Genomic DNA, 144,179 nt, shown 5'->3' with positions numbered 1-144,179 from the left:
TTGTTCAGAACTACATATTTGTAAGAGCAGTGTGTTAAGAATAGGAGCAGTGAGAGTGCTGAATCACAAGTGGTGAGGCTCACCTAGTGATGGCTGTGACACTTCCTGCTCCCAGCTGTCCTTTCCATTCTATGACATGTGGTTTTCCACCCTCAGTGCAAAGATGGTTCAGCTGTTCAATGTAGTGGCTGCTGAATTTCTTTAATTTGCAGCCAAGCATATTGAGGCAAGCCCAAATAGTTTTTGGCTTAACTTAAAACTGAACTAAATTAAAACTTGAACTGTTCCACCAACAGTAGTACATCAGCAGCAGTTTTCCAACTGAGACACAGTTGCAACAAAACAAAAGTCTTGGGGGAGTGGGAGAGATTATTTTTATCAATGTCCTCAATGGACTCAAATTGTTGGATGGAGAAAAGATTATATCATTATTCTGTGTTGAGAAGCTCAGGAGCATTTCCAGGCTCTTTGGTGTGGGTACATGCCTTAGCCTTAACCCAGCTACATATTCCGATGAAGTACACATCCAGGACAAGTCATCACTGATCTTGAATGAGAACTCCTAGAGCAGGAGTCAGCTCCAGACTCAGAGCTCAGTTTAGATGTCTACAGTGTAGATTTCTATGTGTGATGTATGTATTTAAAACACAAAAGATTCAGTGAATGCAGTCAATAGGTCTCGAAGATGAGTTTTGTATATTGTTGGATTATATCCTCTTCTTTCATTCACCATTCCAGAAACAGTTACTGTATCATACTCATCTCTGTGTCTCTATAAGTACTAATGACTTCTCAATAATCTCTCCCTCTTTTCTTCATCAATTTGCCTCTGTTCCATTTGTTGGTAATACTTCTGAAGTCTGTTTGGGATGTAACTGCCAGAGACTTTGTGTTCTCTTGCAGAAATCTCATGAATGTTAGTAGATTGAATAGTGTTTGCTCTGCATTATGGACTCAACTTCTAGATGTGTCAATAAGTCTACAAGCAGAAGACAGACAAACTGTGACGTTTGGTGTCCCTCTTCTCACACACCAACTGCTGTGTGTCTCACTAAATCAGTAAGATTTGATTAAGGCTGCATGATGGCTTGCTCTTTTTTCTATCTTTCATTCATGTGAAAAGGCATTATCTTATAAACATTCAGTTGTGCCTTTTCCACCAGTGTTCTCTTCAAGAGCACAGCTGTTGTCTTGGGGTAAATTACAGTGAGTCCTTTGTGGTTACTCTTATCCCTTGGTGACTTCATCTGCCATGAGGTTGTCCATATAGCCAGTCCAATATACAATTTTCTTCTGATATTCCCATCATCTTAATACTAAAAGAATTCTCCATAGATCTGTGAATTGTACCCTTATTCTGACCACTGTTATGTTTCCTTCCCTTTTCAATACTCTCCAGGGTTTTTTATTAGTTTGTCTTTTTAATGCTGTTCTTAACAAGTCTGCCTGAGATTAAAGTGAAACCTTGTTCAGGGAGAAAAGAGCTTCTGGTGAAACAGATGTCACTTGAAGCACTATATATCCTTTTCTTTTGGCAACTGGCGCAGATTCTGGCTAACATCAGTGGGCATCCTGCCCTCCAACAGATGGTGAGAAGTGTGGAGAGCCTAAAGCCCGTCTGTGGAATATATTGAAGAGTTTATGTCCAGACACAAATGTTGAACAAGCTTTTTTAGTCTGAACTTCTGTTCCTGCAGCCAATCTGGAGAAAAGGAGAGCTTTTTAACAAAAGAATATTCTGCATCAGCATATGGCTGCTCCAGTGTTTAGAGCAGATGATTGTTACGGGAGGGTTTGGGAGAGGGAGATCATGAAGTAATCAGCATATTAGAAGAGTGACTCCATTTTTGGATTCTTTCTGTTGGCATACCTAGTAAGAGACTAACATGCAGTGTTTCTGGTTCAGCTGAATTTCACAGAATTAGTTCAGAAGTTGGAAAAATCTGTAGTACAGTCACTCAAACAAAATTAGGTAGCCTTTGAAGAGAATTTCAGATGTGTTTAAATAGAAAGTCTAACTTACTTTCTTATGGCTGTATCATGTTTGCCAACAATTTTGAAAATCAGAGATGTTTTTGATGTCATAAAACCATCTTGGAAAATACAGAAGTCATCACATGGATCAGCAAGAAGTTTGTGTGGCTTCTTATAGTCATGCTTAGGAACCTTGCTGGTTCTTAGTTTTTTATGGGGAAGGGCAGTGATCTATGCTACTGTAGTTAGGCCAGAAAATGTGTATTGCAACAAACATAGATACACATAATTAGGTCAAGGGTTTTGCCTTACATTTTCCTATGACTAGAAACACTAATATATAGACTACTGTACACATGATTTGTCTTTACTTGTAGGTGTTGAATCATTGCCCATCTGAACTTAAATATTGAGCAGGTTTAAATCAGCTACCTGGCATGATAGATGAAACAATAGCAAACTGTGATAAACACAAGAAATTTACTGGGTAATATTGAGAAATTGATGGAGATTTACCTGAGTCAAAGCAACTCAGCTGCAGAATTTGTATGTTTCTTGCATGATTGTAGGGGAAGAACTGACTTTAGCTTTGAAGGAAAACAGAGGCAGGTATTAAAGAACTGTGAGGGATGCAGATGAGAAACTGAAGGAGCTGCCTTCTTATTTGCTGTGCCCTCAGAAGAATGTTACAGGTGCTTGCATGCCTTGGAGCATGAACAAGAACAAAAGAGAGACATTGGGAAGTCTGCACTCCTTACCATCAGTGCATCCAGCTTCTGAAGATTGCCTTTGTTGTGGCAAAAGGGAAAGTTTGTCTCTAGGGATTGCATGCAGAAATGAGACCAAATGCAACAAGAATTTGGTAGTGTGTACATGTTCCCATGGAGGCTTGTCTAGAGACTGTGGAACTGTTCACTTCAAAGTCATAATATCCAGCTATCAGGTAGTAATGATTTTCTCTCACTATCAAAGCTGTTTTGGTGACTGAGGGATAACAAGTCTCATTGTCATTTATCCATACTTTTTGGGTTCAATTGCATCCTGCTTTGACATTGATTCCCCCTTACACTTCTTTGTTCTAATTCATGATGTTTTAAATTCTTTCATTTTTTAGAGTGGCCAAAATCATATGCTTTGGGGATTTTTTTTTAATATTGATTCTCTATGGATGTGTTATTTCATTGCATACACATTTCTGTAGCTGATGATTATAAGGTCAGTCCCTGAGTGAGCTCACTAGCAGTGTGCATTCAGTAGCACTCCTCATTAGTTGGTTCATAAAAGCATAGGTTTTTGCAGTTCTTTGTACCTTGTACTGGAGTGAAGTGTCCCATGAACTCAGTACCAGCTTTCTTATACTTACCAGCCTGTTTTCTATTCTTTTAGCTCAGCTAAAAATCACTGTGATTACTAGCTGATGCACAATCTCATGAGCAACATGAGATTTGCTTAGTAATAGCATTTTCTTTAAATAATGAAATTCACAGTGGTGTTGAATTATGGTGCTTCAGAAGTATTTTCAAGCTCCTTGTCTTTCTAATATTTAAAGCACACACAGCAGGTGTAAAAAATGGGAGGACAGAGCCTAACTCACTGAGTAGAAAACTACGTCTTTGTGTTAGCACTGTGAAAAAGGCCCAATCAGGGACCTAATCAAGAGACTGCAGAAGCTAAAGGCTCTCTGTGATCCACAGGCCTGGCATGGGGCTATTGTGTACTGGTTTATAGCTGAGGCATTGTGTTTGCTTTTCTGATAGAGCCCTGCACAGGGTATGAATAGGAAAACGGAGGCCAATGCCAGTTCCTGTTAATTTTTTTTTTTTTTTACAAGAATCTATTAGTGATTTGCCATGCACCCTGAATTCCTACTGTCACATCGGTTTGTTTCCTGATCAAGTCTCTGCCAAGATATTTTCACCATCCTTTATTCATTATCCTCTCCCGTCCCACGTGCTGCACCTGTGTGCTTTTGAACTGCTTTATGCATCTGGAACTGTTTGTCAGACTCTGGATAGTAGTTTTTCTCCCTCAGGAAATCTGTCTCTCCCTACTGTATGAGGAAATCTGGCTGTGTTCCAGGTTGCTTGGGAGTGTGGCTTTGCAGAGTGAAGTGTTTACACATGAATACCGAAGTGAGTGCTTAAGTAAATCTCCAGAATAAATCTATGTGTGTGTTACCTGGGCGAGGGCTGAGTGACAAATCAGATGATTATGGAGCCATATTTCACAATTCAACAATTACCTGCTACCAAATCTGAATCCATACAGCTTTTAAGGTGTGTTGAATTTTTATGCTTTTTTGTTAAGCCAGAAAGGAAGAGCTTTTCATCCTCATTTACCAATCTAACATAAATACTACCATTATTAATAGAGAAATTCATAGGTTTAGGTTACAGGAAAATTAATCTGATAGCTCTTCATACTCTTGCAAGTCAATAGAAGGACTCTATTGATTTTTAGTACTTACAGCACACACATCACAGGCTGCAGAGAAGTCTGATATCCATCTACTGCCTGTAGGAGCGCTTTAGCCACTGGGCTATAGGATGAGTTGAGGGCAAAAGAATTCATTGCTCTAGTTGGAGCTTGGCCGATGTGTGACATGGGAAGCTTAAAGAGAATTTCAAGTACTATATCTTCAACTTGGCAGAGGTGGGAAAAATGGAATATTAGGTTCAAATTTACATGACTTCAGCATAGAAAATAAACTGACCATCTGAGTCTGAATATGTAGGAGCAGATCGCTACCTCTTTTCCCCACTTAGAAGCTTCTAGATTATCAAATTATCATGCAGGCATTCAGTGAGCAAATGTGTCATGTCAGTGAGCAAATATTAATTGAATGCACTTATGCCTGTTGCCATGGTTAATTCTACATCCTTGTTGCAGAATGACTGGGAAAATTAAATTATTGGCATGGTTGGTTTGTATTCCACATCTAATGTGTAGAACAGAATTTTGCTTTCTTATTTGTGAACAGAACTGTTGAGACTTAGTGTGGACTTGATAGAGCAAACAGGCACTGCTGTGTCACGTCAGTTTGGTCTCTAGTAAATCCTTGAGTTAGAGGATGCAGGGTTGCTACTGCTTTATGGTTCTAGTGCAACGTTTGGCATTTTCCTTAAGATTTCAGCCTTTTGTTGGATGTCAGCAAAGTGTTCAACATGATTTCCTTCAGTCTTCTCCTGCACAAAGTGGCAAGTAACTGCTGTGTGAGGTGGGTATGAAATTGGCTAAGAGGAGGCACTGAGAGGGTAGCAATCAATGGTTTGTAGTCAAGCTGAAGGCCTGCCACAAGTAGAATTCCCCAGGGTTGAATACAAGGCTGCACACTGTTCAACATCTTCATAAATGATCCGGATGATGGGGTTAAAATCAACCTCACTGAGTTTACTGGTGACACAAACCTGGGTGGTCGAGATGGACATGTCAGATGGGAGAACCATCTCACACAGCGACCTGGCCAGGCTGCAAGAGTGGGCAAGCAAGAACGGTATGAAGTTTAATGAAGTGTGGCTGGGGAGCAGCTTTGCTGAGAGATCCCTGGGGCTGCTGGTGGGCACAAGCTGAACAAGAGTTGGCAGTGTGCTGCTGCAGCAGCTAAGGCATGTTGTATCCTAGGCTGTATCCACAGGGCTGTGACTGGCAGAGACAGAGATGTGATCATCCCACTCCACTTAGCACTTATCTGACTGCACCTGCAGTGCTGTGTTCAGTTTTTGTCCCCACAATTCCAGAAGGTGGCAGATGGATGGGAGAGGGTCCAAAGGAGGACCACAAAGGTGATCAAAGGGCTGGAGAACCTGAAGAGCAAGGAAAGACTGAGGGAGTCGGGTCTCTTCTCCCTGGAGAATAGAAATCTTGGGCAGGCACATCATCACAGCGTTCCAGTAAACACTGCACCAGGAGAGGTTTCATCTCCATGTAAGAAAGAAATTTTTTACAGTGATAACAATCATGCACCCAAAAAACTTCCCTGGTATTGGAATCCCCACTACTGGGGATTTTCCAGAAGTCGTTGGACAAGGCGCTAGATAATCTCATCAAGGCTCACTTCCATCATGAAATGTTGGGCCAAGCAATATTTTCAGGTCACTTCTAATGTGGGATGTTTTGTGATTATATTATTGTTTAAAGACCTGTTTTCTCTTAAATAAAACCAATCTTTTTAGCCTTAGATATTGGAATGTCTTGAAATATTAATAACAATGTGATAAGAGCCTTGGCAGGCAAATCAAAGCAGCTGAAAAGGAATTGTTGTAAAGCAAATCTGAAACTCTTTGCAAGCCAACTCTCTTTATTTTTGGGGAATCAGTTCAGAACTTGTAAAAACATAGAGTATTCAATATTGTGAAAAGTCTCTCTTTGGTGCAGTTGGTATTAATGCTTATTGAGAGGATACTTGAACTGGTACCCCAAGTGGCTTGCTAAGTTACCCCCTAAATTCTAGAGTTTATGTTCCTTGGCACCAGACGAAGTTTTTCTCCCTTTCTTCAGAAATGCTTATGCATTTCCAGGCCTTCTGCTGTCAGTTTAATTATCTCCTCCTCTATTATATTTCTAATTTCTACTGCAGTACTAATTATGTAATCTTATTATTTTGTAAAATCATTTTCAAATATTCAGATTTTTTAATAAATCACATTTCTCTGTTCTGTATTACTACCTTTATGAATGCATCTCAGCTTTCAATGGACATGAAGTATCTACACGTTTCAGTTTCTGAGGAAATGATTGAAAATATGGCTGGAGCACACTCTAGAGGCTCAAAATTTCAATGGCAGATTAATTCCCCTAAATTTATTTGTGTATCAGATCTCACGATTTTCGAAGCAAATCTCATGATTTTTTAAAGCTTTTTTTAAATTTCTAATGAAAATTTGAAGCAAGATTTGTGAATACTATGGATTTCTTCATCTCCCGTTCCTCCAGAGAAGTATCTTTTATTACTTCTAATCTGCTGACAGGGAGATGGGTTTTCTATGTTCTGCTAAGTCTTATATCTAGGTCAAAGATGGATGACATTCTGCCAGTTCATAGAAGTGCTGATATTATTTCTGTCATGTTTTGCAAACTAGGAAAATTTATCTTGGTAGATTTTATAAAATTGTGTCCTGAAAAGGTCAAATGCTGCATGTTATAGAATTGTTTGGAGGACCGAGATACAAGTATACATAAATTAAAAAAATCTAAACAGGTCTGTGGATGTAATAAGGTTGTATAGAATTTATTATGCCATTTGAAGAGTCAGTACCCTACATGGGAGATGGGAGACTTTGTGTTCTCTGCTATTTTACATCATGTTAGATGACTGGAAAGCTTGCATGAAGGTTAGGCAGAGCAAGTTTCCTAAAAGTCCTGATTTATATGTTGTTTCAAATAATCCATGTGCTTATACATTTTCACTTGGCAGTTATTTTTTTATCTGTATAATATTTCAAATCAAATGTGAAGCTCTTGAAGTGTAGCAAAAGTATTAATGCATTTTTTGGACTGCTGACACTTCAGGACCATATTTAGTAACAGGTTCATGTTACTCTTGAAGGGTGGTGCTAAATGTTCAGTTGAGTGACGTAGACAGCTGAATGCTGTCATTATATCTGAGCAGCAATTTGTGAAGTCATTAATGATGTTTCTAAGCTGTGAAATAGGCAGCTATCAACACTGTCAAATTTTTGTTATTATTTTCAGCTATTTGTTTAACATACATGTTGCCTGCTTGGGTTGTGTTGATCATATACTATTTAATGCTGCCACCCTAGAGCCTCAATGGTGAATCAGCCTCAGGCATCCCTGTCTGGGTGTGGAGCCTACATAGCAGTAATCACAAGACCTTTCTTTTTTTAAACTGCAGTTGCTGTCTCTGTCTCTGTTCCCACTTCTCTGGCTGGTCATTGCTTCATTACACAGAAAATGTGCCCTCCAGTTCTCTGTCCTGCATTGGCTTTGCTGCTTATTTGAAGTATTTGGGGCAGATTCAGGCATAACCAGTAGCAGCCTTGCTGGGTACAGATTCCAGGGATGTACAGCCTGTCTGGCCTGGCCTGGAGCCACTTGGCACGCTCTTGCTATGAAGACTCTGCCAGTACTCAAGACCTGGGGCTGTGGTCAAGGCAGCCGAAGGATGTGCTGATTCAGCGTGTCCATGCTGGAGCATGGATTCTCAATCTGTAACCCATGAGCTAATATTTACCTTTGGAACAGGTGGCTGGGGTTATTTTCTTTAGTTGGATGAGAGTCTTTACACTTTGGAAATTGTCTGAATGACTCTTCAGGCCTGTGAATGGCTGTGATTGTAGTTACCAATCCCTGGCAGAAATCACACAGCTGAAAATCAAGGGAAAAAGGACAGGGGTAAACTGGAAAATGCATCTGAGCAAACCTTGTCCCTAAAAGGTATGGACCACTACAAAATAATATTTTTTTTTATTTAAAAATGTCCCTGGATTCTGGTTTATATGTTGAGAAAGAAAAAGTGTTTTCATTTGAAAACTGAAGGAAAAAATGCAAAACTTCTACTATTTTTTTTAAAAAAGGAGATTTCCAGGCAAATTTGTATGTGGTCAATGTCATACTTTTCCATCAGATTGTTCTGCCAATCTGACTGGACAGCTTTAAAAAGCAGACCAAATAAGTTTTTTTGCTAGCCAAAACATACAATTTCTTTTTAAAGAGAAATTTAAAATATTTTTTAGAAGTGGCCATGGCATTCATTAGCATTTGATCCATTTTAACATTCTGTATCCCTTAAAATCCTGAGCTTGTCTGAACTCTGGATACAGAAATTGTTTGGAAAGTATAAACTACCTATTTCTATGTGCATGTGCAATCAAATTCCTCTGGGCAGAGCTTATGTTTCAACAATAACTACCAGCAATGACAAAAGAAAAAGAGGAAAAAACCCACAAAGGATAAGTGAAGTGTATACAGAGGAGGGAGAGAGCACCAAGAAAGAGAGTAGGAAATAATGTACCATGTGACTGAAGTCAGAGTGGGAATGATTATCCTTGGGGCTTGATCCTCAGGCGTGGGATTTGAGCTGGAGCCTTCTCTTCAGTTACTGATTTTGGTGCCTAGCACTGATGCTGAGTAAGACATCTATAGACAGTTTATATATACCATATATACCATATAGACTATATATACCATGCCACCTTCCAACTAATTTAAAGTAATTCATAGCTATACATAAGACAGGGTATTCTCAAGGAAGACATCATCCATATATGTTCTTTCGAAGAATTTGCTATGACTCTATGGCTTTTATATTTTAAAAAATTTTTCCTGATTGTGCAAATGCAAATAGTATTTTCTGCTTGCACTACTTTATGTGTATATGTGTATATATATATATGTATGTATGTGTGTGTGTATATATATATCGCTAAAGGCTAGGGAAAAGTCAATGTGGAATGGACTTGTTTCTTATCCAGAAGCTTAAAATAATGTCTATTCATATACCACTTACAGTAAGTCTTGAGAAGAATGTTCTTTTTATCAATCTTATTTTAACAATTACAAAATCAGTAGGTTTATTTGATTGTTAGTTATGCTTGGATACCTTTCAAGATTTTCATATAAATAGATTTTGTTTATTTATTTACTATAGGTTAACCTTCAAATACACTTACTTTTAACTGCTTATGAAAATGCCCTTGTCCACTGCTAGAGGAGGACAGTTACACTATAACAATTAAGAGAATCATGCAGTGGCTGTATTATTTTGAGCTACTGTTGCACACATGTATGTGTAAAATCAGTGTGGACAGAATTCATACTGCCTGAACAAAATTTGTATGTATTGAGCAGTGTGAACTCTGCAGTTGGGGGAGAGCCTTTCTTTGCCAGAACGTGACAGGAAGGAAAAGCCGCTTCTGGCAGAGACACATGATGAAATTAATTCCTGTTCATTGAGCTCATCTTAGTGGTAAGGGGAGGCATTATAAGAGTAACCATTAAGAGACACTGCTAAGAACATCACTGAGCTCAGCAAACTATGCTTTTCAGCTTTTGTGATTTTATTAGATATCTGGATGAGGTAACCTCTTGAAATAGCTGAGAGGAAGAGAAAGAAAAAAAGATGCTGGTTGCCTAACATCATCCTGCTGAAGAAATCCTATAGTCTGCTGCTACCAAGAGATTAATTCTGAGTTGCTGTTTTCTTTATCATGAAGGATATGTTAAAAAATTGGGATTTTTTTTTGTTTTATTTCCTTGCATATTCTTGAAGAGTACATCAGAGACATTTTTGTGAATGCAACCCCTTGTCTTGGAAAATCATATGCAATCACCATAACTGTTTCAGTCTTTCTGGTCCTTGATGGCCAAAGAGAAAACTTGTTTTATGCCTGCATTTTAAGACCAGAAGTGAGAATGATGATTATTTAGCCTGAAATTCTCCACAACACAGGTCGTGTCTCAAGTCAGAGTCATAGAGGATCTGCTTGATAAGGGGATGCTGTCTCATTTGCTTATTCAATATTGAGTATTAAAACTCCTTGAGCTTATTCCTGTATGGGTTTTTTTTTAATGTCAAGGTGATTGCTATGAATTCCCATAAGCAAATACTCTCACAATGAAAGACTGGCTGTTTTTCTCTAAAATTCATTGATTGCTGATCTTTAATTTATAGCTGTAATTCTAGTTCAGATTTTATTTTATTTTTTAGACTGTAATTTAGATTTAGGGGATTTTTCATGTGTTTTTTAATTGTTTGATATATGGAAGTTTCTGTATGAAATAATTTGGCCTGAAAGGACATCAAAGTTTATCTACTGCATATTTCTGTTGCCAGGCAGGAACATGTGTAGATATATCCCTTCTGACAGATACTGGTCTAGCATTTTCTTAGATGTTTTTAACAATGCTAAGGTTATGGCACCTCTCCAGAGAACCTGTAAGGACATTTCCCCATATCCAATCTGAATTTGCCTTGCTGCAGTTCCTTTTCATTGCATGCACCACAGACATGAAAAACACATTATTTCCACATTATGGTTTGCAATACTCCTATATATCTGAAGATATGTTCCATCTTTTTGCATAGGTCATATATTGTTCCTACCTTGCATTCTCACTTTCCCCTTGCTATTATCAGTAGCTTCATTAGCACATGTATCTATTGTCATTCTTACAGTTCTTTCATTTCTGCCTCAAGTACTTGGAGTTAGAATCTTCACAGTGAGTAACTTCTTGATAGCAAAACATCAAAATTTGCTTTTATATTTTATCTAAACTATTTTATTCCCTGGTAAAGACACAAGACTTCTAAGGTCAGTACAATAAAAAAAAATTCGTAAGTCATTGGAACTTAAATGTTTTATTTTGGTGTTTTTAAAAGACTGATTTCCATTTTCAGCTCTCCAAAATGAAAAGTAAGTAGGTACAGGTATCCCTTTCTTTTGCCTCTGTTTACAGGATGTCAGACTGGACAATTTCATGCAGCTGCCATTCCTTCTGTAGAAACAGATTTGTGCAGCAGGGCTATATATTTTGCCCCTCAAAAAGCCTTAACTTTGAATTAGCTAGATGGTCTGTGCTACCAGCTGGTGGAGAGTCTGAGTAGTCTGCCCCTAGGAGACAGCTCTTGTTGGGCAAGAGTACTTGCCTTCCAGACCCAGCTTCCCACCATGAAACGTCTGTGCTCCCTCCAAGACAAACCTGGATCATTTCACCTCACATAATCCTAAAGCAGCATCGTGGAATAACTTAGGTTCAGAAGGGAACCCTGGAGGTCTCTAGTCCAGCCTCCAGTCTAGCATGACTTACAAAGGACTTTTTCTAGTTGGGTTTTGAGTAAATACAAGCATGTGGTCTGGTCTCCTCTACATGAGATTTCCCGGCTGGACCAAGCCCAGCTTTCCCAGCCTCTCCTTTTGGATGGTGAGCTTCAGCCCCTGGACCATCTTTGTGGTCCTGTGCTGGACTGGCTCTAGACTGTCAGCGAGTACTGGGGTGCCCAGAACAGGAGCTACTCCTCCAGGGGGAGCCCCTCAAGTGGGAATAATGATATTACAAGCAAGAGAGGAAAAAACCACTTCTCTTGGCCAACTGGCTGCTCTCTGAGTGCACAAGGCAACAGGGGGTTGATGTAGATGAGATAAAAATTTTGTATGGATTTAAAAGTTTTAATGTTTTTCCCTTTTGCTTCAGGCTGCTTATGAGTTTTCTTCAAAACAGTATTTCTGCTTAGTCCTCATATATGTAGCTTGTATTTAGAATTCAGCATCATTTTGAATGCCTCTCTCAAAAAGTCTTTTCCACTTCTTGCTACCAGTGCCTCGTGCTTCCTGAGTGTTTAAACACACCGTGGTACCTAATGACCAGGTGGGACACAGATCAATTTGTAAGCTTGCATTGTCCAAAGCCTTTAAAGGAAATGCTGTCTGTATGCCTCATTTGTTTCTAGAATAAGTTTCAATATTATTAACTAAATATTCAGATTATTTGCAGCATTTCTGCTGTCACTGTATTTATACCTCCCTGCCTGAGTAGAAAGCTGAGACTTAATTGTGTTGTGGTCAACAAACTCACTCTTATTTTGGGTGCTCAACTGGCTGTTGTGGAGGGACAGTTTCCATTTCATCTGAGCACATCCTGTGCAAGTGAGATAACTCAATCATGAACATATGTTACAGGAAGTACAGTTGTAGCACATTGGGGTTTTAAAATTTATTTTTAGATTTATGACTAAAGGGTAGTGTCAAAGTTCATGGTCTAAAAGTGAATATTTTGTGGCAGTCATCTTATTTTTAGGTCTCTTAACTTGAAACAGGATTCCTCTTGGCTTGTATGGTGACCAAAAATACATATAGCTGTAATTTGCAATAAACAATTAAATGCTTTTGTGGAAGCTGAATTTGCTTATGTGAGATTCTAGTGTTTACAAACCTAGTAAAAGAACAATATTTGACTACAAAAAGTGGAAATCTTTCAAAATTTGTTTGTTTTGTTTTTATTTTTGTTTTAGAAGATGAAGCAAAATTATGGCCAGTTTTGTAGTCCTGCAGTCATGATGTGCCTTTGTTTATCTTTCTCATTTCATTAGGTTATTTGGCTTTAAATTAAATGTAAAAATATGTGTATTGCAGATAACCTATACTGTTTAATAAATACCCCTAAAGTGTACTTTAAGATAAAGCAAATTATCTGTTTTGTGCTTTGCAAAATAAAAGGTACAAACCAAGTCTTAAATAAAATGTCTTGGGCTCAAATTTTGATCCCTTTATTTTGTGGAACAGTATCTGCACCTCAAACAGTCCTGCTGTGTCACTTTGAGGAGCAAAGCCCATCTCCATGTGAATAAGACTACCCCAGCATTGTCACACAATATTTAATTATGTTTCATCAGTACTACAGAAGATCTGCTCTCACAGTTGTTAAGGCAAAGATCTCAGTGTGTTTGTCATGGACTGAATAAAAAATGTGGGATCACTTCGTGGCTGCTGTTGTTTAAATCAAATGCATTACAGTCTGGTTTTTTTGTAATGTTTAAATAAGTATATTTGGTGTTGAGCTACTTGATGCCTAATTGTCTCCAGTTTGAGTCTTCAAAGGCTTACTCTTTTCCATTGAATCAACTTGGATACTAGCTGAAAGAGTATAGATAAAGACCTCAAGTAGTTGCAGAATTCATCACTTTATTACTTTCAATTCTTCTTATTTTTTACACATCATGACCTTTAGCTATGGTCCAAACACAATGTTGCATTTATTAATTCAAAATTTGTTGCAATTTCTGCATAAAGACCAACCTTTGTTTACATCAGTATTCAAAATCCAGAGAAATTCAGAATCCAGAGAAATTTTCCCCAGACATAAATTACTTCTTCAGGCATTAAAGACAACAGGAGAGAGTAAAGAAGGAAAATACATATAAAGGTCCTGTCGCAGATCTCTCCATTGCCTTTTAATTTGGCAAAAATGAAATTTGGTATTCAACATAATGAGTGAGTGCCTCAGCCTCACCTGTGCTATATCAGTTAAGTTGTCTGAGCTTGAAATCAAAGGTGGAATAGAGCTGGTGAAAGTTTGACTCTCATGTGTCTACTCATTCCATAGAGGTCTATATGATCAACTTCTCAGACAGGGAAACTGCACCCAAGGAAATTACTTTATAAATATTATTCAGCTACAAGTTTTATAGAATGATTTATTCTCATCCGTAGAAGTTGCCACAGTTGAAATTTGTCTTCTGCAGTGACATTTTTTTAATAAGTGACAATATGAGGCTTGATATTTCATGTTTACGAGAGTATTTTTCCTTTGTTTTGTATTGAAATTTCTGTAGGAAAAAAGCCAGAAGTGGACTTTGAATTTTTTTGTTTCTTCTTCCTCATGTACAACTCCTTTTTACTTTGTGCAAAATTGCTTGAGCATGAACTTTGATGTTTTGACTTCTGTGTTAGTTAATGAAATAATCCTATTTTCAAGAAGGACTTGACCAGTAGACAGAAATCTTTATAATGTAAAGTAGAGGTGTAAAACTAATCATTATTGGTCCAAACAATCTTGTGAGTTTGGGTGAAAAAAAATAATGAGAAAAAAAATGCAGGTTTTAATGGTGAGAACTACACCCTATTTCAGGAGCTTTTTTTTTTTTCACTTCCACACCAACATATTGTTTTAGGCTTTATCCCATTTCCTAGTATATATTTGGAAGCTTAAATAGGTGGATCAAGTTATTTTGTTGGTGCTATTTCTTCCCACTGGCATTAAGCTGTGACATTCAAACCATAGCAGCACAGCAATGCAGCATTTGAACATCTCTTGTGTACAGTACTTGTGTCAGACATCAAAGCAGAAGGCTCACATTTACATCTGATCCCACACATATTATTAAATTTTAAGATTATGTCGATACTGTTGTGATGTAAACATAAAATATAAATTGGTTACAAAACATTTCTTAATGTTAAACTACCTCAGATTGCCTCAATTGGTGTAATTAGACGGTGAATGTAATTTACATGTTGAGCAGTAGAAAAATTCTTCCTTACTGACAAGGATACATTAAACAATGTCTCCAGCAAATTTTCTTCTCTTAACATCCTCTGCTTCTTAAGTTATTGTTTAACTGATTTAGTACTATTTGGCATTAATGCAGTGATTGCACATTTTCTTCTGACTGACGTACATGATAAGGAGATTTTAATTTCTGAAATGAACAATTACAGACTTGTTTTGCTGTTGAACTGAATATGCAAATAATTATGAGGAAAATAGGCAATGCTCCCAGGAAACCTCTGGTTTCCAAGTCCAGTCCAATTAGTAAAGAAGGAAGCTTTTTTACGCAGCTTTTATCATGGTTTGTTTCACTGATCAGATAGAGATTCTTGACAGAGATGGGACTGAACTGTTCGGGTTGAAAGATAAGGTATAGAGGTATAGACTCTAGGTATAGAGTCAATCCATTATTTTGATTAATGGTTAATCTAGTACAGGCTTATAAATATCAGCACATCAAGACATCACATGTAACATGCTGAAAATACAGAGATCTGCAGTGCTTTGGGGCACTCTCAGGTGCCCTAGAAAATTCAAGGTAAACATTGAAAAATCTTACTTTGTTTAATTTAAAAAATATTTTGTCTTACCTATGTGATGTTGTTTCTTTCTGTAGCTGTATCTGATAAATAGCTGGAACATGCCTTCTGGAAACTGGCTGAAACTTGTGGCAGCAGTGGCTGCAGAGCTGCCATCCAAATAGGCTTTGCATGAATATAGAAACTCCCCATTGGGAGCATAGAAAACATGGACTAAGAAAAATGAGACAAAAAATTCAGGCAGTTTTCACCCTAGGGTTCTTCCAGTGTTCCATAGTCCAGTTCCTGTGTTTAAAAGCAGGAATATCCCATTACTTGGCTGGAAACATAAGATTTAACAGAAGGCCATCAAGTAATGAAAGCCTGATGCTCTCCTTATAAGCATTTTTTTATATGGGGTAACAACTTTGGTGGGATTACACCTAGAGTCCTAGAACCATGAAATCGTTATGGTTGGAAAAGTCCTCCAAGATCATCAAGTCCAACCTTGGAGTGGATACCACTGTGCCCACTAAACTATACTGTGAAGTGCCATGATCACTTCTTTTTTGAACATTTCCAGGAATGGTCGCTCCACCACTTCCCCAGGTAGCCTGTTCCAATTCAAACAGGAAAGATTGCAAGGAGAATATGGCATGGGAGAATATGTCTAGGAAATTCAGCATGCCAGTGATACTTATTTCTCCTTTCTAACCAGCTCTGGTATAACTGCATGTGCACCTTGGCTTTCATAGCATTGTAGATTTTTAGGATTCAAGCCCTCTGGAAGACTTTGTTTGGTAAGATGCTTGTCAAGGGACTACTAATTTATCAGAGCATACTGATTAGTTGGCCAAAATTAAGAGCACTGAGATTTATAATCACTGCCAACACAACTATAAAAGCCAAGGAAAACACACAAGATTAATGTCCTTAAACACTGGGAGCTTAAAGAGGAAATGGTAGAGAGCTGAGCCAGATAATCATAATCCATATTTGTTGGGTGGCTGTAGTTTTAATCAGCAAAAAAGAAAGTAGCCAGAGGTGCCCAGAGATTCTGAGGCAAAGCATAAGATTTCAGCTGTTGCCATCTCCATACACTCTGACTGAGCAGCTTACAAAACTGGCCCTCCACCCTCCTCTTGGTACCCGGTGACAGCACCCCTGAAAACCCTATAGGGTAGGGAGGTGAGGCTCCCATAAGCTAGGTGAGCCTTCAGCATTAGTATTCAGGTACAGACTTAGTATTTGGTTTCTTTCAAAAGGAGCACTAGAAGACCATCTTACTACTCATTGAGAGTGTCACAAATAAATCTGAAGTGAACTGGTGATACAAAGTTATTAAATTAGCCTAAATTAATATAATATAATTAATATAATATAATACGGGCTGGAAGAGTGCAGATGCTAACTGTAAGGCAGATGGTGACATTTATTGACTGTGACATTTATTGATGGATCATTAGAAGGCTTCTAGTGCCTTGGCCCTTCAGTACCTACTGCATAGGAAACATCCATAGTCAACGAATAGTACTGCAGGACTAAAAATAGCAGCTCCATCAGCTCACGTGATCTCTTGCAAAAGCAGTCCAGAGAGCTCTTGAAAGCCTGATTGAGCCATAGATGTTCTGCTGAGCTCTACTGCATGCCAGGCTGGGGTTCTGGCTGGGTGCCAGGTGAGCAGGTTCCCAAAACCCTCCCCTGAGCATGCCCTGCTGCCATGCCCCACACCCAAAAAAGCACGAGGATGACCCAGCAGATGGTGACACTTGCTGTGCTACAGGGAAACAGCAATTTCCCGTGAATGGGGAGTAATCCAGTTTTACATTTTTATCAAATGCATCCAGTATGTTGACCACTCATACCACTGTGAATAAGAATCCTCTTGCAAACATCACGATCTAATCAATCCCATCAAAATCAGTTCTCTTTCTCTTTACCTGAGCAAAGTGTGGAAGTCTTGTCATAAGTACACTGATGGAAGAGCTGTATATTTTGATGCTCGTGCTCAATGCATTGACTAAGAGCTTCTATCTACCTGTGTTCTCTCCTCTCTCTCATTCCCTGTGCTGCGTTTGCATCCTCCCACACTTCAAAGATGTCTTCAAAATTGTCTGTCTAGTGCCAAAGATTTTGGAGTAAAGTGAAGGACAGGCAGTGGAGCAGCAGGATGCTACTTCACTCTGGTAATTGCTGTGAGTTTAAAAATGAAAGAGGCATAGATCTAAAGCAAACGTTTATAGGATTGAAAAACTTGAATGCAAAAGGGCTCTACAAAATACATCCAAGGGTCACTATGTGTAGCTTCCAACTCTGTGAGCCTATATCTCAGAGAAGAGAGTTTTCTTCCATTAACCTAGTTTACTAAGTGTATTTTCCAAGTGGCAATGAACGAGTGTCATTAGCATTCACTCAGAGTGAGAGAATGGCTTTGACTGCGGTTCTGCTTATTTGACTTCTCTCACTAAACCTTATCCATCATGATGAATGCTTGGCCCACTTTGATTCTGGTAGGCGTAACACACAGTCTGCTGGGGAGCAGAGCCTGGGTGATGTCCAGTCCCTGCTACTGCACTCAAACCATAGAATCACTATAACCTGCACATTATACACCTCTCTAAAAGCAGCTGAGTTATTTGCCCTGATTTTTCTTATCAGCATTGAAAAATTTTATGGTTAGAAGAAGCAAATTTTTTTTCTGATTTCTAGCATAAATTTATTCAGGACCTGTTTATACCCATTTGCTCTTGTGCATTGTCCTGAGCTTAAATAGCTACATGCTTATCTGTGATATTTACCCATGGGTATATTTATAGACAGCCCTCCTGTACCCTTTCTCAGGCTTTGTTTCGCCAGGGCAAACAAGCCGAGTTCCCATAAGATCACTGTCAGTCTTCTAATGACTCTATTGCCATGTGATTTAGTTTTTCCAGAGAACAAGTGTCCAAGTTTCTGTGCTATAATCCAAACGAGTTTCTACTGATGACTCAGTAACACTCTTACACTTACTGTGCCCCAAATTCTTCATCAGATACAATTTAGAATCCAATGTGCCTTTTTTATGGATGGTCATGTCAGTCCCCTGTGATCAGAGCTCTTTGCAAATTGTTGAGCTCGCTGTTTAAAAATGTCATAGATTCATCAACTTTAAGGGAGTTGTGACAACTTCCACCAGCTGGGGATCTGCATCTGATATTTCAGCTTGCAGGACAGCTTTCTCTGTGTCTGGCCTGAAATGGTGGAGCTCACTGCCAACTCCCCTCCCCCAAGTCCTTCCGCAGGGGAACCATGGATTTGCTTCTGTCCAGCCTGCAATGTTAAAAAAGCACTTACTTCAACTCATGCTAACAAAATACAGGGCAAAATTTGAAAAATACTGTTCATTCGTGATTGATTTGTTTAAAAATATGCAAGAATCTCAGCTCCTTTCTCTGTTTGTTTAAATTCAAAACATTTTTATCAATTTAATAATTTTGATTTCTCACTGTTCAATTCTTGTCCTTAATTTCTTTCTCAGACCTTATTAAATGTGAATAAAACTTTTGAAATGGCAAATAAAATAGGTTTCTTCCAGTGAAGACAGCCTAAGTGTGACTGCGCTGCTGCCAATTGTCCTGCTTTATTTCTTCCTTTCTCAGGTCTATACTTTATCTTCCATCATCTGTGATTTAGACTAAGCCCTTCATGGCAAGGACCTTCGTTTTATATTCATCTCTGCCGAAAGCAGAGACACTTACTGGTTTCTGAAAGTATAAAGAATGTAGCAGATCAATGCCATTATCTTGAACTGCACTTAGAAGACAAAGGCAGCTCTTGAATTGATGCTCTCGGGAGTGCAGAAGCAGAGCTACATTTTGGGCTGCTGCACACTTACCAGAACACTCTCTGTATATTTCTTCCTAAAGATCATAGCCAGGGTAAAAGCTACAAAAGCACAAGCGACTGTGATAAAGCTTGTAACAGCTTGCCTCATCAAATCAAGCAAATGCTAACAAAAATTTTGACTGCTGGGATTAAGATAGCCGAAGACTTGGCAGCAGCCTGGACTCTGAGCTCAATCAGAGCATAGTGTCAACAGGCTGCGCTGATTTAAAGTAAAGACATAGTGACTGTATTTCTGCTTTTGAGTAGGCCCTGAAGGCAGGCACTTGCACAGGAGGCAGTAGAGCATGTGCATTAGAACCTTGAGAGATGTGAGATCTATGATCGGGGGAAATAAATGAGAGACTTGGTCTCCAGGGCGTCTCTCTCCCAGCTAAAAGATCTCATGATGCTAAGCATCCCTGTCTTCCCCAAAGTTCTGCAACAAGTGCCTGCAGCCTCCATGAAAGGAAGCGGTTTAAAGGCACCTTTTTTCTTTGTTTATTTTTCCTTTTTGGCTTGGACATTGGTGTATTGAACACACTGCGTTCTGTGATCCCTGTTTGAGATGCCCAAGCCTGCCTGAGCACCCATCGTGGTGCCCTGGAGCTGAGCACTGCAGTCCCAAGCATCATGCTGCTGTCACCCTTGGTCAAACCCCTGCTCTCAGAGTCCTGGATTTGTGTTTCTGTAGCAGCACTTTAGCTGCTCTCTGTATGGTACTCATTTATTTCTGCTTGATTGATAGGCCTCACAGGACAAAAAACTTTGCATCTGCCTATTAAAATAGTTCACAACTTGGAAGATAATTAAATAATTTGATCTCTGTTGTGGTTTTGTTTTTTTTTTTTTTTTTAATTCATTGACACTTGTGCCAGCACCACACAGCTCATTGATCTGCCTTCCCGAGTTCACCAACACAATCTTTGGTGTATGGGTTTTAACTGACATCTTTGGCTGACAGGTAGTCAATCAACAGCAGAGAGAGCTGGTGATATTGAACTTGTGATAGCTGGTTTCAGGAACTGCAAAAGACTAGCTTCTCTATGAGCCTCAAGATTCCTTTGTAAGGTAGGTTTAAATGACGTGGAAATACATCTCCGAGTTTAACACAGAAATGTGCTTTGTTAGGGTAAAGCTTTTACTACAGAGGGATGTAAATCTCCCTAGGCTAAAACTACAGAGATAGTTACATATAGCATGGGAACCCCAGCGCAGCAATTGATCCAGTATGACCCCTATATAGCTAATTAAAGATTGTCAAGGCAATTTCTGTTCAAGCCGGACTAATAATTAATTAGTCACTTCCTCATTGAAATCCTGACCTTGGCTTGGCACAGGGGAAACAGAGACTTGTGTATCTGGCCAGAGCATCTCATTGCTGCCCAGGGGCAGGTAGACAAGGTATTAACAGCTGAAAATGGAAAACAGCAATTGAAAGTCCAAAATGAAAGAGTAGCTTTCTTTACCTGCTCTTTCCTTTCTCTCCTGCTCTCCCTCCTCCAAAACAAATTGCTCAGGCTAAAAGAAAAAATAAAACCCACAGAAGTGTAATCATCTTTTGGAGACTTCCAGTTAATTCATACCACAGAATAGAGGAAGTATCTCTAGTGGCAACTTGCTGGTCAAATTGCAAACTGGCAATTTATTCCTGCCGTTTTGTCTTTCAATCAGTCCCTAATACATGGAAGAAATTTACCTTCTACCTCGTGCCTACCTGGTTTCCTTAGTAACTTCTCAAGAATATGACAAAAGCTTGGAAAAGACCAAATAAATTGTCAAATACTTAATCTTTATTTTTAGAAAATGATGTGCTGTTTAATCTACCAGATCTCTGCCAAAGTTGTCTTATGTATTTCATAGATCATTGATTTATTTCTTGTTCAAAATAGGTCCAGATATTATTAAACTGAGACACCTGAGACACCTGTCCCTCCTTCCTGCCCCCCCTGCCCCCCAAACCTAAGAATCTTTTTGCTTGTGTAAACAGGTTTAAGGCCTGGAAGTTACCTGAACCTCCACACATGCTTAATATATATCCTTTGTTTATGAGAGTCAGTACCAATATTACTTTTTCAGCTCTGCATAAACTTAAAATGTTTTTCAGGAAAAAAAAAGTGGCTAAAATCATCCCTCTATGATGCCTTCAGAAAGAATTTAGATTATTTAAATGCTATCAGAATGGATGCTTGAATAAAGATGTCATGAGTTTATGATTTAGAAGCAACAGTGGGACCAGAGTCAGGATATAAGAGAGTCAGAACATCTTTAATTTTGAAACAAAGAAGAAGGAGCACAGACTTGCAATAATTGTATGTTTCATTGTTTGTGTTACATCAAAATTCCCACTATGGCATGGGCTCCACTCACCAGACAGTGCAGATGCAAAATATTTGTCTGTCCTACAAGATTGCAGTATAAGTGGACAGTACTGGAACATGTAGGAGGAAAGAATAAAACAAGGGAGCTTTGCAGAGAGTTCAGGTGCTTTGCAATAAATACTTTGTAGGGTAAAGTCTGATAAGAAAGGAAGCCAGGAAGGGAGGTGGCATGCTCCTAAATCTTTTGGGCACTACCTTTTTTTATCTTGAAAGATCTGGAAATGTTTTCCCGACCTGTGTCAAGCTTCTTTCAAAAGTCTCTCCAGGCAGTCCATCCACAAAGCTTTCCAATGGCAAAGAATTGCCATGTTTGTGTTCTTCATGGCTGGCAAACTATTGGATCAGAAGCTGTTGCTCAAAATAAATATGGAAGGGTGTACAGTTAAGTGCAGAAGAATGGTGAGGAGATAGGTGATGGATGTCAGTTAGTGATAACCAAGATATTGCTAATAATGAAGCCCTCTATTCTTTGTTAAGATCATTATTCTGTGTTGTAGTATGTTGTTACTTGCGTTGCCTTTGGATGGGATTTCCCACATGTCACATAGCATGCTCTCTACCGTAATCAGCCATGCACTTTTCACCTTGCTCATGTACTCATCACATCTCTCACATGAAAAGCTTCATAAACTCATGCCCATTGTTTTCTGCCATGGGCCAGTGCCAGGAATGTCCCCACTTGCTGCTTACCTTGCTCGGGAAGCTACTGGGGAACCCCTACTGGGGATGCTGAGGTAATAAATGCCTTCTAACCATTGCTGTGTGCATTGTACTTGTTTATCCCATCCTGCTTGGCTGGGCATTAATACTGGCATTGGCCAGTCTGCTGCTCTCGCCTAGACCAAAACAAGGAGCAAAAGGAAAAACAAATTTTGGAAGAAGTATCTAATCTACCTGAAGGGTCAGAATTTAAGAAAATCTGCACATATTATGGGTTAGAAGGAGGGTGTTTGAATTAGACTGAGTGTTGAAATTAGATTTTCTTGTCTCAAATTGAAAAGCATCTCTGTCTTTCTGGGGTGGCCGCTGGTTTGGGAGGAGATTCTGGGTCAGAAGAACTTACCAGAGCTGCTGTTCAGGGACTGTGATGGTGGTGGATGCAGTACACCAGGCTGTAAGCAGAACAGCAGATATGATGAGTTTGGGTTGGCATTATTCCCTCTACTTCTGCCTTGAAGGCGCTTTGCCCCTTGAGGGGGTCATGTGGGGCGAGAAGGGAGCACAGGGGTTGTGGTGGGATCTCCTCTCCTGGCGCGTGTGCTTATCAGGGAGACTAATGGCAACAAAGGGACCCTGGAAGCCCACATCAGCCAGCTCCTAACGAAAAAATACCGATTGCTCATAGTGTCCTGGCCAAGCAAAGCCTTAGGGAATGGTTTTTGTCAGGATAAAAGGCACAGGAAGGCTCTGTTTCAGGTTAGCCTTCACAGTCCTGAGTATTGACGCCGGCTTCCCAGGCGGTGCCGCAGACCATCCGGGTGGAAGCTGGCGGGAGGCGCTCCGGGGATGGAGCATCCCGGCAGGCGCACGGCGTGGATGGCGCGCACCGGAGCGAACCCGCGACCCGGCGGCTGGGCCGAGGCTCCCGAGCGGGTTTCCTTGCGCAAGAGATCGACGGGCAAAGGCAGAGATGGCGTCGGGCCGGAACCCGCAGCCGGTGTTCCCAGAGGCAGATGGTCCGAAACCAATGTCCCCGAGCCTGGCGCCGAAGGCTTGCGGGGGCACGTTCCCCGCGCGGCGGCGCCGTCCGAGGAGGAAACGAGGGGCCGGGGGATCCCGCAACTTTTCCCCGCGGCCGGCGCTGCCCGGCGGCTCCGGCTCCGGCTTCGGCTTCGGCTCCGGCTTCGGCTCCCGCTCCCGCTGCGGGCCCGCGGAGGCGCCGGCCGGCGCTCGGGGGCGGCCGGCGGGCGGCGCTCGGTGCGCTCAGCGGGCGCGGAGCGGTGCGCGGGTCTCCGCGGGAGCGCGGCCCCCGCCCGCCGCCGCTGCCAGTGATGTCATGGGGCGGCGGCGGCGGCGGCGGCGGCGGCGGCGGCGGGGGGGGGGCGGGGAGGAGGCGGCACTGCAGCTGCATGTGTCTGTAGCGGCGGGGCCGGGGCGTCGTCATCTGCATTCACATGGGGGCGGCGCCGCCGGCCTCCGCCTGAAGCCCCCGCCGGGGGAGACACAAAACCCACGCGAGGCGCGGGGCGCCGCGACCCCCGCCCGCCGCCGCCGTCGCCATGAATTCGGCGGAGCAGACCGTTACGTGGCTGATCGCCCTGGGCGTGCTGGAGTCGCCCAAAAAGACCATCTCCGACCCCGAGGGCTTCCTTCAGTCCTCGCTGAAGGACGGCGTGGTGCTGTGCCGCCTGCTCGACCGTCTGCTCCCGGGCACCATAGACAAAGTAAGTGCCCGGCGCCCCCCGCCCCGCCGCCCTTTGTGCGGCCGGGCCCGCCGCCCCCGGCCCCGGCCCCGCCCGCGCCGCCCCCCGCGCCGGAGGGGGGACCCCCGGGCCCGGGGAGGGCGGCGAGGGGCGCGGAGGGCGGAGCGGGGGCCGGTCCCCGTCGGGGGCCGGGGGAGAGCGGGGAGCGGCAGCCGGGCTGGAGGGGCTTCCCTCCTGAGGGGCCACTGTTCTGCGAGTGTTTTACAAACGCTCCGCTCCCCAAAGCGGAGTCCCGGCTGTGCACGGGAGATGCATTAATTTTGGGGGTGGACTATGGACCCTTACTTGCGTGCCACGAGCCGGCTGCAAACTTATCTACGCAACTGCTGAAACAGCCGGTGCCTCACCTCGCTTGGGAGGTGATTCAGCTCATCCCTTCCAGCCTCTGAAGGACATTTTAGCGTTTGATGCTTAGTTTTCTTGAAGGCTGTTTTAGCGTTATTTGAGTCCTTTACTGTTCGGTAGCCTGTGGGAAAAAAATCTTTTTCTTTTTTTTTTTTTGGGGGGGGGGTGGCTGAAAAAACGCGTTACAGCTCTAATCTGTGTTGTGTTTGAAGAAAATGTTCTCTGTCAGGTAACTTTTATGTGTTCTGTGTGTGTATGTAATTCCCGTCATAGCTCAGCTAGAGGGAGAGGGGTTTGGTTGTGCCTCAAAACTTGGGACAGTACCGTTGTCTCACCTGATGTTCAGTAACGTAGTGCACGCAGAGATCCTCATATTGGCAAAAAACTTTCCTTGTGTGCCAGTCCAAGGTGGTGAAGAGAAGATTGATGAAGGCCATCTGCTATGATGATGGGATGACTCCTTGCTTGAAAATAACACCGTATTTTTCACCTTTCGTAGTTGGCAGAGCACTCCACTCGTTGGAGGCTGCTAACAAAAGCCGGCTTTTGTTACCTTTTGTGGCTCTATTTCAAGTAGTTCTCATACCCACAAAGTTGAAACTAGCGCCTTGAACTCAGCAGGACGCTGGGCTGTCCCCCTTTGGTTCTGTTCTTCAGTTTGCCACCCACGGAGTTTGCTGTTTTGTGTTGTACTGTAGCATGGAAGTCTCGGCTCTGGACTGGAGTCCCATTCTGCAGATGTAGTAGATCATTCCTGCCTCCCAAATTCACAGGTACATTAGGAGGTGGTATGGGGATATGGAAACCCCACAGGAGCCCGCAGTGCTATTGGTGGGAAAGCGATGAGAGCAGGCACAGTGTATTGGGGGCTGTGTGAGCGTGGGTGGTCAGTGGGGGCTAGCTGGGACAGCTGAAGCCCCTGCCACTGCTGCTGCCAGCTTTCCCCACCACCATTTTCCCTCCCCTAAGTGGCTGTTCAGGCTGTAGAGCTGAAGAGGATGTCCCTGCTCCCGAGGGGCGGTACATGAGTGCAAACTGTTGTCTGGTGCACTGGGCTGCCAAGTGGGGCTCCAGAGCAGGTAAATGTCCTGTTCTGCCATCAGGAATGACACTTGTGATGTGGGGCTGGGGACAGGTGCGGCTCCTCCACCTAACGATCCACTATCCCGCGCTTCCTTTTCCCCAGGTGCTTTTGCCTGGTGGCACCAAGCCCAAGGAGGGTTTTGGTAAACTGTCCCACACTGCTGCTCCAGGCATGCTCCCTGAGCACCTCTTGGACTTCGGGTTCTGAGCTTTAGGGCAGAAAAGGTCTTTCCCCTTTGTGTAGATGTCAAGCCTAGTAAAACGGGGTCCTGCACTCAATTAGGGAAAGAGGCTCTACTGCAAAACAAAATAAACAAAAAAAGCGTAACAGAAATAAGTGTTACAAGAGTGTTTCCCAACTTAATGTGCTCTTCTGTTACAGTATAGTTGGGGACAGCTCGGTTAGCGAATGAAAGGCTCTCTTTTCATCTCAGAGGAGCAAACACCTCTCATGTTCGGGTGGGGGTCCCTTCACAGCACCCATATGCAGAGGGGGGTTCGCAGGGGCGCACAGCTCCCCACAGCCATCAAGGACCCCAAGTCTGGCGTGCAAGGAGCTGTCAGTGGGACTTGCCGTGGACCTCGTGGAGCAGCAGCACGGGGCTTGCAGCGGGTGGTGTGCAGGCTGGGATGGCAGCCAGGGCGGGAGCAACGCTGGCGCCTCGCAGCCTCCCACCTCCCCGAGCTCGCCCCGCGTTGAGCAGGGCGCTGGGACAGGCGGCCGCCCTGGACGTCCCTGCTGACCCTCTGTGTCTCCTCTGGCTCTGACTTAGTCGGAAGTCAGGGGAGAAATAGCCCTTTACAGTTTTTTTTTTTTAGGCGGATCGTTGGTTTTGTGAGGGTAACTCTATTTGTTTCCATGGACCATTCACAAAGCACTTTCTAATTCAGAGATGTGTCTGAGAGACTCACAGACTCATTTTTCCGTCTGTGTAAATGTTCTTTTCATGTAGACTCAGAGTTTATACCCCATACCTTTTTAACGTTCTCATCTATGTTTCTGAGCTGTTTCCGTGTTACTTTATTCTTTGTTTATTAGTAAACATATAAAATTTACATCCTTTCCTGTGCTATGGTATTTTTTCCAAGTCTTTTTGGCTGCAAATGGTTGTTACTTTTTTTATACTGAGTGCATTTAAAATATGAACATTTTTATTCTTTATTTACCCTGAAAGTCTCCAGTTAAAACTGGACTTTTTCAAAGTCTAAAAGATACAAGGTTTGTCCCATGGATGTAGGCTGATTCAGTTCTTAAAATCATTTGAGATCATAACTTTCTATAAATATCTGACATTAGCAGACATTTTGAAGACTCACAGAGCTCATTTTTCTGTAAATACAAAGTAGTAACTAAAACCAAAGAGAACATTAAAAAATATACTAATTGTAAATATGAAGAATGTTTATCAGCTTGGGGTACTTTTAATCATGTTTTCTAGAAAATGCTATAAACATATTTCTTTCTTTTAAAAACAAATTAGAAAGAGGATTCAATATATGCAGGAATGCAGTAATGCATTTTTTGGCATTTTATGCTTTCTAAAGCCTCTGGGTACCCTGAGAGTAATTAGTAGGAGATTTTTAATAAATAAAGATAGTACAACCATAAAAGGAATCAAGCATTTGAAGGTCAAAGAACAGAATTTTCATAAGTCAATAAAACAAATTAGTTAGTTTCAAGGCTGGTTACTATATTCTTTCTTTAGATTACTGTGTATTTGTATACCAGCATTGCACAGAATAACCTACAGAGCTTCTTGCCAGGAAGTTTTGGCTGAATTTGTTTACATTACAGTCATTTTCTATCTTGAACAGGAAAGGAAATATATTAAATTCACTAAATTTCTGAAAGTCAGAATGAAAATCCCTTGGAAAGTAATGCTGTTACAGACTGCTTCTTATTTTTGGGCTCCCACTTAATGTCATAACCATTCTTTTGCATTTTGAAAGAGACCATGACAGGGTAAAACAAAATATTTGGGTTAGGCAGTGTGATGGTACTGAACAGTAACCTTGTCCTGAACACAGGAAATGAACAAAAGTGAGGGCAATTATTAAAAAAAAACAATGCAAAATCAACAAAACCGACATCAGCTCCCCCTCCTTGTCCAAACCCAGCCGTATCTTAGTTTTTTACAGCCTGGAGATCTGTGCTGAAACATGGGTAGTTGATTTGCTCCAAAAGATAGAGAATTGCTGAATTTAAGTAATTTGAATAAAAAGCCATAATTTCAAGTTACGGGATTTCAACCTTGTGTGGTAAAACCGAATTTCTTTGATGGCAGGCAAGGGATCCCTGTGGAAGCATTGCAGTGCAGTTGCCTGCCGCTTAGATGCTTTTCTTCTCAGAGATCATTTTCCAAGCAGATTCCTCCATCGCAGACCAGTTTGACCCACTTTCAACGTTGTAAACAGAATCAGAATTGGAGCGGGAATTTTCCTTGTCATATGAGGCTTCGCGCTCCATTAAGTTCTGTTTGTACTTTTATCTTTGGTCAGCTGTTCGACAGAAAGCGTCGTTTTGAGGACAACTTTGTTCTTTTTGGGGGGAAAATAGGGACGACGCACCAGGGAATGTGATGCAGCAGCCATTCGACACCCTGTGGTGCCCCCCCTCCCGTCGGGAGGGCACGACGAGAGCAGCTGGTTCGGTGCTCTGGAGCCAGGGGATGCTCAGCGTGCTGGGTGTGCGGCTGGGTCCCACACGGCCTGGCCCCCCCTCCGTGGAACGGAGCATCCCCAGGCGTTGCACCGACCGTAGGATTGAACGGCCCAGAAGCTGCTCCGCTGTGCGTGGGAGGCTGATCCAAAATACAGCCGCTTCCTCTTGCTGCTCCCGCATCGCTGAGGTGGGAGACGGGCGGCGTGAGGCTGGCCCCGGGAAAACAGATACAGCGCTCTCTCTTGCGGGATGAGGCTTGGTGAATGGCTGAAAGGAAACGTCATTCCTATTCCCTGTGGAGGATTGGGTACTGGCGTTGACATTAATTTGGTTATTAATTGGGATAGTACCAAGACTATGGCAGCAAAGATTAAGATCTTTGTACAGGTACCATACATCTGTATGATTCTCTTTTTAATGAGAGAGGTCTTTGGCTAAATGAGGCATTCTGAATTGTAATTTAGAAATAAATTAACCCTTTGCGATTCACACGGCAAATGAATTGTTGTGCAATTGTTGTGCGTTGTTGTTAAGCGCAAGCCCTGAGAGTATCCAAAAGGAGGGTTTGGGCTGCCACGTGTGGCAGCCATGTCACCAGCCTTGTCCCCACCATGACCGCGTGTGCCTACAACTCGAGCAAATGGAGATTTATGCTCACTTATCTCTGATTTCACATGGCAATATCGAGGTAAGTATACTTCTCTCCTGTTGCGACAAGATGTGACCTGAATGTGATATTTCACGTGTTGTGAAGGAAGAAGAAAGGAAAGGGGTTCTGGAGCCAGAGTTAATAACAAGTGGCAATTTTTTGTAGCCCAGTATTGTTGCAGAGGTTGCAGTGCTGGCTGTGAGCTGCATGTGGAGCCCAGACAGAGCTTGAGGACATCCCACCAGCAGTGCAGGTATTACTCCTAAGGTGGAAATTTCCAGGTGCTACTTGGCCCCAAGCAACCTACATTTTTAAAGTTCTTCTGGCAGGATGTTCTCACCCTGAAGCCTTGATGAGGCTGTTGGGGTCTGCCTAGATGACCCCAAATGCTGTCCTGCCTTCGCTCACTGAAATACTGGGAAGGTATTGTAGTTGCTGGTATTGCAGCAGCAACAGAAGGTCATCACAGGACTAGACCTGGGAGGCAGGAAGCAAAATCTGCATTTTAATGTGCATATGCTCTCTTCCTTCAGGAACAGTCCTCCCAGGGAGATTATTGTGCTTCTGGCAAGAATAATCCATAGCGGACAGGTGTGCCTGCCGTGGCTGCGTGCTCAGGGAATGCTGCTGTGTGTATGAATGCTGTTGCTCCAGGGTGGAAGCACCACAAGGACAAGCTGAGAGCCTGGGGAAAAGTTACCCCAAACAAAGTCATTGCAGTGCCTTTTTCCTGGATACATGCTGTTCTCATCAGTGATACTGTGAGCTTTTGTAGGATTTTTTGGTGCTGTCACAGACTTATCACTGACCACGTTACTCCTACTGCCCTGTGAGAGCAGGGATGCACAAATGCTTTGGAGAATGCCCTTGCTTTTCCTGTCCATGTACTGGCTCTGTAATTCTGGTGGCTGGGATATTATCCAAAGAAATATGGTCTGCCTGTGCTAATTAAGGAAGCAGAGGACTTGTATCTATGCGTGCTGCTATTTTCCTTGAAAACTGGACCCTGCATAGAGATCTAGACTGAGTTAAATAAGGGTGTACCAGATCCTGAGAAGAGGGGACAAGGAAACTGTTTAAGGAAAATATTGGTGATTAAATTGTTTTTTGTGAGAAAATGTGGAAAAATAATGTATTTCTGCTGGTCTTACTCTCATTAATGTCTTTTCCACAGTTTTTATATCCATTCTTTCTATGCCTGTACAATATAGACAACAAAAAAGGTGATTTTTTAGCCCTCAGGTGCCCTGCTGCTACCCAGACTATCCTCCAAATGCTGTGTCTGTGTGGAGAAAAGGAAGAACTGTGGGGATGCCACCAGCACACTCCCCTCTGGTTACACTGCATGCTAGTGGTTGACAGCACCACACTGTTCAGCTAAACGTGTTTAAGATCATAATTCCAGCCTTAGAAAACTGTAAGTCTGGCTTTAAAATTGAAGTTTGCAGACTAGGTATGTATGTAATTGTACTTTTATGTACACACACATATATGTTTATATATTATATATAATATGCATATATATTATTAAAATATGGCTATGAATCACTGAGGGCAATTCAATATACATCTTCTTTAAATAACAATTTTAATTAGTTATCCAGTGGCTGTGAATTGAAGAGCTGAAACCTTAAAACATTTCAAGCATGACATGGCTTGCAAAAATACTGTGAGCTGACAGCATGGAAGCAGTGTCTTGCACCTTGGCTGGCTGAGCTTTACTCCCTGATCCTCAGCCAGTGTGACACCTCTGCTTTCTCCCTCACTTTGCTGCCTAGAGCAAAGCCATTTTCTCTCCACATCTCTCAGTATGATGTGGGTGCTGCCATTACCCACCACCAGAGTCATAGAACCACGGAATGGTTTGGGTTGGAAGGGACCTTAAAGACCATCTAGTTCCAACACCTCTGCCATGGCACACCTTCCACTGGACCAGGTTGCTCAAAACCCCATCCAGCTTGGCCTTGATCACTTCCAGGCATGAGGCATCTATGACTTGTCTGGGCAACCTGTTTCAGTGCCTCAGCACTGTAATCGTGCTGGGGAGTTGAGCAGGGGTGGCCAGCTTCATCTGCAAGAAGTTTCCTTCATGCCTCTCCTCATCACGGATCATTGACACCCTGTGAGCAGAGGCCCCTGTCCCTTCTTGGCCAATGAAACACTGCTTGGGTCTAAGTGCATTTAATATGAGTCTCCATTTTCCTGCTCTGCAGTGAGTGCTATTGGATGGTGTTGGCAGCTTGCCCAGAGGAGAATCTATCCCTTCTGTAGGGCTTTGGTAGTCCTATGGAATATTTTCATGGGGTGGGGGGAGGGGGAAAGCAGCAAAAATCATATACCCCCCACTGGTGCAGCTGTGCTGTCAGAGAAGTGCTTTTGTTGGCTTTGTTAATGTCACTGGGGGAAGTGGTACTGTTAGACTGGCAGAGGAATTCCCTCTCTGGCATATGTTACATCCACACTGAGGAGCGATGCCAGCATATCTAGCAGCAGAGCTCTCCCAGTGTAAACAAACCCTGAGTGATTGGACTCCTGAAGCCTGAGCTTGCGCTGCATCAAAACAGTGATGCTTCACAGGAAACGCTGCAGGGTTTACGTGACAAGGGGTGCAAAATCCTTCCCCATCAGCCTTCCTTCACAGGGGGATCTCTTTGGTTCAGTTCCTGCCAAGCCTACACCTGGAGCTGCACTTCATCAGGCTTTTTTCATGCACTGACTTCAGAGAAATACACCTATTCCTGTGGATGCTTAATGCTGGCACCCCTGGAGCTCTGCAGCCTGAGGCTGATGATGCTGTTTGGGGTTGGGGTCAGCTGCATGTGAGTTGATTCCCTCCTTTTCTTTAAAATAGCAGGAAAATAAGCAAAACCACAGGAGTTAGAAATATTAGTTTTTTAGCTTTTAGGAAAGAATGGAAAGCAGGTTACTGCTGCAGCTGCAACCAGACTCTCTTATGTGTATATATCACATCCTTCAGGTACATTCCTGTGCATGTGTTCTGGTAGGACTCCTGCCTAGCTCAGGTCACGAATGGGGGCCTGCAAGGATCCTAATAGCAGTTTTACATGCATTTACATTCTCTTTTTCTTAATGCTGTGTGAGCCTATATTTTCTGCATGAAACATAAAAAAATTGATGGAAACTTGAGTATACAAAAGTACCATACGTACTATCCTGCTGCCCTTAGACTGCAGTGTTCGTATTTTAGAGCTGGGTTAAAACCTGCCTCATGGGAGTCAGTTTATAGACTTCCACAAAATCACAGAATCAATTAGGTTGGAAAAGACCTCTTGAGATCATCAGGTCTGAACACCACCTTGTTAACTAAACCTTGGCGCTAAGTGCCACATAAAGTCTTTTCTTAAACGCCTCCAGGGAGGCTGCTCCGTGGGCAGCCCATTCAAATGTATCATCACCTTTCCTGTGAAGAAAAGCCTCCTAATGTCCAACCTGAAACTTCCCAGATGCAACTTTAGTCTATGTACAGTTGATGGGAATTTGATCAGGGTCTAAAGGGAAGTGGCAAAAGTACTGTACCTCTACTGTAAAAAACTGTACTGTTTTCCTGAATATTGTTTAATTTGGGTATATATCTGACAAGATGAACTCAAACAGCTGAATCAGTTTTACAGAGTAATTTTTGGGGGTCAGATTAATGGAAAAAACAGCTCTGATTTTTGCATGAGGTCCTGTTAATAAAGGCTGTCACAAAACCCTGCTGACATTTTAACCAAACTGCACATTAAATTTGCAAACTTAGCTGAACTTAGGTTTTGAGGGCTGTTACACTAAAGAACTGAAGCAGCTAAAGCAGAGCATTGGTGTGTTTGAATGTAGGTCACTATTAATGATGGCTAGTCAGGCAGTGGAGCTTTCCTGAACATGTGCAGAGGAAGAAATCAGAAGAGCTGGAGGAATCTTCAGCTAACTAAAAGTGCTCCTGGTTTCAGATAGCATAGCAAAGTGGAGGTTGAGGGAGCACAGAGTGGTGGCTGATGAGTTGGTGTGGACAATTTTCTTTACTGTTGGACAGTAAAAAAAATGTGGTGGGTTGCATTTGTGTGGCTAAATGTGGGATTGGATTTGCTGTTTTGGAAGGTGGTGGTGTGTAGTCTGAGGTGGGAGAGATGAAAAGATGGAATACAGGAACTGGTGTGGGGATGTAGGATGTAAAGCAGAGGAGTGTCAGATGTGGGGTTAGTCATGCTGATGGCTTTGGAGTGAGGTTATGGGATCTAAGAGCTGCTTCTGTGGCTGTCACCAATAGTGGTGTCCAAAGGCAAGAAGTTTGGAAACCTTTATGCTCTATTGTTAATAAAATATGGACACTAACCACTTTTCAGAGAGTTCTTTCAAATGACACTCAAAGGACTCTTGTAAGTCTAGGAGATGAGATGACTGGAGTTTGGGACACTTAATAGATACCTGCTTTAACTTCTGCTGTGTCTTGATTAACTTCCTGGCTGGGCATCCTTTTCAGCAAATAAGAATTTTAGGGCTTATCATAATGCCCCTTCCTTCCTCTTTGTATTGTATGCAGAGCTTAAGTGAGTTGTGGAAATGTAAAATTTTGGCACCTTAGTGTGTGCAGGAGCTTCAGTCTTTTGCTGGATCTGGCTCTTACTATCTATCTATGTGACTGTCTTTCTGACTGCCTGCTGCTGTGCTTTCAGACCATGGGTCCCCTCAAGCCAAAATACAGGTGTCTAGCCCATGCTGACTGCTGTGCAGATTATTATTGAAAAGTCTGTGGGTCGCAGGTTTTATAGGGTGGGAAAAGTCAATGCTAAAGAGCTACAGTACTGCAGAAACTGTATCCTGCTAAGGTCTGGTGCTCTGTCAAGACACATGATTTTAAAACGAAACTGCACTTCGTTGAGAATCCTGATTTGTGTTTTTTAGTCTAGTTACAGCATCCTGCTAATGTGCAGTCAGTAAGATGTACGGTCCTTTAAGTGATTGGGCTCAACTGCAGAGTGCTCCTTACTCAGAGATGTGGAAGATGCAATCTTTTGAAGTGCAGCTCTGCCTCCTGCTGTCCTGGGAGGAGCACGGGACTCCATCTGCAATCCTCTCAGCCCAACTGCTCACTGACTGTGGAGGAAGTGCTGCACCTGCCATGGGTCCCTAGTAGTGCATGCTTCCTCGAGAAGCAGAGGATGTCCTTCTGTGTAGCTATGTAGCCACTCTTTCTTTTCTATCCCTGCTGGGTGCAATTTGTGAGGGCTGGTGGTCTGGGCCAGAGCAGGAAACCCGAATGCCAAAAGGATGGGTCCTGCTGGGCATGGGGACAGGTGGGGGGTGGGGAGGGAAGGAACCTGCAGGAGCTGATGGACAGTTATGGATCACCTGCAGCTTCACCACCCAGGCTGGTGTGAGAATGACCAGGCCTTCTCATAATGGTTTTAATGTCGTTTTTATCCTTGAACACAAACCGTGGCAACAAATCCCAGCCTGTAGTGCTTGTGCAGGAGGTGTTTGCCCCATTGGAAGATTAGTTGCCCTTGACCAGTCAAAGGAGTTGGAAGCAAGGGAAACACAGCTGCTGTGGGACTGAACATGATCAATAGGAACCTTTCGTTAGCTTTGCTGCATTGTGCAATTATGGTATTTTTACTGATTAGATTGCAGTAATGCTCCATGTGTACAAGGTGTTCTGAAACGTGGAGAGAAAACTGTTTTGTGCTGCAAGGGGAATCTGATGTAAAAGGCTCCAGGCAGGATGAATAGGATTTCCCCTTACTTAGGGGCTCAGGCTTTGAACTTCGGGCTGGAGCAGCCATACCCCTGAACAGGATGTTTTTAAGTGTCTGGTGAACTTGGCTACTAGTTTGCAGCTAGTGTTACATTCCATATTAGTTTCTGTCTTCTAGTAGCTGAGATAGCCTTATTACATAGTAAACCGTGTTTTACTTATTACATGTTGTGCTAGATAAATGATGGATGTAACTTGCAGGTAGGAACTGCATTATTACTCAGTCTGTCTAGTAGATTTCGGTTTCTATATAAAGATCTTGTACACTTGTCACTCTGTGACCCAGTTTGTCAACTTGTTCAGAAGATGAATGCAAGTAAACTGCTAATTTCCCGTACATATAGCTGAAGATGTCTCCTGCTTTTTATTAATGTCTCATGTTTACTTGAGATTGCAGTCAAAGAACTGTGGGTTTGCTTGTTTGTTTGTTTGTTTTAAATTAATTGTTGTGCACATTCCTTGCTTATTTTCCTCATATAACTTCCCTGTCCAAATGAACTGGTAATAGCCTTTTTCATTTTTTTCTAAGACCATCTCTGTCATACCTTTTTCTGATTCAGCCTCTCCGCATTGCCCATTTTTATTCACTTCTTTTGTTGTTTAAAACCATAGATTTAAACTGATCAAAAGGAATGTAACATTTAGATAAGGACCATCTATTTGCATTGCACTTTGTTCCCCACCTTTTCTGGATGGTGGGAAATGTACTTTGCTCCTTGATAGCTGCAGTGTATTATGGAAATGTCCTCATTGAACTAGCTGTGGTTTCTAGCACTGCTCCCCAAGAGATTAAATCTTAATCAGAACCTGCTCCTGAACCACAAAGAAGTGGTTTAAACAGTGGCTGCTCTGCATATTACCTTCCTCTCGTCTCTTTGGATTCCACCCTGGCACCCCGGTCCCTAATTAAGAATCTGTCATACCCCTCTGGGTCCCTTGTCTTTTCTAATTACTATTAACCTTTTTTATTTGTATTACTAGAGCACACAGAAGTTCCAGTTGGACACTGAGGCATCTTTGTACTAAGAGCTGTGTGTACATATAAGAAGCAGACAACCCCCATTTATGAACTAATGGTGTTGGTCTTTGATAGGAAAAGGATGAAGCAAGTACTGGAGAGGAAAATATATAACCTCTTTATTCCACTGGCTTTATGTATATGCGACCTACGTTTTATTAAGATAAGTGATTTGGGAATATGACCCTACTTTTATTTTGTTTATCCTCTGTCTCTGAATGTATTTGCTGTCTTTCAGGTGGACTAGGACTTACCTGCCTGTGGTCTGCTTTCATGATGTTCTGGTATATTTTGAATAGCCCGTGAGGCTATAAATGTGATCTGTGTGAAAGGTCATGCTGCTGAGCTTCCTGCAACTGTAAAGGATATCATGTACCATATGTGTGATTTTATCATGGGCCTGGCCCACATAACTGCACTTCAACATTCTGTCACAGGGCTGATTTTGTTCTTCAGGCACCTCACTGTGTTTCTCAGCGCTCTGTAGGAAAAGGTTGCCAGAATCACATTACGATTTTCCAGGTAAATAATGGATTTGCTTCATTTTATGGGATCATTAATGCTTTACATTTCTAGCAGGATGCAAATGCTAAGATATTTTTAAATTTTTACCCATATGCTTCTGTCTTCTGTTGTATAAAAATGCCACTGCAGCCACAGAGCTGAGAAAATGTACCCCACTCCTTTTTACCACTCTGAAGTCTTTTCCCTTGTTTTGAAGGAAGAAACGACATTTCTAAAGATTTACTGTAACTTATTGTTTTGAGAAGATGATTTTTTACTGGAAACATGCATTAGAGTTCTGGCAGGGCTAAGGTCTCAGTGGTGTATTTAGCAAGTATTTTAAGCTTCCAGACCTGAAAGGGAACAATTTGCAGGGTTTGGGTTTTCTTTGCTCGTCTCTTTAATCTTCAATTGAAAGTTTTTGCTTTTCTCTAGTTCTCTCTCTCCTTATGCTCTGCCCTTTCTTTCCTACCTTTTATTTTTTTGGTCTCTTTCCAGTTGTTGTTCAGTCTTTTATGAATTATATGCAGCCTCTTATGAGGTGGTAGTACACATCTGGGTTTCTTAGAATAACAGAGTTTAATGTGCTGCAGAATTTGGGACATTTTGTGTTTATGTGGATTATGTTACAAGAAAAGACATTAGCTTCTTTCAAGGGAAACCTGGATTTACTGTGATTTCTTGGGAGACATTATTCATATTTGAAGAGCAGAAATAATGTTAAGGTTTCTCAGAATGAAAAGAGGCCTTGATGAACAAAGTAGATGAAAAAGAAAACGGTGTGTACAAAAAAGAGACAAGGAAATAGCATGTGTAAAAGGAGATAAACCTGTTATTATGCAAACAGTTTAAGATGAAACAGTTGCAAAATTACAACTATATCATTGTTGTGTGAATATTAAGAACATACAGGAGGGAGCATACTAGAAGCATCAACACTGAAAAAATGCCCAGCATCTTATTCCAACAAGGGATGTTTGCTTTAGGTTTCTTACTAGAATTAAGAAATAAATTAATAGAGTAATCAAAAAGAATTTCAATCAAGAGACATGAAGGTTGTGGTGTTTCAGGATACCTCTTGTGTCCTTCAAACTTATTGAATTTATCTTTTGGGCTGTAGTACTTCCATAGGGCTTCTTTATGATTCCCTTTGTGTTTTAATGTCTTAAAGGGTTATTCTTAACCCTTAACAGTGATTTATTGTAGTACTAAAGAACTGGAGGAGTTTGGAGGGGTGTGTGTATGTGTGCTTTTCTTGAAGAAAGGAAAATTTTTCAACTCATATTCTTACCAAATTCCTTGTATCACAGACTAGTGGCTTTCACTGACTCATCTGAATTTTGTTTAGAAAATGGTAGTGACTTGTGTTTTAGATTTCTTTGTGCCAGGTTCACCCTGTCATGCTATCACATTTGTTAATTTTTGTGGTATCATGGGGTCAGAGAAATCTTTGATATCTTATAATGATGTGGGAAAGCACTACCTTGGTTTCAGTTTGATGGAATAGTTGGAATCAACCTTATGCGAAGTTCCCAGTGCTGCGCAGGTGGATTATGCTATGAGTTTATATAACCTTGACACGCATGTGCATTTAACAACACGTCCTCTGAGTGTGATGCATGATCAAAGGCCATGACACTGTGTCTTGCAACACCTCGGTTTCCGGCGACTTGCCAATGCTCTTCTGTGCTAGGCTTTCCCCTTCTGACAGAATGAGGCGTCCAGTTTGGGGGATGATTTGTTTGCTAAACTACTTCACCGAAGTCAATGCATTTATTGTGAAGCGATGCTAATGTGCACACAGAATTTAGTTAAGCTCTGGTAAATTAAGCCATGCTCCTGAAGCTCTTGGGGCTGTCTGGCTGCTTTTCTGTGGAAGGGCTACACGTTGCTTTTGGGGTAGACAGAGGCTGAGCTGAAGGCACCGTGAGTGCGGTTGCAGAGAGCAGACGGCTGCATTGTCAAAGATCTTAGATTCAGCCAAGGTTTTACTCTTTGTGAAACTGTTTTTTTCTTCTGGGGTAGGAAGGGGCCATTTAATAAACTACAGATAAAGGTCGTTAACATCAGATCCTGGAATTGGTAGATTATTAACTCCCGGTGCTGGTATTTCCCGCGGAGGTCTTCGGAGCATTCCTGATATATTTCCTCGTTAGAAAATCGATAGATACCCAAGGGTGGACCGGAGTCAGAACGAGGGCACCGACGAGCCCCACTGGCGACCCCGGCCACCCGCGGCGTGCGCGCTGTACCGTGCGCGGTCACTGCTCGTCCCGAGGAGGGGCCGCCCGCCGGGCCGCTTCGCCCTGCAGGCAGACCCGCCACGAAACTGGGGTCTGCGTATCAGCAATTTGAAAAAATCAGAAGCAGGGTGCGGCGAGGCCCGGGACCGCTCCCACGGGCGCTCCCGCCCGCAGCCGGGGCGGGGCCGGGCTGGGGAGGGGAGGGCCGAGCGCGGCCGCGCCTCCTTCCGTCCCTCCCTCCCTCCCTTCTTCCTTCCCTACTTCCCCGTCCGTCCGTCCGTCCTTCTTTCCCTCCCTCCCTCCGCCCGCCCCGCCGGGGCAGAGCCGCCCGCGATCGCGCCTGGCCGGGGCACCCCTGCCCGCGCTCCTGTCCCCCGTCCCCCGCCCTCGCACGCCATTTCCTGTGCTCCGTGTTTACTTCCCGGTTCAAACCTCCAGTGGGAGCGATCGGCGCCGCTGCCCGCGGAGGGAGCGGGAGGTGAGGGGAGCGGCGGGGCGGGTTTCGCCGCTCCGGTGCGGTGCGGTCCCGTCTCCTCCCCGCGCTGAGCCGCCCGCCTCTTCTCTTGCAGGTGTACCCGGAGCCGCGGACAGAGGGCGAGTGCCTGAGCAACATCCGCGAGTTCCTGCGGGGCTGCGGTGCTTCCCTGCGCCTGGAGGTGAGCCGGGGCTGGGGGCGGCCGGCTCGGTCCCGGGGGCGGGGGGTTTCTCGCCCTCCCTTTGTGCCGGGGGACGCGGCTGACAAGATGGTGGCGGCCGCCCCTCCCCTGGCTGCGGGCCCGGGGGGCTGTGGGGAAGCCGCCGCCGTCCGCCCGGGGCTGCCTCGGCGCGGCCGATGCGGCTCGGCCGGCGGGCTCGGGTGCGCCGGTTCCGCGGGGAAGGGGACCGGGAAGGGAAGGGAAGGGCCGCTCCTCGGGCAGCGCAGGGCGCGCCCCGTCCCTCTGTCACTGCAGACTCCGAGTGCCGGGGACCGGCTCTGCCTGGCCCCGAGGAGGCTAAAACCGCTGCTGGTCTGTCCGAGTGAATTCTTGGTACGTATAAATTGCGTCCGATTTATTCGTGGAAGCGCAGCGGTCGGCTTAGAGAAATTAAGTTGCCTAGAGCCGAGTGAAATGCTAATTGAAGAAAATGGCAGGTGCTCTTTCTTCTATTTAAATTTGCGTTACATAAAAGCCCAGCAAACTGCCATCTTTTCCGAACGTGTGTTCGCAGGGTTGCAAATTAGGTTCTCGAATATTGCTGGTATATTTAGCTATAGCAAGTACATACTGCTGTCGGGTTTACTTGATGTTGGTGTGTGGGAAGGAACTGATGAGATTAAAAACAGGTTTCAGCTTCCCTGTGTTGGAAAGTAATTTCATTTCTTGGAGACTTTTTTTTGGTTTCTAGTGCTTCTGAACTTAAATTAATATACTATTGCCTTAAATAATTCACAGGGTCTTATGGTACCTCTAGTCTTGCCTGTGATTTTGCCAGGCAATAACGAAATGTCATTAAAGAAAACTGATTGCTTTCCTGAGGCCTCTAAACAGTGAAGTATCATTAGTGAAATGAATGATACTTGCAGAACTTGCCCTTAATCTTAGGTTCCCTCATGGATAAAGATGAAAATTAAGACCACTTTTAGCACTCCTCTTGTGAATAAGTCCTTAACGTTTTTACCTGCCTTCCCATCTCCCCTTCAATAGAAACATAGAAAATCCCTTAGGATTTCTTGTGAGAAAAAACAAATTAAGTTCTGAAATATTCAGAAACCAGGGTCTGGGGTGAACAGTCTGTCATTTTTTACTTTGGAGCTATTGTCACTCCCATTTGTTTTTTCTAGGGCCACATTGGATCTGCTCACACACATGAATGTTCAAAATATGAAAACCTCAAACTTCAAGTGGTAGACATTCATGAACTGGGGAGGGCTGAGGGAGGAGGTACTTCAGATCTCAATGCAGATATATATTGAGTGTTGTTGTTTAAGAGAGGGGAAATAGCATTAATATCATCCGCTCCCCTTTACTAATTTCCTTCATCAGGTCTCTCTCAAAGCTTGAAGCTATTGTAATTGTGACAGGCAGGGAATAGTTACAGTGCTGCAGTTTGGTCTCTTTTTTTAGTTGCAGAAAGCTTTTGTCAGCTCTTTTCCTTGGGGTGATGAGAAAATGAAGAAAAGTGATTAGAAGAAAAGATAATTTTGGCCTTGGTCTGAGAGCCTGAATATTTTTGGGAATAGTCAAATTGTTAACCTGGCCTCAGGGGTTTCTCAGCAAGACTTCCGGAAGCACCTTTCTTACGTGGAGGTAACTGGCAGCAGTAGCTTCCAGCTCAGCATGTTGGAACAGGAATTACTCCCAAGCTACCAGAGAGTTCAGAAGCTGGCAAGAGAGGGCACAAATGCTTGGGCTTATGGAGCTCTTGAGTGTGTATTTGTGGTCTGTACATTTTCTGTTCCCTGTTGTTTTCTCATTAATTTTCCAACCCCCTACCCGTGGCCAAAGATGAGAGCAATGGCAACCTGGATTCAACCAGGGAGTTGCTGGCAGGGGCCTCTTGGCCATCCGCTGCTCCTGGGCTTTTCCCCCTCCCTCTGTTAGCTAGGTGTGAGTCAGCCCTGGAGAATCTGTGCCTTCCTCACGGTGGGAACTGGGGACATGCCACAGCTCCCCTCTGCAGGGTCTGTGTAATGCTTCCTGAGCTGCAGTCAGGGTTTAGAGATTGCTTTGAGAGAAGTGTGAGGAGCATCTCTGGAACTGCTTTGGGGATATTTGCAGAGAGGGCCGATGAGCTAACAAGGAGTTAGTGGTGAGTACAAATATTTGACAAAGGGATGGATGTGTATGTGGTACCTTAAATAATAGAAACATTTGGGCAGTATGGGTATCAGAGGAAGGTCTGGGGTGGTGTGGGGAGATGTGACATTATTCTGTGCACTAATGTGGTGCTTTTTCTAATAAGTATTCCACAACGTGGAGTTTTCTGTGACCTGTAAGGGTTGTGCTGGAGCCTTACATTGAATGTGAACTATATAGTTGGATCACTTGATTTCTCTGTGTAGTTTTGTGAGCCTGGTGAAAGCGTGGTAGTGGTTTGATTAGATTAGGATCAGCATTGCACAAGCACTTTTTGCTCCCAGATCAGAACTTGTCTTGGAAGCAGTGGTGTTATGTTTTTATGAAGCCATCTCAGAACTCCTTGCCTTGCTGGAGCTCTGTAGGTCTCCAGTTTTGGAGACTTTGTAACAGCGTGTTTGAGAATTTGCTAAACTACTGTGGTTAATGGGAAGTTGCACAGCAGAACATGACTTCTTGGAGATGCTTTCATCTATGGATCCTTTTATTGGAGAACACGATAACTTTGGTTGTTTTCCTACATATAAAATAAGGGGCAGAGATGAGAAAATCTGTTGGTTTGGAAAAGTGCTGGTGTCTGAAAATTGTTCTTGTTTTCTTCCTCTTTCTTGCTTCCCAGTAAGTTTGGGTGGTTAGAAAGATATTAAAACATTCAGAAAAGGGTATTTCAAATTCTAATGAGGAGTACTGCTGTTCTTCAGAGGAAACCAATGGCTCTCTTCCCACAGTAATTTTTGATATTTAAGTGTTCCAGAGAAATGAGAATGCTTTACAAAGATTGCCGCAAGCTCCAAATTAAGTAAAGCATGATTCCAGAAATAACCAGAAGAATGTGCTGCAAGTATTGGGTTTTTAAAATTATCTTTAATACGGTTTTCTTGTATGCGGACAGAAGGAACTGAGACCTGTTAATGAAAAAATGTTCATAAGACCTCCACCAGGGACTGAATTTCCATATTTTCCCTTCTGAAGGCCATTATTTTTAACTCAGAATAATTGCAGTGTTGAGTAGTTTATTCTACTTTGAGCCTTCAGTGCTGTTGCTGAATGTCTGTATAGATGCAGGGGACTATAGAATAGCTACCTGTGTTGTCAGTTCACATCTTACCGTGCACCTTTTCCTTAGGTGCAAATAGAATACTTGCTATATACTCTTCTTGCCTTTTTTGCTTTAAAGGCTGTTTTCCCACTCAGTTTTCTCTTTGGGTGGGAAGGCATTCAACTGTACTCCCTTCTGAGGAGCATAACCTGCTTTTTGAGGGACATGAGGGACTCTGTTCTAGAAGAATATGGGTGGATATGTATAGTTAAGAAGGAATTCACTGCAGGTATATCTTCCACAGAAGTCTGGCAAAGGAGAGAAAATTGAAAAAGTGATGGCTTATTTCTACTGGAGCCAGAGCGAGTTTTGCCATTGTGATTATCTTGTACCTGTGTCATGTTACTCTAGTTTTGTTCTCTTTCAAAGGAGCTTGAGCTTCCTGAATATAATGCTGTCTTTTCTTATTCTTTGATGACTAGAGCTGTTTGACAGCTTGCAGGACCAAAAACAAGCCCTGGAGAAATCACTGTATAGTTCAACAGCAGTGAAGTTTGTTGGGGGAGCAGTTGGATGTAGAATAATAAACAAAAATAGGTTAATGATAAACCATGTTACTATCTGCTGTTTAAAGGGCAGAATGTTTGATATATTCTGTGAACAATGTCACAGTTTGTGTGATCAAATTCTGTAAGTAGCATTTTCCAGGATTTTTTTGCTGTCTTTCATCAAAGAGATTAATGCTTACTTATCTGCTAATATCTAATGTTAACAGGTTTCTTGAGCTCAAAAATATTTTGTATTGCTGGCTTTTATATTGATGGGTAAGATAGCAACTGTTTAATGGAAAAAGACAAGCCATGGATCTGAGAACCTTTTCTTTACCTGCCAAGAGACCTGCTTGCCTCTAGGATTCAAGGATGGTCATTTTATTACAGAGGCAGCAATGCCAAACCCAGGACTTTATTTATATAGTAAACTAACCAAAGAAGAAATAAAGCAAACCTGCCAGTCTCACACAATCTAAGGGGATCCTGTGTTTGTATATTATACAGTCTCTTGTACAAGAGAGATTTGCCCTTAAGGTTCAGAACTCTGCATTCAAATTTGTAAAATATAGCACTCAAGATTTAATCAAGATATACAAATGCCAGTGAATGTCTATAATGGAGTTCTGGCCTTGGGGAGAACTCTGTAAGGAGTGCCAGTGTCACTCTGTTGGAGCAGGTAATCTTTAGGGAGCAAGGGTACCTGTCTGTGTTCTTCCCTCACACCCAATCCTAACACAGCAGTTCATCTGTTAGGTGATGCTTCTTTCCCCTGAGCCTTGCCCACTTTTTAGATAAGTATGGCTACAATCCTACTACCAGTGTGGACTTGGAAAGGTATTCTGCCAGTTGACTTTCAAAGACCTGTTTGTATAAGGAAGGTGTGCTAGTGTGGATGGACTTGGCTGACATTCACTTCTTAGTGAATTGGGAATAAATAGGTTTCTATTACTGAGGAGCTTTATGCCAGTCTTAGGACAATGTTACAGAAATTAAATCATCTACCTACGCACTCCTTTCAGCCCTTGTTCAGACTATCATCTTTATTTTGCCAAGAACAATATTCCCTAGATTTGCTCCTGGGTTTATTCCAGCATAATGCCTTTCTGACCCAGAAGGTTTGCTGCCAAATGCTTTCATGATTCTTAAATGTCATAAACATTTTCCAGAATATCAATGTTTACCAGTTATCACTTTTTGCTTACAGACCACACATTGTGAAGTTATATTTTGAGGCTGAGGTCTTACTGGTGTGTTTTTCAGAGGGGTAGAAATGTATTTTTTAATTAAGATGGGTCTACTGTATTCTTTCCCCCCCAACTCCCACTCCAATTTCTACTAGTTCACAAAACTATTCTGAATATATTTTAGATATTGCTTAGAGCTTATTGTATTGCATCACTGCAGCTTGTCTTGTCCATACAGACCTCCAACATGTGACTACTTCTCTCTCCCTCACACCCTCAATTTCTATCCTTTTTTCTCACATGTAAATATGTGTTTTTAAGACAGGGAGATGCTGTTGCTTGACTTATTTATGCTATTTCCATAAAAATGGCTTCTGTGATACAAAGAATTTTTATGATGCACAAAGTAGCAGGCCTAGGACTGAGACTGTTTCATGTGTTTACCAATCCTTTGTATTCCTATGAAAGAGAAGCCTTTGTATATTACTTTGAGTGTCTTGCAGATAGAATGGTGGAAAAATAGTAATTTTTTTTTTTCTGAGATTAAGCTAGTTCCTCATCTTGTGTCCCATTTGTGTATAGTGTCATGCTAGCTAGAAGATGACACAGAGAGGCAGGAACATATGGCATTGGACAGGGAAGAATGGTAGCATCAGAAACAGTTACCGTTTTATTTAGTAAAACCCAGTCTAAAACACAAATGCGCGTGGTAACTTTTCAAATCCTTACATGGTTCCCTTTTCATTTAATCCTTCCTTCTCTTTCTGTGAGAATTTATTTCTTGTGATTCTGCCTTGTGTGAGCTTGTTGCATCAGCAGTAGCATGGTATTGTGTTATCACCTCTTGACTAAAGTGAGTCCAGTGGCTTTCATTAAATAGGAAGAATGAACCTCCTTTTTGGGGTACATGTTCAAAAGCACCTGATATAGCATAATTTTAAAAATACTTAGAAAAAAGCTATCAAGTAACAAAGGTGGATTACAAGTGTGTCTTTATAACAAATGTAACAAATTTTTAAAATTTTTTTTTACTACTTGAGTCTATGTTCAGTGCTCTCCAAATAAAAAAATAATTTTGAAATTTTGAATTAGACCATGAATATTTTAATTCCTGCCAGTTCGTTTGTATTGCACGATTTGTGATACTTTGAACACAAGCATGGAAGACAGTGTGCATGTAGGGTCTGGCACAATGGATCTATCCTGGGTGCAGATTCCTTTATTTACTGCATGAAGCATATGTGAGTGTGAGTCTAACACATCAGAATATATCCAAAATGTTTCAGTCATGTCTTGGTGGTCAGCATATAAAAGGCAAATTGTAGTGACACAGTAAATATCAACTAGTCCTCCTGGTTGTGGCTGGGATTGAGTTAATTTTATTCCTAGAAGCTGGTATAATGCTGAATTTTGGATTTAGAGTGAGGATAACATTAATTACTCACTGTTTTAGTTGTTTTCTGAGCAGTGCTTACAATAAATCAAGGGCTATTTAGATTTTTGTGTTCTCTTACCAGGGAGGAGACTGGGGGGCAGAAAGTTGGAAGGGCACCCAGCCAGGACAGCTGACCCCAGCAGATCAGAGGGATGTCCCATGCCGTGTGGTGTCATGCTCAGCACTGAAACTGGGGGGAGGTGGCCAGGGGGTGTCCACCTGCTGTTCAGGGGCTGGCTGGGCCCTGGTCAGCAGGTGCTTGTGCATCACTTTTATGTCCTCTTATTGTTGTTGCTATTTTCTCTTCTTTTTCTGTTGTATTAGATTGCCTTTATCTCAACATAGTTTAGCCTTTCTTTGCAATTCTCTCCCCCTATCCCTTGTGGAGGGGTGGGCTGGGGGATGAATGAGTGAATGGCACAGTGGTATTTAGCTGCCTGCCAGGTTAAAACACAGCACCGGTATAGATCTATTCAGAGGAGTTTTGCAAATGAGTTGCTCTGTGGTTTTGGAGAGGCTTCTGTGTAACTGCTTAATCTATGGTGTTTGTTTGGATCTTGAGAATAAAATGAGCCTTCATCTAGCAATTTAAATGTATTGCACTATTAATTGAGAATGCACAGAAGACTTCAGTGTTATACTCATGCTCAAGTATAGCAAACTGTTTTCACAAGAGGATTTAATTGCTTCTTTGATAGAAGAGGAGTTAATCATTGGAGGGAAGGTGTGGAAACTAGGAAGGTTGGGAGAAAAGGGTGGGTAGAGAGAGTTGGAGGGTTTTGAGCAGACCTTCTGAGTCCTTAATGCTTAAAAAGGGAGAAGAGTCTGCTTTCTGATTTATATACTGTTCTCCTGAATTGTTCTCTCTGATTTCTTTAGCCCTCTCGTACACTGCATTGTTGTGAGGCACAGTGAGGAAGGGCTCATCTGCTGGTTTTCTGAAGGGTGGGAGCTGTGGGGAGGTGCTGGGGATGCCAGGTGTGAAGGCAGGTCCTGGGAGGAGGGCAGGTGAGCTGCTCTGTCCCTCTCAACAAGAGAGCAGCAGGGACAGGAGGGAGAGGAATGGAGATGGCGTTGGGACAGTGAGGCACCTGCAGTGAGCCCAGTGCCCAGAAGAAAAGTGCATTTCACAAGTCAGGTCTTGATCCTGTCAGGACCTCCCTGCCTTTTTCTTCCCAGAGGATGGCTATGGTCTTGTTAATTGCTGTTGTGGTTTTTATGAATGCCTTGTGAAATTGAACTTAGGAAGTCTCAAACTCCCTCCCTATATGAACACTTTTTCTCTTGAATAGTTTTGAAGAGATTTTTTTTAGCTGACAAACATACTAAAAATAGAAATGTAGATAAATCTTGTGCTATCCACTATAATTGTATATACTGAATGCAGTTACATTGTTATTAGGTGTCAGGTTATTTCCCAAACATGCGTGGCAGAGGAAAACAGAAAAATATGTGGAATAGGTTATAGGTGGTAGTATATTGTGTGAAGAAAACTTGACTACCTGCAGATCTTAATGATATAGCGTTGTGTTTTCTTAACATATGCATTTGGACCAAGAAGGTCCTCAGAGCTGAAGTGTATCCTGCACTATGTGGTATGAGAGTGCTCAGTCTCTTTAGGAACCTGGAAAACTTTCTCCTCTTTTAACAATGACTGTATTGCATCATTTTGGCAAGGGAGGAATTCTGGCAGAACAGTTGCTTTGAAGCTTACCTCAGATGAGGACTATGCAGAAGAGAGTCCAGCCTGGCAAAGCAGGCTGCTGCTTTTGTTTGCTGTCATCTCGCCAGAATCTTTAGATTTTACTTTGAACTTAAGAGTCGACATAAATCACTTCAGTTATCTCTAAATGATGGAGTACCAAGTCTAGGTCTTCTGTGAGTTGCTCTGACTTTTTTTAAGTGCTTCCAGCTTTGCAACTGTTCCTGACTTCTGCTTGCATGTAAATATCCTGGCACGTGTGGGAAAGGTGATATGCATTCTGCTGTGGAGAGTAGTTTTCACAGGCTTGATTTTGAAAGATGGTGTTGATGAGAGGAGGAAAAGCACCTTGCTCTAATTAAAAGGAAAAGAAATATTAGAATATAGTGGTTTCTCCATTTCCTTAAGGGAAGTTATTTTACTGTGCTCAGCTGAATACAAAAATGGCTCTAGCACTTGCATGTTTCAGGTTGAGCCCTCTATTTCACTAGTTAACTGTGTTCAGATGTTTCATCAGATGCTGGGCTGATCCTGTCAGTACTACTGAGAGCTGGAGTTTGTGTGAAGAGCAGCATGGGTTTTCAACACTTCTAGATTTTCCCAGGTCTTTCTGTTTTTCAGGAAATACTGAAAAATTCTAGATAGTGGGGAAAACTGTAGTGCTGAAGACCTTGGACTCTTATTGCTGAAAAAAAGCTGCCTTCAGCTGTGTGCCTCGTATTCCACCTCTGGGATGAAGCCAGCAGGATCTGGCTGGTTGAGTAACTTAGAGGCAGGTGAGGAGGGAGATTCAGCTGTGTTGGAAAACGATGTGTTGTTTTCAGTAGGTGGCAGTCCTTCTCTGAATCAGGGCCAGTGGAGAGCCTGGTGACGGAGAGAGGAAAAAAGAGGGAGCAAAGTTTTTCTGTCAGTGCCATCTTGTGGGGCAAATGTAAATACACGAGTCTGAGCCCTAGTGCCTTGGGAAGGAGTATTCCTTCTGGTGCAGGGCTGCCTGCCTGAGTGCTGTCCTGAGGTGGCTCTGCCCTGCTGGCAGCTTTGGCTGGGAGCCTGTGTGTGGGCAGCCCAGCAGCTGCCCTCTTTACTTTTGGGGCCAGCAGGGAGAGGGTAAAGCATTCTTGGGGTACCCTTTGCTTTCTGAAGGGCTGGTTCTAGAGACTCATGTTTAGCAAATGAAATTCTGATTAATTCTTTTCCCCCCAAACTTCAGAAGTCATAGACTTCTTCCAGTTTTTTGACTGTTGTTGGCCATGCTTCTTTGAATGGAGTGTTTAGAAACTGTTAAGGAGCAGTTGCTTTTGAGTCCAATTTGCAAATAAAACATTAAACACTGAGCCAAACAAACTCCTTGATACAAATCTTCAATGATACTTGCTTCACCAGCCCTAAGAAGGGTGTTAGTGCAGCTGTCATAGGCTGTGAAATAATAAAGGAAAAACTAGAGGTGGGGCAACCCAAAAATAAATACATGCTATTACTAGCTGATGTAAGGGTATTTTCACAGATCTTCTCCTGCTAGTGCAGGTTTTTTTAATATCAAGGTTTAAAAAAAAATTCCCATGCTCTCCACTCTTATTTTCTACTCCCTACCCCTGACATGTTTTCCTTGAGGAGGGTAGAAGATTTGTTATCTCAGGGAGGACTAGTGATGGTTAGTGAGAATGTGGTGATGATATGCTTAATAGGTTTTGCCAAATATATACTTGTTAATAACTTGCAGAATTCCTGCCTGATCAAGTCTTCTCAATGTGATGTCCACTCTTGCTTCACAGCAATCCCTAGGCTGTTTTGCACAGTTTTTTTTTTTAGGAGAGTATTGGCTGGAAGTGCCAGCAAAAGCTGTTTTCCTAGGCAAGTACTGCTGAAAACCAAACCACTGTCCTAGCTTTAATTAAACTACCTCTCTTGTTTATTCCCTGTCCACCCTTCTTTAAGTTCCCCTCTGAAAAATTTCAAGAATGGGTACTCTGGGTATCTGTTTTCTTGTTGCCCACCTGCCTGGCAGTGACTGAGCATGGCAGAGAAGGGCACACTGGTTTAGATCAATGTGAGTTACAATGGAAGCACCCTTATCAAGGTATCAGTCAGTTCCATGTTTTACTTTCTTAACAGAGTTGTAAACTCTGTCAGCAAGTGTGTGTTGTCTGTGTGTTATTTTTACATCGTCTAGATGAGTTTACATTGTGTTTCATGATTATTTCTAAAGAAATGTGAGTGGAAACACATCTTGCTTTGTTTTTAGATGATCTGACAAACCCCCAGTGAACTGTTAATTGCTTCCCTGCCAGTCTGTTATTAGATTTTTCTTCCAATTGTAACTGACCCTCAGAACTGGATGGGTTGAGTGGTTGGCACAGAGGACAAAGTGGAGAAAGGAGGACTCTGGGATGTCCTCTTTTGACAGCAGCAACCCATCTGAAATAAATAGACCTTTACATACTTTGTAACTGGAGCAGCCTATTCCTCAAATGTTTTGAGGTTTGTTCAGTCAGTGCAAAGCAAAGAGACTGGGAGAGGGGGTGGAATTTATCACACCCCCCACACTTATTCACTTAATTGATGAATAAAAATGAGGTAAGAAAAGGAGTTCTGATTTCTTAAGTCTCTTAGCTTAAGTCCCTTAGTCACTTAGAAAGTGCCTGGAAGCACTTGGTTTTAAATCATCAGGCACAAAGATGTCTACTTGTTAAATTAACTGGTTTCCTGTTCAAAACATATTGAAGTGCCTTTTTTTTTTTGGCATGTTCTATATGTTTGTTAGCTTCATAGAGTGCCCTCAAAATGTGCACTTTAGGCAATTACCATGCTTTGTCTAAAAGCAAGCCTCTGCAGAAATCATGACATAGTTCATCATATTTTGTTGTTTGATCAAAGTCTTTGTTGTTAAAGCACTTAAATCATGTTAAAACATTTAAGTGTGTGGAGATAGGGTAATCGCTCATTTTTTCCCCCTAAAGATTGATGCCAAATGTTTAGGAAAGTATTTGATTTACAAACATGGAACAGGATGTTAATCTATACTAATCTAATCATTATTTGAATAGGCCATTTAAATCCATCCACCCTGTGGGCTTGTGAGCAGCATAAAGTAAATTACAAGAAAATGTATTTTCACACCCTTTGCCTTAGGCTAGTTCTTCATCCTGGTGTCACATGAGCATTTTGCAAAAGATAAATTTCATGGATAGGTGCAGCTAAAGTTATTTTCTGTACTTGGCAGTAAAACTGGAAGAGAATTCTTCATTGTTAAAACACAAAGTTGTAGTAATTACCTGACTTTGATATTGTAAACTACTGATAGTTAAATTGACTTCTTCTACGTATTATTTATGGCCTAAGTTAATTAGTTGGCTTGGAGGGCTCAGCAGTTTTAAGGATGCCAGTCAGCTACTTGTTTTCTTTCCTGCCTGTACTTGCTTATTAAGATGGCTTATCTCATTTATTTTTGTTAATATTTCTTGCTAAAGGTGTTTTGAATGTCACGATCACATTCAAAACTATGTGAATGAGTTTAATTTTATTTATAACTGTTGTCAGCAAATGCAGAGGAATTGTACATGTGCCTTTGGAGCACTCCAGAAAATCTCAGGTCTGGGGAAGTACACTTTGAGACAGAAATGAGAGACTGTTGTAACTCAGCATGCTGCAGTCTGTTCTCGTTGACACACTCAAAAATATGTAGTTTGGGGTTGTTTTGCACAGGTGTAAATAAATCAGCTCTTGCATTAGTTTAGTTTAGAATAGGTAAGTGGAGTACTTATCTTTCTATTGTAAAAGAATTGCAAGACTAGAACAACTATAGGCTTAACTTTTGCACACCACACTTTACTCAATTCCATTTTTGACATGGATGCTACTAAAGAAATTTGACCTGTTTGATCAAATAAATTGCTATGCCAAACCCAAAAAGCATTATTTGGCTCCTTCTGTATATGCCTTGTGCTAAATAGGTAATTGCTCAGTTTTTTCTAGGAACCTTGCCTGGTTCTAGCTGGAAAGCTGTTCATTGCTCTTCTTTTGTTCATTGGATGGTCTCAGACTTGGATCCAAGTATGAGTTTGGAGGCAGAATTAGTAGCTGCTGTATGAAGGTGGTGCTTTATGTAATATTTCTTTTGGTTTGGTTTCTGAAGGAGTGACATTACCATTGTTTCATGGTGCTTGAGCTGCAGCCTTGAGTGTCTGTGGTTTGACACAGCTCCCCTGGGTCTCAGCTGGAGCTGTGAGTGCAGAACATGATGCAGAGCAGGCTGAAGCCAGGCTGTGGTCCTAGGGTGGATAAACCATTGTGGCAGTAGAGCAGCAGTGACACATGCTGTCACTTACATACTTCTTGCCCATCCATTGTCTAGCATGGGTGCTTGGCAGGCTCCAAGGTGAGATGGTGCAGGAAAGTCAGCTTGGTAGAAATAACCCTAACTTGCTAACCTGCTTTCTTTCCTACCAAATTGACCTTGTGGAGGTTAAGAAGGAGCTGGGGCTGGCACGAAGTGGGAGGATAGGTTATTGTACAGTGATTGTGTAGATCATCTTTAGGTGATGTTAAACTTCAAAAATAGTAGGGAGAAAGAAAGTTCTCTGTGGCAGCTTGGTGACGTGTGGGAGATATGCTGTGTCTCCATCTCAGCCTCTGCACCTGAGCTGTTATCTTATCTGCCAGTGGTGGTAAGCTCAGGTTTCTGCTTTGTGCTGAGCTGGGAAGAGATGGGCATGTTCTCAACTGCTATGTTTTCTAAGTGTTGATAGCAGAGGGATGATATGACTTGGCTTTTGCATCAAGTTCTTAGTAACTGTTTCTCCTCTCCCATTCTCTCTTTCTTGTTGGCTCTGTTTTTCCACTTGTGTTGTGAGTTCCGATCTTCCTTTCTGCAATGTTTTCCTAGGTGACTTGCCTGTTTCCTCATTCCTGTCATTCCTAGCTTAGCATCAGCTGTGTAACCCTGATCTGATGTTTCCAAGGTCAGTGCTGTTTCTGGTCAAAGAGACAAGTATTTTTCTGTTGCAACTGTTCTCTGGTGCTGGTCACTTGAAACATGGAGAACTACTCCAGGAAAAAAACTGGATTGATTTAGTTTTCAGCCAAATCAGTTTGTTACAGCAAGGGGGTGATGGGCTCAAAAACTAGTGGGAAAGGGAGAGTGCAAATTTTTAGCTGAGAGTGCAGTTAAAACGAGTGGGTTTTGCAAAGGCTGCAGGTGTCTCTAACACTACCCTTTCCTCCCCTTGGCTTCAGCACTGTCTCATGGTTCTCAGCTAAAGTTAATTATGGAAGGGCTTTCTGTTATAGTCCACAACAGAACCCTCTCCAGGGGATAACCTGTGGTGGGTGGAATCAAGTCTTTAGGGATACAAAAGAAGACAGCATTGACCCAGACATCTGAAAAATACTTTTCTAAATTTGGCTGAAACTTATTGCTGGCAGTGTTGTTCTTTGTATGGCATGCTCCCCACTCCTCATTTCTGGATGTGGCTTTTGTTTTACATTGTTTTAATTGGGCAGTTGCTTCCTCTTGGAGGTAAAGCTTGTCTACTTGTGCCTCTTAAGAGACTTGGACTGTTGGGGGGATGTACTGCAATGCTCAGCCCCTTCAAACAGGGTCTTAATTGTTTTACTTCACTACTGGAAGTGCTGAAGTTGGATTGAATTCTGTCTAATTGCTGCCTGTAATTGCTCTCAAGTTCAGTCTGTTCTTGGTAATAGTTAAGGCAGGTCTCATCAAGGAGTGTCATCACTACCTACTGAACACTAATAGTTTCACTCCATAAATGACCCTAGGGAAATATATTTTCATGACAGTGTCTATCCTCAGGTAACTGTGGTGATGTTTGAAGTGAGATATACTGAGGTTTGTTTGAAATAATCCAGATTTTAATATTAAGACAACTTTTTCATTTTTGTGCATTTCTTTTTCTTCTGTAGAATAGGGAGGCTTTGTAGTCCACAAGAGGAAGCCTTGGATGCCATTCTTGAGACTTAATAAAGGATGCGAAATCACAGCATGAAACTCTTTCCTCCTTTGTTTCCCTGCCTTTTAAAAAGCCTCTCTGAGGGAATTTATGCAAGCAGATGCAGCCTCCTCACAGGCAGTGAGCTGTGGCTTGTTTGACATTCAGAGAACTTGCTCTCAAGCAACTTGAAGAGAGCATGGCTGCTCACCTGCTCTCAATGGCTTAGAGAGTTTTTGACAGAAATCTTTGGTCATTAGTTAGGGTGGCAGAGTGGCACTGGGAAGGAGATGGTCTTCTGCTGGAAGACCCAGTGGCTTCTAGTACTTGGAAATTAAAATGTTCAGAAAGCACTAGAATCATGGAGTTTAGGCAGGTCAATTGCCATGAAGCAGGACTTGAATTGCTTTGGTGCAATCCAGATATTGCACTATGGCTTAACTCCATTTTAAAAGGTAACATGAATATTGGGATTATGTTTCGAATGTCTATCTGAGAGGAAACCTCTGCTGCAAGCTTTGAGCACGGTCTTCATGGGTGGATTTATTGTTGGGGTACACAAAAACTAATTATGTTGCAGGGCACAGATATGAGGAGTATGTACTGTACCTGTACAGTATACATATATTGTTTTATCAGGTATGTTGTATTGAGCAGCAGTCCATTCAGTGCAAAATAAGGCAGGCTCTTCTAAGAAGCCTGACAAAGGCTTGGGCAAAACAGATTCTGCTTGGCAGATTGGTAGTACAGAACAAGCATATCCGGTCAGTTCTTAACAAATGAGAAGTGCTTTTTAATAGTTACTTTGTGTCAGATTTTTAAAAACTGTATGTTTATTTCCAGAGCTACTGTTACTAATTAGAGGGTGAAAAGAGTGTTCTCTTGATACTGTTCACTGGGAGTTGTGATCTCCTAGAAGACTTCAATATCGTCCTAGCTTGTGCTTTGTTTGCTTTGCATTGTTTCTTGCAGTGTATTTGAAAGAGTTTCTCACCCACAGAAGGTGTATTTTTTTTTTGTTTGTTTTTGGTTTATTGGAACACAAGTCACTTTCTTGATGATGTCATCCATAAAGATAAGATGCTGGCAGCGCCATTTTGAGTAGCAGTAACATTTTGAGAACTTTGCTGAAGATTTTTAAGCAATTCCACTTTGTTGGAACCATGTCTTGCATTTCTAAATGCTTCTGGAGCATCCAGTTGGAAAGATTTGCCTAACTTTTCAACTGTTTCTAGAATGGCATGTTGCACTCTATTATCTACACAGGATGTGGTGCTTCCTTTTGCCACACACAGAGCTCCTCTGAGGCTGGACCTTTGTGATCACTGCCGTAGTTACTGCTCTTAGTAAGCAACCTTCTGCTTTTCTATTTTGTTGCATTGGCATATTCTGTGTTAGTAAATCAGTATGTTTTGCAGTTTGCATGTCCTGTACAAGTTAGATTTCCAGTGCTGCATGACTCTGGAAATAAGCAAAGATCAGCTCTTGTGGATCTCTGCTTTGGTGTCACAGCTGAAAGGTTGACATTTTGAGACTGATGTTAGGTTAGTGATCTCAGCAGGAATTTTACCTGGGATTTTTGGGGAGTGTAATGGAAATAATAGTCTGAAAAGGGTTTGCATCTGCTCTTAATTTGGCTTTTCCTGAGACTTGTGCTAAATGCCAGTGTTACAGCCATTTATGGCTTTACAGTGATGAATTGTGTTTCTAAGGATGCTGTAGATCCATGTGGTTTGGTTGGTATTCTTTTATCTGAAAGTATTACGTAAATCATAGTTTTATTTTTAAATGCTTCCCTGTAGGGGTTTCAGTTGTACTTGAAGCCTCATCGTTAACTCAGCAAACTTGACTTTGTATATTAGAAAATGGTGAGCCTCCCACAGAACTCCCATTAATATCAACTTCAACTCCACAGAATCAACTGTGAAGATGGGTCAGTATAATAATTCATAACTTGTTCTTCTAGACTAAGGCTGACTTTTTTGTGGTATTTAAATAGCAAAGATTAAGTGGGGAGAAAACTCCCATGTGTTAATGTATCACATGAAGTTTTTATAACAAAATGCTTACTTCTATGCTGTAACTTTAACATTGGTATAGCGATATTTGGAGCTGTTTATTCTTTCTAATCTCCTTGCTATCATTTAAGCCTAGATATAATTGCTAGCTAATTTTGAAATGGTGCAAAGTTATGTCAGTGGTGCATTTAATGGTATTAGCATTAGAGTGTTTACCTCTCTTAGTGGTGAACAAGGTTTGTAGCACATCTTTTGCTGTGGCTATAGACTGCTAGTGTGAAATTGGGTAATCCCAATAATCCACAATCTCAGACACAGTCCTGCCATTTTCTGTGACTCACCCCATGATTCTGTCATCTGTGAGCAAATCCCACACTGGAGAATTGTGGGGGGCACACTTGTGGGAGGCATTGAGTCAGCACTGGCCACAGGAGTAACAGGATGCAGTTAGACTGAACTAGCTACCATGTTCTCTCAGTCTTCTCAGAGGTAACTCCTGTCATAATATTTCTGTATCTTCCAATACAACAATTTAATTGCTTAGCTCAACTTTTAAATCCTGTAATAATTGTGAAACAAAATTTGATGCATGGTTTTGAGAATTTGGGGAATAAATGCTAATTACTGTTACTCAAGCAGTGTTTTACAGAGGGTTTTTTGTGGTAATTGCACTAGCATAAAGAACTTTTTACCTAACTTGGTTTTGGACATTAAAAAGGTAGAAATAATCTTACTGTCTTCAGTCGCCTAAGGTAACTGTGCAAGTTCAGATCAAAGGCTGGCTTACTTTATCTTGTGAGATGTGGGCCTGTGGTATCTGCCTGGAAGAAAATATAAAAAACCAGACAAACTGGTAAAAACAGAGCATGATACCTGCTGTTGAATCTTTCCAGCTTCTGACAGTCCATAGCTGAGGAGCTTCTTGTGGAGTCAGGGATGTATCCCTATGTATTTAACACCTCAGCGGAACTCCTCCTATGGGTTATTTAAATAGCTTTCTAATGCTATTTTGAGCTCTCTTTACCTTCACAGCATCCTATGGCAGTAAATTCCATGTCTAAATTATGCGTTTTATAATAATTTCCTTTTGTTTGTTCAGCTGCTGCAGCTGGTGGCATTGGGTGCCTTTGTTTTTGTGTCAGAGATGTTCTCCATGCGATATGTGAGTTCATATGGCATTAGGGTGCTGCACTACATCCCATCTCTTTCCAAGATTAACACATTTAGTTTACTTTTTCTTAATGTGAATACCATTGCATTAATTCAGTTGGTTTAAACACTTTGCATCTCTACCCTTTCTTGTTTTGTAGTATCACAGTGGACCACAGCTGTATTTAGGCTACATACAAATACTATGAAAACAGTAAAAAAGTCTGTTTGCTGCCTCTGTCTTTTCTAATTTTTCAGTATTGTTTTTCTTGGACTTTGTGACTTGGCTGGTTTATGACCTGAGGTCATGATCTCAGTGTCATCTTTTACCTGTCAGTATAAATAGCTAATTGAGAACTCATTTCTGCACAGGTATAATGATGAAATTTGGGTGGTTTTTTTTTTTTTTTTTTTTTTTGCCTTGGGGTAGGTTTTGCATTTGTTGGCACTGGATTTCACCCCCTGCTTTAATGTTTGGCTGTTGACAACATTGTATGGTGGCTGTTCTGTGAGTTCAAGTTTTGACTAATTCAAATGATTTCATATCCTCATCAAAGTTCTCTCTTCATGCCTTTTGTGAAATTGCAGGTATGTTGTGTTGAGTAATGTGGCTCCCAAGTTGGATCTCTATGGGTCACTTTTGATACTCCCTTCATAGTAAAATCCCATTGTTTCTATACAGTTGTTGTTAGTTTCTTCTGTAGCACTTCTGAATCTTCAAGAAGAGTCTCCTTGCTCAAATTACCTTTGTTTAAAATAAAAACCAACCCTTGTTGTTTTGTATTTTCAAAGGATAATCAGATATGATGTATTAACTGAACTGCCCTACATTTGTCTTATTGCCTTAAGGTGCATAGAAGCATTTTGGAAAGGTTCCTTTCTTCAACCAAAGAAATGTTAATTCTTTTCTATTTCCCTATTTATGCAAGCCTCACCAAGTCTGTGGGTTTTATTATTTTTACTAATATTATTATTATTACATCTTTTATCAATTTACCAGGCTTAGGCATTTGCTTTACTGGTCTGTAGATCTCTGGATCTCTTCTTTCCTTCCTTGATCTTTAAAGGCTTGGCTCATGTTGGCTGCCTTCCGTTCCTCTGCTGCTCAGGCTGTGCCAAGTATTATGTTGCTCGCTGTAGTTAAAATTTCAATTTAGTTTTTGAGTTCTTTCACTGGCATGTGTCATGGAGTACTGGCAAATCACAAAGATGCTGTGCTTGGTCACTCACTATTCTGTGAGTTGTTGCATCAAGATGAATTATATTTACAGCAGTGCCTGGTAGAAATGCTATATTTAAGGGAAATGGAAAAGTCTGCCATTTCAAGATTTAACAGAACTTGTTACAAGAAAATGCAGGAATTGAGTCTGTGTGAGGTGCAGATCAATTGACTTCTGTCAACAGAAGAGATGAGTATGTGAGGTCTATAGGATCTTGGTAACAGGCAGCATGGAGAAAGTAGAATGGTTGTTTTTGGTTTCTCTTTTCTATATTTCTATTTCTGTTTTGCACAGGAATTAAGGGTTACTCAGAATGAAACCAAGCAATTGTGAAGGTCATAACAAATGAAAGGAAGTGATTCCTCACCCTGTGACTAAGCTGTGCAAATGATTTCTGTGATTTATGTAGAAGTTGAAATTGCATCATTTACAAAGTGACTAAAGAAATCTGAAAAATTCATTTAGATGCAGATAGTCCCTGAGACAAACTGTTGGAAAAAACCTTGGTGAAGTATTGCTATGTTATATTTGCCTTTCTCTGTTCTTCCCTCTTGGCAGATCTGAGATGCAGATTTTGGGCCTTAGTAGGCTGTCATTGATTTTTTTTCTTAGTGCTTGTCCTGGTTCCACAGATGGCATCCCTAGCTGCTGCTTGGAGGAGTGTATGGCCCTCTGCTAGAAATTCCTGCTGTGGAGGAGCAGTGGTTACATTAGCAAAAGAGCTCACACCAAGTCACTGAACTGTTGTAAAAGGACAAGGTAGCATACCTGGGTCTTCCACCAGATTCCAAGCTCTCGTGCCTGTGGACAGACACATTCCTGCCCATACTATCATGTATCATATATCCTGCCCATACTGTCATACCATCAGCTACCACGGGGCTGGACTCTCCAGCGCTGGGCACCTGCTTTCAGGTGGGCAGGTAGGAGGAGGATGTCTCTGTAGGGTTACCATTGAGCCGATGGTGGCTGAGGCTTGCTGTGTTCAGCAGATGGCTGTAGGGAACCAAGGATGTGGTTTCTGGATCAGGATGCTGGCTCAGGGCCCAGGCAGCTCTGGTGAGGCAGTGTGTGCTGCCAGTGAGAGGCTGGCCTGGGGATGCTCTTCTGTGAAGGTTGGAGTGGGAGCAGTTGTGTTTTGGAGAGGGCATTAAAGTTAAGGCTTCAGCAGTGGGGGAGTGGCGAGGCTGGAAGAACCCTGGACTGTGGAGATGAGATTAAAAAGGAATTAAGATAAACTGTTGGGCCTGACCGCTCACAGTATCACTTCTAGCTGCCCTTGTCAGCTTGGCTACCCAAGCCCATCATATATTGTATCACCTGATGAATCAGAACTATCAAATTCTTGCAATAGCTAGTTTCTTGAAGGGAGTTATCTTTATTTCCTTCTGATTGAATTCCCAGCCATTACTATGAATCAGCAGAATTGGTGTGGATTGAATTTTTGTGGTTGCTTGTAACCTGCTAGAGGGCATTTTATTAGTTTGGAACGTGGAAGTTTTGATAGATATTCCCATAAATGTTAAGTTTGAATTTCTTACAGAAACTTACTACTGAATGATGCTGGATGATTGTCTGTGGCTGAACTGTAGCTTAAGTTTTGGGGGGTGTTTTTTGCGTTTTTTTTTTTTGTTTTTTTTTTTTTTTTTTTTGGCAGATAGGATATTTCTTTCCCATGCATAGGCTCAGTTGCTGGTCTTGTCTGATACTGGATTGATATAACTCATGAAATTTGCATCAAGCTTTCCACTTGCTGGATTAGTTTTCTGTGAGTTTGCTTTAATGGGCCCCTGAGTGAAAAGAGTATAAGGAGGTGCAAGAGGAGTTCTGGGAGATTTTACTCTTGAATTCTAACTTTGATCTGTGGGCTTTCAAATCCTGAGCAGGAATGGTTTTACCTAGACATGTGCTGCACATCTCTCCCTGAGATGTCTGCCTGGTCCTTCAGAGATGACTTGTCTTCTGTCCTGGCAGCTGCTGGGTATCCTGAACTTACAGGCTGTTGCATTAAGTTGGCTTCAGTTTTCTGTCTTCCTTGGCCAAGGGCACTGGCACCCGGGGCTGCCCAGGCAGCTCCACCAGCCCTGCCATGGCAGGAGGGGTTGGTCACCGCAGCGGGTGTGGTGAGGCTTGTCCCTGCTTCTGGATAAACTGTGCCTGCTCTCTCAAAGGCAGTGTTAATAAGTGGTGGAGGATGCTTGATCGTACTGTTGCAGGTAGCTATGAGAGAGGGGGGGATCCAGCCATAGGCCCTTTTTTAAAGAGTATTTGTACTGGCTGGAGTAATAATAATAAACTATGGATCGAAAAGGGTTTGCCTGGGAGGAGGTGTAGCTCGGGGATTTCTGTACAGCCTTGTGTCCTTCAATAAGTTTTTAAAAGGGAAATATTGAAATTAATTTACTTTAGTTGAAACCTGAAGTGTTGGTTTTGGGGCTTATTCATTTCTGCTAACTACTTGAGAATTACTTTTTGTCATGTTTTGTGATTCTAAATTAAATGGCAGCTTCAACAAACCAAATGAAAATTGAGTAAACCTTTATTCTTAGTTTTTGGCATTTTCCTCGGTGTATTAAGGAAGCAATTGAGATTTGATTAAATCCCTTCTTACCAGAAGGGTGTAACATTTTTGTTTTCCTTTTATTTTCTTTAATTTTTGAATTTCTTTGTTGTCTTTATTCCCCTCTCCCACATTTTTCCCCATGAGTTTAATCACACTTAGTCAAATTTTGACTGTTTTCAGAATATCAATTTCCCCTCAGTCTTTCTTCTTTGGCTACTAGTACATATTTAATGCAACAAGGATTTTCCTGTTTCTTTTGTTAATATGTTTATTTTAAAAACATGTGTGTGCACAGCAAAATGAGACTTCTAAACTGGTAAGCAGTGGGGGAAAATAAGTGTGCTTGAGGTCAGTGGGTCTGTGCTTCTGGCTCTGTCCGTAGTTCATTCTCCATTGATGCTGAATCTGTGCATCATCTGATCACTTGGCTGCACACATTTGTTCCAGATGAAATGTGAGCATGTGATGGCATTTAAGTTGTGGTTGGAGCACGTGGTAGTGTAGTAAAACAGCCAGCAGACTATTTTAGGAGGGAGATGATAACCTCATGTAGTACAAAATCTTATTGCAAAAGATGCCTCCTTTCACCCACCTCCAGCTCTTGCTCCCTGACATGCTCTGGGCATGCCTGTGTCTCTGAACACTGCTGTTCTGAAACAAGTCTCTGTCTCAGCAATCTTACTGTGTGCCTGTGATACTTGGACTTCATAGAAATCTCTATTTGTTTTGCAAATGGAAATTTGGATTGCAGGTAACAGTCCCTGTTTTTAAAGCAGGTTTTCCTAGTTTTTATTTTTTTCTCTCAAAAATTTTCATTATATAAATTAAGCTTTTTGCTTCATTATATAGGCCTCTCTTCATCTCTTCATACAGCATGGCTTTTGAAACTAAGCTGGTACTTCAGAAATTAGTTGAGAAATGTTGGCAGAACATGCATCTAGACAGAAGGCATCTCAAATCAGTTGTGGCAAGCCATCTTCCCTGTGTTTTTAGGTGAGAGTATGGAGATGTTCACAGTTTAGCTGATGTGTACTTGTTTTTTATTTTAGGAAATAAATCTACAATTCAAGTGTGCCAGAAGCAGATTCTCCCTTCATAACATTTGAAACCCAGATGAAGTTTTCCTGAATATATCCACTTCTACCTTCTTAGAAACTGGTTTTATCTGAGCCTTAAAATATTTGTGTCACTACTCAGTTTAGCCATTGATGAAAGAAAGTTGATTTCATTCTGAGCGCTTATGTTCAGTAACTACTGCAGTAACTACTTCCTTTTGGCATCCTGTTTTGGTAGCCTTAACCACTGTCATTGTTGCTCTCATGTAATTTTGATTTCTACTGTGACTGACTGATCTATTTCAGGTCAGTTTTCCTTTTTAGTGCTTCTGATACTTTTAGTTAACATGAAATGTTGGTCAGGAGTTTGTGCCTTTTTTTACATTGTTCTTTCATTACAGCTTTTTCATAACTTGTTTCTTTTTAATTTATTACTGATGAGAAAAAGAAAAGTCCGGAAGAAATTGCAGATGTTTGAGAATGAGGATGCTACAACGTATATTTCCCCTCTAAAATGGGAACATCTTACAGATTCTGTTGCAGTAACCTTACTTGAAAGTTTGACTTTCATCTATGGATTGTGGAGGAGAAGGTGGGATACCTACCTGTCACCTAGTATCTAGAAGCTCATGAAGGCCTATGTTCTCCGTGCTGTTCCATCATGTCAGTGTTGAATGGGTTTGGTGAAAGTATAAATGCCCAACAGAGTCTGAAGTAGCAGAAGCTGTGGAATGAAGGAGTAGCTTCCCAAAATCATAATCTAATACTATGATTTAAAAAGCAGTGTGGCCACTCAGGGGACTAGTTACTCCCATTACTTGCAGTTGTTCATGTCTAAGAGGGATTGTAAGTTTGGGAAGGTTCCCAGTTGACAGTGTTACAGACATCGCATAGATTTGGAAGACCAAAATCTGCCAGAACTTCTGTTTTTTTTGTAATCACAGTTTATTGACAAACTTACTCAAACAGGTTACCAGCATCTGACTTGTAGGCAGCCCTAAAATCTGACTTCACAGGCTTTCTCCTGGGATATTGATCTTTAATGAGCTGTTCATACAAGAAGGCACTGGTTTAATGAAATAGATGCATCTACTCTCAGAATCAACATCACAGTCCTGGAGTAGATGTTAGCTTTGTTCTTGTGATGGGTAGGGCTGGGGGGAGAGCAGTGAGACCTAGAAGCTGTTTTCCTTCTCTACAGTATATTTCATTTGGAGAAATCCTTTACCTTGCTCATGTGGTTTTTCCCCAAGAAAATGACTGTTTAACCATGTTCTTGTTTATAAGATGTACTGGCAGTGTCTGCCTTGTGCAGTTACTAGTGAAAATTAAGTTTTACCATTTTTCTAATTTAGTGCTTACTCTGCTTGATACCAGAGCTGTCTGTATTTATTTTCAAATGTATACTTTTTTCTTTTTCTCAATGCTGTGTGTCTTCTTATTTGGACACATTGCATTTTGGCCTAGATTTTCACAGCTGTGTTTCTTGATTTATTTTAGGAGAGTAACTTACATAGTTGGCTGTGTATATCAGGAAGAGAGGTGGGTTTTGCTGGGCTGAATCTTTCTCAGGATGTGTTTCTGGCCAATTTTCCTGTTGAGGTGCCTCTCTTCATTGGCACTAGAAGGTGCTTAGGCAGTTGCTGTGTTTCAGCCAAGCATGTAGGTGGAACCTGTTCCACTGGCAAGAGCTGAGATCTCAGCTTCAGTGTCCCAGTCAAATTTTCTTTGGTAATTTAATTCCAAGCAACTTTTATTTTTGCCTGTAGTTCCAGCAGTGTGAGCTTCCTTAGGCCATGGTACTCCATTGGCTATTAATACTGTGTGCTGCTGAATGTCTTTCTCTGTGTCAGCTGAGGTTATCAATTTTTGATATTGTCTGTAAACCAAAATTTAGAAAGCAACTTGAAAGTGTTTTAGCATGAAGGTGTGATAAATGTAGTTTTTGTTTTGTTGTGCAGGTAGAAGTTTGGAACAGGCTTGTTCTTATGTTTATTTACACAAGTGTAGGCAATTCTAATCATTCTATTTCTGCTTTTTAAATTACATCTTGTTTTGCTGCTGCTAGGTGTTTATGCTCAAAAATACTAAATTTTGTGACTTCTTACAAAAGAATTCATTTGAGGGTACTAACTTGCAGCATTACATTCTAAAAACAGATTTGGAAAGCTTAAGAAATTGCACAGTTCATCTCCAAAAGGAAACATAGCATTTCTTTGTGTTTCTGTTTTTTAGATGATATTTTTGCTTGTGTTGATGAAAAATACGTTGTGTATATTTAGTTTCAGCAATGTTTATAAGTTTACTTTGAAGAATTTTCTTAGGTGAAATGTTGTTTAGTATTTGAAATTAATGCTCTGTGGAATCCGTAGTGTTTTTCTGGGCAAAAATTCTTGTAGCTGGAAAGCTTTAGGACTCTAAAACAGTTCTTTTAACCTTTGTCCTGTTTGGATTTGTTTTTTATATGTGAATCTGGATGCATACACACACAGATGTGCACATAGACACTGAAAACTTCCATATACAATTTTACAGCTGGTTCTGCTTGTTTTTGTAGATAACATATGTCTTAAAAGTATTGCTAGTTGCAGGAATTGAAGCTTTCTAGGTGGTGTGGTGTTTTTAGTACAGTTAGGTTTTTACTTTTGAGGAATGGGTTTATATGAGCAGCAAAATTTTTTCCAGACCACCTCTTAAGTTTTATTTATTCTTTACCCCGATGTTTCTCCTGTGAAGTGTTACCAAATGGCACAGAAATAACGTACTGCAGGTCTGTTCTTCCAGTTATTTTCAAACCTTTCCTTTTATCTTACTCTTAATTTTTGAAATACAACTTATTTTTTTTCTTTTATCTCTCTTTTGTGCTGTACAGTGCTACATTTGGGCAACAGTATGCTTCATAGAGGTTTCCAGAACATCAGTAATCATCTCTTCTCCCCTCACCCCTTCCTTTCCTCTCAGTTGTCATAGTTCCCTGCTTTTCTTATCTCTCCTTTTACTGCTGCAGCTTTCAGATGATAATGCACAGCTCGAGCAGCAGCTGCTGCATAATAGCTGCAGTACCACTTAGAGCTGACCTAATGTGAGAATAAATGAACAAATATGTGATTTGCATATGAGCTTACCTACAGGATCTTTTTTCCAGCTTGGGCATATGAAGTGTCATCACTGGAAGGTGAACCATGGATGGCCTCCGTGGCTTCCTCTTGCCAGCTGCTCCAAGGATTGTGCCACACCGGGGGTGGTGGCACAGCAGAGCAAGGTGTTGGGATTTCTAGCGGTTTTTACAATCACCTGTTTCTAAACATGAGTTGCTTTTTTATTTTTTTTATTTTTTCCCTACTGCTTTATTCGTGCTCCCGTGGCCAAAAACACTGCAGCGTGTGCATTAGGAACAGGTGGAGTGACACGTTGTGGTGTCACGCTGTGCTTTGTCAAGCCACTCTGCTCATTTCCTTCCATTTCCTCCGGGAGAGCGAGCCAATGTTCTGGTAATCTTCTGGGCGAGGGGCCCGAGGCTGCACAGCTGAGCTGGGCAGTGTCTGCTGGTTCAGTACACACAGCCCAGGGGTTCCAGCTTGCCTGGGGGCTGGCTGGTGAGGTTAGCAGCACTGACTCTGCACAGGTGCCTGGGCTGCCCCTAAGTCAGCTCCTCAGCTGCTGCAGCTGGGGATGCAGTACTGTAAAGAGAGCTGTCACCTATTTTTGTCAGATGATTTAAGTGTAATACTCACTGGGAATGCTGTACCTATCTACATTCAAGGCTGTAGTTGAGCAAGGGAAAACGTTTCTATTTTACTCTGTTTAACTCTTAGCAAGAAAAGTTCACATACTGGTTATGACTGTTAGATAGAACCTTATTAATGCTCTGCTGGTTTAAGGATACATGCAAGTTAAGGTTTGTAGCAGACCTATTTGAAGAAAAAGTGTGTGTCAGAAGAAAGCTTTACTGAACTGCCCCCAATTTTATTTTATTTTATTTTTTGTCCTGTCTCCAGTTGTAGACTTCCTTTATCAGGTGAAATAGCTGTATTTTAAAACTACTTCCTCCATAACTGGGTTCTGACTTTAAGGTCTAGAAAGGGGAAATAGTATGAAGGTTACATGAGGCCTAAAAACTGACTGATTTGAAGAAAAGGATCTTGCTGCAGGCTTACTGCATGCTGTAATCTGCTTTCACCAGGTTTATTTTCCACTTTATTTTCTCACTTCATTTTTCTTTCATCAGGTTCTCTGGAAGTGTTTTTTTCCTTTCAGTAGGTACTGGGATACGAGGAATGAACATTGTCATGTTAGTTTTATTTCCTTATTGCTCTTAGATGAGAAACACTGAACAGAAGTCTCCATCCACTGAGGGTTAGTGGTTTAGATGGCTTAAAATGGCCCTAATAATACATTCAGGTAATTTTGAATGTTATGGAGTTTAAGCAGATCCATGCGGAGTTTAGTCTTGTTTAAAATCAGAGGGTGGCTGTGGTAGTTGAACAGACAGTATGTGGATGAAATGAATCTCTAAGGCATTTTGTTTGGTGTTGAAGAAATTTCAGTGATGGGGAAAATGAAAATGGCTCTCATGAAGTGAGTTTAAAAGCTGGCTTATTAATAAACTTCATTATAATTCCAAATGCAGAATGACCATCCGATGTATATCTTGCTGAAGGGGTTTTGCTGCCATTGCTATTCGACCACATTATGTAACATTTCATTAATGACCTGGAAGTGGTCTTAAAATTGTTACAAATAAAGCATGTAGCCAGTTGAAATCTTGGGGCAGAAAATGCGTATATAGTTGTGGAAAGCCAGGCTTGTTGTGTTTGGAACTAGTGTGGTGTGTGGAAAGGGAATCTGTGGGCTGGGGTAGGTAATTGGAAGGCCTTGGCAGACAGTGACCAAAAGTGCCAGAGTGCTCTTGAGTGTTGTGCATAGTGTTGTTTATAGGTCACTGTTAGCCTGGTCTGGTCTGCCTTTAGAACCCAGCATCCATCTGGGACATTTTTGTGGTTTGACCCCATCCAGCAGCGCAGCCCCAGGCAGCTGCACTCTCACTCTTCCCTGGTGGGGTGTGGGGAGATTTAGAAGGGTAAAAGTGAGAGAGAACTCCCCAGTTGAGGTAAAGGCAGTGCAATGGGCACTGCTGAAGCTGTGCATGCCAGCAAAGCAAGAATCCATTACTTGCCATGAGCAGGCAGGTGGATGTTCAGCTATCTCCAGGAAAGCCAGGCTACATCACTGCTAGTGGTGACTTGGGAAGACAAACACCATCACTCTGAGCATCACCCCGTTCTCCTCCTCTCATCTTAATGCTTGTGTAAGGCATATGTGCATGTGGCCAATTCTGTGGTATTTAAAAACAAAGGCATGTTAGTTAAATAGCTTGTTCAAAAGGTTTGGCTTAGCTGGGTCCTCATCTGATCTGATTTATTACAGTTTTATTCTTGTATTCTTACTAATGTTTAATCTGACTCTTGATGGAAGGTAAGGATTGAATGAACAAGAGGGTGAATTTCATCACAGGTAGTCTCTGGAGTTAAAAATTTTGTTTGTCTGGAATTCAAGGGCATACTGGAAATATTTTTTCTATAAAGCCTTGTTTAATGTCTATGTATATCTGTTGCATACTGTTCAAAAGACAAATCTTAATATTTGCAAAGTAATACCTTTCTAAGCATTTGTGTTTCTAGGTTTAAAGAGCTGTAAGGATGTGCAAGTTTGAATTCATGTTGTGCTTCTACTGTGATTAGAAAATGGGGTTGTCCCAGTATTATAGAAGGTAATTTAGCATGCAGACCTTATTATTGCAATTGAAGAATTTGGAGTCCTGTATGGTGGAGAGGGGTTGTTTGTCATCCAGTGACACCAAATGAGAAGTTACTCTTTTTAATATCAAGATAAATTTTGAGAGTCAATTATACAGCTGATTTGTCCATAATTACCAGAATGAAGGCTAAAGGTCACATGCAAGTCAGACTTTCTTGAGAACCTGGAGTAGACTCTCTTCTCTGGCTATTTGATGCTCTTACTCTGTCAAAATTTTCAGATATATTGTGAAATGAGCAAACCTCCACTAAGATGGAAGAAGGGCTTAAGTGGTTGGCAGGGCTTTTTTTTTTTTTTTTTTTTTTTTTTTTTGGTTGGTTGGTTTCTTGTTTTGTTTTGTGGGGGTCTTTTTATTTTTTTGGCTTTTTTGTGGATTGTGTATTTCTTTGGTTTTTGGTTTGGTTTTTTTGAGAGAAGGGTTTTATCCTCAAGAATTATCCTCAAAACTTCAGAACACTTAATGTTATTTCCCTCAGCTTTTACCCCTCTAGGTTAGTTATTTTTTAAACATTTGCTGTGTTAGGAGAAGATCGCTCTGGAAGGTGTCATGTCCCCCTCCCCCTTTATTGTAGGCTGCTGCTGAACACACTGCCCATGAGCTGCTGAGGGTGGCTTCCTGTCTGAATTGCTTCATGTAAAATCACAAGGAAGCAAATGTTTCTTGCATCCTTCCATTGTCTTGTTTCCTGTGAAGCAGACTGGATGCATGTCCTGGATACAGGTTTTTTATGGTATTATACGTGTTGGGATGATCCAATCAAATTGTTCTTGGTATCCCCTATAATTTGAGCATAGCAGGAAACGAGGCTTCCTCTCAACCTTTTGTTCTCAAGTTAGCCTGACTTTGGAGAGCTGGTGCCTCTATCAGAATCCAGAATGAAGGTGAGCTTAAAATGGATTTAGGGTTGGGTCGTTTTAAAGGTTTTGTAAGTTTAAGCTATAATTTTAAACTTTTTTTTTTATGTTCCCTTTCTTATTCATTCTCTTTCTCCCTTGTTGTCCCTCTCTGATCCAGTTCTGGTTTCTGCATGAGCTCCTGTCTTGTGCATTTAATTTTTTTAGAATCAGGGCTAGGCTTTTGTGATTCTAATAACATTGTAAGCTTACTTGTTAGAAAACTACCACAATAAGTGTATAGTAACAATGGAAATTTCACACTCTTAATACTTTCTTCTTCCATAGCAGCTGAATTTTTTTTGAGTAGTGGTTAAACTGATCTCCAGCCTGGCTTTGACTTTATAAATTATGCTATTAATAAAATCTATCATGTCTTTTCTTTAAATCAGATTATTTCTTTATTTCCTTAATGCCTTTTTTGTGTATATAGTCTTTTATTATTCCTTGTGTTTGAGGAAAAGCCTTACAAAATTAACATCTAGGCAATTCCCTGGTGCCTTTCCTTACAGCTTCAAATAACTGAGAGAGGTCTTTTAAAATTATCCGTAGCCCAGTGAAACTTGTTGAAATAGTTTTTTGACTTAATTTATGGGAGCAATAACTGCTTGGAATATACTGATGTGTGGCTCTGCCTGCTTGATGCTGTGTGTGTTGTTTGGCATTGCTTTTCTGAGCTGTGTAAATGCTACTCAAGCTTGAGAGATGTTGGCACCTGTAGAGCCCAGCCAGAACTGCTGCTTTCTGGGACCAGAGATAATCATCAGTCTGAGGGGCGAGAAATGAGCATGTTAATGTATGCAGTGGATGTATTGGGAGGTTTTTTGTTTGGGTTTTTTTCCTTTTTTTTTCCCCCCCTTTTTTTTTTTTTTTTTTTTACTATACACAGTCATTAAATGTTTCCAAAATCTGTTCTACCTTTCTTGTGATGTTACATCACCACTCGGAACTGGTCTGGCAGCTCCTTCTGTGGTTACTTTCATAGCTTTTGTTAACATTTTCACTTCTCTTGGGTTAAACTAGCCTTTCTTTGTTCCTTTCTTGCTTCTCCCCTGGGATTCTGAGTTTTTCCTCTCCTGTCTGTGAAGGCTGTTTTCTGGGGTAAGGATTTTCTGATAGTGTCTGTGGGATGGGTCTGTTATCAGGAAAGTGAACAGGTTTTTGTTGACTTTTTAGATAAAAACTGTTACATTGCAGAAAACGAAATCTTTCTGTTTCTTAAATCAGTTGGAAGAGCTGTAGCAGCTGCCTTTTATTGTCAGCTTTCTAGTTTTACACAAAGGAGTACTGTGAGTCCTTTCAACCTATGCAGAATCTGTTGCAAGAGCTGTTTTCATGAGACTTTGGATGAGTGTTTCCATGACCTAAGGCAAATGCGGGTTTGTGGGGATTTTTTCCTATTCTTGAAAAATGTCCTCTTTCCCCCAGAAAATCCAGATGTTTAATGTCATCATCCAGTGCTTGAAAGTTGCTGGAGTGTTTACTGCAAGATAGTTCAAGTTTGGATCGCATTACCACAGTTAAAAAACTAAAAATAAAGTAAACTTCTCCTTTCATCCGTCTCCTTCCCAAGCCTCATCCTTGATCTAACCTATCCAACAATTTAATTATTTTTAAAATTCATTAATGTTCAGGAATGCTGCTTTCCTCTCTGCCTTGTAAAGAGGTAGCATGTAGGTTTTAGTACTTCTAAAAGTATTTGTAGTTATCTTCAAAGTACATTTTGAAAAATCAGGTAATGCCTGTGCACTGCTACAGAAAGAGTATGCCAAGAGTAATGGTACCCAGTAACTTTTTTTGGCCAAGAATGTCTTAGGAAAACTACTTCTTCTGATACTTATTTTATTCAACTTTCTTTTAACTTGCATGATACTTTTTTTTTTTTTTTTTTTTACTTTGTTCAGGGTTTTTTGTCAAATGTGACTGTTGCTATATTATCTTTCCATTTAAAAGTGTCATATTTTGTTGGGGCTTTTTACTTTTTTTTTTTTTTTTGAGGAGAGAAAACCCCCCCACAGTTTTACTGGTTGGTAACACCCAGTAAGAGACTGATACCTTGATCATGCAATAGCTTCTGCAGTCATGGTTTGTATGTACAATCTTGAAGCCTTGTTTCTATGACTTAACTACATGGTTTTTTTGGGTTTTTTTCAGACTTTTGATGCAAATGACCTGTATCAGGGACAGAATTTCAGCAAAGTTCTTAGCTCTCTTGTGGCTTTAAATAAGGTGACTGCAGGTAAGTAGACTGCTCTGTCTTGTGCTGGCTTACTGCTACTTTCTTCTTGCATCAGTACATATTTATACCTGTACTATACCCACGATAAGGTGAACATAGACAGCATTTTAAAAGCTTTTGTTGAAGTTCATATTTTAAAGCTTTTCATTGGCTCTGGGTTCTCTAGTTGTGTCTTCTGCAGAAGGAAGCTTTGTGGTAGAGCTTAAGGCTAAGCCTTTAAGCTGGCAAGCAATTTAGGAAAGGGGCCTGTTTTTCAGATTGTTTTTCTTTATTTTCCTCCAATTTTGAAATACCAAAGTTGACTTTTGCTCCATTCTGTCATTCTCCTATTTGAACAGCTTGGCAACATTTTTACCCTCCCCGGCCTACATTTCCCAGTGCTATCTTTACTTGCCAATAACAAAAGAATATCCAACGTCTTTGATCCCTTAAGCCACATATTTCATTCATTTAGCAGCTAGAAGTCATGAACCACTCACCTCAAGTTCATTGGTGGGAGGGGAGAGGGCTGTAGAAATAACAGACAGGTGAGAGGTGTCCATCCATTGTTCTAGGGTGAGGCTGTGCTAAATTATGACACCTGGATCCTGTGCCAGACAAGAATTGTTAACATTGGCCCTTTTGGTTTCTTGCTGTTCCACCATCAGCAGCAAGTTTCAGTACTGGTCATCAGGTCAGAGCCTGAGAAAGAGGGTCTAAAAGTTGAACCATATGTGTCAGTTTTTGTGAGAGGAAGAAAGGGAAGGTGATAGAAAAATCAGTGATGCATAAGTATTACTTCATTTAATACTAATGAGATAGGTATCTTGTCACATTTATAATCTCTCTAGTCTGTTTCAAGAGAGATTTTGTGGTTTTGGTGGCTTATTTTGTTCCTTGCATTAGAAAGCACCCCTTAAAATTAAATTTTCCAGCCAAATCTTAGTTTTAATGATTGGGCATGGAGTAATGCCATTGACTTCTTTGAAGCTGTTTAGACCAGTCAGAGATACACCTGAGATGAGGGGCAGTAAGTACAATTGTAAACCAGTGCAGTCCATCCTTAAAACTGCTGTACACTGTCCATTGCTGCCTTTGCAGTTGTTCAAGTGGAGAAAAAGTGTGGCTGTTTTGTCCAGATGTCTATGGATTAATATGTATGTCCAGTAGCCACAACTGCAGCTGGTTAGAAGGGACCCGGGCTGATCCCTTTCATGGTGGGGACATGTTGTAGTGGTATGGAAACCAAAAATCAAACCACCTTCAAACTGTGGTCTTGTCTCATTCCTAGGAGCAAGCATAAACCTTCTTGTTCTTCCAAACAATTTTCCTTAGCTGGGTAATAGTGTAGCAGGTGTTTTAGACTCTATCTCTCTGTTGTAGTACTGGAAGATGGCTTTCAGATCCCCATGTGGGTCTGCAAGGATTTCAGGCATACACAGGTTCTTCTGAGATAGGCCCTCCTACAATATGAGGCATATGAATAATGGGCATGGTTACTGATGGAAGACTTCTGCGGGTTTTCACTCCACTGAAGTTTTGATCTCTGGAGTGGTGGGATCAAGGTAGGAGGCTGCAGCCAGCACTGAACTTGGCTCTTGGGAGCTGCTTTTGATGCAGTCCCTGGCTGGCTGTGGCTTGCTAAGCCACAGGACACACACCCCACTTGTTGGCTGGCAACATCCTATCCCAGGGAGGTGCCAGTCCAGTGTCCAGCTGTCCTGGTGCCCCCACCTGCCCCATTCCTGGATGGGTTGGTGGGATGAGCTCTGTCCTGCTGTTCCCACGGTGCCTCCCAGCCCTCAAGGAGCCCCCTGATGGCACACAACCCTTCAGGTGAACATATCACACAGATGTGCTTCTAAAAGGAGAGACAAATAGAAGAGGGGAAATGTTTTGAGAGGGTGTTGTTTACTTGAGAAGCAGCATTTTCCTTTCTTCTATTCCTAGTCCTCCCTCCAAAGAAGAAAAAATAGCTTAGTTGGCAAAAAAATATGGGATGAGGCAAAGGAATGTAGGAAAAAAGACAGTGGAAGGAATGTTTTAATTGAGAAGGAGATGGGGGGCTGTGAGAAGAGCTAAGAAACAGATGTGGTTGGCTTCACTTCAAGCAAGTTTTATGCATTCAAAATTCTTGGCTACTAGCTAAAATGATGCTGGTTAATTACCTTTAAATAGACTGGTAGTGAGTAGGAATAGAGAAATACTACCCTAACCCTCCTCTCTCTAAACAGGCCAAGTTGTTTTCTTGTCTGTATGGGGGCAAAACTGTTGCTGTCTCAAGATTTCAGATTATTTATTGTTATCATTTTTTAAATCTTGAATTCCTGAGTAGCTGAAGATACATCAGATCTGCTTTAAGCATGTGAATTTTACAGAGGTGTTTAAATTCTAATCTTTACTCTTTTTTTTCCCACCCCCTACAGACATAGGGCTGGGCAGTGACTCTGTATGTGCACGTCCCTCATCTCATCGGATAAAATCCTTTGATTCTTTGGGATCCCAGTCTTCACACAGTAGAACTTCAAAACTCTTTCAGGGACAGTATCGGAGTTTGGTAAGTTCTGGAAGAATGAAACATGCTGTGGTGTGATATTTTTTTCCCCTCTTTCTTTTCCCCTTTTTGTTTTTAATGAGTTTTGTAAGTAAATTATAGTGTAGCAAAGTAGCTGTTTCCTCTCTTTCAGTTCTGTATTTGTAGACTGAGAGTTTGTTTTTGCAGCTTTTCCTATGATGTTTCAAAATACATGCAGCTTTTTGTGAACTTTGAACTATTTTTTCCTCCTTTAATGCTCCATGTTGTCTACATACACAGTATCTTCCTGGATTTTGTTTTTCTCATTTTCTCTGAGTTTAGGGGTAACGATGGAAGGTTATTCAAAGCTCTGAAGGTGATACTTCTAATGTTGGCAATAGTGATAGTTGTTCTTGTTTTCTGTTATATTTCAAGGCTGATTCTTCAACTTGCCTTCTGAGTCATATGGGGCATAGTTTTATAGTACAGCTGAAATCAGGGTTGCATACATCATGGAAACTGTGATAAAACATACTTCTAGTCAATGAAGGTTTGCAAGGATGGTTCAGATTCCTAATGAAAGCTGCTTTATCCATGGCTTTCTTAGGTGTGGTGTAATGTGTTTTCTCTGGTAGCAGAACCTGTTCAACTTTTTGCCTAGGTCACTAATTTGAGCTCCTGTTCTGCTGTTCACAGCCCACTCAGTTTTGCAGATGCAGCAGTTGGTGGGACTAGCTGTTAGCTGGATCACTGAAGTAATCAGACTTTTCAGTATTTCTATCACTTTGGTGATCTGAGTCACTCTGTGCAAAGTTAGAAGAGGGAAGTGCAAGATGGAGGGGAAAAAAAGCTAGTGGCCAAACCCAGGAAATTCCTAGTTTGGTGTTGTTGGTGTACATGATCTGTTTGGAACTGTTCTCGCCAAGTTTGTACTAATTTCCTCTGCTGCAAAGCCATACTGGCAGAGCATAGCATTTGTAGTTGATCTCACTGTGCAATGCTGCTTATTTTGTGGCTTTTTACCATTTACTGTACCGAAACTTTTCCTCTTGTTGAGCAGAGAGGATGAAAGCACATAATGTACAAGCAGAGGAGCAAGGCAGAGGCACTTGTTTGAAAATGTGCTGATCTAATTGTCAAACACTGGGATTTCTACTATTTTGGGGCTTTCTGCATGTTTTCATAGTTGTGTTTGCCCTCATTGTCCTGTAGTTTCTCAGCTGCTAACTCTGATGAAAGTCATACTGAGTTGTGATACAATAACATGATTGCTGGGGTTATGAATTAAGCTGACATGTTGTAAGATCCTAGTGACAGCACACAGTCTTTTCATCACCTCAACTATATTGGCAACATGTAGGTGAAATTCGACTACCTGGGTAGCTGTCTAGGACTGCTTACACAGTCATTTTCTCACTAAGATACTTTTTTAGCTGTACAGGTAATGATCCCTAGTTATGATAGAGACAAACATGATTTGTAGTGCTGTTCTCTCAGTTCCAGTGCAAAATTTTTAAAGCTGTCCAAGTATTGCACTTTTTTAGCATTGAGGTTTGCCCAAGTTCCTGTGAAATGCTTGAAAGTTGCAGATACCCAGAACTGACATCCAAGGACAGAATGCTGAATTTGAAAATCATTAATTCAAAAGACTTATTAGTTACTTCTAAGAGCATTCAGATGTTAGGACAGAGTGATAATCTGCCTTCACATCCATGGTAGGGGATGAGCATGCATATGTAGTGTGTATGGACAGGTGCAAGTCTGATTGCTGCAGGCTTCCTGCTTTGCTGACCTTGAGAGAAATGATTTGGGAGTACTTGTTTAAGGTAAATTGCGTAACCCTTTCATAGGTTTTGTGAAAGAGCACTCCTTTAGTGGCAGGCTGTTGAGACTTACACCTTCAGCTGTGGAGGCCACCAACCTGATCTGTCACAAGAAAAAATAAAAGGTTTTGAGCTCCAAACTCTCAATAGATCCAATATTAAACCAAACTCAGTTTCTCCTTCTTTGCAGCACAGGGAATTTTAGGAAAAACACTTTGTTTCCTTGTTGTCAAAGGCAGTTTCAGTTTATTCTAGTTATAGAAAATGTATGTGTTTTCTTTATTGTTTTGGAGAGCAATAATTATCCTAATTTTAGCTCTGTTAACCCCTTCTGATTTGAAGGGGCTGTAATAAGTAAAAATATATACTCTTATGGCTGATAAAAACCTATAGATTAAAAAAGATGAAGTACTGGAGATGCCGAATCGCTCCTTATAAAGACTTATAAGTAAAAATGTGTGGGCACTGTTGTGTGTGGAGGAAAGGCTATTTCCATTTTATGGACATTTCTGATTTGCTCATGGAAATATTGTTTAAATCTCTAATGATCATTTTATTCTTTGTTTTCGCTTACTAGGACATGACAGATAACGGCAACCATCAGTTGGTGGTGAGAGCCAAATTTAATTTTCAACAGACAAATGAAGATGAACTTTCTTTTTCAAAAGGCGATATTATTCACGTTACTAGAGTGGAAGAAGGAGGCTGGTGGGAAGGAACTCTAAATGGAAAAACAGGGTGGTTTCCAAGTAACTATGTACGAGAAATTAAATCAAATGGTAAGTTTTGAAGGGCATAGCATATTTGCAGAAATCCTTGTTTTGGGTTAGAGGTTGATGGTTGAGTCATTAAAACTTCTAATGCTTTTTGTTTAAGCTTGATTTTATTTACTGAATATCATTCACAGCAATGATAAGTGCTCAGGAGTTCACACTTCCCCACCCCAGTTCACTGTATACAGTGGCTTCTGAATTAGCAGTAAGTGTGCAGAAAACTCCCCATTCTGTTTGCTTGTCTGTCACATTTGGGGTGCTCTCACTTCCTTGGTCTGAATTCCTAGAATATGGGATTTTGACTCTGATGCTGACAGGACCAACTTTGAATTGGTGCTTTGGGTTTAAATAGTGAGAGATTTCCTACAAAAAAAAAATAAAAACAACAAACAAACGGAAAAATGAGCAAGAAAAAAACTCCAAACCAAACAAAAATTTACTCAGCTTGTCCTGTTACTTAAAAGTAAAGAACTGAAGGAAAGAAACCCAATTCTATCAAAATCTACTTTTGAAAGATAATGTATTTGTGATTTTTCTTTTTCTTTCTTGTTCATGTGCCTTCTGCTTTTCTTCATTCAGGCTTCATCCTTCTGCTGAAGTTTTATTTTGAACCTTACACAGTCAAAGTGCCTTCTGTAAATGTCATCTGAATATCAGAAGTAACATTACTTTTTAATCCACTAGGACATTGCTGTGGGTGACATAATTTCTCTGTCTCCTTTATTTCCTTTTTTTACCCCATGTCTTTCCTGGTCTTGGCTTATTTTCAGAGATTAGGGATAAGCCTGGTAGGATAAAATTACCCAGGGTCTCTGGAAGGCTTTACCACTGTTTCCTTTGTTACAGCTCCAGTGAAAACACACATCTTTTGGAGCTGTGCTAAAGTCTTTGGCATGGCTTTCCCCCCCCCTCCCCCCATGATGAGGCAGCTATTCAGATGCCTAATTGCAGTGAGGTTGTGGGAGCAAAAATCCATTTTTAAACTTACCTCTTCTCATTCAGTTGCATCCTCTTATTTTTCTTCCTTGACTTAATATCTCCAGTCTGTTGCTTCAAAATGCTTGTCTTAGATCTGCAGCTTCATTGTCCTTTGTCACCAGTTTTTCTCAGACATAGCCACAATGAAAGACTTGGCTTTAAATGTTCTTTTGAGATCTCTCAGATGCAGCTTATCCTGAGAAACAATACTTGAAGCCTGGTTTTGGTCTGTAGTGTTGTAGCATCAGCTGTTATGACCCTCTTATCTCATTGTTACCAATTTAAATCATTGCTGCAGAGATTTGTTTGAATTTAATCAGTTTTGACGTCTTCTAACTCCTGGAACCTGGGTAGGCAATTAAAGCACTTCTATTCTGGAGCTTAAGAGGGAACATGCAAGAACCAGAAGTTTCCAGTAACCAGAATTAAGTGGTTCTTGTTATATTAAGAATACTGCACTTGGGTGAAGTAACTCTTCTAAGGAGGAAGAGCTAAGCTGTAGTGCCCAGGTTAGTACCAAGTGCAGTCTGATACTTGTGACTTCTTGCAACCGTGTCTGATCACTGAGGCTGACACAGCTTTTAGTTTGACTTCTTGCCCTCAGAAGAATTTTCTCTCAAGTCCTTTTCCCTCCGTTTTATTGGTATATTCTCTCTGCCACAGCAGTTCACCCCCTCTGGCTTCTGCAAGACGACTTGCATTCTTGGACTGCTGTCTCATATGTTCAGTTTCCTCTATGGAAGTTTCTTCTGTTTATGCCCATGCTTTTCTCAGGAAGCTTAGTTCATCGAGTATTACCAAGTTGAGATGACTGAGCTGTAGCTCACTAGCTTTTTCTGTTTTCCTCCTCCATTTTAAAATTACTGTGTTTGGCTTTTTCCAGTCCTTTATGGAACTTCACTTGTCCTCTCTGGTTTCAGATACAGATATAGCTAGTTCTCTTACTATCAAATCAGCACAACAGGTTCTGAGTAATTTATCAAAATAGTAATTTTAACTTGCTTTTATGCATTTGTTAGGTATATGTTTGAGTTGTCTGAAGATGACTTTTTTTTATGAGGGGGTTGTGGGGGGGTGGTAGAAGGAAGCATGACATAACAAGAGCTTCTTAGTGTGTTACCAGCTGTGGAGTTGCAGATTAGCTTTACCCCTTCATGTATGAATGTGTGCTGTGGAATGCTTTGCTGCTACTACCCTCCTAACATGTTAGTTGTGTTTTAAATGGGTGACCTGACTTGTCCTGCTTACTTTTGCTTCTTTTTTTGTTTGTGGTCAGCGTATATATTTGTGATATTTGCTCAATCCATATCAGTTTGCATCTACTTTTCCTGTTCTTTCTTTGACGTGCCACTGATTTTTAAAGGAATTATCCTTCTTGTGGGTCTTTTCTGCTTATGTTGTTACTAGTGGGACTTCATTTTTTACCCATACTTATAAGTTTGCTGAATTCTTCTTACTTGAAGTCCATTGTTGTGATTTTACTGCACTTTTTAAAAAAAAAAAATTGGTTGTTTCTATGAAACTTGTTAGGAATATTTCTGTTCTCTGCTGAGTTTTGCTTTATGGGTAATGCTCAAGATCCTAGAGAGAGGGCTTTTCTGGAATTCTCTTCCCTTCTATATCCATATTCCCACTGTGTCCTGCTGCTGGACTTTTTCTGTTCTGCTGTCCTTGTTGAAACAAGGATGTAATGCTGTAAAGCTCTGAATTTATTTGAATAGGTGGGTGTTCATGGGAAGCTTCATCTAGGTTATATGTAATTTCTGTTACCTTCCTGTGTCCCTGCTCTTCTTAGTTCATCTTCATTTGGGGAGTTGACATTTCTTGAGTTGATAATCTTACACTGTCCATTTTTCTAGACTTTGCAGCATCTGTATATACATAATTTTAGGATTTTCCTAATTCAGAACTATTTTAAGTGCCATTATGCCTTAAGCATAAGGTGGAAATATACAAGTGCTCTGTTTTTTTGCCTTGTATATTTTAAAAGTAGTTAGGACCATTTGTAGCCTTGCTTGCTCAAATTTAAAATGTGTTTTCTGTCAGTGTTACAATAGATGGATTTAAAAAAATATCCAGATAGGATTGTTGAAATACATGCTCTTGATTAAGGTCTCTGTGAAAATTCATTGTGAGCATCTCATCTGTTTTCAAAATACTCAGTAAAATGTTCTGGCATTGGCAGTATGACTCTGTGCTTCTTTCTTCTCTGATATGTAGCTGGAAATACCACAAATAATTAGAAATTCTGTATAGGATGATGCATTCTGTGGAGAGCTCCCAGGACATGACTAAATAAGCTTCTGAGTTTCGCTAAATTAAATCCCCTCAGTCTGTTGTAACCTGACTTCTGCAAATTGAGTAAAAGAAGAAATTAGCCAAGTTAGTTATGCATGTGTGGTTTTGTTTTAATTCTCACAAACTTCATAGGCATTAGATGTTTAGATAAATGGATTTGTGTTTTAAATTAAAATCCTCTAGTGTAAAAAAAAGTCCTGTAAATGTGTAATCTTAGCTTTTACAGTGGCTCTGAAGTTATATATTCAAGGAAGGGAAGAAAGTGATGTGTGGCAATGGAACTGCCTTTACCCACACTGATTTATTAGAGTGTTTAGAAGAAAAGTAAGCTGTGTTACATAAATTACACCAGCAGAGCATATAATGTGATAAGGTATCTCACAGTGGCTGTGCCCTGGTTGTAACTTGTTTGTTTAGCTGTGCCTGAGTGATTAGAGTTAGCACACAATACTAATACGTGTATGAGATGAGCTATGAGTGGTTGTAAGACACATACTGAGATTATTGAGCAAAGCACAGCATTTAATTTTTAGGCTGGACAATGACTGTTTTGGGAGAAGATAAATTTGTTTGAGGTGGAAAACTGTTTTTGTTTTGTTTTTGAGTGTGTATTTATTCTGTTCCCCTCCCTGACCCAAAGGAAAAAAGAGGATTTGTTTAAAGTTGTGACAGTTATGATCAAACATGCAAATATTTAAAAAAAAAGAAAAAAAGGTACTATTTTCTACTCAAGTACGTGCCTACACTGTGAACTTCAAAAAATGGTCCATTTCTCTCTCCTCCTGTGCCTATGTTTTCATCTCCATTTTCAAACCCTGTAACATCTTAAGTTTTTAAATGTTCTTTGATCACTAGTCAGGAAGTACTTTGAAATGAAAGGATTTTGTTTCTATCCTGCTTTACTGTTGCACATGACAGAGAGTAAAAAATAACGTGTAAACTTGTTAAGATACTTGACTGTGTGACCTTATTTGAGGTTGTCTTTGCTTACATAGAATGGAACAGGAAGGGATGAAGGTGTAGGTGGAGTCTTGTCTCTTACAGTGCTGCTTCTTCACACAGTGGTTAGAGAGATTTGGAGACCTACTTTTGAGGGTTTCCTTACAATGAAAAGAAGAGTGGCTAGCCAGTATGGGATGCACTTGCTTAGCTACTGTCAGATGATAATCAGACTTTTTTTTAAAAATCACATAGTTGGTTGCTGAGTTTTATCCAAGCATAATCCCTTTAAATGGCATGAGATTACACAGGAGGGAATATAGCTTTGTAAAAACTACGTTTGGTGTGTGACAGACTTATTCTAATTCTTTGCAAAAAGGAATGTATCATTACTGCCCTAGCCTCTGTTATGCTTTCTTCACAGTTGTTAGTATCAGGCCCAATGCAAATTACAGTGATAGTGTTTCTTTTGGTTGGATGCTAAAAAAAGAAAATCAGTGTGGAGAAAAGGTCAGAATATAGTGGAGGAGTAGAGTGTCAGCTGTTTCCGTCCTGTGGTGCATGAGGGAAGGAGAAATTACACTTTTGGCTCTGGACAAAAAAAGAGGAAAGAAAAAAAAATAACTAAAACCCCGTGAAGAATATTATTTTTTCTCTCCCCAGCCATGTACACTCAGAGGAGTTTTGTGTTCTCTTGTCCAGTGTAACTCTACAGACATAAATAAAATAGAGGCTGGACCAGTGAATATTTTTGGGGTAGAAGTGTTGGTAGTGTCTGTGTTGCAGAGTGGAGCACTGCAGCAGTGCCTGAGCCACCTTGAGAGCTGGGAATGGGTTTAGGTCTGCCCTCCTGATGCTGGACTTGAACTGATTAGCCTAGGCAGATGGAGATTGCTTGTAGCACTCTCTTCACTCGTAGGAACCACATAGCTTTTGGTGTTCTTGTTGGCACATCTTTCCTCCCCTGAAGTAGGACGAAATAGCCCAAATCACATCCTTTTATCTAGATTAGGCACCACGGCACAGTAATGGCAGAAACACACAGGAGTGCTCTTGTGGCAGTAGGGTCAAAGTGCTGTAGTGAAGTTTATGTTCTGAAAGGAATAAATACTCTGTGGAGTAGCACAAAAGTAGAGTGTTACATGAAAATGAATATGGCATAAACTGAAGACATGACAGGAGAGGGAGAATGTGGGCATGTCAAGTAATTTGAAGACATGTAAGTTAAAATAGAAGGAAACAAAATATTGAGAAGGATTGGGTAAATTGCCTTTTTATAGCCAATAAATAGACATTTGTAAAGAAAAAGAACTTCATTTTAGGGAGTTTGCAGCATCTTATGTACTACTTAGAGAAAGGTTATAAAAGCAATTGCTTCCACTGAGGAAGCAATTATTGCTGGAAGAATAATGTTAAAAAGCCTGTGCTACCCTCATTCTCCACCCAAAGATCATCTGTTAAGTGAAGTCCATCTGGTTTATTGCAAGTCACTAGACAATGTGTTATCCAGGGTGGCTGAGGGCAGCTGAACACGATGCTTTGGTCACAAGCAAGATGGGCAGTGGCAACTTAGCTCTTGGTTTCAGTCACCAGCAGGATACCATCTCTTTCCATATATGAGCAGATGCCTGCCAGCTTTGGATTTGGTCATAGACTGAGCCATTTTCATACTGCTTTCAGTGTTCATAGAAGGAATATACATTGTGGCTGGGAGGAAAGTGGGGAGATGCAAAAGTCTTCCATGTGGGATAAGCTGGTGTCTGGCTCAGGTCACTCTCTTCCAGGGCTTTGAGAAATAAAGCCTCTGTGAAGTGGGCAAGGTGCTGGGGTTTTGCTAATGTTGAAAAAACCTATGGACTTTTTAAAGATGTAGTATGCTGAATGGGGTTGGTACCTCCTTGAAATATTTAATGAAATATGCTCTGTTTGCAAAACACTCTCATGTTCCATTATGAAGGATAAAAATTACGCTTAGCATAAACAAAGAAAGTGATTTCTTATGTGCAGGATCAGGATTTTCTTCTGTGTAATGCATTGTGCAATAAGCTAATTGGAACAAGAGTGTTTCTTATTCCTCCTTATGAAGCAAGGTGCTGCTTGGAGGCAGAATACCAGACATGACAGACAGCTGGACTAATTTGCTGTGTCTGAGTCTGTGTTCTGCAATAGAAATGGCCTTTAGATTTTAGAAGCTGAATGTTGATTATGACTGTTCAGGGAAAATGATATGAATGTGTGATTCTTTTTTTCTGTCTTGGCTTTAAATCTGAAATTGGACATGTGAGTGTCTCTGATGGATAACTGAATCAGCTGAACAGCTAGCAATATAAATGACTCTATATATTTCAGCAAAAAATCTCCCAGTTTCTTCAGCATCTTAAGGGAAGAGAGGTATTTTTGCACCCTTTAAGATAACCAAGACCCAGAATTCCATGATCAGCCAGCTTAACAATGGTCAGCCATCTGTATTATGATAAAACCAGTGACAAATATTTACCTTTATCCTTAAATAACTCTTGTTCCTCCTTTCAAGACATCTGTATTATGATAAATTCTGTGTCAAATATTTACTTTTATCCTTAAATAACTCTGGTTTCTCCTTTTATCCTTTTTTGGCATATGATTAATAAACCTTTAGGTATTGAATGAACTTTCAAATTGCTATAAATCGTAGGATAATTCCAAGAGCTTCCACAGAGAATAAAAGCAAATTACCAAGTTTGTTGGGATGACATAATTTTCATCATTCAGTACAAAGAAAAGAATTTTAATTGTCTTATATAAAGTAGCATTATAGATGAATATGTAAATGAGTAGCCATACATATGACATGATTTTAGGTTCTTTCACACTGAGTGCTTGATGGCAAATCTGCTTGAGTTTAAATCAGCTTCATTCTAAGGGGGTGGGAGGAGTCGTGTCATTTGGAATTACTTGGCTATATAGCAGAGCATGTATGTATTGCAGGGCTGGTGGCTGAGAGCATCAGTGTTCCCAGCTGGATAACTACTGGGTCTAATAGTTTTTGTGCTGTGTGTCAGCTTAGATCTGACATGGGGTAGGTAGACAGGGGATATTAACCAAAAGGGTTTTACTGTCATCCCTGAATGTACTAAAGAGAATTTTTTTTTTTTATGTTTGGCAGTTTTAAGACTATATTTTGTTTTTAGATTAGCTTCTTTGAGGGAAGTTCAATACAGAGCAAATCTCTTTAAAGATACTTGCATTTGTGTGCTCATGGGGCCTGAGCTGCTCTTCATGGGCTGTTAGCTCATGTTACCTCTGGCCTGCTGGCCTGGCAGGCTGTCCTGGTACTGGAGATTGAAAGGGTGACCTGCACCTGCAGTCAGCTTGCTTGACATGGCATCATCCATGGGCTGCATCTGGGAACCTGAAGAAGCCCTAAATTGCTCAGGAGAGGCTGGTACCACAGGGAGTGTTCTGTTTATGATGGTGCTTCCTTGGTCACCTCTGCTGTCCATGGGAATTTTCCATAGCTGGCCCTTAGCTTGACTGAATGGCCTTCTCATGGAAAGGTGTTTGAGACATGCATAATTTATTAATAGCCTGAGGTATCAGGTAAACTAGATTTGAATTATTTATGTATCTTTATTGAAGTGTGTTTGAAACAGGAGCTTGCTTTTAAAATAAAGGTAGAGCCTTCAGTAGGTATGTTTTGGTGATGCTTCATGGGGATTATTTAGGGCAGTTCAGTTGACAATTTGCTGTTTTATAGCTTGGATGCAAATTACTCAAATGCTTATTTGACATTTGCATATTAGGCAAGCCTGCTTATTTAAAAATATACAAAAATAGACAAACCAAAATGTCCCAATAAACATAGTCTCACAAGCATTCTCAGTTGGTTGAGTGCACAGTCAAGTGTGAGAGATCAAAAAGAGAAGCTGTAAATCTTACTTGTTCTGTCTGCAGCTTGCAGCATGTTGCTTTTGATTTTCTCTCACCACATGTTTGCCCTTCTGTGGTTGACTTAGAGGAGTGGTGGTGGTGGGAGGAAAGGCTTCAGGGATGTTTTCTCTGCCTCTCTGTTCTGGGCCAGCACTTGGGTAACTCTCAGGACTGTTGTTTTGATCTTGGAGATTAATGTTGTCCTTCTAGGAAGAGCATGCATTATGAAGGGATAGATTCCCTGTGGGTTATAGGAAGGATTTATTTTTATGAAGAGCCCTATTCTCAAGTACATAAACATTTTCATACTATACTTCATTAATAGCAAAAGATAATTTGTTTTAAAAGATTATTTTCTGGGCATAAAGTAAGTCACTTCACTAGTATAGTGTTTTGAATCTCTGTTTTAAGACTTAGTATAGTGTCTCACCTCTGGAGTGTTCAGCTTTTGGTCACTTGCTTTCACTGAGTTTGTTAAATCAATATTAAAACTTAGTACTCCTTTTGAAAGTGCATACGTGGTTTGGAAATGCCTGTTACTGATTTTTTTTTACTTGTTTTTTTAAATGCAGTCTATGACAACATTTTGTTTCTGAAAAATTATTTTGGGAAAGCAAATTTTATTAACTGACTTTCTGATTCCAGGAAAAAGAATGGGAGTTTTTCTGCTTGCCTTCAATAGGGCTAAGGTTTCATTCGTTGTGAACATATTGATTCTTTACCAGTAATTTCAAGTACAGTCATGTGTGTTTCTCGGTGAATCACCATTTTCACTGTATCTTGATAAATATTTTGAAGCAGTTTGTTTGACCTCTAGTGTTGAGCTGTGATATTGCACCCTGCTGACCCCAAAATATCTTATATTTCAGAAAAACCAGTCTCACCCAAATCAGGTACATTGAAGAGTCCACCTAAAGGCTTTGATACATCTGCAATTAACAAAAGTTATTACAATGTGGTGAGTGATCATTTTTTCCTCCATGAGAGCTGTTATGTACAGTAGAATGTCATTTAACTAAATGCTCTTAGCTCCACGAAAAAAAGGCAGTTTTGCCAGCAATTACCAAAACTAGATGAGGTATTGGTGGATTCTCATAGAAACAAGACCAGTACTAGTTTAATAGAATATCACATATGTAGATTTTTAAACATGGTACAAAAATTGTAGTCTAAAGTAAGTGAATAATTGGCATTTATGTAACATTATGCTCACTTTACTTGTTTTTCTAGTTTATTTCCTTTTTCTTTCTGCTGTGTTAAGTATATTTTTGTTCTTTTTGTTGAATAAAAGATAATTTAAAAAGGTTCAATTTACTTACTTTGTAGTCATGCTTGTAAAGCAACTCTGTTGGTAACTTAAGGAACCTCTCCCTTATACTGCTGGATAGATTTCATAGCAAGGCGGTACAGGCAGTGTGAGCCTCTATCACACTCCTAGGAATTCTTAACCTGGTACTCAGACCTCTTTAGTTCATGCATGTAAGAAACATACCCAATTCAATCTTTAAGCATGTTGTAACCATGTTGAGAATCATTTATTTATTGAGTAGATACACAGGGGAGCAAAAAAGCATCATACTGTTTTTGTTAAGCACTGCTCTCTGCTGGTGTAAAACCAAACCACAACCTTTCTTTCCCTTTTCTTCCAAGCACCTGTTTCACTTTGTTTTCATTTTATATGCCAGTTTTTAAAAAGGATCATAAAGCATAATTTTCTGTTTTTGTCTTGTGTGGTTGTGGCATGAATAGGACCTGTAAGAACAGAGCTGTTGTCTGTGGTCCCTAATTGAAAGCTGTGAAGCAACCTCCTCCATCTGGCTCTGTTCCTGCCTCTGTCAGTAGCTGCAATTCTGTGGTGAAGGCAGGGCTGCAGTTCTTTGTCTACTGCATCTCAAAACTGCTGGTCACAATGGAAAGTATCTGTGCAGGCAAACCCTTCCCTCAAACTGCACGAAGTAATGATCTTGCTGTGGTATATCCAGTGACAAAATAGTGGATTGAGTTAACTTATTTTTGTTTTCATTGTATCTCTTTATAGTGTTGTTTTTTTAAAAGTTATTGTAGTGTGTGGATGCACATTTGAGTGGTGGAAGTGTACTTAAATGAAAATAAGAGAAAGTAAATGTTGAATTTGTTCAGGCGCCTAAGTTACACCATGCAATTTTGATATATCACTTTTGGTTTGTGTGATTTTTATAGTTGTTCCCTGGATAACCTGTTCTAATCATGGAAGCTCAAGCTACTATACATTGGGAAATACAGCTGTGGCTGGCTTTTAAAGTAGTTTAATTAAAGAACAAACTATCAAAAAAAGCCCAAACCCCAGTGACCATCATATACCTACTCTTAGGATTAGTTTATTTTTCATTTTCTACTCTTAGGATTAGTTTATTTTTCATTTTGCTCAGGTGCAACTTTCTTGGTACCTGGTAACCTGATGCTATGAGATGGCAACTGTTTTAACTGCTGGTTACTTAATAACTGTTGTTGAAATTGTAGGGGATGAAAATGACCAGTTCATAATAATATACAGGTATGTTGTAAATTACAGCACTGATCCTACACTGCTGTTCTGAAGCCTGTCTGCAATGAATTGGGTGATTGCCTTGTTTTCACAATTTTCCACAGTGTGGCAAATACCCCTACTTTTTTTTTTAACTCATGATTTTTCTCTTCTGGATTAGAAAATGAGAGGCTGTGCTGTATCATGCCCATTGTTTCAGAGAAGTAAGACTGTACTGCTGTGTCTGAAACAAATTAGACATGTTGACATTTAGTTGTTTTTAAAATACATTTTGTGCTTCTGATGGCAATGTATCTATAAAATATATTTAATTATTATTAAATATGCATGATTTTTACATGTTTTGCATGTAGATAAGACAAACAGCAAACCTCTTCAGTGAAGTGGACTTCTGAGTTGAAATTTTGTTCTCCCTTAATGCCTAATCTGCAGACATGGGACTTCCCTGTGCTATACATCATCAGTCTGTACTGATAATAGAGTTGAGCAAAAAGCTCCAAAAAAACTTTTTGCAACTGGCAGTTGAAAGGATGTAGCTCAAGTGAAGGAATGAATGTTAAAATCTGTGTTAAAGGCTCTCTTGGCTACCAGGCTTGAGTTTAGACTGGTATTCTGGGTTGGTCTGTGTACTGTTTTGGGGTTGTGGCTGTCCCCTCATGGGGAAGTGCTGGGACTCTGTAGTTCTCACAGTTATTTATTGCTGTTTACCCTAGGGAAGGTTTTGTGCAGGCAGCACCTGCAGGTACATTTGTTGGACTGAGGACAAAATCAAAGGGCAGCTCAGAAAGCAGTAGGAGAGGCTTCCTTTCAGGGAGGAGGACTGGGATTAGCTAAAGGAAAAGTACTTAATGTAAAGAGGAGACTGCTTTCACCACCTTCCTCTGCTCTTCACCCCCTGGTAAACATATTCTGTATTTCTGTGGATTCACAGCTCCATCTGGAGTTTGCCTTCTAGTCTCAGTGCTTGCACTGCGTGCTGCTGAGAGGACAGACATTGGTTGTGTATGTACATTTGGCCTGGCTCAGGAATTCAGGTTAGTAGAGAATGCTGAGGTTTTGTCCTCCATAAAATGGCACAAGTCTATAACATCCTGTAATATGAACCAGACTAGTGATAAAGCATTTTTTGTGTAGGAGTAATTTAGTGGCCTATTACTGAAGAAGTGGGTGTATTGTTGCATGTTATTCCCTGAAGACAAAGCAGGCATTACTCTGAGTTTAATTTTTACTTCAGATCCCTTGAGAGTTTATAACTTTGTATCCAGAGTAAAATCAGGTTCTCTCCATTTGCAGTTGCTTTGAGATTAGGTAGCTATTCTAAAAGCAGGTAAAGAAATGGGCCATTTTCTCCACAGTTATGAGTATTTGGATGAGCTTGTTTCCTTTAAGTTTGAGAAGTAGTAGAAAATAAGCACTCCTTTTGAGGCCATGCTTTTACAGTTTGATCAAGTTGTCCGCTGAAGTCCACAGAAGTTTTTTGGGGACAAGATATGGTATACTTGTGCAGTGCTGAACATTGCCCCTCTCAAGGGCGTGTTTTAAGGAGTTCATTGTGCAAAATCTTGTGATCCAGGAAAATTGCTTACAATTGATCACAATTTTGCTCAACTATGTGATATTTTGTTTAAGTGCCATACTACCATGATAAAATGCGAATGTGCTACAGGATCATGCCCAAGTGTTCTCTGAACTCTGCTTTTTCTCCCACCAATTTGGAAGGTGATCATCTTCATGTAGGTGATTTTAAATCCATTTTTGGATGGTAATTGTGGCCTTAGGGAAAAGGCTGAGGTTTTGTGTGACAGAATTGTTAACCATGCTTGAATTTTGTGTGCCATGTGATTGAGAGAGCTGGTGCTGTATGAGCTCAGTTGTCTGTGCCTGCCATTCATCAGTGCTACAGACTGCAAAGGCTGCCACTTCAATGCTGCTCTTTTGGTACTCGGTCGGATCTGTGCAAATGTTGTGGTGGAGCTGTGGAAACAAGGTCTCCGAGGTCTCATGGGGTCTTGCAGCAGCCAGAATGCGCAGAAAGCAGGAAAGGGAAGAAAGGTGATTATTAGATCATGCGGACGAGATGTGGATGCGAGGAATGTAGGGGATTTCTGGTGCCAAAATACTGAGTTGCAGTAATGACTACTTGTCACTTCAAAGCACAGTCCAAGAGTTTAATCCTCATAGCTTCTCAGTGAGGTAGGTAAGTCAAACTGGAAGAATGCGAGATATCACAGTAATTATGTTTTAGAGCTATGTAAGCAAGATTATTCTGAAAAAAGAAATCAGAGTAAAAAAGAATACTGTATGCAGTGAAAACTGTAGTTGTTAAAAAGAAAAGGTAATGGAGTTAATGTATTCTGGGGACTGTTGAAACTGTGTATATCTCAAATATTGTGTAACACTGTGAACTACTAGAATAAAAAGATGTGTAAGTGCATCTGCTTCTCTGCACAGATTTTGTAGCATTGTTTTATTTAGAGTGGCATTAATTTTCCTTTTTCCACTAATTGTCAGGTTACTAATTCTAGTTTCTAAGCTTTCTTGTTATTACCTCCCCCTGCACTGAAGTCTTTTTCCTCTAATTCTATGTTCTCTATAGGGCAAAGAAAATCCCTAAAGAAAAATCAAAACCAGCACAAGGAAAATAATGAAGTGTGTCCAACATGAAGCTAGTTTTATTTCAAGCTTTTCAGACAGCTGTTTCTAGCACAGAATGGAAATACTCTTTGAGAAAATGGGATAGTGCTGCAGTCTTTCAAGATGTTTAGCAAGTTTGTTGATTTTTATCTTTAAGTGTCTTTTAATAATGTTTGGTTCTTCATCAGGACACTGATTTTTGTCCCTGGCTTTCAGTCTCCTGTTCCCTACTAATTTTTCCTGCCAGTGTAATGACTTTGGGCTGGGAGATTTTTGTGGGAAAAACCATATTGAAAAAGATGGGTTTTGCAATTAATTTTGAACCTCATGGAGCTTCAAAGTACTTTTTTAATTGCCATTTGAACCATTTGCTTTCTTTGTTTTATGTATACACAAGAGAATATGGGAGTTAGTGCTATGGTTGGCAGAGATACTTTATTTCCCTGGTCTAAATAGTAAAAAATCCCCAAAACCTTAATTTTTTAAAATTTGTGTGCCTATATTGTACTTTATGCTGTAATTTCCCAGTTAGTAGCCCTAACTTTCCCTGTGACATTCTTCTGTCGCAGTGTTTAGCAGAGAATGGAGACATTTTAATCTTCAGTTCAGGATTCAGACTTGCAACAAAAGAATGGACTCAAAAAATGGTTTCTCTCTCACTCTTCCCAAATGAATAGAAGCATTCAAGGAATAAGCAGAATCAATGACACCAATGAAAGGAACAGTGAATTCTTCATTGACATACTGAACTATTTAAAGTTATTTCATCAGGTTTGCATTTAGGAATGAATGGCTTTTTTATTTCCTAAGGAGTATTGACTGCAACAGTGAATAATGCACGCAATTACAGTCATTCCTATAAATGCTGAAATGAGATATTACTGTAGGCTTGACAAATATGGCATGTTACAAAATGAGGTTTGTGGTGTGGCTTATGACCAGTGAATAACAGTTTTTGAAGTTCAACTCTGTTCACTAAACTGCATTTAATTCTGATGATTCTCTTGCTAAATAATTTTTTGGAGGCAAAAAGTAAGTTTCCTTCTAAAAGCACAGTAGAACCTGATATGATTGTATTGGAGGTTATCCTAAAGCAGGCTTCCAAGAAATGGCCCAGTAAAATGTTTTCCTGTACATACTTGGGGTTATTATAGTTGTCTGATTTATATTCAGCCAAAACCTAAGTGTGTGCTGTATTTAATAAATACCTGGCTTTGCATCGGTCTGTTGTAATTTTCTTGTGGCAGTGTACTCTGAGTGTAAGGTTAGGCAGCACTGTTTAAAAATAATGTAATGGTGCTAATTGTATTGGTAAGTGAAGCTGGAAATTACTTGGTCTTTGTAAATCTGTTAATATTCAGGTGTTGTAGAATGCTATTTAGTGCATCTGAACATTCCACCAGGAGCATTAGCTGTAATATGTTGTAATCGAGATGGAGAAACTGACACCATTAATTTCTCTTGCAACTTCTATTGTGCTTTACCACCCTCTGGTGATCTGTGACTGTTCAGAAGCACATAGGTGGAGTAATTACCCCAACTTTGGAAGGAAGCTCTGTGTAACTCAAATTTTGCAGCAAAATGTCTGGTGATAATCCTGTTGTCTTAGCATTTTTTAATATGTGGCTAAAGGATGGCTCATCTTGTGTGTAGTGATTTTATTTTTTTTTCCCTGTGAATTTCATAGACGTATAGTATTCAGTGTTTTCTTGCTGATACTTGCATTTTTCAAGTAGGAGCTCTCATTTAAGTTTTTCTCATGCTAAATAAATCTTAGTATGCTTTAAAACTGGTATTGATATATCTTAAAAAGTGCCACTTAGCAATTGTCATTTATTGTAGGTGCTACAAAATATATTAGAAACAGAAAATGAATATGCTAAGGAGCTACAAACAATGCTTTCAAACTACCTGCGACCATTGCAAGCCAGTGAAAAGTATGTGAGTTTGTCCTGTGTTTCAAATTAAACTTGAGATCTCTCATGTATTGGGGAGGGTTTACGTGGTCACAATATTGATGTCAGTGTAAATTTACCTCTGAACTGTGTGATTCTGAGGCAGGGATTGCTTTTATTCATTTTGCTTGCTGACTGAAATCAAGTCTGGTCCTTGGTCTAAGAATCAGTAAGCATTTTCTTGTAATGCAGTAGATAGTATTAATGCACAATTAGTCAATAGCTGCAAACCTAAACATATTTTATTTGCTTTGGCTCCAGGTTAACCTTGACAAATACTTCATACTTAATGGGAAATCTGGAAGAAATAAGTTCTTTCCAGCAAATGCTTGTACAGTCTTTAGAAGAATGCACCAAGTAAGTACCATAATAGATAGGGGAAATGCTAACATGCACATATCTTCTATTACTTTACTTGTTGCATATTTTGTTGGGCATAGATTTTTTTTTTTTCCTTTCAGTACAAGAGTTGTTGCCAGAGCAACGCAGTAATAGATATCTGGAAAATATATTGATTGTTTGTACAGATACATGTTGGCCCTAGGATGCAATTGCAAAGGTAGAAATTTTGAATTTTTCATGATCGAAGTGCACACTAGTAGGAAAGTTTTGGTTTTAGGGGCATGAATTTTAAGTATTTTCCTCAAAGTAAGAGAAAGAAAGAATGGAGGAACCTTATGTGATGGTGGAACAATGGAGAAGGAGGTAAGTGACTTGGATGAAGGACACTGTATGAGAATGCTTGTACTTAGTATTCTTCTGGCCTGAACAAACATTGGTCATTAAAGTGTGCTGGGAGAGGTCTGCAGGATAGGCAGAAAGAGCAACCTGAATTAAATAAAACCCCTCAAATGCTTGTCCTGCACCATATAGGAATCATGGAGCACAGGAGGAAGGGCATGAAGACCCTAGTCCTTCTTCCATAATTTAGGATGAAGTGGTAACTCAGTATTTTTAAGCTTGTTGTCTCAGCACTTGGGTGTGTAACAAAGAAGGTGACCATATTGCCTTTGGATTGTCCTAACAATTTTCTGAAATTCCACTGAAAATGTAATTTAGATTCCTAACCTCAGTTGTGTCATTTTCCTTGCCTTTATCGTAGTTTTGTCTGACCACATGGTGAGCTAAGGTAACTTCTAATCCCAATTTTCTTAGCTTCTGCCAAGTTAGTAATTTGAATTGCTAGTCAGGGCTTAACAAGTTTCAGTTTTCTGTGAGAACAAATTAATGTCTTGGATGGAGGAGAAAATACTTCTTTTGGCAACAGGGAGCTTTGGATCACCTCAGTAAGTCTTCTTTTGACCTTTCCCTCCTCTCCCCTGAGCTGCTCTGTGTGAAGAAGCAGCCTTGTCATGACAAAGGATAAGCTTCATCTCCACTGGGCAGTAACATATGTCTGGTGCTGTTGCTGATTTCGGATCCCACACCCTCCCACCACCTACCTTCTGTCTCTCTCTCCTGCCTCTAGATAGCTTAGGCCAGAGAGAGGGGAAGGGAGGATGGTGTGTAGTTCAGATGGCAGTTCAGCAGTGTATCAGAAACATTCTTGAAATGGTCTGCCTCATGGTGTGAGAAAGGAGGAGAGTCACTCTGGCAAGTTTGGCTTGATCAGATAATGTCTAAATCTCTGAAAGTGTCCATTTGTTGACATACTCAAAGGTTTCCTTTTGATTCTTGTCACTGCTCTTTGTTGTCTCATTTGCTTGTTAACTGTGATTTTGTTTCTTTGTATCAGAAGTTAGGGAAATTAAACACTTTGCATGGAACAGACTGTCACCTTTTGAAACTTTTTTTTTTAAGGTGGTCATCAAAATGAGAGGAAAAGAGTATATGCCTTTAAACAAATATTAATGCAAACTTCATTTTAACCTGCAGTGTAGGTTAATGTGATATGATAATGGAGCTTCAAGCTCAGAAAGCTTTATTAATAACTCTGCTTGGCTTAAACTGTTTTGAAGCACCTTTTCATAGTGTCCTTTATTTCTTCTTTCTCCTAAGTGAAATTTTGCTGTATAATAAACTAGGAACATACTGGACACTAGTAGGTGGGCAGAGAAAATGATGCCTTAGAGTTACTGAAATATTATTGCAAGCATTTTTTCTTGCTTTCATTTTATAAATATGCTCTTTGTTTTATAAATATGCTCATCATGCTGAGTTGTACTTTGTTTAATTTTCATCATAGCACATTAACTTGTGCATACAACATCTTTGTTTGGAATCTAATCCACTAATCCATCATGATTCTCATAATGTAGATGAATGCTTGCTCTGCTGCTTTCGTGGTTTTTGGTTTTTTTTTGGTCATACCTACCTTGCTTGACAAATTCCTTTTCTTGGGCATGAGAGCTGAATGTTTTTTGACTTCCACACCCACCTTGAGTTTGTCATTTGAGTTTTCTCTTTAACCAGTCTTGGCATGTTCTTCAGTGGCAGAAACATTACTATTCTTTCCTCCTTTTTGCCTGTGCCAATTAGGCTTATTTAATCCTTATGGTGTTAAACTTTCCTTGTGTTTTTTTTTTCAGAACATATAATACTGTAGTAGGTTCTTTGTGTGTTTTGGGGGAAATGGTTATTTGGATATGGTTTGGGTTTAGTTGTGGTGCCATGATCCCACCCTGCCCACAGCCTTGAATGTCTTCTGCTTCACTGTTAAAGGTTTGTCCTCTTTGAACTTGTCCAAGTTGGGGTTAGTTACACCTTTGTAACTTCTCTTCTTAATTTACCAAGCAAAAGTGGTGTATGGAATAAACCTAACTAGCACTGGGTGAGAATCTTCTAGCTGATAGGCTTCAAAGATGGGGGTTTTTTTGGCTGATCAGCTTCCAGTACACTTAATTCAAGGATGGAAAAGAACTGTAACAGACAAGGCCGAGAGATGCTGTTGGAGTCTTCAGTTGTGAAGGAGCAGATTTCTACAGTGCAACATAACAACAGTGCTCTCTGCTCTGGTGTCTTGAAGACAAAACATGGTCCAGTGCTCTAGGTCTCATTCCAGGTCTGTGGTCCTGTGCCAAAGATCAGTTCTGCAGTGGTTCACGCGGCAGAAGAGTCTCTGTGAATGAAGTCAGTGTCCACCACGTGATCTCTGGCCTGATCTAAATTGTTTTTATTGGAAGGGTTTCTCTATGGCTGTTTTTGTAGCAGGAGAGTGAACCTGATTTGATCTTCTCCAGAAAAGATTCTTCCATTCACCTGGAAGTAGCAGCTGTCAGTCCATGGCTGTAGTCTCAGTAAGGAGGGACACATGACACGCAGGCTGGCTGGTGGCACCAGCTTACTTGGACTGCTAGATGTGATCTCCTCTGTAGCAAATGGAAGTCTTTTATGCAGTGTCACAGGGCTACCTCCTTGCCCTGCAGCAGCCATAGCTGGGGCTTGTCCTCTCTTTCCCTCATGTCCCTGCTCTTTCAGTCACAGTTAACTCTTGTCTCGTTCTGTGTTTAAGTGCAAGCAGATACTTCATATTTTGGGGATGATCCTGAAGTGAAATGGAATTTTAAAAAACTCCAAGCAACAAGAATAAAGGGGAGAGGTCAGAGTGTGAGACTACTTAAATCTAGTCCAAAACTCACTAGTATTTCAGGTTTGGTTTTGGAGTGCACATACAAATTAAATCTGTTAAGTCCCAGTATCATCCTTTACTTTTGGTTACCATGAGTATAAACAGAAATAAAGCTGTTGATATTAAGGGAATTTGAACTGTGTCCTTAGATATCCTGAAACAAACATGCATAGTAACTGATGTCTGAGAGCTAAGACAATTACATAATTAGTGAAAGGTGTGGTAGTGAAGAGGGTGAAAATTAGGCTGAAGGAATGCTTATAAGTTGAGTAGTGCCTCAATTTGTGCAAACAGTAGCTCAGAAAATTGCAAAGTGGCCCTTTATTTCAGTAGCTCTGTTAACTGTGGATAACACTGTTTCTTCACAAACTGCACCATTTCGAGTTCAATTGCTCTTACTTTTTATTTCTTTCTTCAAATTGCCATGCACTGGGTGCATATTGTAAGTCTGGAGAAACAGAACTGGTAGCTGTTGGATGCAACTCCAACAAGCAGACAATGTTAGCTAGTTTAGATCTAGTCACATGGTGATTCCTCTAGCATGTGTACAACAGCAGAGGCTTTGTTATGGTTCTTTTACACTTGCAAAAGAATTTAAACATGTATCTAGCCTTTTTAAACTGAAGTTGGTATAACTTAAATATGTGTGTAAATATTTATATGTGATTCCTTTTTAATTAAAGTGCCATTCTTCATTCTTCTAATGAAGAATGTTGGGATGATAACTTTGGAATAAATTGTAAAATAACTATGATCTTTATGGAATACATTAATTACTAGAAGGTCTATATGATGCAGTGATAAGCATTAAATTGTTGGCTTTTTCAGCAGGTAAAGGAGGTAGTTTATCTGCTGAAAATAGTAGACCACTTGCAATTAAAATGCATGGATTAGAAAAGCCAAAGGGGATGAGTTACCACCCCCTTACAAAGTCTATTAAATATCTTAATTCAACAAAGAATGCACAGTATAAAGTGGCAATGCATATGCAACATGTGAAAGAGAATAATGTCAGTCTTTGATTCTGTTAAAAGAACAGCAGACTGAGAAGACACAGATGTCTGCTTGGTGCAAACAGCCATAATTCACCCTCCATCCCCCATCACTACACTATGAAATGGGAATTTAACCATTTTTAGCAACTGTTTATTGGAACCTCTTGCTATTTAATACTGAATTATATGCCTTGAGGATGTCTTCAGAGTTTGAGACTTTGGTTGCATCTATTACTCTAAGAATGTATTATTAGCTCATGCTAGATTTATTGAAGGGGGCCAGCTGCTAGGCAGGAAATGCTGCTTGGCAAGGCTGTAAGAATAGCATTCCCTCAATATGCTAGGGAATGCCCTTGGTTTTCCCCTAAACACCTGCAAAAGCAGCCACAGTTGACTTCAGAATTTAAACTTTTTAAAAATAAAAGATGCAAGCTTAAAATGTGAGCCCTAGCCTTTGATATAAGGAGTGTTGATACTGTGACCTGAATGGGTCTGGCATGATGTGTTAGCTGGGGATTCAACTGTCATTTTCTGGGTGTCTCTAATGAATGTTGCTCTCAAATCAGGGAGTGTGTTTCCTCTGACTTGCATTTGGAACACCTCTGCAGTCAATTTTTACTTCATTTTGGGTAGTCTTCCCATGCAGAGGAGACTGAACAGCTTAATAGGAGCCAGACTTACTGTTTTGGAATTTGGGGGAGAATTTCTTGGGATGAACTTTGAATTTTGACTGCTATGAGCAAACCTCAGGAGTGGGACAAAATGACTGTTTGAGAATGGGAACATCCCCTGCTTGCAGGAGTGGTTTTCCTGGAAAGCTGAACGATTTCTTTCCTACTGAAGTTCACTGGAGCATCTCTCACTTTTTTCTAAATGAGATATGCTGAATATTGATGTTTAGGAACTTTATGTACGTGTCTGGAACAACTACAGAAAATACTGACTTTAAATGTTTTTTTTTATTTTCAGGAAAAAAAATTCCTTCCAGAAATAATTGTTGGAACTAATCTTAGAATGAAGCTTTTTGACTGTGCTAACAATATATGCATAGAGTACTCAGGGTTCATTTAGCTTTACAGCTGATGTGAAGTACTGGTTTTAAGAGTAGCTAAAAAGATTAACAGCAACAGTAAATCCACTGTCATGTCTTGCAAGGAAGCAAAAATTCAGCATATTTATGTTAGGCAATGCAGCCTTTATGAAGGAGAGCAAGTGCATGGAGAAGTTGAAACATTTCTTCTTGGACATGTTGTGCAGTGGTTTAGACAAGTTGTCAGGAATAAGTTTGTAATCTAGGACTGAAGAAAGCTAGTGGCCCATCTTCTGGTTAAATTCAGTGTGGGTTATAAAACTGGCCATACAGCCTTCTGCTGAAGAGGCTTAGTCCTTCAAGTGGGAGCTTCTGTAGAGAAGTTTTGTCCCTTCTGTTGCCCTTACATTATTGCACTAATCCAAAACACGGTCCCCTACCAGCCACTGTGAGGAAAATTAACTCTGCCCCAGCCAAACCCAGCACACAATATATACTGTTTTTCTGGGCTTCACTATCTTTCTCTGTCTGGTTGGTATTACAGTATTTTCATCTTTATTACTCTGTTTTTAGGTTGCCTGAAGCTCAGCAGAGGGTTGGAGGATGTTTTCTAAATTTGATGCCACAAATGAAAAGTTTATACCTTACATATTGTGCCAACCACCCATCAGCAGTAAATGTTCTTACAGAACACAGGTATGTTGTTAACTCTGTGGTCTTTCGAGTCTGATATAAAAATGCATGTAACATATACTTCAGTTGTAAAGCTGTGGCATCTCTTTTGATATGTTTGGTGTAATAGAGCTTGTTTGAGAAAAAAAATTACACTTTTTAAAAAAAGACAAAATGCCCCATAAAACAAAGCTATTTCATGTGATCAGGACAGCTTGTCACGTTTGGCAGTGTATTAACTATTTGTGTGAATTTTTTCTTTGAAAGAACAAATGCTGGACTCTGAATATGTAAACCAAACTTTACTGATTGTTGTCTTTGTTTTAAAAATGTTGAGATTAAAACAAATTTGTGAAATTATTGCAAGACTGATGTGACTTAGGCTACTTAGACAGTTGGTGCATTATAACTTAGCCCTGTAAATGCCTGTGTATACTTAACTTTAAAATGTACTCTACCCTTAGCTTTACTTTTGAGTGATATGAGAGAAGTGTGAGTTTTGCAAAATTACTATTTTCTGTAAGAAGTAGGATGCTTACTTAGCACGATTACGAACATGTAGGTTGTTCAGCTTTTAGACAGACCTTTAGAAGGTGCCCTGTGTCACCTTGAGGGAAAAGTATTGAAGCCAGAATTTGATTAAAATAGTCAGCTTCCACAAGCTTTTGCTATATACTTGTATTCTGATGACCCTCGTGCTGAAGCAGCTGTTAGTTTGGGGTTAGCTGTTTGTTTTAGCTGTTATTTATGGTTGCTTGTGGTGCAGGACAGAACCATGACTACTTCTTGGAGGTTAGCTATAGGACAAATTCTGGCAGGGTATATGTTCTTCACACACCCCTCTCCTTTTTGTCTTGTTGTGTTGGACTAAAGTAAAGATACTTTGTTCTCTTAACACTTAGAAAACAAAGGGGATCACAATAGATTTTTCCCCTAGAGTCTTAGCTTCTTTCAGGAACTCAAATTTCATTTTAACAGCAACGTTGTGGCATGTTTGTGAGCTTCACTCATAATATTATGAAGACAAAAAAAACCTTCCAGCTACCAAATACTCTGAACTTCCACTTACGTTATTAATACATGTAACAGTATTCCAACCCTAGCTGGAAAAATCAAGGTGCAAATTCGCATTACAGTATAGGCAGAAAAGGTAAGTTTGTCATTAGAATTCAGCAATACAAAAATATTTTAAACCCCCCCGATGAAATCCCTACATGTTTGCTTTCTTTCAAGTGACCCTCTTCTTAGTACCATTTTCTGTAAGTGGTTTTTAATGCTCTTGGGCTTGGAATTATTTTGAGTCTTTATGCTTTTTCCCAGGTATCTGGGATTTAACATAGAGATGGAAGATGGCGTGTGACAGCAAAGTGATCATCTGCATTTCTTTAGATTTGGGGATATCTGTGATATCTCAGAACTCGGGGAAATGGTGTTAGAAATGTGAGGGAGAAAAGCTCTTTGTTCTGCAAATAGAGAAGAGAAGCATTTCTTTTCTTTCATGTTTCTTTTTGTGCAGAATGGCCTAAGAAAAATTCTGCTTCAGATCTCTCAAGTCAGCTTGACGTTAAATCCTGGTGGAGACAATATAAATATCATTGAGGAGTTAAGTAATTTGGTTTTGGAATTTTGTTCGTATGAGGAAGCTCAAGGGAAGAGAAGTTGAGATAGACAGTTTTCTGTTTATGCTGTTGTGTTACTAGGTATGAGTCAGCAGATTTGCATCCTATTTTTTTCTAATTACCCCAGTTTTATTATTCTAATACCTTAATTTTTGTTGTTCAACATTGCTGTAAGTAGCAAGTGACCTGACTAAATATTCTGCTTGAGACAGCTGCCATGAGGAAATCAGAAGGCTGCTTTAAGCAGTTCTGAATCTTTTCCTCTGAGAATGCCAGAAAACTTTTAATTACGTTGTTTCAAAGCGAGAGGGAAAGAGGAATAACAAACTGGTTGGAGGCATGAAGAAATGTAAAATAATCGTAACTGTTTCTTTGTCTGTTCAGCTGAAATTATTTTAGTGTGTCTAAAAATCCCTTATAAACCTAAATTTAAGAACTACCATGAGGTTTGAGGATAGCCATGACTGTAGTAATGGTGAAACAATCATACTGCAGTTTTTACTGGGTAAAATATCAAGGTTTGAGGTTTTTAAGAAAAGGCAATGTTACTTGGCTGTTTTGTCAGTACAATTTTAGAAGAGGATCCAAACCCATGTGTTTTAATATCAGCAAAAACAGGGCAAAGAAATAAGTGTATGTGGAGTACTTGGACTTTAATGTTAAGTTTGTAGTATCTGAGCTATTCAGTAGCATTTTAGAGAAGACAAGGAAACTGTCTGGAGCAGTCTGATTTGGAACATAAATTCTTACTGTCTACAGAAGGTTATTTCTTGCCATGAGCTCTGTGCAATTCATGAACTGAACACATTTGCAATAACTGTACCTCTGAAAGCCTTTTTACAAAAAAACCCTACCAAATGTCAAATTCTTCTATCAAAAAATTAGTATATTCCTCTCAGTTTATTAGGCTGCTTGTTTTTTTGGGAACCCATACCAACAAAAATATCTAGATAATTGCTCTAGATGAAGATTTTAAAAAAACATGTAAATTACAGTACTTTTTTTTTTTTTACTGTCACTGGCTAAAAAAAGCTTTAAGGAAATTGGCTGAAGCATTAACTGTATTCTTTCTTCAGAGTGATTAGATCACTTACATTAAAATCACAAGCAGTTGTCTGGTTTGGTGGAGCATTGCATGTGGGGGTTTTATATGTAATTTTTTGAGCTATCAAGGGTGCTCTTCAAGCAGTGTTGTAAGACCTGCTAAAATGTTGTTGGCACCTTGTAAAGGCTCTGTGTGTATGTATAGGTAAAACATGATATTAACATTATCAAAATTACTGTGCACTTCTAGACAAAAACTTTTTTGAATAGCATTCTTGTGAAGTAGATTCTCAATAGCAATCTTAGGGATGGGGTTGGAGATTGAAAAGGGCATTCCATTGTAATGTAGCTCTCTTTTTTTTTTCCTTTCTTTTAAATGCCATCCAGTATGAATGCAAATCTGTTTCCACTTTATCTTTTGTCGTTTGCTTCTTGATCATATGCAGCAGCAACATGGGGGCTTTTATACAATTAATACAGAATAAGGGTTTGTGTGTGCATATATGTGTATGTGTGTGCACGTTTATGTAAATACACAGTCTGGGCCAAAGGGAGTCAATTATGTTATTTAAAAAATAAGACTTTTATCGTATTCAAACCTTCAGTGCCACAAACATCTTTCATTTCATTAAGTTAAATTATTAATAGTCAGACTATTACAAGACTATTAAGTCATTGGAGACCTGAGTGTACATGAGCATGAAGAAATGGGAATAAAGCCTAATGCAGCCCATATATGAGTTCAGATTTCAGAGCTATGTGTTTCTGAAGATGTATTTGCCTCTGATAATCACAGTGACAACAAAATATTTTTATTAAGTTTGGCAACAGATTATTTTCTTGGTTCCGGTTGTGACTTTAAACGTTCTATCCAGATGTTAAAATTGGTGTACAACATAATTTCTCTATTTTTATATTGTCTTCAAATTTGGTAGGTACCTTTTTGTCTCAGGAATTGTTTTGGAGCTATTGCATACTTTTTTTCCCAGAGTTTAAATTCCTTCTGCTTACTGAATCAAGGTTTTTGAAGGATTAAGTAATTTTTCCTCAGATCTGTCATTGTATCTTGTAATTGTGTCTTAAGCTGCTGGCTAGAGCTGAAGAGGTGGAGTTTTCTGGGTACGGTTGGGAGGTGCTCTGGCAGAGCTCAGAGTTTTGCCTGATCTCTTCTCATAGTGACTGTAGTGCCATTGTACGCCATCCCTATTTTATTTAATTTATTCCACAGCAGTCCCAGCTTTTTTGCTCCATTGTATCAGGTTTGGTTCTACTGTTAACAGTTTTGCTTGAAGATCCCTGTTCAGGTCTAAGGGTTGGTATTCCAATATATGGTGTTATTTTAGGAGTTAATTTTACTTGCTGGTGAGACCAGTACTGCCTTGAGGGTGTAGAGTTTAGTCAAACTAGCACTTTTCCTGTGTGTGCTTCTGATCATAAACATATGCTTTCCTTCCAGTAGGGAGCAGAATGAGCAACCAAAGGCGTGAAAGAGTGAATTTCCTACAGATTAAAAAACCCAGTTGGATACAAAGTACAAAAATAGGTAATTGCAGCAGGATAAGGAGTGCCAGGAACATGAAATGGTACCTAGCTGAGAAAGATCACAAGCAACAAAATTCAGTGCAACAAGAAAGTCTAGCAAAACAAAACAAAAAAAACCCCCAAACCAAAAACAAACAAAACAAAAACAAACAAAAAAACCCCCAAAACAAACAAACAAAAAAAAACAAACAAAAAAAAACCAAATCAGAAGCTAGGACTGGGACCTCCTATGGACTGTATCCAAAAATGACAAGAGGAAAGATATTTGAGTATAGGATTTACTGAAGTTTGGATAGCAATTTAAAAAAAAGCAAATGTAATAGGCCCCACTGATCAGTGGACAAAAAATTGTTTTGAGGAAATATGGGTAGTACAGACCCAATGTAACCAGCATCAGGTATGTAATTTTGGAGGGGTAGAATGGGGTGTTAAACTTTTTTGCTTTGTTAAACAGCAGCATATTTTAAAACAGACAGAAGAAAAAATCTTACCAGAAGAAAATTTAATTTGATGAAAAGGCAGTTGAAAATTACTGACACACCCCTGCTTTTTTTATTTATCAAGCCAGCTCTCGGCAGCAAGAAAGGAATTCACAAATCTTTACTTGTTGAAACATTAATTTTGCTAGATTCTTCTGTTTTCTTGGATAACATGTCCCAAACATATTGTACACTTGCATCACAGACCTAGCAGTCTGGATAAAATTTATGGAGCTGGAACATCACAATTACTCTGAGTAACTGGAGCATGAATACAGATCAGCTTGAGTCAGAAAACTCTTTGTGCCTTCCCCACTTTGGTGGATTCCCTGAGCCTGCAAGTGTGCAGGCTGATGTCATACGCTGAGCAGCAGTCCCTGGGAGAGGAGCTTGCCTGGGAAGTTTAGCCCTAAGAAATTAGAAGCTGCAGCTGAGGGGTTGCTGAGCTAAGCTGTGTCACGACGCTCTCAAAATGCGGTGCCTGTGTGCAGTCCTCAGACCCCTGAGCAGTGACAGCTCATGCTCCATCTATGACAAACAGAGACCTCCTTCGGAAGTGTAAGTTGTGATTTTAAAGGTATACATTTTTAGATCCTGGATCTGCTTTCCTCAAGGTCCAATGGCCTTATTTTTTTCCTTCTGTTACTTGTAGGCATATCTGAACTTTCTGTTCCCTCTTTCAGTGTGATTTACAGCTTTTGAGGCAGCTGTAGTGAGAAAGATTTGAATATATTAATAGGGCTTAAAGACATTTTTCATGGTGACCTTTAGAATATCTCAAGCTGTGAACTAACTCTAGTCTGGAGCGGGGAGTATTCTTCAGCATGAGATTTCAGAATAAATGAAGCAGAGCACTTTTGTATGCTTCTCTGCATTTTATTGTGTAAAGTGGTGCAAGTAATGAATTAAAGTCTCATCTGCCTCTTTCTGAAAAGCTACTTGGTTAGGCAGTTGTGGCTGAGTTGATGATTTAACTGTTGAAAAGATTTTCCTGTTCAGCTAAATGATAGCTTTTTATTAGAACATACTCTTAGCTGTGGGCTGGAGTTTCATTTAGCATATACTGCCGAGGAGACTGTGGTACTTGCAGGCATGAATTGAAATTATGACATGAAAGAGCCATTGTCTTTGGCAAAGCAGCTGACACAGACTTTTTTGATGTCGCAATTAATTAAAAAACAGTTGTGAGCTGTTGTCCTGTTTGAACAGTATTTTAACCCACTTGCATGTTTTGAAAGTAAACCCTTCCATTGTATCCTGTACTGTTGTGTTTTGTGACTAGATGAAAGACAATCACTTTGAGCTAAAGTGGCATCCACATTTTGATGGATATTTTATGTCCACAAAGCTGCAGAGGTGCCAGGTTGGTATAGCATGAGCAGAATGCTAAGGTGGTCTGCATGATGGAACTGCTCAAACAAAATTCTGGGTATTATTGCATTAAAGGAGTGTGTGCTTGTGTTCAGACTAGAGCTTGAACAAGCGGGCATGTCAAAACTTGTCAGAGGGAAGCGTAGAGTTTTGTGGAAGTGTATGAAAGAAAACATTGTCCTCTTGGGAATGTTGGGAGGAAAACTACATCATTCAGTTTTAATTGCACCTATTAACACAGCTCCCTGTTAAAGGCTTCCTGATGATGCCATTGCTAAGCCTGTTTTTCAGGGTTTCAAGTGAACTGAGGTTTAAACTTGCTCCATAGATTTCTATATTGTGATTAAGTAAAAAGGTGATGATCAACACCAAGTGCACTTGAGCAGAGAACGACATAACCACAGCGTGTGTTTGGTTAAAGGGATTGCAGAGTAGACAGTGAAAGCAAGATAATACCAGGTTTTTATTTGAGGTTTCCAAGATGTCAATTTTCCCTTTTTTTCACACACCTCTTCCATAATGCTGAGGTTGAAGAAATGGAACAAGGATAATGAAAACTAGAAGTGTGAATATGGGTGAAATGGTAGCTAAAGTTTCTCCTATCCTGAAAGCATTAAAATAAAAAAAAAAAACAAAACAAAACAAAAAAAAAACACCAAAAAAACAACAACAAAAAAAACCTGGGGAGGGGGAAGTGCAAGCATTGTCTGAGTGGATAGGTCGACAAATACTATTTGTATAATGCATTTGTATGCACCCAGCAGTATGGAGATGGCTGAAGTAATTAGGAATGTGGATTTTTGACCCTTAGCAGTGTAAGGGCAAAAATAAGGGTGGTTCAGAACAATGTTAAAGTGAGTGGCCCATGGTATTTGAGATTGGCACATCCTGTGGAAAATGCAGCTACGTAGGGATGTAAGAGAATCTGTAATACACTTACGGATCATGCTGCCTGAAATGGGGGAGAGTAGTGGGTACTGTAAAAGGGCAGAGTTGGTAGAATGAGGCAGGAGGGACTGTGTCTGACTGAAGCAAACAAAATGCAAAGAATGAATTTAAACAGCTACTTCCTCTTGGTTCTTGTAGGAAGTGTCTTTGACATTAAGAAGATGAAATATGATGAAGTATCCAGTACTGTGTGTAACCTACTAATTTATGATGCTGAAATGCATGGGAGTGATTACAAGTGCAATGAATGGATAAACCAAAAAAGCAAGGGCTTGCCATGTGATCAGTGCCATATGCATAGGGAATTGAAATTTAAACCCAATGAGTGCCTTCCACAGAATGGCTTTCCCAGGTGAACTTTGGTAAAGCTTCCTGTGTAAACTGGGTGTCATACCTTTATTACTTACTGGAAACAGTTTATTTCCTTTTAACTGAGTCAGGAAGAGAGGAGGTGTCACCACACAGGTAGCCATGCAGCCTGATGTTTCTGTGAATTACCTGAATACTTGACCTCCAAGTAGCTGGTAACACCATAAGCCCAAGACACAGTTACAAGTCAAAATCTTTAGTCTTGTTCAGGGTGCCACTGCAGTCAGCTCTCAGGTTCTGAAGTGGTGTGATTTTATGCTAAAGAAAGGGTGGCTGTGATTAAGGAAGTGTTAGGCCAAGTAGGTCTTCAACCTCTAGGTATTCAAAGCTGACCAGCTTTACGTAATTTTAAATTTAAGCTCGGAAAGTCGTCCTTGTGTTGCATTATTATAACTCTTCATGCAAGGTATTGTAGGAAGTTTTTCAAGGTGTTTTAATTTTGACTAAAACCTGTTTGTGTCCCAAGCTGATTTAGAAGGCCTGGAGTTGCTGATGCATCCTGCTTAAGAGGGATGCAATGTCTTTCCCAAGTGTGCCCCGCCCTTCTCTTTGCATCTTTAAAATGCACAGCAGACCTTGAGAAATCCCCTCACCCTCTTTCTCCACTCTGTAGTTAAATGCAGCTGGAATGGCACAAATAGATACACTGAGGAGAGCCTGGGCCTCCTTAGAATGGGGACAGAAAGCTCTTGAAAGAGGTGATGTAAAATGATGATGGACCTGACAATTCAGAAACAGTGCTGGATATACATAAGCAAGGTTGTGTAAGTAAATCCCAATTAACTAATCTGAAGACAAGTAAACTTGGAGTAAATTGCATAGAAAAGTACCTTCTTTTCTGTGAACTGGGGGGAACTTTGGTATCTGGGAGGTGAATGATCCAAGTGGGATGGTGGGTGGAGCACTTACATGGGTATGGGAAGGTTGCAGTTCATAGAACTGTAGAATCATTTATGTTGAAAATGACTTTTAAGATAGAATTGAACTGTTAAGCCAGCACTACTAAGTCCACCACTAAACCATACCCCTAAGCACCATGTTTGTGTTCTTATTCTGTTGTCTTTATCTACTTGGACAAATGACATTAGTAAGCAGTATCCCATGTTCTGAAATGGGAAGGAGTGTGTGTGTGTCTTGAATGCGTTAAGATGTTACATTTTTAATAAATTACTTTCTGTATTTATTTTATTTTGAATTTTGCTTTTAGAATTCTGTGTTCTTTGGCAGCTTGTGTTTTATGAAGCCTGGCAATCAGCCCAGATGCTGCTGTATCTTCCATTCCCAATGGAGAGGGCTCATTTTGTTCTTGGTGATTTAAACTTTTGAGAAGTTCTCCACCATAGTCCTCTAAAATCTCTGCATTGTAAGCAGATGATGTAGCAATTTTGTTTCCTTGATAGCAAAGGAAGGTGAAATTCTCAGATTCGGTGTTTTAACTGAGTTGCTATAACAATTGAAGGGCTGGGCCAGTTCTGAATTACTCTAATACCAAAAAATATCTGGAGAGGGGAAGTAGCAATTAATGGTATATAGAGAGAATGGGTTTTTTTATGGCTTTGCTGTGAAAAGAAGTGTGTTGTATAAGTCCACATTTAATGAAACACTAGCTCATTAGACAATAGACTGCACGGTGATTATTTCTACCATTTGTATGGATGTTGGTCTTTTTTTGCATAAATGAGATAAGGGCATTAAACATGTAAGTGTGGGAGAGAAAAACTTCTGAAATGTTCTGTTTTCTCAGTTTCTGATGCCATAAAAATACCTATTTTTAAAATTATATATAAGGCATTTGACTATTGCTTGTGTATTACTTGTGTAAACCACCTCTAAGGTCATATGCAATTTTATTAGAATAAAGAGCTGAGGAATAAAATGTAGCTTTATTCTATAATTGTTGCTTGAATGGTGTAACATTTAGGAGCTGTCTTTGAGCACTGGTTGTCCAGAACAGTGGATTTGATCCTATGTAGTTTTTTCCACGGTTGAACCCCAAGTCTGCACATGACTTTGTTCCTGTATTTTATTTAATACACAAACTGGTCAGCACCGAAGTTGAATTAATTTTTATTTGGCCTCCCGTTACATTGGCATGCTTCATTGCAGGTGAAAGAGTGAATCATGATTTGTTTTGATAATTTAATTGTAATTTGCTTAAATATCTTGTGTACACAGTGAGGAACTAGGAGAATTCATGGAGATGAAAGGTGCAAACAGTCCTGGGATCCTTGTACTGACCACGGGCCTCAGCAAACCTTTTATGCGTCTGGATAAATACCCCACGTTACTCAAAGAACTTGAAAGGCACATGGAGGTATATCTTATCAGCATTTATGTTCCAGCTTAATGATGATTTGACAACAATTATTTTAAAGGTACATGTCAAACATGATGGGACCCAAAATTGCATTTGTTTGCTCTTCTGTCAGCCTTCTCAACTACAGGCTGCAGTGGTTTGTGTACAAGTCAACGCAGTAAAACTTCCTGTAAAAGCTAAACATTTAAAGTAAAACTACCCAGAGAAGCTAGTCATCTTTCCTAGAACAGTCTTGCCAGGGTCTCTAGTTGACTTGATATTGAATGTGTCTACTGCACACTACTTGAGGCTACTTTATCTTGTGGAGGGAGTGCTGCTTTTTACCTCAGCATGCCAAACGCATTGGCAAAAGAGTCCCTCTGACTTCAAGTGAACATTGTCCAAAAGCAGTCTTTACAGGATGAGAAGGTGTTTGAGGACCTACTGTTTTCACCTTTGCATTTTATAGGTTAGATGTTTGGAGTGGGGAAAAAAAGAGAGAAATAGAAAGTGTGGGGGTCTTGTCGCAGAGGTTGGTTTGTCAGCCAGTGACAGCAGAATGTGCTAGTTAGTCTGTAGGGAATCACCTTTGTGACAAAGCTAACCTGCTAGACAAAACTCTGTAAATACTTTCCTCTTGGGGTTTCAAAATGTCTTTTCCACTAGGTCTTGTAAAACTTCTTTGGCTCTATTTTAAGTATAACTAGGATTGTGCGAAGTAGCTGCAGTTTTCCTACAAGACCAGACCCACAAGTATTTAATATAAGAAGGCCATGAAGAGAACAAATCAGTCTACAGCTTCAAATTTGCGGAGTTATTTATTTGTTTTGAGTTAAGCGTGTAACACTTTCTAAAATTAAATTTGCAAGAACTGAATTTTTATGTATGTTTTCTCTGTTGGTTTTAGGATTATCATCCGGATCGTCCAGATATTCAAAAATCCATGACTGCCTTCAAAAATCTTTCTGTAAGAGTGATAAAAGAATAGATTATATATTTTAAGTAGAATGTTTTCTTATTACTTCTCCCTCTATTGCTTAAAAAAGTGAAGCTTTTTATAAATGTGTATTAAGTTTTTAAAAACCTGGAAAACAATTATCTGTGTAGGCAGAGCTGAGGATGGTAATTTGCTGGGGAGTTGTAGTAAGTAGACTATTGGTGTAAGAGTTGTGCAATGTATTCTGCACCTCTTTGTCTGTCCTCTCATCATACTTCATCTCCCTTTCTACTAGTGCTTGCATGACTAGTGTCCTGAAGAAGGACTTCTTTATAAATGAGTACATGTTCTGATTTTTTTTTTTCCTGCATGCATTCCTTCTCAGGGAATGGTGCTGGATTTGAGAGAGGTTGAAGATGAAAGTGCTAGTGAAGTTCAGAAGATGCGAAACTTCTAGTAATAATTGGAACAGGAAGCCTAATTTGAACAGAAAAGCTGTCTGCTACTGTCTTAAAAAAAAAAAAAAAAGAGAAACTATGCCTCAACTGCAACAAGCAATGATTAATGCAGTCTCAAGAAACTTAATGTGTTGTGCTTCCTGCTAGGAATGTGTGCTGAGGATAACCTGGTATTTTTTATTTTTTAAATCAGAAATTTTGTGTTATCAGTGTTTGGAAGAGGTTTATGGATTACATCCTGTTGGGTGCAATACAAACCAAACGAAACAATTCTGTTGAGAAAAATTCAAATGAATAGAAGTAGAGCGGGTTGGAGTTACTTAATGAAAATAGAAACACAAGGTTACAAACACTCATGGTTTGTACAGGTGGCATGCCTCTTTTTACTGAAAGAAGATGCTTTGTTGTATTGATGTGTGTTTCTGACAGCTGTGTTACTCTTTGCTGCTGAGCATGTCCATTTTTGGTCAGTCATACCAAAATTTGAAGTATAAAGGAAGCAGAAAATTGAGTAACAGAGCTATGACTGAATTTGGAATGGTAATTGAAGTCAATGTATTGAAAGAACATAATATTTCGTTTAGTAAAACTAGTTTGTAAAAAATTTTGGTAATAGTCATCTAAATGCAAATGCTTCAAGCAAGGTGCTGTCTTCTATGTATTACAAACACAGCAGCAGTAAACGCAGCTGTAGTGGTACTTCTACCCTTAACCCATTCCAAATTGGTGGAGTTTATAGAGATGTTTTTCCTTATGTTTGTTAGGCACAATGTCAAGAAGTGCGGAAGCGGAAAGAACTTGAACTGCAAATACTGACAGAAGCTATCCGTTGTTGGGAGGGAGAGGATATCAAAACACTTGGCAATGTGATTTACATGTCCCAAGTCATGATTCAGTGTGCTGGAAGTGAGGTAATGTCCTTCTCATCTTTGCTGTCATTCTTCCAATTTTGAATAAAAATTCATTATAATCATTATACAACAGATATAAAGAGAGTACTTCAGAGATGGTGATCAAAGCTAAACTCTTTCTCTGTTGATTTAAGGCATTTTTTACAAAATCTGACATAAAATTCCTTGAAGACTGATGGTCTTATCTGTAAAATTTACTGAAAAGTGACTGAAATGCAGCAGATATAAAAATTGCAGGGCTTTTTTTCCAAACTGCATAATTAAACAAGATTTTCCATGTGTGTTATGTTACAGGATCATTGTGCATAGCAGTTATTACAGTGTGTTTTAAATAGCAAAAGGTTTAAAGTTTTATGTTCTGAGGTGTCTGAGACAAACTCTTTTTTTGGCTGTTATGGGCACAAGTAGTAAATTTTGATATACAAGCTTGAGTACCAAATGCTCTTTGAGAAATAGAATAAGAAGATACATTAGAAAGTGAAAAGTGACAAAGTTGGGTGATTTTTTTTTTTTTTTTTTTTTTTTTACCAAAGGAGCAAATAAAACAGAGAAAAGCTTGTCTTACCAGAAATAATGTTAAAATAATCTTAAAAGCAAGTGCAAACAGAAAGGCAACATTATACAGGTTACTGACATGTTTTTGTTGCTTGTTCTCCTGAAAAATCAATGAGGCTTTGAACCTGATGAGGGCTTTTGAATTGCAACCTCATTCAGTCCATTTCCTCCCTTAGAAGAATGAGTTCCATAAAAATGAAGAAAAAGAAAAATGTTTATGCAACTGAATATTTCAAACTTAGTTACTTGATATTTTTCTCTCAGATATTTTGTTGGGTGTTAAAGTAAATAAATAAGATTCAGTAGAACTGATAGTGCAACTTCTGCAGTCATGTCTCTTTTTGAAGCCAGCAAAACAAATCACCGTCCCCACTCTCATCATGAGGTAAAATGTCAAATATAATGGACTTGTAGAAGTTTCTGTTTAGCATTATAGCTTTTTGGTGAGATACAGAACAGCTTCATTTGAGCAACAGCAACTGAGTTTGGTCTTGTCTTTCTAAAAATGATACAGACATTTGAAAATGTTTACTTTAAAACTTGCTGAGGACTTGTAATTTTGCAAAGATGCTTGAAATTAGGACGGTGGCTTTATCAGTTGATATACTTATTTTGCCATTAAAATATTACATTTTAATGCTTCTCCATTTTGTTGTCTACAGCAGTAGATTCAGTGTAAACACATTCCTCCTTCCATAAAAATACTCCAAAACAAAACCACAGTGGATAACTTCATACACGGAATCAGAAATTTAAAACCAGAACAGAGTAATGAGTGCTTTTGTTGTGACTATAGTAATTATTCCTTTGCTTTTTCTACTTCTGAGCATAATCCAGTGTCTAAAAACCTGATTGCCAATTTGAAAGACCAGTGTCTTGATACAACTGTAACAGTATCCAACTAAATTATAGGAAGAAATAGATCCAGTATGTAATTTTGGTTTTACTGAAATTGGCAAAACAGTTGTTATCATATTAAACAAGGTCAGTATTTTACCCAGACTGTAAAAATTCTTGTTTTAAAATACAGGGCTGTACTCTTCCAGAAAAAATATAGGCATGTGTTAGCAGCACTTTTCAAATAGAAAATAAATAATTCTGTCCTCTTTGCTTTTTTTTTAATAATTTTTATTTATTTTTCTGAGTACAATGGAGAGACAGTTTTGCACTGAGCAAATATTTGTGGAGCAATTATCCAGTTATAATGCTGATAACTTTTAAGTAATAGAAAAATGGGAGAGTGGATTTGTGATGGTATATTTACTTTTTCATTTTCTTCTTTTAACAAGGAAAAGAATGAAAGGTATCTTCTTCTCTTCCCTAACATTTTGCTTATGTTGTCTGCCAGCCCAAGAATGAGTGGGTTTATTTATCAGGTAAAGTAATAAATTTACATGTGTTAAAATATGTTGGGGGCTTATGATTGTTCCAAATGATATTTCTTAGGAAATTTGGATGGGTTATGAAACTTTTGCATTTATTAACGTAAAAGGTAGTATCTACAATAAGAAGTGGTCATCTATCTTATAAAATTCTGACACAGAAGTCCAGGATTTGTTTTTTCTTTTCTTTGTTTTTCTTTGTTTTTCTTTGTAGCTGTGACAAAGGCGAGCTGTCTCACCAAGGAGACATTGTTTTTTTTAACCTTGTTAGTAGTTAGCTGATGAGAGCAAGTTATTGGTGGCTTTTTACATCTATGTGGGAAACCAGTGTTGCTGCATAGGTTTGTTGGTGCTCTTTGCTGCTTGAGACTTAACAAAAGTGCACACCCCCTTAAGCTTTGTTCGTGTGAATCAGGCTGTTACCATCAGTTTGTTTAGATGCATCCAAATTAGTGTTTTATCTTGGAATCAGTGGCACAATTTAAAAATTCATCTTTTATTTTTTTCCTCTTTAATGAGCACTGAGTCACAGAGTAGGAGTTGTTTTGGAGCTGACAGACTAGATTCCCTCTGGATGATTTGGATGCTCCAAATATATGCTTGATATACTCTAACTATGGGACAAGATCAAGTCCATGGGCTGACCTTCAGTGCCTGGCCCCAGCCTCAGGCTCCCCAGTGTAGCACCACCTGAAATGCATACAGTGTGGCCCTAGGGACCTTAGCACCTGGTGTTTCACTTCACAAACCCTCTGCTCACAGCCAGTAGACAGTTTTTGAGCTCTCTCCCAAGTTTCCTAGCTGAGCACTTGTGGCTGTCCCCCCACAGGCCTGTTCCAGAGGTGGAACAGCTGCTCTAGTGCAGCAGTGTCATTTGTCTTGGCTCCCCTGTAGCTTCAGGCTGTGTTTCACAGAAGCACTTTCATCTTGGGTATATAGTTTCAAAGACTCCTGAGAGAGGTAAATGTGCAATCTGTGACTTCCAAAGTCCTGTAAATGTTCAAGTAATGTTGTGCAGGTTTGGGGCATCACAGTAGAATACCAAAAGACAGAGAAAAACTGAAACAAAGTTCTAAAATACAGATTTCACCTACTAGAAATGCTTCTGTAAAACAGACACTTAAACAGTTAATTCCTTTCTCCTGAGCGATTTGCCTGCTTCAAAGGAATGCTGAAGGTTGATCATTTGGTGTTCCTATGTAATCTACCACAATCAGTCACAAAATGTGACTTTTTTTTTTTTTAATTAAGAGCAATTAAATTCTAAAATTTGTGTCTGGATTTGTACCTTACCTACCACAATTGTAAATGAATTTGTCTGAAATGCTGCTGTGTTAGGTAGTTCAAGCGGACAGTCAAGTTTGTTAACTTTTTGCCACTTCTAATTATCCCAATATTGATGAAAAATGTACTAGAAAAGGCAAGTTAGTTCTGTGTTTCAGGTGGCCCAGTCAGAATTTCTGGTGAGGACAGATTCTTCTGTACTGACTACAAAGGCTGACTGGAAATTCAGTATGTTAACAAGCAACATGAAATTAAACAGTCCATCAAGCTTTATTTTTCTTCTCCTATCACTTGCATTTCTTCTTCCCACCCACTTTATCCCCTAGGTGCACAGCATTGTTCAATGAATAAATTAGCCATTTTCTATGATTTGTCTTCAGCCTTGACTCAGAATGGCCACAGTCCTTTCTTAATGTTCACTATCCAACCATCCTCACAACCTCATACGTGATAGTCCCATCACTGAGGTTGTCTCAGATTTTAATGACTACATGTTCACAGCAAGGTGAAATTATTTCGTCACTGTTTATGTCTGAGGCAGTGGCTCAGGGCCCATGTCTAGAGTGCATAATGTGGGCCTCCTGGACATTTTTTCTGAGGTTTGCATCTCAGAACTGGGATGGATGTGGGCAGAAGATGATGGGGTTCCCTCAGTCATTCTCAGGGAAATTATGCCACTGGAGGCATCATCCAATAGAACATGTTCCCTGTGTTTCTGAATAGCCCAGTTGTTGTCAGGCTTCAGATTTTCTGGTTGATAGTGCTGATATCTACCACATGAGCTAATGGGAAGAACTTCTAGCAGTGGTAAGCTGAAGTCACAGGTAGCAAGGACCATACTTCTTAGGAGGGCTACACAACTTTTGTGAAAAGAAGGTAAATGTAAATGATCCATAAGTTCAGTTTTCTGTTTTGCTGACTTTGTACTTTTTCTTGCCATGTGGTTCAGGTGGTCTGTCACCAGTGTACCCCTATCTTGCCTCCCCTCCACATTGCTCTTGTTGTATGCTGTGTTATTCATGAACCAGCAAACATGGGAAAATAGGGAAAAGAGTAAATTTTACCTGCATTGTGTAGTGTGCATGGCCACCATGTTTCCTTCAGTGGGGAAGCTGCCACAAGAGAACTCCTCCTTTCTCTTTGCTATCTTGGGCCTGAGCATGCTCTGTGCCTACAGAATACCAAGTGATTTTTTTTGTTTTCAAGCTTCTAAGAAACCTTTGTCCTTTCTGCTGTCTTTAGGACAGAGGAAAACTTGATGTTGGTTTTTATTCATTTTGCTCTGATGGAGCCAAAATTCCACAGTACATACTATTTGTGCTTTTGCCAGTATTTGCTGAATAGTGTTTCTGTGCAAGAGAATACAAGATCTGTCTTAAAGAACTTTTATTTAAGTTTCATTTTTGGTAAAGCCTTTTGTTCCAGAAATACTCAATTTTATTTAGTCTTCTGTGTTTCTAAAGGGTCAAAAAGTTATCCTAAACTGGGGTTTTTTTTACTGCCTGACTGGGTTTAAAATGGGATCTTCTGCAAAATTAGTATGTTCTTCTGAAGAAAGTTTACAAATTTGAAGGTGTTCACTGCTTCCCCCCGCCCCAAGTATTTCCGTGAGGGACTTTAGTATTGGCATTATTAGAGAAATAAATCTTCAGTAAATAATTGATACATTTATTTAGTGAAATACTGCTTTATAAATGTACTTGTTCTACAGACCTTATTCTGGGAGGTAATCAAGCAGTCTGCAAACAAATGTGCTTAAAGAAGAGTCACTATTGCCTCCAGTCATGTAATATGGATGATCCTGAAGGTCTCAATTTCAAGAACCTGAGACTGAGGAATGATCACTATTGTATTTGTATGGATTTTGTAGCCTAAATCAGCTAGACTTACTGATGTCACAGATGTCATTTGCAGAATTTGGACATATGAAAAAATCCCATTGTGAGATGTTTATATGGATTTTTAAATGTTTTTAATTCCATCAGGGTATATGTGCCATTTTCCTGTGAATGTCTTTTTTCAGACCTAAAGTTAGTATTTTCTTTAATCAGTAATGTTTTTATGTTTTTTATATTTATTGTTAATGCTACCATCTGTTTTTTTTTTTTTTAAGGGAAAACTGCCTATGACAGGAATGACTATTACAAAGCTAGAAGACAGTGAAAACCATAAAAATGCATTTGAAATATCAGGTATTGCCCATTAGTATTTTTATTTTCTAGTTATTCCAGGATATACAGTTTCAAACATCAAGTGGTCACTCTGATTGGAGGAAAAAACTTTCTCATTGTGAGGGTGACCAAGGACTGTCACAGGGTGCCTGGGAAAATGGCTGTCCTTGGCCATGATCCCAGGCAACCAGCTCCAGGTGTCTGTGCATGAGCAGTGGGGAGTGTGACCTACAGAGGTTCCTCGTAGCTTCAGCCATCCTGTGGTTATACAAACCTTGTAACACAGCTACCAGAGCCTCACTTGAAAGCTGCTTTTTACTGCTTCTCTTAAACATCTAAGGAGCTCTTTGCATGGGATTCATCCTGGAATTTCTGTATCTTAATGAATGGAGGCAGTAGCCTTGGAGAAGATGTTTTGTGATGAAGCAGTTCAAAGTACGATATTTACTGAAAGAGCAGGAATTCAAGAGGCTCTGGAAGAGCTTTTGAGCAAGAGTTTTCTTGTAGAAATTTTCTGCTTCTTTCCTGAGAAAATGAGGTGCTCCTTGAGCATTTCTGATGTTAATGATGGTTGCCATTTTGCTTATATTGGGTCATTTCTATCTGTTTAGTCGTTCATTGTCCTGAGACAATTTAAAGCACAGTGCAGTGTCCCCATGCTGGAGTTTTGTATCTTCATTCATTTCCTGGATCAGTTCTACCTCTAAGCAGGTTGCATTTAAATAAACTAATTTTGATGTCTCAAGTATGATATCAATGCCTTGAGTCACATGAGAAGAAATTGTTCATGTTGAGAAACAATGTTTTTTTGCAATAATAGCTGTGAAGCTGACCTAAAGGGGAATGCGATGGGTGAAATGGTGTTAAGTGCAGAAATGAAAGTTGTCTTTGGTTGAGGTTACATTCCCAAGTGACTTTTGCCTTAGCTTTAATTTTATGCCTTCTTGTGAGAGAAGATTGGTGAACTCTTATTTTATAACTTTTGTTCTGCTGCAGCATACAGACTCAAGAATGACACTTTAGGCTATGTGCTGGCCTACTGGGGAAGATGGAGAAGCATAAGGCTGGTAGATGAGCCTATCTCCCACTTTTGTCATTTAAGGTTATGCTTAATTACTATAGCTAGTGGGGAAAAAATAGAACTCCTGTGCTAGGCTAAGAATAAATACATGGAGGCAATGTGGGTTACGACCTGGAAAAGTGGGATGCTGTTGTACTGAAAATATGATTTAAATTTTTGCTTAGTATAGAGAGGGCATAATGTTTTAGGAAATAGGTGTCTTTTAAAATTGTATCAGATCAACTAAACTGTTCTTTTTTCCCTTTCCTATGTCTTTCTGGTGTCTGTCACCTAGGAAATATGATTGAAAGGATATTAGTATCTTGTAACAATCAACAAGATTTGCATGAATGGGTGGATCACCTGCAGAAGCAAACCAAAGTAACAACTGTTGGGAATCCCACCATAAAACCTCACTCTGTGCCATCTCACACGGTAAGAAAGAGCTTCTGGACTCAAGTGAATGAGCAAAATTAGGTTGTCTGGTAAATATAACACCATGGAAAGCCTTTTTGTTTAACCATTAGTAACAAGAACTAAATTTTGTCACTGTAGTTTAATAGGAGAAAGAGATAATTCTGTTTTTAATTGTGTGAACGAGGAATAAAATGTTTAAAACTCAGTGTAACAATTTAATGGGGTGAAAGAAAGTTCGTTATCATTACTTTTTCTGTTTTGACCAAGTGCACACACCACCCTCTTTTAAATATACTTAGAACAGTAGGTTGTAATTGGTGATGTACTTGACAGGCTGTGGAGAAACAGTAATTTCTTTTGGGTTCTGCATTTGAATTATTGGATATGAATGGTTCTAAAATTAGCTCCACCCTTAGTGATGAGTAAAGTGGGAGCAGGCCTGCTTGTAGCTGTTCTTTCCTTAGTTTGTGCTCTGTCTGTGGTAGACAATAAAAAAAAAATTAAGCTCCTTTATTGTAAAATATAATCTAGTGTAAATTTTTTCGAAGGCCAGCTGTTCTAAATGGATTTGCTATAGCAAGTGGGATTATTTCTCCAGTCCTTGATGACACTGTTATGATAATATGCTTTCTTTCCTTTCTCATCATGTTTGACAGCTTCCTTCCCACCCAGTGACTCCCTCCAACAAGCATTCAGACAGCAAGCCAATACCACTGACTCCTGCCTATCACACTCTCCCTCATCCATCACACCATGGGACTCCACATACCACAATAAACTGGGGACCACTGGAACCTCCCAAAACACCCAAGCCTTGGAGTCTGAGCTGCCTGCGACCCGCACCTCCTCTACGGCCTTCAGCAGCTCTCTGCTATAAAGAGGTGAGATGCAGCAGCCAAGAAAAAAGACACTGTGGCATGCCTTCAGTAGGAAGTTGTAAATATTTTTTTGTGGCGTCTGTGTGTATGTGATGTTCTTTTAATTTTGTAAATCTCCTAAACAACAGGGAAAAGTGAGAGTTGATCTGCAGTGCAGGATTTGTAGTGAGACTTAGCTGCTGTAAGAGGTTCTTCTGTACGCCTGTACTATATGCTTATTTTGTAATTTAGCTTAAAATCCTTTTATGTTTTCATGTGTAGGCCTTTAAATTCTCCAACATATTACAATTTCAATCATCTTTATAGTGTTTAGCATACAGTAACATTCAAAACTTATCTCGGTTGTCTTTGGTAGCTCCTGCTCAGTCACCTTTTAACTTTCTTGTTCTGTATTTTCACAGAGGATGTATTGTATCCTTAAGGTAAAGGGCAGACCAGCATCCTCCTTTTGTTCCTGAAATTTAGTATTGTTCTTGTAGATTATCATGACTGCGTTTTGAGCAGAAATGCTGCTGGGTTTGTTGTTTGTTTGATTCTAGCTTTTGTTTGTTTGTTGTTGGGTTTTTTTTCCTGTAGACCTCTGTTAAACCTAAACTTTTAAAAATTTTGGCTTTGAAGCATATAGTACCTGCCAACCTTCCTTGTTAGGTCGTTTTTTTACTTGCTTCCCAATAGACAAGTGAAATGAGTTTTCTTCAACCCTTCAGGAAAAGGACCTGTTAATGTATTCCTGTCTCTTCCCTTCACTCTAGCTCCCAAACAGGCTGAATGCCTTTGCAGCAGGTTTTATGTATATTTCTGTTAGCAGAACAGATAAAACACTTGGCTGTGTGTATAGCTGGAGGAAGGGTAGAGAGTATATTGGCCAATTCAGGCAAATTGAACATGGCAAAAAATATTAGTAAACTGAATATTGGTGCTGTTAAAAGGTTTTTAGTTAGTAATGCCAGTATGCACCTTTGAGCTTAAATTCTTGAAATACTGTCTAGAACCTACATTTTCTTTTATTTTTCCTATACAGGATCTCAGTAAAAGCCCTAAAACTATGAAAAAGCTGCTTCCCAAACGCAAGCCAGAGCGGAAGCCATCGGATGAAGAGTTTGCACTGAGAAAAAGTAAGAGAGGCTTGAACAAATATATGCATAATACAAAGGGTAGAATAAACATCAGTTTAAATTCTGTAAGAGTTAAATGTACAGTGTAAGCAAGTCACCTGGTTTCCTCTCTCATGTCAGGGGAGAGGGGTAGGTATCTCCAGAGAATAGTTTGTTATATTCATCTTGTGCTATGATGGCATTAGTTGCTTTGTAGAGCTTTACTGATGGCTGTAGTGGATATCTGCTTGTGAAGTGCCTGTTTCTGTTTGTTACAGAAGAAGGGAGTTTAACTAGAGAGCCATGTGAAGTTCAGTTAGGTAAACCTGTCTTTTAGGACTGTAAAGAACAAGGTGAAAACACTAAACCATTCTTGCAGAATACTTTGTAGCTGTGTTCTTAAGTTGGTCTTGGTAGGAATTTCTCTTGTCCTAGGTGTTGGAAAGGTAGTTATTGCTGCTGATTTGAAGGCAAGTTGGTTCCACAATTGCTCCTTCTAGGATCCAGCAGTCTTCTCTTATTTATTGTAAATAAAGTCACTTGCACATGTCTGTATGTAAATAAATTGCAGATATTTAGGCTGTCTGAAGTCTGAAGAAAAACGCTGATGTGAGAGAGGCTGAGTAATATGCAAAAGAGAGAGGTCAAAATCTGGATATCGGGATAATTTGAAGTAGAGGGAGCATTAATGTTTCCAGGCAAACACAGTATTCACTTAGTAGTCAGTGTTGCTGTAATTCTTCGTTAGAAATTTGTGTGAATGAATTATCTGATTAATTGTATCAATAAAAGATATGATGCTGTACTGGACAGATTTTTGCTGTAGCTTTTGCATCTGTGTGTCTGTCCTTTGCTTATGGTCTTTTTAAGATGGTCTGTGCCATGAGTGTTCAGTGCATGAAGTGTGTTATTGTGGCAGTTGTCTCTCACAGGCTTATATAGAGTTGGAGAGGAAAAGCTTTTCCTCAGAGTGCCCTTGGTTTGTCTGAGGTGTTAGTCTTTCTGAATGTTCTGTGAATTTCATGTGGCAAAGGTTAAGGTAGTGAGCAGAGTGATTCTCTATTCATGGATGTGCAGGTGGATGTTGTAGTTCAGGATGTTTTATCATTACAGGAAGGCATCTGTTTTGGAAAAATGGAAGTGTTGTAATACAGTATCATTTGAGATGTTGAAGAATGGAGATTCAGTAGTTGTAATGATGATGATGATGATGAAGCTGTCAACTTGCAGGTTTAGCAATTGTTAAAGAGTACAGTGGGAGAAGTTAAGGGTTCTCTTACTTGGGGGAAAGAAGGGGTCTGTAACTTGTAAATACATTGTTCTGCTCCTGACTTGTTAAATTTTATAGAAAGGTATTTTTTGGTAGCTTTTAGTCAAAGAGTGTTTCTTACAAATTCTGAGTATTCATCTTCCCTAATCAGTAATTAAAAGCTTCTGTTAGTGTTCCTTCAACTTTCTCAACTTTTTTTGTGGAACTACAAAAGTTTCCCACTTCCATTGAACTGAAAACATAGAGAGAGAGGGGTTTGGGCTTTGTTATTTCCCTCCTCAGGAATCCAGAGGATTTATGGGCTATGTGTTGAGAACCGCTGTGTCAAATTAGCATTTCAACAGACAAAACAGATGTTTCAACTGAGTGCCCTCAAAATGCTATTTCAGAAGTGTAGTATTTGTCCTGCTACTGTTACAATATGATGCTGCATTCTAACTACGAAATCCAATTGTTTTTCCTGCCTTGAAAGAGGGATAACCCTTACTTTGGAGTTTCTGCATCTCTTCAACTGTAGGAAAATTATATTGGGTCAATATAATTGGATCAATTTCTGCAGTAGCTAGCTTGTCACAACAAATGTTTGGAAAGTCAGCTTTGTTCTGGTGATAATAAATCACAAAAACCAACAGGATGCATTGGCTGGCAGAGAATACAGCTGTATTTTGATGTTGAAAGCTGCTCAGGTTCATGTAGGAGGAAATCTTCAAACCTAGTTATTTCATGGAGGAAAAGAGGAAACATGATTTTAAAACAACAAATTCTCTTGCCTTGCACATAGACTTCTGGTTTCATCTAGGCTAATAATGGTAGAGGCACCTCTAGATTTCTGATGGGAATTTCACTCTCTTGCAAGCAAACAATTTGACAGTATTTTTACTGAGTCACCCAATGAGATTTGCTGTGGAGCTTTACCTTTTGGAAAATGTTGCTGTGTTATGCTTGAATAGTTAAAATTGTTCAGTAGTGCTGTTTTCTACGTTGAAGTCTGAGTAGTTTAGAGTAGTCACTTTTTACAGGTATATGTACATGATAGTGCTATCTTTCCTTCTGCATGCTGGAGTGAAATAATGCTTTTAATTCCGAGTTTTATTTTCAATTGTGTGCTGTTGAAAAGGGTACATTTGATTTTATATTTGCACAAATGGAAAGTTTTCAGGATGCTTTCTGTGAATTAGTATTCTGTTTCTTGATTTCTTTGATTAAATAATGGAATAGTATGCATATTTAATTATATATTTATATAATAACCGGAGTATATAGGGGTTTCTCAGTAAAATGACTGCTTTAGAATGAGAGTCCTCGCACTTCAAAACACATTCTCTACATCAGATGCTCAGAAAATTTCTTGAATGTCTGGGTGGTTACTCTGAATTGAATTTTTTTGAAACATTTCAAAATAGTATTTGTCTTTTTAAACTGTTATTTTTGTTCAATGAAGTTTGATTTTTAAAATGGTATGATTAAAAGAATTTTAAACGGTTGATTAGGCTGAACTTTGGACTCAACTGACCTGTACTGATTTGCAAAAGCTTTTCTATATTGAGAAACATGGCCATGTTTAAAATTCTACTTTTCCCATTGATTCTAGGTACAGCTGCTTTAGAAGAAGATGCTCAGATTCTTAAAGTAATTGAAGCATATTGCACAAGTGCCAAAACACGTCAAACACTAAATTCAAGTAAGTTAGAAAGTACTGAAATGGGTAGAAATGGCTAACTAAACCACAAATAAGATAGTTTGCAAAAGAGAGTGTTGTGTATTCTCAGGCCCTGAGAATAGCAAGTTGGCCCTGCAAATGATAACAACCTGTTTCTGGTTTTGCATCAATGCCACGTGTTCATGTATTGGATGCCAAGGACCATGGTTAGACTATAATTTTTTCAGTATTTTGAAAAAATCCAAAGCAACAAAAACCCAAATGTGACTACTTGTCATGGTTTAAAATTGTACTAAAGCTTCATCAATGAATAAGAGGTGTCTGAACTGAATATAACATCTAATCAGTATGCTTTTGGATAAGTTTCAAGAAGCTGGTAAGTAGGAGGAATGAAGAAGTCATTGTAATTTTGGAGGACTGTATTTTTGTTGTGTCTTGTTCAACAAAGATTTTTTTTCCATGGAAAAATAACCTAGGCCTATAAAAAATTCTTTAATTTTATTGCCAGTAGTTGTTTTTAGTATTAATTTCACATTTTAATCCCATCTCATAATTTCAGGAGAAACTGTTCTCAGATGTGTGTTGCTTAAAGCCATTTTTAGTTTCTCAGATCAATACCTAGCATATTGAAAACCTGTAACGTGCCTCTGGGGTCCTACTTCATTAAATCCAAATCAAGGTTGCCATGTGGAGTTCCTCTGTATTGTAAGTAAAACATTGCTGAAAGCAGGGGAGTCCACCAGCATGTGTTCCATTTACACAAGGAAGGAGAAAATGCTGTTGCGTTTGTTCCTTTTTGCTCTGTTGAATACAAATTTAATTTGGAGATCCTTGGAACACAGTATAATGATCTTGAAGTACTTGGCTGGTTTTGCTGGAACTAGAAGACTGGACATCATAACTTCTTGTCTTCTGAAGCTATTTAAATTTTGCAATATTAACCACTCCTACTGCTGCCTACAGTGCTCTAGGCCTGTTTTGCTTCCAAGCAAAAGCACTTCATGCTGACAGTTGAAGTCTTAAAATACAATTGCAGACTTGAATTTTCCTAATACATGTTCATTTGCTATTACCATATTGGAAAAAGCACAGCTACTTTGTATTCCTATGTAACTTAGAATGGGAATATGGCAGTTATATTGGACTGTAAAAACTTCTCAAGTAACAACAAAAACCTTAATTTTAATTTTTCTGTCGTAATGAACTGTAGATCTCCAAGATCGTGAAATCAGCTATTATTTTTTTAAATTTAAAAATAGTCTTTTTTTATAGCCCTACAGTCATTGCAGTAGTGTGTTTAATTGGATAAAGGAACAAATTAGTTCAATGTTCTGAAGATATACTGTTGTTCCAAACAAAATCAAATTAGATGATTGCTGTTTAAACACCTCAACTGTGATCTGTTATTTCCAAGGAAAACGTGACAAGAAATGGTTGGGAAAACATTTGCACTTGCACTGTACTTTGTGTGTGTGCAGATATGAAGTGGATAAGATTTTTTTTTTTGCTTGCCTATTTTTTCTATGTATATTTAAGAAATATACATAGTGCTGTGGGTATCATTGCATACATCAGAAGTCAGCAGCTTCTATTTGCTCTTAATTGCAGCAAGAAATGATTTTTTTTTATTGGTTAGGCACACAGGTGCTTTATTTAGAAAGTATAGTGTTGTCACCTAAGATGAGTTTTTAGAAGGTCCATTTGTAAACTGGAATTGAAAATGGGGAAAGAACCAATAAAGCTGGAATTGCTTCTGTTGAAGCAGTAGTCAGTCTAGAATAACAGAATGAGAGAGTTGCCTGTCATCTGTGAAGTATGCTGGTTTTTCACATATTCCATTCTTACCTCCCTGTTAATATTCTACCTGTCCCTCACAGCACTCACTGGGCAATTCCCCTACCTGCACCTTAATCTGCTGCTTTTGGCAGTGTCAGTACAGCAGACCTATGGCACCAGTGCAGGTTGGTAAGGTGTGGCATTAGAGGTAGCAGAGCAGCTTATCATCTGCTGTTTGGGTGGGAAAGAAGCGGGATTTAATTTGGATGGATAGATAGATAGATGGATGGATGGATGGAAATGAAAGAGCAGAGTCTGACTTTCTCAAGTTTTTTGATCGCTGAGCTTATTTTGCATTTCTGCTTCAACTGAAGACTTAAAATCCTCTGCAGTATTGTGTGTATGGTGGCTCATAACATAGCCACTTACATGGCTTCAGTCCTTGGATATTTCTAGGCCTTGAAAAATTAAAAAATTGTCCTTACTATGTTTGACCTACTACCCTAGAGATCTGAAAGTATTTAATTGAGAGGATGGACTCAGGTGTGTAGGAAGAGATGTGTGAGGGGTCAGAATGGGCTAGGCTGTGTCACTGTTAGGCTCTTGGCCATGTTTTTCTGTGAGTTAATTTCCCACATGGTTTAACAAATAACAAAGGGTATGGGCACAGAAAAAAAAAAGTACTTTGACAATCTCCTTCAAAGGGTGCCAGATGTTACTGCTGGTTTAGTAATCAGCAGCCCTGCTCTGCATGAGGACCTTTGCTTTTCTTTTTCCCCCTTCATTTTCCTCTTCACAGTGGTGACACAAGCACTTCTGTTGGCTGTGTTGTGAGCTGGTGGGAAAATTACCTGCTTTAAAAAACTAACCCTACAAAAGATTTTTTCATCTGAAGCTGTTTCCTGACCTGGCTCATGAAGCAGCTGTACAAAAGACTGTGTCATTGCAAGGGAGGGAAAGGATGAGGTACTGATATGTGATGGGGAAGGGGCTGTTGCTTTTCACATTGATGCTGGATCATGCTGGCTTACTGTGTTTGTTTACTGCTCTGTGCCCAGTCAAATCCTCCCCAGACCAAAAGTGACTCTGTATTTCAAAAGAACCTGACTTCCTCTTCAAAAAATTCTACTTTCAAACAATATTTTGTTACTCAAAATTCTTAACTGAGACTGCCTAGAAACTTAAAAGCCACTTCAAAATTGTGTTGTAACCGTTCAAACATTATTATATGCTGAATGTAATTTATACCTAAACCCCAAACAAATTTGAAAAAAAAAAATAAAAAGAAAAACCCCAACTTTGGTGCCTTTTTAACAATATTTTCTCTTTTCCTTCTCTTCCCATCACCTTTTTGCTTTTATTTCATGTGTTTGGTTGTGGCTATTCCTTACGTTCTCCTCCTCATCCCACCTCTGCCTATCCACATCCACCATTTCATTTCACCTGTACATCCTTAGCATGGCAAGGCACTGACCTGATGCATAATCACGTCTTGGCTGATGATGACCAATCAAGTCTAGACTCCTTGGGTCGTCGCAGTAGTCTTTCTCGTTTGGAGCCTTCAGACCTCTCAGAAGACTCTGACTATGACAGTATATGGACAGCCCATAGTTACAGAATGGGGTCTACATCTCGTAAGAGCTGTTGCTCATATATCTCTCACCAGAACTAATGCACTTCTGAGCTTTTTCTTAACAAATGCTTGTTGTATCACAGCCTGCTTTTCTTAGATGTTTTCTTGCTGTTCCTTGTCTCTTTAATGTGATATTTTAACAACTTCTGAGGGAGCTCCTGAAACTTCAGTTATACCTGGTGGAAGGCTCTATTGTCAATTCAGTACACGTACAAATAAGTGATTCTAAAAAGTGTATATCCTGTTAAGGATGTTACTTCTAGAGGGTTTTTTTAACTGACAGATGTTAATTTGTAGCTCTGAATGGTCTTTTTTTCTTTTGACTTGGTCAGCGTAGTAACAGGTCCTTTACTTTCTTTTTTTTTGTTATTTATTTTGGATAAGCACATTTTTATATTTTGTACTGAAACCATACTGGTTTGAGAGCTGAGTGCCAGCTATATGGAAATACCTTAGTGGTAGTGGTTGGATTTTCTACGTATTATTAACAAAATACATAGCTGGTAGAGTAAGTGAAATGCAGCTTATAAATAAACAGTACAAGAGCTGTACAATCATTCAGATATCCACGTATCTGGCCTATTTGTTTGGAAGAGCATTTGCTAATCCATAAAAATTTCTGGTTTTATACTGGTGTCTTTTGCTTATTGCTGAAAACGTTTATATGAAGGACCTCACTGCTCTTTCCCCACCCCAGTCTGGCAATTGTCATGAAAACCTGGCAGTCCATGCTCATTACATGCCGTGTTTTGGTACTCTCATGTTACCTGTGGTCATACTGTCACTTTACTGTGTGCAGTAGTGTGGCAGAAAGCAGGGTTTAGATGTTTACTTGCCTGTTAAAATGCACAACTGTCAACTCTCAATTGACCATTCTTCTTGAAAAGACGAGATGAAAATGATTCCCCTGATGGAGGCTCCAGTGTGTTCAGCATCTGAAACTCTAGGTACAAATGTGATCAAATTGGCTTGTTTGAAGTTCTGAATAACAGAATGCTTGGCTTTTGGGTTGTACTGTTTGTAGCATGTCTGTGACAGATTTTATTATGTCTTGTAACTTCTCTTATAAGCAGGTTTGTTTTCAGCAGCAGCTCTTCACTTACAGTCATGTTGGCTTTTTCAGAGAACTGTGACATGGTGTGCACAGCTGAAGGTCTCAAACCTGCCCCTGGGGAACCACTGGGGTGAACTGTGTGTGTGTGTGTGTTTTGTCTTGTTGCTAAATTTAGTAATTGGCATCAAAACAAAAATGGCATGTTTTCTAAATCTTTGTAAGCATTAGGGAAAAGTGTGGTGAAAGTGATGAAAGAACAGAAACAGTTCTCAGTTTTGCGAGGGTTCCCAAGTGCAACACCCTTATCACTTCTTACATAAGCCTGTTATCCAGTGTTCAGGTACTACACTATGAACAAGTTCAGAGTAATCATGCTGAAATTTAACTGCAGCCTGGGAACTTGATCACACTGTTTAAAAGGTAATCAATACCTTTCTGCAGGTTACATGAACAGAAAGTTGCAGGTGTTAGATGTGCATGGTTCCAGAAGGTGGTCAGTGTGAAGATGTTTCAAGGCAGTTCACATCTTCAGTTTACATGCAGTCTTGTTTGATCCCCTGCTTTATCCTCTCTCACTGTTGTTGGCATTCTGTAATGTTACTAACAAAAGCAATAGTGCTTACCAAGGAGGGTTTTCAGGGGTACATTTTATTGCTGGTCATATATTATTAATGTAATGACCAGAAACTTGTGTATGTTGAACCTTTTGCAAATTGAGGAGTCTTGCTTAGAGAAACGAGATAAGTATATATGCTCCATATCATTTCACAGCACATTTGTAACCCACTTCTCTCCCTTCTTCTTTTCAGTCAGTTTCTTTGTTTGTTTTTTTTTTTTTAACATATATGGAAAGTATGGATTGTTTTTTGCCCTGTTTCTTATGCTGTGGTGTTCTAGCTGAATAATGTTTTCTGCACTGGATAAATGACAATTCCTTTATGTGTGTTTCATGTTATATAGTGTAAATATGAGTTTGTAATACCGTTGTTGCACTTGAACTTTCCTTATCAGACAAAGTTTTGTTATCCAGATCCAGAGAGTTTGACTTTCTATGCACCAAAGCTTTGACAGTTTACCACCATTAATTACTGTAGCATTTAAGTCATTAAATACTATCATAATTAGTATCTTTCATATTGTGTATTTCCATATTAACATCACAGCACATTTAAAACCATTCTGCGTCTTCAGTGTTACAGGCTGTAAACTATTGTGAACTGATCCAGGAGTATTAATGCAAAATGCTTGAAACAAACAAGAAAAAGGCAAATGTGAAAATGGTGGCATTCAGTCCAAAGGTTCAGTGTTTCTATTTTTGTGGAACTTTAGTCATGGTAATAACAGTACCTTATGCTTATGCAATTCTGTAAATTGTATGTGTACAGTAACAAATACAGTGGAAGGATGGAGAACCTGAATTGGAAGGTAGGTTCAAGCCACTGTCAGGCCCTCTTCTCATGGCTTATGCAGTGTTTCCATATAAATTAGTACTTACCATAAACTGAAGCCAACTAATATTGATTGGGTGTTTTGCAGAATCTTGCCAAAACACAGTAATGTGTATATAGTGACGTAAAACATAGAAAGAATAATATATATTGTGCACTTCATTTGTGAATGGGAGAAGCCATTTTTAGTAGGTTACTGCCTTTGGAAAATGCAAAATGGATGTATATCTGAATGTTTCATTGTACTGTACAGTATGCATATTGTTTGTGGTTGCATATATCAATTAAGTGTTTTGTTTTATATGAAAAGGACATCTGTTATGTACAGTTGAAATAAATTTTGCATTTGCTAGACTGTGACTTTAATATTTAATTATTACACAGGGGGAAAGGACAGCAGAACCTGTAATTTAACACATCCTCTTCTCCCTATGCCTCCTTCCTCTTCTTCCCTTCTTCCCAGAGGGATCAAATGCTAATGTGAAAGACCTTTTTTGACATAAGTGTGTAATCTTTGTTTAATGTAGTTGGCATCGACAGGAAATTCAATGTAATGTGAAGTATGTATTCTTCTTTATCTTCTTTGTTGTAAAAATAATTTCAGAGACCTTGCCATCTATAGATTGTTTTTCTCTTGCCTTCCTCTTCTGTTAAATTAATTTCATTTTCTTCCTATTAGTTCTTGTTTTTTTTGGGGGGGGGAGTTGTTTGTTTATTTTTGTTTGTTTTTTTTAAATGGTATATTCTCAGTAAAAGCATGGACTGAATTATTGGAACAATCGCAAATCTACTTCTGCAGGTCCTATTGCCAGAGAAATTTTATGAATATACTAAGGATGTATATAACCTTATGTGTTTTCATTATTTAGTATTGCAACATTTTTCTTTTTAAAGCAAGAGTTATCTTCAGTGTTTCTACTTAAAAGATGCTTATATGAATGAATGAATTTAAACTAATCAGTAAGCTAATATGCATGCTAAAATGTTTGCATCAGAATAAATTTAATAATCACCCCTCTCTATTGAAAGGTCATAACTTTGTTATGATTGTAGCAACTCTAATCCTGAAGCCATCTGCTTGGAAGTTTTTGTATTGGTTAGCAAAATACAGGCAGTTTGGTGGAGTAGCTCTTTCCAAATGTTGTCAAAGGAATTTCCCATGTCTTCAGATGGTGTATCTGTCTTTTCAAACTATTAGTTCTGTTCTTACATGACTAACACTTACATGTGAAGTTATATTTACATCCATTTTAATTGTTTCCATTTCAGTCATCTAAACATATTACTGTAAACTGCCTAAGTCAGTCACATGTGAGTCATGTGGAGTTTTGTTCCTGTTTGTGTATCTCTATTAGTTAAAAAACAAAGAGAACAACTTCATGGCTAAACCTTTTTTATTATTCCCAAGAATTTGCAAACAATGATGTATCTTGTACAGAGAACTAAAGTTTAGCTGATATTTTGGTTCTGATTTGTGGTTTTTTTAATTCTTTGTATTAGGACCTCATGAGAAATATATTAAAAAAGAGAAGGTTTAATTTGGCAGGTCTGCTTATCTGCTTTAACATGTTTAAAGTAACAAATGCAATGAAACACTGAATATTTAAAGTTATAAGTAAAGTAATTTTTTTGGGCTAATATTTGCTTCACTAGGAAATGTACATGTCTGTACATCCCAGTGGTTAATGGTAGATCTAAGCAGTTGTGTATACACACACTTATTTTTCAGTGGCTAGTCACATGTCTTTCATTTGATTTCTGAGAACTTCTTAGCTTGTAAAGTTGGTGAAAAACAGAATTGTATATTTACAAGTACTGTTTCAAATTTTTGACCTTTATCCCTGCCTTGTTCCCCTCCTTAGCTCCCCTAATCACAGTAAAGGTATGAAGAAGTGAAGAAAACAGTAATATTTAAAAGCTGTGCAACAGAGTCTTTGCTCATGGCCTCAGATAATGCTGTCCACTTCTTGAAATTACCACCATCCCCACACATCTGACTTCCATACCTCAAATTAGGATACTCATAGTCTTCTATGACTAAGAGCCATCTCTTCCCATTCAACAGCTTGAGGAAGCTGTTCTTGGTAGACTGGGGAGAGTTTTCTTTTAACTGATGCCCTGAAATTGGCTACTTTAAGCAAATGATGTGAATACTCACCCCCATTTTGAATATTTTTTGGATACTCACCTCCACTCTTGGCTTAAATGGTTCCTGGACAGACAGGTCATTGAACGTAGGCAGAGATTTAATATCCAGTTAAAGTGGAAAGGTTTCAGAATTTTGTTCTCCTTTTCTTACATCCCTCCTGCAAAACTTCTGAACTCCATATTTGTCTGCTAAATGTGTCAAAAGAAAGGACCAGACTGTTTGCCAGTGCAGCTCTTTCTGAAACCTGGCTTCTGTAAGGAACCAGGTCGGTGCCATATAAAAATAGCATGTTGCTCAGAGAAATTGTGGATGCCTCATCCCTGGGAGTGATCAATCCAAACAAGATTTTATTTGGATGAGGCTCTGAGCAACCTGGTCTAGGGGGAGGTGTCTCTGCCCATGGCAGGGGGGTTGACTCTGTGTCAACCATTTTGTAAGATGTCATGCTCCTTTTGGGGGGGGAGTGAATAGAAGGGCTGAGGTTGTGAGTTAGGATTGCAGACAGACATCAGTGAGAACCTCTGTGACAATTCAGTCTCTGTTAATAGTATCTTCCTGGTGTGGTGTTCAGACCATACTCCAGGGCAAGGAGTGACACTACCTGTTTTAGGCAGGTATAAAGTGAGCTTTTATTATGAAATCTTTCAACCATGTAAATACCCAAACAGGTTCCAGTTTTCCTTATTTCTAGAAGTGCTCAGAACTGCTTGCTTGTTTTTGACTGATAGATTGATTTAGCTGGAAAGGGAAGCTGGCACTGAAAACTGAAAGCCAGGGGCTGTTTCTCACAGGCATATTGTTGTATTTCAGGTGTTCTACCACATTATGTAGGGGGTATTGCTAAGGCCTGTAGCTCTAGTCTGAATGTCAGGTGGGCTGTGTTGTTACTTGCTTTACTCTGGAGGCTAAATTTGGTAAACCTATAATTTAGGGTATGGTTTGGTCAAAAAGTATTGTAATTCTTTATTCTCCACTCTAGGGCTGAGAGGTATTGATATTGAATAGATAGCTTTATTTTTTTCCATGGAACTCAATTTATGGAAATTTAGTTGAATCTTGATTGTAGTGATCAGCTGTTTGCCTTAATTATTCAACAGACTTCCAAACAGTAGGGTTATTCTTCCAAGACCCTGGATTTAAGGGTTCCCATTTGAGGAGTTATGGCAACTTACTTGGCCTTAATATTCGTCTCCTAACCTTGAAATAATTGTTTGGGTTTGTCAAACATACTTTCTCATCTTGTCTACCTGCCTCCCTCAATGTCTACCCCCCTACAAAAAAACCTCAAAACCATATGAAACCCTGTTTTGTGTAGCTTGGGGTGTGGGGTGTCCATCTTAAAAAAACAAACAAAAAAAACCACCCCAAAACAACAAAAAAGCAAACCCAAACCAAAACCAAACTAAACCAAAAACCACCAACAACAAATCCCCACGTGAAAAACCCCAACAAAATGACTGGTACTTGTGGTTATGCTTTCTCAGGGTGAATTTGGCAGTTGTTTGAGGTCAATTTAAATATAGTCACTTGGCCTTTTTCACTTGGAGCAGTGTCTTGTAATAAAATTCAGCGTGGAACTTGGATGCTTAGGATTGAGGAATAGCAAATATGGCAAACTAAAGTAACTTGATTCTTCCACCCTATTTCATGAAAATGTAGATTATATCTCAACGGTGTTTAGGATTATCTGAGCTGTATGAACATCCTAGACTGTCCTTTCAGTATTAATATGGTGGGAAGTGCCCACTGTACTGTAACACAACTCTCTCTTCATGTCCTAAAGCTGTAACTTTTGTAGAAGGAAATAGATACACAGAGGGTAGGCATAAAGAACTTGATGAAGGCAGAAGGTGGAACGTAGGGGATATTGCTGAGTGTCTGTGATGACTGCTTGAAGTTACTTCCAGATATGTAATTACAAAAAAGAAAATAAGCACCTTAAAAAAAGGATAGCTGCTGGCATAAATGGTGCAGAAAAGCAGGATTTTGAAACAGCTTCCTTTTGCCTTTAGAACTTGACACCTCATGTCTGATGTTACTGTGCACACATTTGATGACCAGATCCTTTGTGGCAGGATAGATGTGCTGTGTGTTTGTACCTTTGATGCTCAGCAAGTGCTTCTGGGGTTTAGGGAAAAAAAAAATCTACAATAAAGAAAAACCCTCCAAAGCTCACAAAACCCAAAAGAATCAAGGAGAGAGAGAGTGTGTGTGTGTGTGGGGGGGGGGGTTGCAAAGTCCAAACCATAAGAACAGGAAGAGTTCTGACATACAAGTAAGAGTTTGTATGACCAGGAGTATTGGAGCAGTGAAGGCAAGAGTGAAACTTGTGTTCCACAGTAGTTACTGTCCTGTGGCACAGGAAGGTCAGTGTTCACATCAGCAGTTTTCTGTTGTGTGTTTTTGTGTAGCATGAGGGCTCCTTGTTTGTAAAGTGTTGAAGTGCTTTGTGTGCCCCTGCATTGTTGTGTGCTGTGCTTTGCTGTACATGCATTGGGATGTGGTGCTGTAGACATCTGCATCACATGCATGTGTTGGGTATAGGTGAACAGCTGGGATGCTTGTTGTCAAGCTGTCTCCTCCATGGTATTTGTGCTTTGCAAGGACTTGTGTTACCAGTCCTTGGTAGACAGTTGGATGCAGCTCTATACAAAGGGAAAGATAACATGTGCTCCATTTGGATGGAGGGAATCATGGGTGAGAAGCATCTGGCAGTTCTCTCCCCATGGTCAGTGTCTCCTTTGGCCTGTGCTGGACTGAGGTGTGCTCCACATCAGTACAGAGACTGAAAATGCAGTGATCTGGTAGCAGCTGCTGCCAAGTAATTGCTAATACAACATTTAACTCGGTTGTGTTAGCTGCAAGGCAGATAAAGCAGAGCAGTAAGCAATTAACTGAAAATAAACATGAGAGCTTTTTACAGTTAGAGATTGACCGTGCAAACAGGAAAGTGTCCTTGAGCTCCCTACAGAATTCGGATGTGTTTGTTTTATAGGTTGTTCCTCCTGGAAAATAAGTGGAAGTGTATTAACCCTTAAAAGATTTCTTCGCTCCGTGACAAGAACTTACAGCTTTCAAGGATGAGATTATTTCTCAAATCTGCTATTCTCTTTATTCTATATAATTTTGACAATCACATACTGATACGTTAGATCTTCACTGTAAGCTTAAGGAAACTTTCTTCTTCATTAAAGACATTTGTCATTGTTTGCTAAAGTAGATTAAATAGCTAAACATGTAGAGCTAAGATAGGATCCTTACAAACTCACTGTTCAGAACTCAAGACTGCAGCTGTTTGGGAAGTTAGTATTTTCTAATGAGTGTGATTTATTCAACATTTTTATTTATTTGTTTATATTATGTATTTTTCTATGAATCATAAAAGAAAAGTGCTGTTAGTGCAAAGCAGCTGTTCAGTAACTAGTGTCTCTGGACAGGTATGTGCTCTGTAGTGTACCAAGTTATCAGTTTGAACTGTATGAGAATTGAGAAATTCCTGGTTAATGAAGGTTCACTACAGTGACTTGGTGGGCAGGTGTACATTGTTTTTTAAAATGGGTGTCTTAGTTAAAAAATGTGAGAACTTCAATGCTTTATCTGCAGTGTTTGAATTCTGAACATATGCTTAGACACCAGTTTATTTACAGACCTTAAAAAAAAGACCAGCCTTGTAATTTGTTGCAGCCTAATTAAATAATGTTTATAGAATACCTACTTTTGGGTGGATGCACATTTCTGAGTTGTAGTTTTTTTGGTCAGAACTACATTTTTATTATCTGTATGGTTTAACTTGATATTATAAATTGTAATGTGTGGAAGATGTTGGAATGTTTAGAGTTTTTATCATCAGACCATTAAGTGCTTTTCAAAACATCTGTTAAATACAAAGAATTTGTGTCATTTGGTAGGAATATATTATAGGACTAAAAGACTGTCTGTAAGAGTATTTGCATGTATACGTGTGCACACAACAAAACGTGGTGCTTACAGTGTTTTTGGGGAAATGGTATTTACGTTTTTCTTTAATTGCTGTGTCATTTTGATACCACTATTCTGCTCCTTACTGACAGAGTAATGGGTTTAGAGCAGAATTATATCTTGGATTTGTGTAAGTGTGAGATCAGAATCTGTCCTTGACACTTGAATCGCTTTTACTTAAACACAGCTATGTCTTTCCTAGTCTGCTGTGGGGAATTTGCACAGCTTTTTGTGTTGGTTGAGTAGTGCACTGCTCCTTGAACAGTGTAACATCCCTGTCAGTGACTGGGGAGTTAGGTTACCAGTGGGATAGGAGTGTCAGACAACCTTTTGTTGTTGTAAGGCTGTGGTTTCAAAAGTAAAAAAATGTGTCAGTAACTCATGTGTAGAGGGAGGGGAGAATTGGAAAGTGGTATACCTTGGTCATGGGGTTGTATCATGTGGTGAATGAATGAATGAATAATCTTTTAAATGCTCCAGTGGTATTTGTGAGTTGCTCACTTTGTAATTTATTTTTACAACAGGTTCCCGCAAAGAATCAGCTCCTCAAGTCCTGCTTCCAGAAGAAGAAAAAATTATTGTAGAAGAAACTAAAAGTAATGGTCAGACTGTTATAGAAGAGAAGTAAGAAAATGTTTAATGAATGATGAATTACAGTAGTAAACTTTGCACTCTTCTTCCTCCTCCTGTCTCCCATTACAGTAGGGTGTGTATGGTATGTTTGTAGTTGGAATAGAGCCCTTTGGAGTATGCTGCCAGTCCTCTGAGTGCATTGGCCTTCATTTAAATGTCTGGTTTCTTTGTATATGCTGTGCACCCTATTCCACCTGTGCCAAGAAGTGATGTGCTTCACTTACAAATAGTTTTTCCAGGTGCTGTCAAATCTCAGTATTAAATTGGCGTCATCCTTCTAGTTAGTGTGTGGAGTCATTCTACTTCTTTGGTAAAGTGTTATGTTGGAAATGAAACTACAGTTCTGCTGTAGAAAGCTGTAATACAGAAACCAGTAGAGACCTGTAAGTGCCTGAGAGGTTTTTCTTGTCAGAAAACAGAAGCTTAACAGAACAGCTTAACAGAAGCTGTTAACAAGTCCTTGCCTTACTGAATATAAATCAAGATTAGAAATGGAATCTTTTTTAACACAGGTTTGAAATCAGCTGTTAGGTGTGGGGTGATTTTTATTTAATTGCATTTCATTAAACTATTTTGTCTAATAATAGATTTAGATGTGCATTTCTGAAAACTGTTGTTACAGATGACCTTCTTTTTTCATTTTAGAAGCCTTGTTGACACAGTATATGCATTAAAGGATGAAGTACAGGAGTTAAGACAGGTTGGTAACTTGCTACATTTATAGCAACATGGAGAAAGAAGATGGAAGGCTTGTTATAAAATTAAATATGGCTTGCAAGTTCACTTTGACTGTTGTGAACTTGAATTTTGAACTAGATTTACTTTTAAAAGTTAAATATCATTTGCCAAAAAGCACTCCCTTATTGTCATCAGTCTTCTGACAATAGCATTGAGGATTGCTTCTCTGAAGTGAATTACTAAGCTGGTGTTGGATGTTGCAGCTTCTGAAATGGTGGAAGTGTTAAGCAAATTCAGTTCTGTTGTATCACCAGCAAAGTAAGATTACAGAGACTGAGAAACCATAGTTGCTCAAGAATGCTAATAAAGCCCTAAATAGAACTAGATATTTATAATTCTAAAATGATACAATCTTAAAGTAACCTGAGAACCTGTTATGGATCAGTTCTTAAAAGCACTCATTTCCAGAGACAAGAGTCCTTCTCGGTGCCTATCACATGGCTTTTGTTAAATGAGGGCTTCACAGTAGCTCTGGGTGCTTTTTTGTCACTTGTTCTAAATATCCATCATGAATAAATAAAAATATCATCTTATCAGGACATAGCTTGCTTTAACCATATTAATGCTGCTGCATGTAGTCTTTGCTTAATGTATAGGTGAAAAGAAGCATTAGATTTTCCTGACTATGCAAGGTGCTAATTTGCTTACCAGTCTGACTCTAGAAGTTGGATAAAATCTCTTATGATGATGTAAAAAAGATTTGCATTCAAATTTCTTCAGGTCTGGGGCTATAAATGTGATTTTTTTGCCATCTGTAAGCATGCCTAGTATTTCTAAGGATGTTGTGCATATTCCTTGAAATAGGACAGTTGATGTGTTGCATACCTAAATTCTGCTATGTTCAGCATATAAAGAATGAGTATGCCAGGTTAGATCTGAATTTGGCAGTCATTTAAAAAATACAATTCATGTAATAAAAGCAGCAATAATAGCCCACTAATACTCCTGTGGCCTCCTGCTTTTGTACAAAGAATAAATGTGCAGCCTTATTGAGGCTCTGCGCAGCTCCATGACCCTTAAACAAAAAGTCACCTTCTCCTGAGCTTCATTCAACAACTCACTTTTCTGGTGCCTTTCCAAATAGATTTTATGAAGACTCTTACATCTCCAAGCCAAGACAGATTAAAGCATGATTTAATTTTCTTACATATCAGGAATTCAGGAATCTCATCTTAAAAGCATTTATTGGTCCACTGCTGTGATGCTGCCAACCAGAGAAGTGGCAGAAATAATCTCTGAGCTGGCAAGGGCTTTTTGGATGAAGGCTCTCTGGGAGTACATAGTGTCCTGGTTGGTGTAGACACCAGACTGCAAAATGGGATCCTTCCTATAACAGCTTCCATTGATTATTCATAGCTGTAGTTCCACAGGCGCAATACACTTGACCTCGTCCTGAATTGGCAGACTTAATAAATTTGTTCTTACATAAAATAATGAACTTTCAGAGTTTCTCAACAGCCTTGAGGAGGGCATGGAATTAATGAGGTGACAGACAGTGGTTGTGTGTATAGACTAGGGAACAAGAAGCTGCAAAGCAATGCTGTGGGAAAGGGACCTGGGGGTTGTGGTCAGTGGCAAGTTGAACATGAGCCAGCAGAGCCCTGGCAGCCAGGAGAGCCAACCCTGTCCTGGGGACATCAGGGACAGCATGGCCAGCTGGGCAAGGGAGGGGATTGTCCTGCTCTGCTCTGAGCTGGGGCAGCCTCACCTCCAGTGCTGGGGGCAGTTCTGGGTGCCACAATATAAAAAGATATTGAACTATTAGAGAGTGTGCAAAGGAGGGCCAGAAGAAAGGCCTTGAGGGGAAGCTGGGTGAGGTCACCTGGTTTGTTCAGCCTGGAGAAGAGAATGCTGAAGGGAGACCCCATTGTGGTCTACAACTTCCTTGGGAGGGGAAGAGGAAGAGCAGGTACCAATCTCCTCTGATGATCAGTGACAGGACTTGAGGAAACAGCATGAAGCTGAGTCAGGGAAGATTTAGGTTGGGTATTAGGAAAAGGTTTTTCAACCAAGGGGTAGTTGGGCACTGGAACAGGCTCCCCAGGGAGCCCAGCACCCCAAGTTACAGCACCAAGCCTGTCTGAATTCACAAAGCATTTGGACAATGCTCTCAGGCACATGGTGTGATTCTTGGGGTGTCCTGTGCAAGGTCAGGAGATGGACTTAATGATCTTGATGAGTCCCTCCCAACTCAACTCATATTCTATGGTTTTGTGTTCCCAACATATTTCTAAAATGTCTGTAAATGACAGCTAATGGGAGTCCAGTTGGACCCTTGGATTGAAGGACTGTGTTTGTCAAATACCAATTAGACTTAGCTTGGGGCCTTATTTCAATGTCATTTTACCTTCTGGTTGCTTCCCTACTGTTCCAGTGTCACCTTGACCTAAACAGGATTAAATAGTGTAAGCATTCCTGTCATCCTTATGGTCTTCTTGTTCATTTATTTCAATATTGCCTGATGGCACTGAACAGTGAGAACTCACTCATTAATATACGTGTGGAGAAATGGTGTTCCTTAAAATTCAGGCTTCTCTTAGACCACTGGTAGTCATCAGCCTAGTTTAAAATTTAGTCACAAAATAATTTCCAGAGAATGTAAGGGTATTCAGGGTATTCCTTTTGACTATTCACATTCCTAATGACGCAAGTTAATTTGCATAAAATTTTAAGAAGTTTTTTGGAGATTGAAACCAGTTAAAATAACAGGAGGTTCTTACAGGGGATATTTAGTCTGCTTACTGCTCAATTTCCCTTCTCCATTAGCAACAAATATATTCTACTCCTCATTGATCAGATCTGAGCAGAAGAATTCAAGATTAGTGGCCATCTGTTACTAGCACTTGCTGTGTAAAGGCCCCCTAAGTACAAATAGGAAGTAGCTCAGTTTCCATTTGGTAGCTTTGGTTGCCCTGTGTGAAATAACTGTGTGTAACTTGTGAAGATTTAATAGAAGCTTTGGTTTTGAACAGCTAATACCAGTTTTATTGGGAAGAGCCTTCAGAGTTTGTAACTGACAGTGTGTGTGTAGTCAGGTCTGTTAGAAGTCCCCCAGACAAACTGGTAATATCTCTGTCTCTGTTAAACAGGATAACAAAAAGATGAAGAAATCATTAGAAGAGGAACAAAGAGCTCGCAAGGACTTGGAGAAGCTTGTTAGAAAAGTTTTAAAGAATATGAATGATCCATCTTGGGATGAAACCAACTTATAACCACTTTTTTTTTTTTTCCCCTTCTTCTTTCTATTGAAAGACCAGTTGTAAAACTGAGCTGGGAAGCCTTCTGACATTAGTCAGTGTTGCATCAAGAGCACTATAAAACAGGATTTAACTGGATCTAGTGATTTCTTGCTCTGAACATACAGAAAGAGTCAAGCCATTTACTGAAGCAATCTGTACTTTAAGCATGGAGACCATGGATCCTGAACTCTACTAAACTTAATTTGTTTGCATTCAAATTACCTCATTTTGCAGAAGGTGCAGCAACTGACTAAAAGTCCATGTTTTTCAGTGGCTTTTTAATTAAATGTGTATTTTTCATGTAAATAGCTGTAATTTAGAATGCATATGTGATTTATGTATGAGGGCTGATATGCTGGGGGTTTTTTCTTGTGCTATTATAATGGTCACAAGTGTTAGAAATAATGGCAGTACTGTCTTACCTAAGAAAGGTCAGAGTTCTTTGTGGATAATTATGAATTAATTCCAAATTACCCACTCACCACACTTGCAAATTTAAACCCCTATTTTTCCTATTTACCACTGTATTTAAATACTTTACTGTTACCTGTTACTTTAAACAGTTTACAGTTCCTTAAGAACAGTATTAAAATGCAAGAAATTGTTTATTGACAGTAGAAGCAATTTTTAACAAATCTAATGCCCATAATTTGCATTCACATACACTTGTTTGGCAGTTTAATCTATTGTGCTTTGGCCACAAAAAGACTGATGTACTTGCCTGCTTTTTATGACTGTGATTTTTAGGTGTTTATGTACTACATTTTCTATTGTTGTGCTTAAACATATAGCTGGTTAATAACAGATCATACAGTTTGTTAAAGGAAAAATCAATCTAATCCAGAATTTTGTGAATAAATTGTTGCTATTTATATTTTATGGTCACAGCAATTAAATTTTAGCTAACCTTTGTGCATAAGACACATGGGCTAGGCTGAACTTCATTCAGAGCTTTGCTTCTATACCACTATATAAGAGTCTCTGTTTGGAGTTTCCATACTGTGGAAGCAGTCATTCCTTTCCCACCCTGTTTTCTTTGCATGTTGCTGGTTTCTATCCTACTAGGATTTAAATGGAAAGTAATGTGGAAGTAAGTTTTTTTTTTTTAAATCGTACTGTAATTCAAAACTTGCACTGCTGACAGATTTTAAAATACATAAAGGAACATTAATTCCCTAGTCTGATGGGTGCAATCGCTGCAGTTTCTTGTATTTTAAGATAAGAGATGATACATCACTGCAAACAGTGAGCTTCAGATGGAGCACTTAAAATACTAATCCCATTAAAGCTCATTGTTTTCATGGATTTCGTAAAAAATGGGATTCAGCTCCAGACAGCGCAGTTTTCTGAGGGGTTTATATTCAGAAAGTTTGAGTCAGAAGTGCAGGTATAGCGCAGACTTGAGTCACACCTTTTGTCATTCTGATTTTCTACTGCCCTTTAACTCCTGCTAAATGTAATGCTCAGACTTAACCAAATGTTTGTACAAACTTTAGTGAGTTGGAGCCAGGATGATTTGGGTTGTAAGAATTGTCATGCATTTTGAATCTAACGAAAAATCTACTTTTAAAGCTACCCACTTTTTTCAGTCAAGAACAGCATTTTTAAAATAGGAAATTCTGTCAATGATTACATACTGGAGAAACAATTCTGTGGGAATGGATGCTTCATAACCTGAGTAGACAAGCTGTCTCTTTTAGAAAGCTGAATATATCTGTAGGTGTCTTATATTCCTGCAATTTAAAAATGTTTTCCTTTAATTCTAAAGGAGGAAAAAATTAAAACAATCTACATTACCAGAGTTATATATATTCACAGAACTTTAAATCTGTTAATTCTTGATATGAAAATCTTTCCTTGATGTTTGCTATTGCACAAAATTGTGGAGTGACATTGTATTTATCTTCGCATTTAGAAAATATCCTTGCTAAAAACTAAGTGGTACTAACCCCTGCAAGTGCATACTATCATGGCCAAATTTAAACTTGGGAAAGCCAATACAATTAGAATTTTGCTAACATTTTCACTTTCTGACATCCAGGGTATTTTCAGAGTGATTTTTAATTTTCAGTTGAGCATATGTGAAAGGACATTCCAGAGGAAGTGTAAAAGGAAAACATTAACCTTAGCAGTATTTATCAAATTTTAACTCAGGAACAATTTCCATCGTAACAACTTGTTTTACATTATATTGTAAAGAGTGGTGTTGCTGTGTAAATCTGCTGACTCTTAGTACCTGTGATATTATTGACAGTACCCCTACACTGACATCTAATGAACATGCCTTAAACACTGGGATGAAGCAGTTGTTAAATATGACCAGGATTTAGAGACTGATCATATTCAAAGTGGATTTTTGCACAAACACACACACACACACAAAAAAAGGAGGCAAAAAGGAAAAGTGACCTAATATTGTAGATAGCTTTTGTCTCTAGTGCAGAGAGCAGCTTCTGACTTTTGGGAACCAAGAAGTACCTGAATTTGTTTTCATTGACAGTTTGTTACACTGTATATAGATTGTAAATATCACCATGGACCTTCTGAATTGTTGGAAACTTTATAAAAGCATGGATAAACGGGGCACTGTTTATTTAACCTATTAAAGGGTTGTTTGTTTGCTCTCATCATTTAGGGATGAGGAGATGAAGCCATTTCTTATCCTATAGATGTGAAGCACTTTCAGTTCTCAACTGTCCAAAATGTAGCATAACATTTCTCTGTACTTACTGATGTATGTGTGTTTGTCTCACCATGTCATGACATCCTAAAGATGGAATAACTTGACTGCTTTTGTATAAACCTTTTTAATGCAAATCATTTAGGGAATTTAGAGTATCTGTTTACAGTGTCTGTGGAGAAATCTAGTTTAGATGTCACAATAATATCCTGGTATCCACTACTAAAGCATTTATGCTACATTGTAATTAAACCATGAATTTTTTTCCCCTACCCTATGAAGTGTTACATTTCATCTAATATGTGGGCTATGAGATAAAGAAGGGAAATTGTTTTTTTTTTTTTTTTTTTTTTGCCTTTCATATAAATAACCACCTCTCCAATTTAGTAGCTGCTATGCTATCCTGAAAGAGCTTTTTTATGGTCTTTTATAACAGTAAATTGATGCCTGGGACAAAAAACAACAAAGCAAGGGTTGTTTAGAAGGGCGAGAAGGAGGATCTTCACTGTCTTACATTGAGAAATGTTCACTTTCTTTGGCAACCTGACCTGCTCAGGTAATGTAAGAAATGGAAGAGATCAAAGACAAAGAATAGTGAAAGGAAAGAAAGCAAGAAACACTAGAAACTGCATCAATTGAGTAAAATATGTCTATATGGATGATTTATCTGAATAGACAGAAATTTGTGATGTGTGTCATAGAGACTTTGCGGTTGGTGCTGCCTGAAATAGAGGAGAGAGATGATTTTTATGGTTGCAGAATCATCAGCATGGCTTTATGCCAGATGGTGGGATGGATTAAGGAAAGTGCAGGGAGCAATTCGTTTGAAAAGATGGGTTCAGTCTTTGGACAAGGCATTTGAAAGGATTAGTAACATCCTGGGTGTGTGAAATATATATTTATTCCAGCTTAGTTCAGCAAGGAGATATACTTAGAGCAGAGGACTTCAATTGTAGCAGTTTATAATTATTCTCAGAAGTCTCACAACTTTTCTCTGGGCTCATCAGTGTAAAGATGGGCATTTTACACAATTTTAAATGGCCATTTCCTTGTCACCTGAAGTGTTTGGGGGATTTTTGCTTTTGAATGTTTTTTTATTGTGGTGGGTTGACCACTGCTGGCTGCCAGACCCTCACACAACTGCTCTCTTACTCCTCTCCCTCAGCAGGAGACAGAGGAAGCAATAAGATGGAAAAGTTTGTGCATTGAGATAAAAACCACTGATTTCTTATTGGTAACAAACAGAAAAACTAAGCCACCTTTCCCTTACCCCACTTCTTAGGCTGAACGTGACTCTTCCATTTCTGTTGCCCCTGTCTTCCCCCTCCCCCCACCAAGCAGTGCAGGAGTATGGGAATGGGGGTTTTGTTCTGTCTATGAAAATTCCTCTTTCCTGCTTCCCCTTCATGCTTTTCCCAGCTCCAGCATTGGTCTTCTCCATGGCTGGCAGTCCTTCAGGGATAGATAACGCTCCAAGGTGGATTCATCCTGGGCTACAGTTCCTGCCCCACTGAGGGCTCGCTATGAACTGCAGATTCCTTCAGTGCATCTGCTGCAGTATGGAGCTCTCCATGGGCTATAGGGGAAAACTTCCTTCACTGTGGTGTTCTCCACAGGCTGCAGGGGAGCCTTCTCCAGCACCTGTGACACCTAGTTCCCTTCCTCCAACCCAGGTGTTCACAGGACTTTTTGGTGCATTTTTCCCTCACTGCTGCACTCTAAAATGGGTGTTCCTCAAGGCACTACCATTTTATCTGAGGCTTAGCTGTGTCCTGCTTGTTCCAGGGATGTCTCAGTTACATTCTGTTGGACCTGCTTACACCTACCTCTGAAATTCAGATGCAGAACTTACTGTTGGCCACTTTCAGTGGACACCTTCACTTGCTGTGATATGACATGAGAAGGGAAAAGGAGGAGCATGTAACTGTTAATTATGGGGGTGAGAGGCCTACAATAGTCAGGGGTGATGTGGATTAATGTGTGTGTATCTGTAGATACTCTGCAAGTCCCACAACACTGATGCTGAAGGGTCCCAGACAATTCACACTTTGGAGAAACGCCGAGATGAAATTTGAGATGAATTTGCTCTGCAATACATGCTTCATCATCTGGAAAAAGGATGGAAGCTTGCTGTATTTTACCTTATGTGCTCAGCACTTGAGCTTCCTCTTTAATACACAAGTCAAATACTGTCTTGGAAGGGGAGCCGAGTCTGGAATTGGAACTAAATTAACCTCCTGAACTCTCCAATAATTTGAGTGGCCACCTTAAAGGCACTGTCCAAGCCTAAATCTAATTCCTGTGTCTTTAGGAAGAAATGAGAGCTACAGTTCTGCAAGTTACTATGAATAGCTACAGCTGTGGTACCAATTAAGTAGTGCAGGTCTTCACAGTCCAAAATTTGCTCAGCTACTCTCATTACTTCCTGCACCTTCTCACTGATCTCATTCCCCTTCTCTGTTGAATGTGCACAGGCTTTCCTTTTATGCATGGCAGAGCTCACTTCTGTGGTATTCTTTTCTCCATCCCCTGTCTTGAATCCATCCTATCCCCCATTTGTGTGGGTGTGCACACCTGCAGACATACCTGCTGGCCTTCCAATAACATGGCTGGGCATGGAAACACATTTTGCTGAATCCAAAACTTAGCACTGTACCAATTAGTAAGAAAAAAAATTAATTTTGTCCCAGTTGAAACCAGGACCAATCTTTTCCTAATGTCATTCTGCTGTCATATGTAGGTGTGGTAAGATTCCCCAAACGATTTATTTTTTTCTTAGTGTATTGCTAGCTACCTCTTCTCAGTCAAGCAGCCTGTGATAGTTGCGTGTTTGCAGTAGACAGAGATGAACAATACAGAAATAGCATGTTTTTGCAGTATTTTTCCAGCAGGGGACTGTGTTAGCTTCTGCTATGTCAGAAACTACTCCTTTTCCCTGAATTTGTTAATATTTCTACTTTTGTATGCTTTTATAACCCAATGGAGTTAGCTTTTTGCATATTTTGGAGCAGCTTTTCAAGCTCCAGGAAGTACAGTCTGTTATTAAATAGCTTTTGTCCTGTAGTGCAGAGGTCGACAGTCACAGTTGAAAGTATTCATGTAGCATTTGACCGAGCTGTGCCCATGGGATTTGTGTGGGGTTTTTAGTACTTCCCCATGGCATGTGTGACTTATTATAGCATCTGTACATTCAGCATCAAAAGGGCTCTTTCAGCATAATGCAGTGTGAAGGTAACACAGGATCAGGTTCACTGTCAGGCAGAACAGGCAGGCAACAAGGAAGTTGTCTGTCATCACTCATTTAAACCTCTGGCTTTGCTCTACAACAGGCAGAATTTCAGAGGAACTGAGAAAAAATCTTCTGATGCAACATCTAATACGTGAAATCCCCATTCTGAGACTGAACTGAAACACTGGCATGATGCAGTGCATGCTCCATCCACTGCACTCGATTCCATCCCTGCTGGGAATTTATGATATAGGACTATTAACAGTGCTGGGAAGGGCAAAGAGCTGTGCATTAAGGGAGCATGGTAACTTCCCTGTGCTTGAAGGTAAGTATTTGAAAATACAGGTTCAAGAAAGTGACCCTGCCCTGCCGTGACAAGATTTTCAGCAGGATTTCTGCCACTGCATCCAGACCTGGCTGCATCTTCTGCTGTCTGTCTCTTTACTTGTCAGGTCCCAACTTCTCTTTTTTAGCCTTCTTTACCAGGCTAAACAGTTCCAGCTCCCTCAGCCCCTCCTATGATTCATTCTCCAGACCCTTCACCAGCCCCATTGCCCTTCTCTGAACATGCTCCAGAGCCACAATATCTTGTAGTGAGGGCCCTGAACTGAACACAGGATTTGAGGTGTGGTCTGACCAGTGCTGAGTGCAGGAGGACAATCACTGCCATGCTCCTGCTGGCCACACTATTGCTGATACAGGCCAGGCTGCCACTGGCCTTCTTGGCCAGCTGGGTGCTGCTGGCTCTTGTTCAGCTACTGTTGACCAACCCCTCCCAGTCCTTTTCTTCCAGGCAGCTTTCCAGCCTCTCTGCCCTGTAGCCCTGCCTGGGGTTGTTGTGACCTAAAGGCAGGACCTGACACTTGGCCCTGTATAACCTCACATCTTTGGCCTTGACCTATCGAACCAACCTGTCTAGATCTCTGCAGAGCCTTCCTGCCCTCCAGATCAACATCCTGCCCAACCTGGTGTTACCTGCAAACTGATGTGGGTGCCCATGATCCTCTCATCCAGATTGTTGAAGACATTAAACAAAACTGGCCCCAGTATGGAGCCCTGGGGAGCACCACTTGTGAGCATCCGGCAGCTGGATGTTACTCCATTCATCACCGTTCTCTGGGCCTGGCCATCCAGCCAGTTTTTCACCCTTTGAGCAGTGTACCCATCTGTGCCATGAACAGCCAGTTTCTCCAGGAAAATTATTCAGGAGGCAGTT

General features: G+C 39.8%; 1 protein-coding gene across 5 annotated transcripts; it reads left to right on the top strand.

Moving 5' to 3' along the window:
- The first annotated feature begins 23,958 nt into the window (after nt 1-23,958).
- On the top strand, nt 23,959-138,198 carry ARHGEF7 (Rho guanine nucleotide exchange factor 7). 5 transcript variants are annotated; one of them, XM_062487988.1, is made up of 22 exons: nt 23,959-24,123; nt 38,991-39,077; nt 69,985-70,069; nt 72,475-72,605; nt 74,964-75,165; nt 84,153-84,241; nt 90,284-90,378; nt 90,658-90,753; nt 96,563-96,685; nt 106,209-106,347; nt 107,237-107,296; nt 108,489-108,635; nt 110,480-110,566; nt 113,970-114,048; nt 115,383-115,522; nt 116,161-116,385; nt 117,404-117,497; nt 120,338-120,427; nt 123,640-123,816; nt 132,969-133,068; nt 133,723-133,777; nt 136,905-138,198. In XM_062487988.1, the coding sequence occupies exons 1-22, from the start codon at nt 23,959-23,961 to the stop codon at nt 137,025-137,027; spliced, it is 2,589 nt and encodes an 862-aa protein (XP_062343972.1). In that variant the 3' UTR covers nt 137,028-138,198. The 5 variants fall into 5 exon arrangements, with proteins under 5 accessions (XP_062343972.1, XP_062343973.1, XP_062343975.1 ...); XM_062487989.1 differs by lacking the exon at nt 123,640-123,816; XM_062487991.1 differs by lacking the exons at nt 38,991-39,077; nt 132,969-133,068; nt 133,723-133,777; nt 136,905-138,198 and having other exon boundaries at nt 123,640-124,575.
- Nucleotides 138,199-144,179: the final 5,981 nt, after the last annotated feature.

This window comes from Cinclus cinclus, chromosome 2, assembly GCF_963662255.1.
Source record: "Cinclus cinclus chromosome 2, bCinCin1.1, whole genome shotgun sequence".
NCBI classification, from domain to species: Eukaryota; Metazoa; Chordata; class Aves; order Passeriformes; family Cinclidae; genus Cinclus; species Cinclus cinclus.
Note: the sequence above shows the minus strand (reverse complement) of the source record. Positions and strands in the feature narration are given on the sequence as shown.

Coding starts and splice junctions, on each gene's coding strand:
- ARHGEF7 (XM_062487988.1), top strand. CDS start 23,959: ATGAATTCGGCGGAGCAGACCGTTACGTGGCTGATCGCCCTGGGCGTG. Junction 96,686..106,208: donor AATGTTCTTACAGAACACAG/GTATGTTGTTAA, acceptor TTGTGTACACAG/TGAGGAACTAGGAGAATTCA. Junction 116,386..117,403: donor CAGCTCTCTGCTATAAAGAG/GTGAGATGCAGC, acceptor TTTCCTATACAG/GATCTCAGTAAAAGCCCTAA.